This window comes from Harpia harpyja, chromosome 15, assembly GCF_026419915.1.
Source record: "Harpia harpyja isolate bHarHar1 chromosome 15, bHarHar1 primary haplotype, whole genome shotgun sequence".
NCBI classification, from domain to species: domain Eukaryota; kingdom Metazoa; phylum Chordata; class Aves; order Accipitriformes; family Accipitridae; genus Harpia; species Harpia harpyja.
Window position 1 is genome coordinate 16,570,435 of NC_068954.1, and position 144,179 is coordinate 16,714,613.

Genomic DNA, 144,179 nt, shown 5'->3' on the forward strand with positions numbered 1-144,179 from the left:
TCTTAGCATGAAAGCAAAAGTAATGAATGGTAACCAAATGTTAATACTGTAACATTTCACATCTAAATCTTGCCCTGTGAGAGCTAAGTGTATTTATTTGAACTCTGGAGAAAACCTAACAGGTATGCAGAAAAAGTACTCTTGGAAAGGCTGCAGTGGTCTAAAGGAGAGGCAGCTGCTTTTTAAGCCTGTCTGTTTGAAGGCTGTGGATGGTTGAGCCAGAAGGTTGAGTACGGCTGTAGCGAGACCTGACATGATATCTGCACTAGCAACTAGTGTGCTGGTGGGCAAGTGGCATGGTCTGGCTACCTCACAGCCAGCAGAGGCCATCTCCAGCAGGTAGTTTGAAGGCAATCACTTGTAGAAGCTAATTAGTAAGCTTCTCTGAGAGGAATTTGGCAGGCTGCTAATTAGTTTCTTGATCTGCATTTAACTTGACTGGCTGCTTTAGCTATTTCATTGGCTTTTGTCTCAAAAAAAAAAAAAAATTAATCTGTTTGTCTGCTGGAGGCTAGGACAGTGGCAACATGCTAATAATCATTTTGATTAACTTCTGGTGCTCCCTAGAAGAGATGTAGCTGACCTCAGTTCTTTACCTTCCTGTCCCATGGCAGGTAAGTCATAGCTTCAGCTGGTGCTCTGTAAGCCATGTCTAAGGAGAGTATCAAGTGCTTAAAAAGAACTTAATCTTGAGCATCTTCCATGTTAAAAAAATAAAAGGGGGGGGTGTGCTAGCTGACTTTTATTACTTGTGGGAGTAATAAATCTTTACAGTAAGGACAGTGTGTTTTTAAGCAAGACATAAGTTTCTCATTTTAAGTTGGATTACACTGAGCAGATGTTCTGCTCTTAGGGATACCAAGTATATATCCTTCATCTCACAGCTGCCCTGCTCCTGGCTTCCATAGAATCTTAGTGGCCCATTTCTACTTTTTAAATTGATTTTAAGTACCCCAAGTGACAGGAATTGGTCATATGGTGACAGTGGGGATTCCCTGCCATCCAAACTAGGGTAATATGTTTCCTAGTGTAAGCTGGAGCACCAGGTAGGACAGCAAAGATGTAACAAAGCAAGCAGCGAACTCCTATGGTTTAGTTTGACCTCCCTTCCCTGAGCCTTGGGCCATCAAAGCCTTCGCTCTGTTTTGCCATGTTCATTGATCAAATGCAGTTGTTCTAACTGCACATCTTAATTATTCCTCCCTGGAGCAAGCTTGTCTGATACAGGAGGGAGGGAGGAGCTGCATGCCAGAAAAAATTTGAGATCAGCTGCATCTGTCTTATAATTAGCTCAACAAATACCAAAGTTGGAGACAAAAATAGCCTGTGCCTTTCAGCTTGCTTCTTCCTCACCATGCTCTGTACGGTGCTGTGTCTGTCTCACTGTGGACACATGGACTTCGCTGGACCATTTGCAGAGACTGGCATTCCTGCTCCTAATGTCCCTGGCGGTCACTCCTCTCACTGGCACTGGTGATGGTGTTGTCTGTTCTCAGAAAAAGAGAGTAATATCTGAGGCAAATACCAAGACATCTTCTCGAGCAGAGGGTGTGGCTTCTCATCACCCCATTCCTCTCTTCTCGAGTTGTGAAGCCATTTGAGGTCTGAAACAAGTCTGGCTGAGACCTTCCATAAGTCCACCTATGGCTATACGTGGCCTGTAGTAGAGTTCAGCTGACATCCTTTGTTGCAAATGTAGTTTCATATACCAAAAAAAAGTTGAGAAACAGTGGTCCTCTGAAATTACATCAGATGGAAAATCAAAGGTGGGAATACGTTAAGGAGAGAGTGGAGAATACTGAAGTGAAAGGAGAAGACTGAGAGGAAATAAGGGATGAGGGGGGAAGTTGCTGACAGCAGAGTGTACCATGGGGCAGATTTCCCTTGTGTTATTGCATGAGCATTTAACTCACAATTTAATTCTTAAGCTGCTAACTTGCAGGCTACAACACAGGCCTTGCAGACAAACAGTGTCAGTGCATGAATCCCCTCGGAAGAGGCAAGTCTGCTGCCTCGTTTGCACCAGCAGGCTAACCCAGAGCTAGGAGCAGCACTGAGCAGGGACCCAAAGCTCCACCTGCAGGAGCAAAGCTTCCTCCGGGAACAAACCTGGAGCTGGAGGGAGAGCTCTTTCCTCTCACAGACCTCACCCCCAACAAGTAGTATCATTTAAACAGATCTTTTGTAGCTAAACACAGCATCAATTTGCAGCAAGACTGAAATGGAAAGTTTGCTTTCCAGATCAAAGCCAACCCTCTTCCACAAAAAAAAAAACAAAACAACAAAAAAAACCAACCAAAAACATTATCCACAAGTATTGCAAGAAGAGCTTAGACAAGTATGTTAATTGATTGTCAAAAAGTAAAAGGTCGTCAATCATTGCAATACTAATTATTATTTTTAATTTTCTCTTGAAATAAGCACTGATCAGTACCAAAAGTGACAGTAATTTACTTCAGAGAAGTGTCCCTGGTTTTGACGTGAATCACCTGGTTTTCTTTACAGTTTGAAGGCAGTTGGTATCTCAGTGGCTATGGTCTGGTTTTGATACCCATGTCACAAATGCCTCCAATTAAAATTCATCTTCAGCTAGTTAAAACACTGTATTTGACTATTCTGAAGATACATGGAGAACAGGGAGCATATATGGGCCTAGGACTTAATTACTTTATATTTTGGCAAGCTTTGCTATTGCTCTTCAACTGCTTTTGTAGTCCTCTGCATACAGGAGGTGTTTAGAGCCGCTAAACCACAGCAGTGCCGCTTCTGGAAAGCTGATGATGAGCGTTCAGAGGGGTACAGCCACCAAGACGTTGCCCTTTGCAGCAGGAGGCTGAGGACTCGTGCTTTGGGCATGAACAACGGTGGCCCCTTGAATCCCCTCCATTTCAGTAAGGAGAGGCCACCCGCCTCACAGGCAAATGCTTGAGCACTGGCAGACACTGCAGTCTTGTGTATGTCCATGTTGTCTTGCAAATATCACTAACGTCCAGCTAATATTAGAACCTTGTTTGCATGTGTTTCTTGATGCTCATACTACAGCAACAGCATTCCTCAGTTTGTTAGTCTGTGCCTAAAGACAAAAGCATTGGCACACTGAAACCAACCCTCCCTCTTCCTCGTTTTAGGGAGCTGGTCCCAGTCTTGCCCACAGTATTCCCACAAAAAAAGTGCCATCCAGTTATACTCTCTTCAATTCATGCTCTCAGAATGCTTTGCAAAGGACTAATTGGCTCACGCTGCCTTTGTGGTACAGAGCCAACTGCCATATTCCAGTCCAAAAAGTGGTCAAGAGACAGCAAGGCTGCACTGCAATTCAGGGGAGGAAGCAAAGGCAGAGGCACTTCCAGACCAGTGATATAAAGAGACCAGTGCTCCCAGCTGGTTGCTGCCAACACCTTACCATTGCTGGGGAAGTGCAGGGTCAGTCTACGTACCTTGGAAATGCAGGAAGCACCACATACAAGCTGAGAAAGGGCAACTGTAGCAGCTCAGTACGAAGGATTCCCAAAGAAGTGCTTTGCAATCACAGGTATTATTTCATCCATCCTCAAAATGCAGTTCCCAGCCTTGGGAGAAGAACAGGATTTGGGCATTCAGTGGGCTTAAGCATAACCCTTTTATATTTGGCTACTAAGCTCACTAGGTGGGAAGAACACAACACTAGTTCTAGTTTGGCACTCTTGCAAGGAATGGAGTTGCAATGTTTGACCAGGATAACGTGGACGCAGTTTTCAGTAAGGTAACAGGTGCTGCTGCCCTTAGTGTGAGGACAAGAAGAAAATCATCAATTGTGTTGCTAGATAAAAATGTTCCTGCTTAAAAACTCCAGTTACTTGCTGTTAACTATAGTTCATCAGTAGCAACAGGATTTCACTGTAACAGCTCAATAAATATTTCTCAGCAACAATTGTCCTGCTTTCCTGCAGTCAAAACTGGCATTAAACCATTACTGCATCTGACCAAAGTGAAAAGCAAAAGAAAATCCAACTTGCCATAGAGACTGCCGATTTGGGAGAGGGAAATTCCTCCTGCACCCTGCCAGGATGGCTCGCCAAATTCCCTGGGAGGTAGGTGCTATCGGACTCATCTGCTTGTGCCATGTGGGTTTCATCCCCCAGTGGGTGATTATACCTGACTGCAGGTGAAGCGGGGGTGTTCCTCTGACCGCGGCCAAGGGAGATCCTCTCCGAGATAAGGATGTGGTGACTAATTAGCCAAGCAAAAGCCCACAAGATGGAGCTCAGCTCAAAAAAAGCATCAAAAACCCCGGCTGTCGGAGCCAGGGAAGGCAGGAGAAAGGAGAGAAGGCTTCCGAATGATCCCACACTCCCGATGTTAGACCGCAACGTGAGCGAGATGTTATTAGAGAGAACAAACGCAAATAAGAAAGTACAAAGAAAAAGTATGTACAAAGTAGTAATTAAACTATTGCACAGCTCAAAAAAAAAAAAATCCCAACCAAACAAAGCTCCCTTCCCATCTGTTCACAGAAATGGGAAACAAAGGATTTGAGGTTTTTAATACACAGAAAACTTCAAAATGAATTTATTAAGGCTGTTACCTCAAATGTCCTGTCAGCTTCCAGCTTCCTGCTTGGAGCCCAGTCCGAGGCTTGGCTCTTCCAGTAGCTATTTCTGTGATGTTTTTTATTCTCCTCTACTGCTCCTGGGGTTAATTTACATTCACTGTTGTCAGGGGTTTTTTTGGTGGGGGTAAGTCCATGGAACCAATTTATGCCATCTTCTGTAGAGCAACTTTGCAGGATTGCTGCTAAGTGGCGACGGACACAAGCTGGAACCAGGGGGTCAGGCTGGGTGCACGGAGAAACTTGCCCTGTGAGGACAGCCAGGAGGGGACCAGGCTGCTGGTGGGGTTGGCCAGCCACCTCTGCAGGCTTTTGAGACCCAACAGGCCAAAGTCCTGAGCAACCACGGACTGATCTTGCAGCTGAGCCTGCTTGGAGCAGGAGCTTGCGCTAGAGACCTCCTAAAGTCCCTTCCAATCCTGGTGCGCTTATCCTCACCCTGCTGCCCAGCGGGTCCGGCAGGGCCGTGGGGCTGAGCCCCACAGTGCCGTCCCCTCAGTTTTGCCAACACCACCAGCTCCTCGGCTGCCTTCCTACTGGTGGGGGCTCTGCTCGGTGAGGTGCCTGTGCTAAAATGAATCTAAACTGGGCAGCTGCCTCTGAAGGAGCTACTGAGGAGGGAGGACCCACTCCTGCCTCAAAAAAAGTTGGGGAGGGCGGTGGCGAGAAGTGGTAATGGATGCTAAACCAAAGCCACAGTGTGGCTGTCAGAGCAAAGGAAAGAGCCCCATCCTGCTCCATGGGGTAAAGAAGGTTCCTCGCGCAAGAGCCCTGACCCTCCCGAGGTGGCATCTCACCTTCCTGAAGCAGTTTTCCCGTGTCCCCAGCTGAATGTGCTGCCTGTCAGCCTGGGGACTGCCATTCACTCCTCCTCCCGGGTCAGGCAGTACCCACAGACATTGCAAGGAGCAAACAGCTTCAAAAGCAGAAACCTGTTCCCAGCCTCAGGTTTAGGACACTGGGCAGGGTGGTGGGAGATCTGCTGGGTCCGAAGTCCGTGCCAGCATCGGGCACAGAGGGTGTCTTCCCCCAGGGGAGGTGAATCTCACTGGGTGGAAGGATGCAGCCCCGCGAGCGCAGCCCCACAACACTCGCTGGATGCGGGCCCACGGCCACGGAGGGCAGGGGACAGCAGCCGGCACGTCCTCCTCTGGTTTGACCGCCGAGCTGCTGCGTGTCCTGGCCCTAAGTACTGCAGCAGCTATGGCAACGATCTCAGAAAGGGTGAGCTAAACGAAGACACCTGAAAAGATACCTTCTCCTCGGTGGCTCAGGAGAGGAAAGATGCAGAAAGGTGCGTGGGCAAGGGCTGAGCTGTGCCTGAGCGGCAGGCAGGGCTAGATGGCAGCAGCAGCCCGCCTTGGGCCTCGCTTCACCCGCTCCCTCCCCAGACCCAAACTGGGGGTCCGTGTTTGCTGTCGCCTGCTCCTCAGTAGCCCAAGACCTTCAGCTGTGGGACCTTCCCAAGGCTATGCTTACTGCCTGCACACTTCGTTTTTGGCAGAAGAGGGGAAATTTCTTTATTACCAGCAAATAAATTGACCTGCGCTGAGGTGAGCCGAGAGGGAAACGGTGCTTGCAGGGAAAACGCAACTCCTTAAATCTTTGGCTTTTAGGCCGGGGGCAGGATGGTGGGAAGGGAGGAGGCCAGAGCAGACAGCACCAGCGTACCCTGCCGGGGATGCATCCCTCCAGATGGGTTGCCAGCAGCCCCAGGCATCCCTCTGCCCGATGCCACCAAGTCCAGGGGTTTACGGGACACAGCAGAGACCCCCTGGAGTATCCGCAGCTGCTGAGAGATGAGGGCAGGCTGGTGGAGCGAGGGCTCCCTAGAAACCTCTGCATAAGACGAGCTCAGGTGAACCCTGCTCCCTGCCCTCCGCCCACGTCCTCTTCCCAGAGCCAGACCAGCACCCCATGGCCCCAGGGCGGCTGGAGCCAGATGTTTTACAGTGCTTATTGCATGTAGAAAGTGGAGGTCATGTTATACCCACAGCTGGATAGCTTAGCCTAGGTGTAAGCCAAGGCTTGGATGCACCCCAAGATGTGGATGCACCCCAAGATGTGCCCTGGGAGAGACCCTGAGTTTCTCCCACTGTTGTCCCCTCCTGGAGAAGAAAACCACCCTGCTCAGGCAGATGATGCCAGCGGGGCTGCAGTGAGGCAGAGCACACCTCTGCTGGCCTGGCTTCCCAGTGCTGTCCCCAGTAATGCCCAGGGACACCGTGCAACCATCCTCTCATCCCGCTAGCCCCCTTGTGCTTCCCGAGAGCCAGAGTGCATGTGTGTGGGCAGAACAGGGAAAAGAAAAGACAAAGTGGAAAGGGACAAAAAGCTACCCTGGTCAAGCTATTTATTACTACAAGTTTTAAGTGCTGAATTGCTGGTGCCTACTGAGATTTTTTTTTTTCTGTCCTGAGCAATACCATGCAATAAAGTATAATTTGTCTTTGGGAGAGATGGATGCAGCTGAGCCGGCACCAGGCTTACTTAAGACAAAAGAATATTGACGTCACTCTCAGGAGTCCAGTGGCAGATGTTCAGCATCATCTCCAGCCTTGGGCCAAACGTACAAGCCTGGTACACAAATAACCAAGGCAGATTCACTGGCCTGCGTTAGCCGTGGGGTCAAGATGGGCTGATCAAAATGTTCCCTGCTGGCATTAAGCAGCCGTGGAGCTATTTGCCATCGGTCTGCATGAGTACCGCTGACACTGTACGTGATTTAGCCAGGTACTAGCTGCCGTGTAAATAGCCTGAAAGTTTAAGTTACCAAGTGAGGAGCTAAGGGCACAGAAATGTGGGCATGCGGACTGCACGGGGAAGACCAGCTGAGCCCAAGCAGAAGAGGGAGGTTTTGGAGGCCAGCTTAACCCCACATGATATGTGGGGTGCCCAGGGAACCCTTTTACCCAGCTTAGTAACATCCTAAACCCAAAGGCTCCCCAAAAGCTTATTCGTGGTATAAGTTCAGCACTGACCTGATATTTTCAGATCTCTACCCAAAGTGCTCCCAGTATCATGCTAATTTGGACTTCCAAGTGTATGAATAATTAGAGCTATTTTTTCCAATGTCCTTTTTTTTTTTTTTTTTGTAGTTAATAATAGGTAGTTTAACTCACATTTTTACTGCCCGGTCACCAATATGGAAAAACACTCCTGCAATATTTTGCACCATCTCTGATGATCCTAGACAATCCTGTATCATTAGCAAACATCCTTGTCCCACTGTATCTATCCATCCATCTATACATCCCTCCCTTGTCAGACCATTTAGGAATGTGTTACCCCTTAATTCGTGCAGAAACCATGACAAGATTAATCAGGCAAGACTTCCTTTTATGAAAGTCCATTTTGTCTCTTCCCTAATACATCACATTTATCCTAGGATCTGCAGTGTCTGTACTTTGCTATGGTTTCTACCAATTTTTTCTGGTTCAGTTCAGGCTTACTGGTCTGGAGATCCTCAGACTGTGCCCTGGAGTCATTAAAAAAAAATACTAATAATAATCCAGTATCATGTTTGCCAGAGGCTGATATAAATGAGAGGTTACACTCTCATCCTTCTGCTCTTTGGGTGCACCCAATCCAAGCAATTTGTTGCTGTTTGTTTTAACAGGTTGTTGGAAAACCTTTCCTATGGCATTTCAGGTGGTGCAGCTCCTCAGCCTAGGTCACTGTCACCCGTGGCTGTGGAGGACCGTGGTTTCAGCTTTTGATTAAGGAAATGAGCTGTTGAAGCTTGACTTTCACTGCCGTGCTGGTGGCATAATAGCAAAACATCACTATTCTGAGATGAAAAAGATGCTTGCTACTCTAAGGTATATGGATAAAGGTAAAAACCTACCTGGGTCAAATCCATTCACTTCATCTCTTCTTATCTGCGTGAAACCTAAAATCATAGCAGGTGTCTTTGGACACTGGCTTCATCCAGCCCCAGCTTAGTAGGTCCTTGCTGTGTGACTCCATCCTCTCTCCCAGGATGTAGCAGGGCATGCCTGTGGGATCCAATTAGTTGCCAATCAATCATTAGCCATCCAAGCCTGGTAAAGCTGCAGTCAATTCTCTAAAGTACCAAAAATCCTTTCAATCCCCTGGGCAGAGGTAGGGAATGTGTCTTGGAGCTTGGCTTCCAGAGGCAATCCCACCACACCACCCCATGCAGCTGGGTCTTAACTCCTTCCAGCATTGTTATTTTTTACATTAAAAAATTAACTTTCCCCTATTTTAAGGAAAAGGCATGACCTGGAGGCAGGCTGGAGGGTAAATCTCACTGCTGTTCAGTGAGGTAGGTGGCTACATACCAGCAGTAGGGCACAAGCACCTACATCCTTCAGAGCTTGTTTCTAACTATCTCTTAACTAAGCACTGAAACCCCTGAGTTTTAAAGGGCACCGGGCAATCTAGAAAATCACACCCACTGTGGCTGTCAGCTTCTGGCACAGGTGAAGGCAGGATGCAGGCAGGGACCACCACAATGCCCTGGTAGTCCCCCACCGCACTCAGATAATATTTTCCCATATCAGTGCCATGCACTGCACAAGGATGTACCAGTTTTTCCTGTTTGTGCCCTTTTCGTTCACACAACCACAGCAGAGGAACCGACTCATCCAAGGTTGGCAGCTCCTTCTCAAAAACCTGTTAGAAATTAAACCCATTTCCTAGAAGCACCTTTCTCTCATTTAAGGTGTTAATTTGTCCTTATTGCCATAAGGTGTGGAAATGACTAGTGATTGAAGGGTGATTTAAATCACATTACTGAGGAAGGAATCAACCAGCAGTCTTGCTTTGGAAAAAAAGCTGTAAGACAGAGCTGTGCAGCTGATGGAGGTGAAGACTTTGAAGTGACTCATACTCCAGGACAGAGGCAGGAATTGCTCATCACAAGGGAGAACAAGGCAAACCCACAGGCAGGACATTTAGCTTTATCCTTAGGAAAGTGCTTGTAAGTCATATAAAAATGATGCAGTAAGGAACCACGTTGTCCGTGCCATCAGCCCAGGGCGGGATGTTCTCCTGCCCCATCCCCACACACCTCCCCAGAACAGATGCCCATGTTGCAGGCGTGCTCCTGCTGCCTCCTCCCTGCCAGAGCCTGGCAGCACGCACTATCCTGGGCCTGCATGGTAGCAATTTGAAAATAAATGCCCAGTATAGCTGCAAACACATGCACATACGCACACACACATGCACTGTGTGATATGACTTAGCTGCACATTTGGGTGCGTGGAGCTGCAGCCCCTCTGGCTTCCCGTCGATAAGCACCTGGCTACAGTCGGCAAAGGCATGGCGTAAACCTGAACTGTACTGTGAACCAGCAGCCTGCAGGAGGGTGGCTTGTCCTCTCCTCCTGCTGAAGTCCCTTTTCCTCTGCCTGGATAGCATGAGAAATGCTCCCCTCCCACACTAAACCTGCCCAAGCTACCCAGCATGGAGCAGCCTGAGCTGATGCTGACCTCGGTTGGCCTCCAAGGGAGGAGAGATGATGATTCCTAAACTGTGTGGAGGAAGTAGCTAGGAGACTACTAGCTGATACGTGCCAAAATCATGCCAGCTAATGACCTAACGAGTTAGACCTTAGGAGCCAGTGAGCCTGCCAGTGCAGCTTCCAGTGCCTGAGGGCACTCGGGACAGGGGTTATTTCGTGAGGCTGGATGCAGCCAGTGGCTCTGGGAAGACATATTTTGTAACATCGTGGCCAAGCTGCCTTGGCTCTTGTCAGAACGTGGGTTTTTAGTTGCTGAATGTCATTTCATGCAATCCTAATGTTGTTTGGGAAAGGTCAACTGAGTCTGCTGAGCCTCCTCTTCCTCCAAACCCAAGACGGGTCTCTCCACTCCATTTCCCTGGCTACCCAGTCCAGGTGAGATCTGGTGACCCTGTATTCAAGGAGCATCTGTGCCTGGCATGCCAGGTCCAGTGAGGAACCTGCATCGAGCTCATTACCTCCTCAGAGGTTCATGCTATTTCTTGTTTCCTTGGGTCGCTGGCATACCCAGCTGTGGGGATGCTTCGTGGCCAGGCCATGGGGAAACGGGCCCTGCATGGGACCTGCACAGCGGCTGAGGAGTGGGGAGGACCTGCTCTTCATCCCGTGGAGAACAATGACTCTTTCCCTGTCTCGTTTGAGCCAGCAGCCCGTGCACCAGCTTCCCCTTAAGGCTCATCCCTGCCTGAAGCCAGCATGGAGCAGAGGAAAGGCATCCATCCCGAAGGCGAGCTCTGGCCGGCAGCGTGGCTCACCCCTCCCACTCCACGCAGTCGCTGTCTGCGAGCACGGTGTCCCCATGGGCTAACCTCCGCGATGTCCAGCAGCCCCAGAGCACAACCCCTTCTGCACCCTCAGTGGCTGGTGCGTTGATATTGGCATCAGCGGGATGTCTGCTAGGACCTGCGGGAACTAAGCCCATTTCCTTCCCTCTAGGTCACCTCTGCGGTGGATGGTGCCAATCCAGCCCTGCATGCTTGTTTGCCAGGTGAGATATTTTTTCCCTTTGTGGCTGGGACTTGAAAGTCTGCAAGGTCAGAGGTGCCAGGGCCAGTGACACAAAGCCTGCGCCGCTGGGAGCTGCACCACGAGGCCCTGCAGGGCTCAGACCCAGCTGGATATACCAGGAATGCAGAAAAATTTTGGGGTAGCATCTGCCTCCTATTTGCACAACAGGCATCCAGATGGGATTTTCTCTAAGGCCAACCATGCTGTGGGACAGCTGCTGACACCAGCCAGGCAGGTTTTGTTGGTGATGCAGTCATGATGTGCAAGGCCAAATCAGCTGAGGCTGATGGCAATAAAGGTGGTGATCTACCACTTGGTCCCTGGTGATCTACAGGGACCTGGAAGATGACAAAGTAACCCAGCTTTCAAGGAAGAACTGTGTCTGGTGGGGAGGATGGCAAACAAGGCACTATCTCTTCTTGACAGCACTAGCAGAGCCCACAAGCCCTCTTGCAACTGTCGTTGGTGGGTGGTGTGGGCTTGGACCTTCACGTGGCACCTCCCCTGTCCTGACTCCAGGCTCTCTGGGGACGGTGAGGGACTGCTGGGCACCAAGCAAGCAGAGCAAGCCCTTGCACAGAGCTGACCATGTGTCTCTGGAGAGCATCTAAGGCAGCACAGGAGGATGAGCTTGGCAAGGCGCACTGCTGTCCTCACACTGGCATTCTCTATCTGACCGTGGTTTTTTTCCACATTTGCAGGCTGACCACCTGCTGCTGGTTACCATGTGCTGAGGAAGATAGGCAGAGACGCCCTGGGAGCCTCCACCAGTTCACTCGGCCAAGCCTGAAGGAAGGCAGCCATCACACACCGTTGGGTGCTGGCTGTCCCTGAGGCTCAAGAGAGCCCGGGCACCAGCATGTGGAGGTTTGGTGTGGTGGTATCACCACTCACGCAAGCCACGAGCAGGTGGGATCCCTGCTGCTGCTCAACGGGGAGAAGCACGAAGCTATATTTCATTCATGCTGAGCCAGTCCTGCCTGTGGAGTGGTGCCCCTTTGAAATCTCCCAGTATCTCTGACCCTTGAACCAGGACTACTGGCTGATCTGGCTGTGCCTGTGTCCAGCTGATGCTGGTGGAGGCTCATGGAGCCACGGTGTCAGCTCAGATTATACGTGGGCAGCTTAAACAGGTCCCCATCATGCTAAAACCTAATGACAATGAGGCTCAAGGTTGGTCCTTGGTGAGGTATGAAAATCACAGAATAGTTTGGGTTGGAAGGGACCTTTAAAGGCCATCTAGTCCAATCCCGCTGCAGTGAGCAGGGACATCTTCAACTAGACCAGGTTGCTCAGAGCCCCATCCAGCCTGACCTTGAATGTTTCTAGGGATGGGGCATTGACCACCAATCTGGGCAACCTGTTCCAATGTTTCACCACCCTCATTGTAAAAAATTTCTTCCTTGCATCTAGTCTAAACCTACCCTCTTTTAGTTTGAAACCATTACTCCTTGTCCTATCCCACCAAGCTCTGCTGAAAAGTTTGTCCCCATCTTTCTTATAAACCCCCTTTATATACTGAAAGGCCGCAATAAGGTCTCCCCGGAGCCTTCTCTTCTCCAGGCTGAACAACCCCAACTCTCTCAGCCTGTCCTCATAGGAGAGATGTTCCAGCCCTTTGATCATTTTTGTGGCCCTCCTCTGGACTCGCTCCAACAGGTCCCTGTCTCTCCTGTGCTGAGGACCCCAGAGCTGAACGCAGGACTGCAGGTGGGGTCCCACCAGAGCGGAGCAGAGGGGCAGAATCACCTCCCTCGACCTGCTGGATGCAGTTGGCTTTCTGGGCTGCGAGCTCACATTGCCAGCTCATGTCCAGCCAGCTCATCCACCAGTACCCCCAAGTCCTTCTCCACAGGGCTGTTCTCAATCCCCTCATCCCCCAGCCTGTATTGATACTGGAGGTTGCCCCGACCCATGTGCAGGACCTTGCACTTGGCCTTGTTGAACCTCACAAGGTTCATGTGGGCCCAGTTCTTGAGCTTGTCCAGGTCCCTCTGGATGACATCCCATCCCTCAAGGTGTGTCAACCGCACCACTCAGCTTGGTGTCATCTGCAAACCTGCTGAGGGTGCACTCGATCCCACTGTCTATATCTGTGCCCATGCCCGTGCTCATGCTTTCACCCCTGGTGACAGCAGCTCTCCAGCCACACTGCAGTGGAGGGAACATAGCAGCTAAGCAAGCGCACATACATTAAAAGAGCTGATCCTGTACAGAAAAGGTTTCTGGGAGACATGGCAGTTCATGCCACTCAAAATGATATATGTCTGAAATTGCCACATGGTGTACAGGAAACCCGGGAGCAGGAGATCTTCCTGGCAAGACATGTAGCTTTCACGGGTGCCTCCTGCTTGCAGGCAGGTTCAGCTACCAGGAGGCTTGCTGAGATTTGTGGCACACCCAAACCGAGCAAGCATGGGCTGGTGGGGGAATTACCGTCAATTGGTGCTGGCTCAAGCGTGAAAAGGAAGTTTAAAAACACAAGCCAAATAAGAGCACTGAAACTTGTAGCTGGGTGGAAGTAGCGTACAAAGGCGGCTGGCACAGAAGAAACTAAAACCAGAAAAATGATTGTGGAAATGCAAGAAACAGCACAAACCTTGCTGGCTGTTTGAGGAATGGTCTAACGATAGCTTTGAAAATCAGCTACCAGAATATGGAAAATCATTATTCACTGTCCCCTTCGTCCCTTTCCTTGTATTCTGGGTGGTGTCAACCGCCCCCCAAAATGCAGGGGAGTGCAAAGCACAATTGCCCTGAGAGTAACTTTGCCAGATGATTGCTACAGTGGAGCAGAGAAATAGAGGGCTTTGGTCCCTTCTGTTGCCACCTCACCAGGCCATCCCATGCATGGTCGCACACATGCTGCTCAGCAGGGACTTTTTGGCCCGTTCAAGCATCCTGCCCTGCGTGGGTGCTGTGAACTGTGCAGAGAAGGTGAACATGGGGGGCTGCGAAGCCATCCAAAACGAAAAGTGAGGTTTTTTCTTCAAGCAAGTTGCTTTGCTTTGAGAGGAAAAAAAATTAAACTCCTAGCTCCTTTTTGGGTGTTGCCATAGCAACTGAGGCAGCCCCGGCCTCTGCTGCCTGGAGAGCATCACCTGGGTACCATGTGGGGGGTGCATGTCCCTTCACAGGCATCACGGGAAAGCATCACACTCAAGGAAGAAAAGACAAAAACCTTTTTTTTTCCTGTTTTTTTACCTAGTTTCCAGCAGCAGTGCTGGCAGTTACCAAAGGACTGAGCAGACTTGGAGTTGGTGAGTTGTATTGATTGAACAGTCCTGCAGGTTTCGCCAATGTGGCCTGTGATGCCTTGGTCCCAAAAGACTTTGGGATCCTCGTGGGAGAGCTGGAGCCCCACAGGGGTCTGCTTGGGGACCCTTGCTATACCGTGCAGCCATCACTGCGCCCTATAGGGGACAGCGGGCTGGCGGCAGCGTGCCTGAAAGATGGCTAATGGCACCGGCAGCTCCGTGAGAAGTGGCCATGAAATCTCCTGCCAAGTAGCTCAGAAGGGTTCAACAGCTGCTTTTAAGCTGGCTTAAGCCACTCCTGCTTAAAAATGAAGTTCTTTTCTTACATATGGTTATCTTTAGCCCATAGGGCTCCCCAGATGGGGCACGGGGAGGCTACCAAAGCCAGTTTCCCCAAAGACCATATTTCCCCAGCATGGCCAGGGTGCCTGGCAGCAGCAGCTCACTGGGGCATCACCGCACGCGATGCTGGCGAGGTGGAGGATTGCAGAGTGTGGCTAACCCTGGCACCTGCAACCCATTTCTAGAGCATCGGCACTGTCCCCAGCGTGCATGCAGCCTTGCTTCTCGGTGTCACCATACGCATGCAGCGTTACTACCCGTGCCCTTCAGCAGGCATCAAACCTGCTTATTGCAAGCCTCGCAGGTATTAATAATTCAGAAGGCAAGCAGCACAGGAATAACCACGGCTGTGCAACACTAACATCTAAATTAGCTGACTTTATTTTCTCCAAGGAAAGCGTGTGCAGTGTTTGTGTTTTGTTCCTGGTTATTAATGGCATATTAAAGCACAGTCATTGTGCTCACCTTTCCCTGAGGAAATGCTGCCAGCATTGCGCCTGCTGCCCATGGCATCTGCTGTTCAGCCATTGCCGCAGCCCCAAGAGCTGGGTGTTTGCTCACACCAGCTGGGTCTGGCAGGAGGAGGAAAGGCCTCTTCTCCCACTACCGCTTTGCTATTGCACCTTTACGATAAAGAAGTGGGGGGAGCAGCGGTCCCACACAGCATCCCTGTGGGAGCTGGAGATGGGCAGCCTGCTGCTCCTGCCAGCTGCAGCAAGCGGGGGTTCCTGGTATCCCCGAAAGGACGGTGCTCCCCAGCTCCACGCTGTGATGCTTAGCACATGGCCTTTCCCCTTGCTGCTCCCAAAATGCTTTTAAAAACACTCACAAAGACATCCTGCCCCTGGAAAAACAGTCCAAATGAAAGACGAATCCCAGCTTCAGGCACAGGGTTATCTTTACTGGTTCTGTGTCTCTCCGTAAGAGGGGATGGGCCAATATCCCAATTATATGAGTTAGCTGGCACTCTCCTCCGATTCTGGGCACCTCTGCGTTTCTCCAAACAAGCCCATGATTTCTCTTACTGGATTCTTGCCCAGCTTTATTCACACGTTCAGTTTAAGACCTGGGTGGAGCGCCCCAGCCCTGCTCTGCTGATCCCCACCACCGGCTCCCACGGCCACATCGCAGTGAGCATGGGCTGTCCCTGCAGCCTCCGTCACAGCAAAGCTGCAGTAGAAAAGTTCTCAGAAGCAACATAGGATCCTGCAGAGGCGAAAAGGAGCAAACCTTGGGGAGGCTGCCTGCCAGATACCTCCTTGGGACTTCTTGACCACTGAGGCATGCTCAGCACAGTACTGGCTACAACCCGAACCCCACGTGGGAGGAAGAGGGTGTTTCTTCTTGCATGTACCCACATTGAAGACACCAGCTACCCGTGGCAGTTTGCATTTTCCTCCTGTGCAAACAAGTCAAGGAATGCATTGGAGGTGCTTTAGTACCTAGAAGAAATACATGGCTGTTCTTGCCAGTAAGGGCAGGCTGGAGCAGAACTGTGCACAGCCACACAACCGAGACTTTAGACTCATAGAACCATGCAATCATTTAGGTTGGAAAAGACCTCTAAGATCGAGTCCAACTGTAAACCTAACACTGCCAAGTCCACCACTAAACCATGTCCCTAAGCACCATGTCTACATGTCTTTTAAATACCTCCAGGGATGGTGACTCCACTGCTTCCCTGGGCAGCCTGTTCCAGTGCTTGACAACCCTTTTGGTGATGAAATTTTTCCTAATATCCAATCTAAACCTCCCCTGGCACAACTTGAGGCCGTTTCCTCTCATCCTATTGCTTGTTACTTGGGAAAAGAGACCAACACCCACCTCGCTACAACCTCCTTTCAGTCTCCCCTCAGCCTCTTTTCTCCAGACTTTGCTGGAGAAAGCCTGGATCCAACCCTGGCTGAATCTGTACCCGCACTAGGCTTTTGGGATATTACTTTCTTCACTTTGAAACTAAAGAGCAAAGTGCAAATAGTGACTGAAAAGACGCCTGTGTCCTGACCTCGGAAAGATGATGCAAGTTTTTGCTGTGGGTGACTTTGACAGGATGGGACCCTTAGGCAGGACCTATCCCTGCTCCTGCTCTCTTCTGTAGTGCTACTCCATCCCCACTGCTGGGGAAGAGCAGGCACAGCCAGCATCACTACGCAGAAACAGGCTCCATCGCTTACACCTCATTACCTGCAGGACAGCCTGGGTGACAGGAGCAGGAATGCAGAGGCAAACTTCATCCAGCATGTAATTTGTCATATTTGCTACAATATACCTGTGACCAACTTGGACTTAGAGCGTGACCTGCCTTCTGCACCGAGTTCCATGCTGCTGCATGTCAGATGCAGTTAAGGCAAAGGGAGCTGCCAAAGTCCCAGGCAAAACAGTGCAGGAAAGGTAAAAAAATGCTGGGGTGGGGACCCAGGAGCACAGCTGCAAGCTGGCAGCGCCCAGAGGTTTAGTGATGCAGCTCCCAGTGCCAGGTACCAGGTAGAGAAGACACCAAAGACGTGCTCAGACCTGTAGCCCCACAGGCAGGAAGGGTTTGGGGAAGCTGAGGATGACCTGGGGTACCAGGCTCGACCCACCCGAGCCCTGGCAGCACCAAACACCAAGGTGTGGGAATGTGCATGGAGAGGAGCAAGGAGGGAACCTTGCTTCTCACCTTCAGGTGAGACGATTCCCTCTAGTGACAGCCCAACCAGTGAAGATTTTGTTTGGGATAAATTGTTCCTCCATCAGGAAGAGCCCGCCTGCTGTTAGCCTGTTAAGATAACCAGCCCAACTGGTGGTCGTGGGCTTACCCCTCTGTCTCTGAAGACACCAGGCAGCTGCCGCAACAGCTCCTCACCTCCTTCTTCTGGCCAGTGGTTTCTGACTCGTGTGACATGGCCATCAGCCTGGTATTAACCCGGCCCTCTGGTCATGCATTGGCCGCCCTTTAACCACAGTGACCATGCGAGAGTGTTCAGAAGCGTGTGTGGGTCCAAACCATCACAATTGATACAGGTGGGCAACAGGTAAGGTCTGCTTGCAGGCACACCACTCCCAGCGATGCAGGCACATCTCCAAAGCTTCTACACAGAGATGCTCTGCTCTCCTTCTCCCCGCCTCTTCCTTCTTTTCAATGAAGCACCTCTCCTCTCAAAAGAGATAACAGCAATTATCGGGTTCATCAGCAATATATCTGCCATCATGCAGCCTGGGGATCTCAAAATGCCAGTCTGCCCACTGGACCATTAAAGTTGATGGCTGTTCCTAACCTTTAAATATGAATAGAGGGTGCCCTGCATAATGGATTGGGGACTATCCATGGAGACCATCTGCCCGGTGGCTGCAGAAATGCTCACATTGTTCTTCGCAGGAGTTTATTACTCAGAGGCTAATGCTAAAAATACGTTGCAAAAGGCCTTATTTAAAAACAAAGGGACAATGCAAACCTGGCGACAGAGAAACACCAGACCAAATCCAAGCACCTTCGCCACCTCAGCTGGAGTTAAGCTGCAACCAGACAGGCACTAACTTAATTTGAAAGGCAATGACATAATTCTGAATTAGCTTAATAGGACCTGCAATTCATACAGAAAAGCCTGAATTTATGTAGTAATTAGCCAGAGCTTTCAGAGTGCTAGATATCTCTGTGGCAAGAAAATAATTGCATAGCTTATTAAAGCAAGGTAAAAATGGACCTGCTGATGAGGTTTTTTGTGCTAAACTCCACTTTCGCTAAGTTAGACTCCATTTTTCATTAAACATACAATTCGCCAAAACACCAAAGTCACTTAACAAGTTGAAGTTTTCTATTAATCACTTGGACATCATTTCGCAAGTGATTAACCCCCCTACACACCAGTCCCTCCCTGAAAGACACCCCCGGAGCCCGATGAGCAGTAAAGCTTTGCGAGCTTTTCATTGATGTCTCCATCGGATTTGAACTCCGCCTGGATCAGCTCTCAAAGGACACATCCTGGAGGACAAGCCTGGAGATTGCTCTCCCCTCCTAGCCCTCGTTACCAGCCGGGGAAGCAGGCACATCCTCAGAGGAGTTCTTCAAAGCACAGTCAAGATGTTCAAAGTTACCAGTGACTGCAGATGCACAACTTCAGCCTCTGAAGCAGGTCTGATTTTCTTAAAAGAGAGCTGTTTGGCAGCAGCAGATAAAGCCCTTTCCAGTACTTAGCTGGCCTGTAATCAAAAGGTTCTCCGTATCAGAAGCCACCTTTGAAAAGCTCAGCCTGGTCAGGCTTCAGAGCATCCCCCCGGCCCCCCGGGATGCCATGCACAACCACCTTTCCTGGGCATCTTCCTCGCTTGCTTTCTAAAAGGCAAGCTGGGAGCGCCTTGCTCGCACACCCTGTGCCAGCCCCGATCTGAAATGGAGCCAACCCACCCTGCCCTGAGAAGAAGAAACTCCTTAAAAGCTGGGAAAGCAGTATAGGACAACCTAAAAAAAATCAAACCTGGGACTGGCAAGTTAAAAGAAACAAGGAGAAAGGCAGAACAAATTGGGCCGGATGAAGCAGGACACAGTCCCAGTGTCTGCACAGGGCTGCTCAGGGGCTTGTCAGCCCGTGGCAGGCAGCAAACTCCATCGTGGATACCTCAGCACATTTCAGAGCAAAAATTAGAAAGTCAAAGAAATAGGAATTTTTTGACTGCTACAATTCAGACTCTCTTTCATTTTGTTTCTGCAAAAATGAGGTAAAAATGAGCTTTTGTAAGATTTTTTTTTTCTTTTCAAATGAGAAAAGTTTGGGCTTTGTTAAACAGCTACTTAAACTTGCTATTCACTACAGATGGAAGTGGAAACCAGAAGAGGAGAGATGTCAGGAAAAGGTGGAAAAGGTGACAAAAGTCCCACTTACAAGAGCAGATGAATGATGACAGCAGAACTGCTGCATTTATGAATGCTACAGCAAAACAGTTTTTACATCCTTGGTACCCAAGAACACAATATTGCGCAATGCTTGACTAAAAATATGCCTGACTCATTTTAAGATCGCACAAACAAGATTCAAATGCTGTGGTCCCTCTCAGAGGCACCATCCTGTGACGAGGTCAGAGATGTTTTTCCACTTTCTCCCGAGTGCAGAGAGACAATAAAGCCCACAGTGGCCAATTTGCATCTAAACCTTGTGCATCTAAACAACTGCTACCCAGCCCGTAAGAAGAGCCATTAGTGTAAGAATATCTGCAGCATCTTTAACACCACAGCATCTTCTGCCAGCCAGCCAGCCAGCATGAACACAAATAGGCTGGAGACAGACTATAAGCAACCACAGGATTCCCCCCCCCCAATAGTTTGCTTTTGCTGGGCTCGCTCTGGGAAAGCAGGCAGGCTTCTGATTAACCTCCCTTTCAGGGCTGCACTCATGAGCAGGGTGTTGCGGTTGAAAGGACTGTTGGTTTAATAGCTCAAATTTCAATTTCTAGAAAAAAAAACATGAACACACTTTTCTGCTTGGCAGCACTGACATGAGTCTGTATTGTAGACCATGTCCGACCTAACAACACATTTCCATTTGGATATTGCAACCATTTCTCTCTCTCTTTTTTTTAATATTAAAGTATTAACACCTAACCACTACTAGGACATTCTACACAGCAAAAATCCCTTAATTTTTTAATATTAAAGTATTAACACCTAACCACTACTAAGACATTCTACACAGCAAAAATCCCTTAATTACATGCTTAACATTAACCTCAGGCCAAATCATTTGTTGATACTTTATTTTGCAGAGAGGACAGGCTTACGCAGCTACCTGCAGACCGGATAAACATGGGGAAAACTGCTTCCCAGGCTACCAATGTCAAACGTTATTCCAACAGCACATACTCGGTACCTGACAAGACCAAGAACCTTTTATTTTTGTAAATTCACGGTCACAACAGCCCAGACAGCTTTCCCTTCATTGCCTTGAGCTGCTCTGCATCTAGCAGAAACTGAGCTGTCACCTTCCTGAGGTCTTCGCCAAGGAATTGCCGTCACCCAGGACCCAGCTGGGAGCTGGATCCCACAGGCACCAACACCGCTGCATTAACCCAGCCGCAACAGCAGGCTCCCAAAAAATCCTACGTACTTACAAGGCAACATGTCTCGGACAAGACAGGCAGGGGGCCTGGGACCAGGGAGCCAGCCTCCTCCTTCCCCCAAATATGTGATGTTAGGAACTTGTTGCATGGGTTAGACCAAGACAGGCAGTGACAAGAAAAGTAGTCTTTTATTTCAATTAATATTTCTTGGCATTAGGCAGATATTAAATAACACTGGAATGCACAAGACTATTAACATATTGACAGCAAAAGGGAGGAGGTGTAGCCAAGTCGAGAACAGCAGTGCGAGTCACATCACCTCGGGGCACTCAAAAGCCATTTAACGCAGCAACCACCAGAAAGTAGGACTCCACTGAGAAACACAAAATGAGGATGAACTCCTTTCAGGTCTTTTGTTAATACAGTAACGTTGGAACAATTGACAGTAAAAATGAACAAATACTTGCATTCAGGAATTAAACAGAGTGAAATATCCACAAACTGCTAGTCATGCATTTCTTTTGGAACAGCAATTTGCTAATGCATAAATATCACAAAAAAACAATCTCCAAGATTTGAATAAATCACAGACGACTAGAAGAAACAAAGCTTGAATTCTATTTTATGCTTTAAATAGATGACCTAAATATTTAAAATTTTACTTCACCATATATATATAATTTATATATATATTAAAAGAAAGACCATTAGATAAGTGCAAGCAATTTTCCTCAAAAAGAAAATTGGAACCATGCCCAGGAAAGCCGCTTTTTTTTTTCTTTTTTCCTTTTTTTTTTTTTGAACTTTCTACTCCATTCAGTCCACTTTTTTTTTTTTTACATAGTAATTTCTGAAGCAAAATAAATTATCTACCATCTGCTATGTCGGGTAAAAGTCCTACCTAGCATCTTCTTGGGAACTACTAGAACATCACCTTTCTCACGGACTAAGTGAAGTGGTATCTCACCAGCGATTTGAACTCTTTTGTAGCTGCATGTAAACATACCTTTCAATTAATGTTTAAAATGTGTAGAGTGAATTGTAACATTACGGGGAAGCAGAAACGGAGCTGCCGAAGGAGAGCTGCACTGGTGTTAGTGAGGGGAGCGAGGGCTGGTTCGCTCGGACACACACACACACACAATCTGGCAATGGGATCTTATCTGCAAGGTGTGGAGGGACGGTTGAGAAGGCATCCGTTTGCGAGCAAAGCTTGAAGGACACAAGCCAAGATTCTCTGTGCACACTGTCCACTTTAATCAGAATTGACTCGCGCTACTGGGGTCGCATTGTAACAACCGCACGATGGAGGGATCACTCTTGGCACCTTTGATGAACTCTTCCAGCGACAGCTTACCTGAAAGGGAGGAAACACAAAATAGAAATAATTTTGAAAAAGTCAGTTGTTGCCACCACCATCGCCGTAGCTTAAAAAAACCCCCTCCTTGCTGAAGCAACATACGCATATTTAATCTATTGCAAAGGCATTGGGGGGAATTTAGTGCAATACACAGCAGCCAAATCCTACTCAAGCCCTTAAGCCCAGATGCATTTTTCTTCTGCAAAACAATCTAGCATAATAATTGTTATTTTTTTATTTAAAAAGACAGTGCCAAATATAAAAACAACTGTTCCAATATCATTTGGCAGCTTTTTGCCCAGAACCAGACTATACAAATTACGTGACACGTGAACACAAGGTATGGTACCTGAATACATGTATGCTTTGAAAATGATGCTTGTATTACTATGACATTTTAAACCTAAATATCCCAAATTGCCCCACTTTGGCCCCTTGTTTGTTGTGACATGTAGGGCTGAGCAGTGATGGCTTCTCCTGCACCTACGAGGCCAGGCTGGATGAAGCTTTGAGCAGCCTGGTCTAGTGGAAAGTGTCCCTGCCCATGGCAGGGGGCTTGGAACTAGATGACCATTAAAGGTCCCTTCCAACCCAAAATATTCTATGATTCTACAAGCTGCTTGCTGTGCCCTGGCTGGGTGTGCAGGAACAGGACCGGTTTCCTGGGGCAGCAAGAAAAGCCAGCCTTGGGGCAGCCGCTTATTGCCACGTGTCGCTCCTGCGTGTTTCTGGTTTACACATCGTCGGTTTAGGCCAGAGGCGCTGACTGGGACAGACCCTGTAACAGTCTGTGGGTCTGAAAAGGTCATCTCTGGAGGAGCGACCACGAGGAGCAACCGCCCCGGCGTTCCCTGGTTCCAACAGTCCCGTGGCACAGCATAGCGTGGCACAGCATAGCGTGGCACAGCAAGGAGGGAAGATCCCATCCGCTCTCCCAGACCTCATCCTGGGGTGACCCAGCCTCCTGGCAGGTTTTTCCCGAGCTCAAGACCAGTCCGCTGCACAAATGCCATCAGGAGCCCGTGAGCAGCCTCTGCCTTGCCTGCTATCACCAATACTCTCCTGCTCCAGCACTCTGAACCATGGCAGAAATAAGCCGTAGCAATACTAAGGAGAAATGAAACGGTTTCCCTACAAACTGGACGAGACAAGCATTTGCTGCATCCCTGACACCATGTCCAGTGATGTCCCATCTACCTCGTGCTCCCAGCACGACCTACCCCGACCCTCACACAACACCCCAGGGCCATCCTTACGCAACCCAAACTGCTCCGCTCAAGACAGGCAGGACCCACACATGAACATCTTGCACGTGGCAGCTGCCTGCTGCCACTTTTGGCCACGTGCCCCCAAAAGGGGGGAGGCACAAGCTCATCGTGCCGGTTTCACCAGCCCCAGGATGCTCCCAGCCTGCCACGGGGACGGGGAGAGGACTGAGCTCAGTGGCCAGCACCTGAGTCAGGTCGAACAGGGAGGAATGAGCAAACCTTCCTCTTGCAGAAATTACAGAAGCTCAAAAACCCGTAGCACACTTCTGTACAAATTTCTGGCTTTTAAGCTAATGTTCCCACACTAAGGGTTTTCTTAAGCCTGAAAAAGAGTACTCATAACTATCAGGACATTTATTAGTATTCCCTTCTCCTTGCATTACTTAAAAGCAAAGCACAAATCAAAATCTATTTGCCATGTCCAACAGTCAGACGGGGAAGAAGAAACATTTCCAGCCACCAAGAGCACACGCGCTTCCCCGTGCGCAGACTTTATTGCTTGGCACTGCGTGGCTTGCAGGGCTGGTATTTTACTGGGAATAGGATGACTTTATTTCAGCAACAGATGGAGGATGTATATAGCAGGTTTTCTGAGCACTACTCTGTCGCACATCTGCACGCACAGCTACTTTCCGCAGAATAAAAATACTTTAATCATGTTATTTTAGGAGCCTCCACATGTGAAGTCAGGGGATGAAGTGCTAGTTTTGATGAAGTCAGAGGTAAAATACTTGAGGGCTTCAGCAAGGGCAGGAATTTGCCGAGGGCTGCAGCAGCAGATGCCAAAACGCAGCCATAAAATTCTCTTAAATAAAAACCTTTCTACACATAAGATCATATTTTTCCAGGTCTCTGTATCTCAGCACTAGAACCAAATCTTTGCTCCCACTGAGCACATCAGTAGGATACAGCTCCTGATTTCACTGCTGGGGTAACTCCCAGAGAAAACTCCACCTCGACTGGGATGAGAGGAAACATGTCGGCAGGCTGATGGGCAGAGGAAATTGTTCAATTTTGCCTGTGTTTTTCGAGCTTAAGGAAATGAGCTAGCTCAGGTGGAGGGGTCGTGGCAGGTACTCTGTCAGATAATTTATCAAGTGGCTCCATAATTGCCTTGGGAGCTGTTAGCATCCCCCTGACATGCATGCTGCAACAGAATAAACACAGGACTGTGTGTGGCCATCTGCATATGCACACACGCCATAAAAATGCACAGAGAATAAGTGTTATGGACCCAGGGGAATTTTTGCTTTCAGGTACCCAACTGCATCCCCAACCCACATTACTGATGACAAGCCCAGGACTGCAACCCTATCAAGGGCAACAGGAGCAAAACCTTGTGCCTGGTTCGTGCTATGCCCAGAGAAAATAACCCGAAGTCATTGGACTCAGGGAAGTTTCAGAGGAGCCTTTACAGTAGGGGATTTACCTGCAAAATGTCAGGGTAGGACTGCTCCCCTCCCCTCCCTTTGTCCCCTCAGCAGGAAAAGTCTCTCACCTGCTGCCCACTTATTCACCCTACTTGTTATGGACTGGCAATGCTCACTGAGGTCAGGCAGACACCAGAGGTACCAGTGGGGACATCCCTGCCTTCTACCTCCCACCCCCCCCAAATACCATCATCTGCTTCAACCAACGCTGGGCTAGAAAACCTGTGCTTCTAGAGCCTATGAAGGGGTGCCAGTGAAGATCCTACCATCGTTGTTTGTGTCCATCTGTCTGAAGATCTTGTCTGTTCGCTTCTCAGGAGTGGATTCATCTTCCGGCATTTTCATTACTGATGAAACCATTTTGTAGATTGCCTGAGTATTAAAAAAAAGAAAAAAAGAAAAAAAGATATAGGAAAAACACAACCCAAAGAATAAAGCATCAGGACCGAGAAAAAGAATTTAATCGTGTAGCAATAAAAAAAGGCAGCTGACCCTGGCAGGCAGCTGCGGGACTTTATAAACAAAACAAACAGGAATTTCTGACTGCAGCTTTTTTTATTTTTCTTTCCTGTATTCATTCGCACTTCAAAAGAAGCTCCTGCACCGCTGGGTCAGTTTAACTGAAAGTCAGTGTCTAGATTAATGTACAAGCAGGACTGGGCTAAGATACAGGAGGCAATGGTATGTAATTCTCTTTTCTGCAACTGGGCTAAGCCATCGCCTCTTCGGCTGGCTCTCAACACACACTCAGTTACATTTATGCATGTGGGGTGTTGCACAGATGACAGGTGAATATGAATATATGGGAATAGGGGTTGTTTTTATTTGTGGATAGGTAAGGAAACACATTTTCAGACTTATAAAAATGTGAATAAAGATGAGACCACTTTAGGAGATCTGCAGTCCTAGCCCTCCTCCTAAATTATCCCTGCTCAGCCATGAGGACCACCACTGGGGCACTGGCTGGATGCATTATGTGCTTCCCAGTGCCCCTTGCAGTGCACTGGAGACACATCTCAGCTGCAGAGCGGATGGCAAGCAGCCCAATCCCGAGACCAAGCCCCAACCAGCACATGGGGCAGGGGCACAGGGAGGTCTGCCCTGCATGCCCCCCCCCGGTACAGCCTGTGGGCAATCTGTCCCCAACCTTCTGGAGATGAAGACACGCTACAGCCTTTCATTCGGAGATCATGTTGACTCACATCTGAAGTTTCAAAGTATTAATTTTGAGACTAATCAGGTCAGTAAAATTTGCATTCAGGGTTTTTTGATCCCATCAACACCACACTAAGAAATCCCCAGGGAGAGCTGCAAGATTTTGGCTGTGGGCCAGTTGCACAGCGCCCTGTTCGTCTCTCAGGCTCTTTCCTTATTTGCACCTTGTAGGTCCCACCATGGCCCCCAGTGTCCCTTTGGGGACCATGGGCTCAGGAGCCTCCCTGGGGCAGGAGGGACCCAGTTTGGCACATCCCTCATCTCCAGCTCCAGATGTCCTGGGGCAAAGAGGTTACAGCAACATGAATACAAGAGACAACACCTCACCTGCACTATTTCTAGCATTTCACCACGGCTGATGTACCCGTTGCCATCCAGGTCGTACATACTAAACGCCCACTTCAGCTTCTGTTCCAGCTTGCCCCGAGAGGTGACACTCAGGGCGATGATGAATTCCCTAAAGTCAATCGTCCCGTCACCGTTGGTGTCAAAGGTGCGGAAGACGTGCTCCGCAAACTTCGATGCGTCACCATAGGGGAAAAAATTCGCGTATATTTTTTTGAACTCTTCCACAGTCAAATGGCCCGTTGGGCAATCTTTTAGGAAGCCCTTGTACCATTCCTGCAGCTCATGGTCTGTGAACTCGGTGTTCTCACGCAGGTCCTGGAGCACCTCGGGGCGCAGCTTGCTGTTCTGCTTTCCCATCCTCTTCTGGATCTGGGTTCAGTGGAGAGGGGCCGGGGGCAGGCAGAGCCCTGCAGGAAACGCAGACCCTGCCTGGGGCAAGGGGGAAAGAGGAGAAAAAGGATGCTGTAAATCACTAGGAAAACATCTCATTTCATCTGGCCTCTTTTCGTCCCCTCTAGGCTCTCTCAGTTACTAGTGTGCTGCGAAAGGACAAGGGAAGGCAGTTTGGGAGGGACTATTTGGGAATTATTAACCCTTATTATTAATGCTTATTATTTGGGAAATAATAATCCTCATTATTTTATTTCTCTGCTACAATCCCACTCCTGCATCATATGGCTTGCGATGCCCAGGTCTGGATCCCAGCTCTTGACCCACCCCAACAGGCTGATCTGCTGTGGTGACCGAGCGGGAAGGGACAGCAGCGGCGATGGAAAGTAAAATCCATCTATTCAAAAGTGAAAGTAAGCCGGGATGAAGCCAGGGGCAGGAAGGGCGGGTGGCTCCGTGCCAGCCACGTTTGCATCATCCAGATGCTCTTTGAAACCCCTTGGCTTATGGAGCATCTTCTCCCTCCTCCTGTGACAGCAGCACCGGCATAAGGGAATTCATCCTTTGCAGCAGATCGCGACCCTCTGCCTCCCTGGGCAAGCAGAGAAAAGGGCTTTTTAAAGCAAAATGTTTGGCAAAGCAACTCCTGCCAGGTTTAGTGGGGTTTATATTTTTCTAAGCTTATTCAGCAAGTTCAACATTCCCCAATGTGGGCAAAAGGGCATTTCAGCCTCAGGATTTTATCAGGATTTCAGGAGGGTTTGTCCCCTCCTTTGACAGTGCCTGTGATGCGCAGGTGACTGCCCGGCAACAGGAAAGCTCCTTCAACAAAATGAAAGATGGTCAATCTGCACTTAGGAAACAACAGGAAAAAAAAGATACCATAATGTATTTTCGGCTTTTACCCCTTTCAGCCTTTCATGGTTTCCCAGCAATACCAAACCGAGTTGCCAAGCAAGAGGTTGAGCTGCATCTCCTCCCCCAGACTGACAGGCGTTTATTCAGAAGCTTTGCACAAAGTCACATCCAAACCCCTATGACTGGTCCAGCATAAATGACATTTCTCTGCACAGCCTGTTATGCCCCTGTTAGGCGTGCTCACAGCTGGTGCAGAAGGCGGGTTAGTAACTGGCCACAGTAACACTGCGTGGCTACATGGAAACTGCAAGAGCTGAGCAACAAAGCGCACAGAGACCAGGAAAAAATATAACGGGGGCTAAGCACTTCCCAGAGAGTAAAAATCCCAGGCATGCGTAAGAACCTAAAAAAAAAACCAAAACGGTAAAGGTCAGCAAAAAATAAGTTGCTCTACAGCAGACAGATTTTCAACAGCTGAATTTAAGCTCATTTGATTTGTATTCCACTTAGTCTCTGTGTCGCCTCAGCAATGTAAAAAATCCACATCCTGCTCTGTGGCTTAATGCTCAGAGACAAAAACCAGCCAGCTGCTCATTAGTTCAATGCATTGGGCTTAACGGAAAACTGTGTTATCATTAGCACGTCTGTTTTCTAGAAAAGCTGTCAATATTTCAGCTCCAAAGCTGTATTTTTGTCCATTATACTGCAGAGTTTTCTCTGGGCCCCTGACATACCTCTGCTTGCTCCCAATATGCAGGGATGCTACAGCTCCCAGTCCCTGCCAGCATCATCCCTAGGAGAGTACTGGGCTGCCCTCCAGTTAAACCACTAACTCCCAGCTGCTCCCGCTGCCTTTCCATCTTTGAATCTCCCTGGCTCCAGATATTCATCCTTGCAGTGCCAAGGGCAGAAAACACAATATTCTACTCTGCTGCAGTCAATTTGCAGAAAACACTGGTTTGGAGCAAATAACAGATTGACTGTGGTCCTTTTTTTAAGAGCAGAAATTGTAACACTATGTTTCTGTCCTTGGGCGAGGAGATACCTTCAGGTTCCATCCTTCAATGAACCCCTTCACTTCATGATGCCCGGGTGCTTTGTAAGAGCTACTGTCCCGGCCCAAGAGCAGTCCCTGCCTGCCAGCCGCTGTCTCGGACTTCCCTGGGAGAGGGACAGAAGCATCAGAGCCCGCTTAATGCAGGAGCTGGACTTTAAGCAGAAATAACCTCAGCTTTAATCATGCACATGGTTAAGGGACTGTAAAACTTCCAACTGGTAGTTAAAAGAGGTTTGCAAAGGTTTGCCATTTCTCCCTGTTCCTGTAATACCTTTATTATCCCTGTTCCCTTAAAAATAGAGGCCCTTAGACAAGATGATAATTTCATTTACTAGCTTTCACTACTACTAGTGATAAGATATATCCTGTTATTTGGACGGATGCTCATTTAATATCGGCTTCAAAAGCTTTATATTCAAGTAGTCTTTGCATTCAACAAATTACAGGTTATTTCAACCCTTCTTCCTCTTTTACATCGTTTTATATCAGAAAAGTAATGTGCAGTGCTCTGAACACAACCCTTTTTTGCATATGAGCTTTGTGAAAGGCTTCATAATGTGTTCAACCCAAACATAACCCTGCAGTTGTTGTAACCAATTTGTTGTGAATAATTAAATAACCAACATTAACATTAATTTATTAAAGCCAATCTAAAAAAAATCAGCTTCGATGTGAATTGTGTTGCAGGTAGCTCCTCCAAAATGAAATGCCTAAATATCTCATTAATCACGACAGCAACCCCTGCTGCTGGCAGCCAACTGACATTTCATTCGATTGCTATAAAATGCTTTCATCAAATCACTTTCTAGAGGCTCAGTGGCTGATTTAGCCACAAGACCACTCGGAGGATGGTTGTTAATGGGAATCACAGGAGTGGGTCTGGGATGCTCAGGTCGGTCTTGTGATTAGGGCTGTGGGGCGTTTTTTTAACGAGCCTGTACCAGTCAAATCACTCGCTGCAGCGCGTGTAGAAGGCAAGGGTGGAGACACATCCTTGCACCCAACATTGCCCCGAGCAGTCAGCGGAGACCTAACTCCAACACTGCCTGCCCGTCCCTCATTTCCCATCACGCCAGGGTGAAATCCAGGGAAGCGATGCCACCTACATTGTGGTGAGGTCCGTCTCTGCTTAGCTTGATGAGCCCTCAGGTCACCTGGCACTATCATGGCAGTAACAAAAATAATCGCAGGAATGCCCTTGAGGTGATCAGACAAGGAAAAGCTTGGAAGTATAATTGCAGACCAGTAGACTTCACAAGTATATGATTGCTCATGAAAGTGATGCTCAGTCATGTAAGGCTCAGACAGGGGGAAAAGCAGATGCATTTTTGTTCCGGTTTCACACCAAAATTTTTGTTAAAATTATGCGGTGCTGCTACCTGCCTGCAATAAGCTATGTCCAGCCAGGCTAGAAACTGAGATACCAGAGAACTGCTACCTGAATATGTCCTCTGTCCTTCTAGGCTCACCAAAAATAAGCAATAATCTCATAGCAAAAGCCTAGCAATGAAAAAAAGGTCATTTACTGAGGCCAAGACACACACCAGTTATGCAGCAGTACGGTGAGTAACTGTAGCTAACTCTGAAACAGCTAAAGCAGCAATTCTGTGTTTTTGCCAATAGATGGACTGATTGTCAGCATCCATGCACTGAAGTATTTGAAATACTTTTAACAAAGCTCGGTGCACCCTGCTTTTGCATTAACTCTCCATCAACCACCAGTTACTGCGGGTAGAAGCGTTCTCCAAATATGTAACCCAGAAAGCCGGAGACCAACTTGGCTTTTTCAATGCAAACCTTCTGAAGGCAAAAATCCCTTGAACTGAACTCCTGATGGGATCCTTTTAGTGCATCAGTTACGGCTGCAAAAGGAGGGATGACTCCTTGGAGATGCAATTCCTTGTGCAAACCCCCTTGGATACTGATTCAGTGTTAATAAAAAGACGAAAACTGATGAAATGCCCATCTGTCAGACAGAGGTGCTCTCCAGCAGAGAAAGACAGTTCACAGAGAAATAGAGTAAATACTCTTTATATTATCTGAGCTATCTGCTTTGCAGGGGGAAATCTAGCACCATTTCTCTTGCAGTGTTCACTTATAAAACAGAACAAGCATGTCTGAGATCTGTTATGGTCCTGAAGCTGTAGCACAGTGCCTCTGGGACTGCAGGAGCCCAAAGCAAACAAACAGCATAAGCCAGGCAGCAAATACTGCTCTTAGTTGGTCTGAAATGCAAGAACCATTCCCACAGGGGTGGAAGATTTTTTTTTTATTAAAACACCTAAAGCGTTAGATCCATCATTGATGCCTTCCGCCTTGGGGTGCCGAAGAAGAGACAAAAGGCTTTAGCCCACACTGACCTTGTGAGCATCATGTTAAGAAAGGCTTTGCGTGGAAACACTGTTTTACAGTGATGGTGGTCAAACACTGGCATAGGTTGCCCAGAGAAAATTTCACCATTCTGTGGAATAGCCTCAATATCCTTTTTCCTATGGCTAGGTGAAGATGAGAGCCAGGAGGAGGTCCTGCTCCCCCGGGGTAATTCAGCAACCATGGTGACTTGTTCTGCAGCTGTATTTTTTAAAGTTTGATCCTTGTATTAAGAAACAAACAAACAAAAAACTAAAACACCCACAAAAAACCCACAGGTAGTCGAAACAAAAGCCTCAGTCACTAAAGACGTGTGCTGCCACACTTCAGGAAGACACCCTCGAGGAAAAATGTTTTGGGCTGTGGTAGCACCAGTGTTCACCAACACAGTCAACACACAGATGTATTTAAGAAGACTCCAGCTCCTGTGGGCCAAGCTGCAAGAGGGAGATGGGTTCTCGGGCACCCCAGCTAGCAACAAATGCCTAGTGGTAAGAAAAGATCATATAGCAAATAGGCTGCAAAACGGGATTATAACGACATCCTCTGGACCATGTTTTGCCCAGGGCCAGTCAATGGGTCTGATCTGAATTGGGAGGGGAAACGTGCAATTACATGGGCCTGGGACGGATAATGAACTCTGGAGTAAAGAGCAGATTTTGTTATGTGTTTTAATGCTAGTATCCTAAGCAACGAGCGCTGAAATAGAGAAGGCACAGGATATACAAATATGTTGCTATAGATATCTGGTCCTGCCTAGTAAACCCATGTGAACTTCTTTCCTGTCCTGCAGCAAAAGCAGCACCGATGCTGACGTACCAGCTACTGCAGCACCCGCTTCGTCTTCCCAAGCTGTAGACTCAGGGCCAAAAGTAACACCTTTTGATGAAGTTTGAAGTGCAACAAGGAATACCTTCACCTCTTGAAAAGTTAATGTTAGAAGCAGCGAGACAAAAGAGAAACCTCGATCAATAATGCCGCGAAAAATTCAAGCCCTGCAGAAACGCTGCAGGGTTTGAGAGGAAAAGGCTGGCGTCAAGAGGAGCTGAAGCTCCTTCCTCTGCTGCCTTCGGGGAAACAGAGAAATGAAACCTGACAAGCGAAGAACAGACCACACTAAATAAATAAATAAATGGGCTTCTTAAATTTTTCACTTTCAGTGACTAATCATGCTTTTATTTAAATAAGTAACATTGCTTACTTGCAACTTATTTTCAAGTTAAATCCTTTTCAGAAGCCTATTAAAAAAAGTGGGTGAAGGGGAAGGACTACGCCCTGTATCACCCACATTTTCAGTTCCAGAGAACCCAGTAACAATTCAGGTATGTATGTTGAACGTCCTTCTGAGAGGCAGAGCGAATTGGTAACAGACCTTGAGCCACCTTACTTTGTAAGTTCATCCATAAACGCGTACCCAGGGACTGTGTGGTCTTGAAAACCCGATTCCACGTCTGGGATGAAAATCCATCATAGATAACCACCTACCCCCAAGATCACCAAAAAAAGATATAATTACAAAGGCTTCAATCCTGCAAATAGGTATGTGAGAGGAGTATTTCCAGGCTGGCACATTAATTTCATGGAGTCAGCTGCAAGGGCTGAAACCTAAGAAATTCACTTACGGGACTCTGGATTGCTCCTGTCTATTGAAGTCACTTTACTCGGGATTATATTCCCGATTTACAGGGAAAAATCAATTAGTCTCTGACATCAAGCATCAATGCATTAACCCAAGAACCATTCTACATTTTACAAATTCACTGCAAAGAAACAAAAGAACCACAAAACACCCCCAAACATTCATGAATTGCTGCTAATGAGGAAAAAAATGAGACCTGTGTTTGGACCAGAAAATTGGCAGTTCCTTGGGGAGCTCTCCATAACATTCTCCAGCTCAGGGAGGAGAGCTTATTACTGTAAAGGGCAAATATTCCCAATGCAGTAAGAAAAGCACAGAAATATTTTTAGGAAATTAGGAAATTGGGTTAATTTGGGTGGGAGCAGATTGGGCAGCAATACAGCTTGTGATTACAGACGGGAAAAGAAAATCATGAGTGGATTTTCCTCGTCTCCTCCCTTTGCCCTTTCCTTTTTTTTTTTTTTTTAATGAAACCAAAGGAGAAGCAGCCAACCCTATTTTGTCTGCAGATGCTGTGCAAAGTTGGCAAGGCTTAAAAAAAAAAAATTACAGTTTGTTTACACAATATTACAGAGCAAGGAAAACATGTCAGCACAATATCTTAGCCCACGAGGTCTTTTTCTGAGAAGGCTGGATTGCATGAGGAAAAACCCATGTCATGTTCACTGAATATACTATGGTGATATATAATTTTAAATAAAGCTCTGTGAGTGTGGGCCTGCAGGACAGGGGAAGGTGCCTGATGTGAACTGCAAAATCAGAGAGAAGACTGCAACCTTTTAGAAAAAGGGAAGTGACAGAAATCAGCAGAGGGCACTATATTTTTAATATAATTAAAACCACAGAATTAGCACAGTTGTGCTGTTTTGTCATTGGATTTTAAAAGTTTCATACAACGCATTTATTTAATTGATGAAAGTAAATCACAGAATAATTCTCTACAGAATAATCACAGCCCTGGGAGAAAGGAAACTGGATTAAATTTTAGAAGAATTAGACAAAATATGGCAGTATCAAGAGCCAGGCAATGGCACCTGAGCAAACCTCATAGCATCAGAACCATTCATGAGGCTGGTCTGCAAGACTGTCCTCAGTGCTAATTATGCCTAAATGGGGGGTGGGGAGGGGGGGGGTGGGGAGAGGGAGAGAGAGAGAGATGCTTCCCTTCCCGAGCTGCAGGTACTGTGCTGAGATACAGGAGTTGGGAGGAATCAAAGGGATTTCAGGGTAGCTAATCTGAAACAGGGAAGAGAAGAGAGTTAGGTTTGTTTTCAATATTTAGCAGAGGTATGCTTAGTAAAAAGATGCTCAGAAATTTGGTTTTGGAGATAAGGCAACTAGCTACCTTTAACAAAAATTCAACCAACGTTTATTTAGATGCTTAATTAAAAATACTGAAACACTGTGTTTCTACTGCTACCCAATTTTTTGTTCCAAAAATCTCAAATCTAATATAATGCATCCATTTATTTTATTAATCCAGCTTTCTAAATGAGCTTTTTTTTTTTTTTTTACATAGATCATCACTTTAAAATAGCACAAAAGCCACTGGTTAACTTCCTTGTAAAAATGCACTCTACTAAACCAAAATTCTTCTCAAAACACTGTTCTCTTTCCCCTTCAGTGGCAACCACTAATGATAATAATCTAATTATTTCACACCTTTGTTTTCCTGTTTGTTGAATGAAAAAAATGCTATAGGTAAAAATCTAAAAGCAAACCTAGAGTTTAACTTTTTTTTTTCTTGCAGAGGTGTAAAAACCCTGTGAAATAAAATCTGTAGAATAACTACACGAGAACAGCATCCCACCCGTAAGGAAGGAACATGGTTCTGCTGGATGCAGCAATTCAGGCAGCAGAAGACCAAGTCTTCTGTTGGTAGGAATCAGCCCAAGCTCTACACTAGCTGAGGATATTACTCAAGTCTTGCTGCAGGTGACTGTACCAGCCTCAGGGATTTTTTAAAATTTATTTTTAAAATCAAGGAGCCAAAAGTGCAGAGACTACTATCATGTGCAGGAAAGCCACATCCCCAGCACACATCTTGGACAAGAGCATCACAGAGGAACGTGATGCAAGGTTCGTGCTCGGGTTAGTATCAGGGCAAGCACAAGCCTTCGTGCCTCGAGAATGCAACGCCAAACACCTTGTATTGAATTATAGCGAAATCTATGCTGGGATGCAGACACCCATCTGGGGCAACGTCCTGATGTCCTCCCGGGATGGCCACGCCAAGGCATGCCTGGGCTGGTGGCTCCCCACGGGCAACGTGTGCGAGGGCACACGCGGGTGTTTGCCCAAGGCAGTGCCTCGGCGGTGTGAACTCCAGGGCTGATGGTGGCAGGGATAGGCGGGGCGCTGGCGTTCCTGTTGGGTGGATCTTGAACACAAAGTGCTAATTCCTATACCCATTGCAGAGACAAAAAGGACATCCTTGCTTGATCAGCGGTGGTATGACAGACCATCTCTCTGGCCATGCATGATGCTCAGCGATACAAGTAATACCCCCTCTCACCTCTTACTTCAGTCCCCGTCATTAAAAATGGGAGAAGATCTCCAGACAACAGGAGACATCCTATTATTTTGTCACTAGTTCCTACAAAATCAGTACAAAAATGGGCAACACCCCTTCACTGAGCTGCCTGGGACTGTGCTTGCTGAGCTCTCCCAGCAGCTGGGTCAAAGGCAAGCAGAGGCTGATGCAGCAGCATGGACACCTCCAGTACCAGCCCATGCACTAAGTAGGTGCAACTTTCATTAATCCTGAACAGTCAACAGTATGATTCGCTTTTAAGAGCATTCACTATAAATTATGCAGAAGAGCAATATGACTGCCTGTCTCAGAGAAAGTGAGTGGTCCATATCAGAGGAGACAGTGGAAGACCCCCCTGACTCAAGACACACGTTGACATTTTTAAGGGCACCAAGAAAAGCCCTCTGAAAATCCTTTCTCTCCTCCGACATTTCTGCGCGGCATTCAACACTCGAATGCAAATCATCTCGGAAGCAAACCATGCAATCCACACTCAAGACATCACTTTTTTCATTAACCTCCACCACAGGGCTCCATCCCCAGCAATATCCACACCAAATGTGCTTTTCTGAGCGCTGTGGGTGAGGGCTGCCTGGAGCTGAGTCTCTGTCCACAGGCTGGGTAAGAGAGCAAATGGAAAATCAAATCATGCTTAATTTTATACTTATATCTAAGCGATGCCAGTAGTGGCCAACTGGGTGTATTTTCCTCCCTAACTGGGTACGGTAACAGGAAGGAGATGTGATGGCTTTGAAGCAGGAAGCACCCCAACAGGCGTGGGATGAGAAGAGCTGACCTCCACCTGAGACCACACATGGGGCACATCCTGTCCCACCGCCTCGGTGCCGCGTCGGCGAAGGTCTCGGCTGCAAAAACAGGAAACGAGTGTCTTCTCTCAACAGCAACGTCGAAGGTGGACATTCATGGGGGGAGAAGGGGACGAGGGAGAAATACTACTCCTGATACCACCTTAAGGTGTCTCCTTCAGATGGCACTATCTTTGTGAACTTTGTTTTATCAAAGGCAAAAAAAAAAAAAAAAAAAAAAAAAAAAGGCATTTAATCAGTAAGGTTTTAACATACCAGGCCATGGACAGATAAGCTCTTCGGGTCTGGCCACGCCATGATACTGACCTCAGCCACTTTTTGATCTTTTCATTTATTACTCTGGTCTCTGAAGAGACCCTAAGCTATACCTGATATCAACTACTAGTCAGCTCCACTTCTAACAGGGCTACAGAAAATCCTACTAAACCCAACACTTTCACCAATCTCTGCATCTTTCACAAACCAAGATCCATGCTAGCCACCAGGCTGTAATTTTTTTTTTTTTTAACCTCCCTTCCCCAAGGATGACATACCTATTTTCCTAGAAATTTTCAGCAACTTTTCTGCATGAGAAGGTATCCTGTGTGAGAAACCACGTCAACAAGACCTTTCCGTAAGTGCAACATTTGCGTAACGTCAATACAATAATTTATCATTTATTTTTTCCTCTTGAGAGAAACAGGAAAAAAGTGTTTAAAGGACATGGCAGGGGTTAAAAGGAGGGCTACGCTGGTGGAGGATGGTGCACTAATCGAAAGTTTCTGAAGTGATGCCTTCTCCTGGGGTGTGCAGACATCATCTTTCAGCACAGAACAGTGAGGCCGCTTCCCTTCGCCTTGAAGCCTGCCAACAGCTTCTTGTCAGCAGTATGTTGAAAAGGGAAGGCCAGTGAACGCACTACCTTCAGGGTCAGCAGAGTCAGCTCCAAAACTGATGTAGATATTTGGAGTCACACTGGCATCAGGGAAGAGGTTCCTGCCAGAGGAAGGTGAAGCTTTATCTGCTCAGCTGAAGGCAGTCTGGACCATGGAGGCACCAGGTAGATCCTCCAGCTGATGCTCTGCCCTGGCTGAGCCTCCTGTTCAGTCTCTTCTCTCTCCCCTCTGCAAACACAGGCACAATTCTGCTGCTGGACTTTCCTGAGATATACCCAGCACAACAGAAATAGCCCCATATTTCCCCCCATGCTCTGAACAGAGTACACAGTACCTTAAAAGCATTTCAGGCCCTCACATTCTTGTGGTCAACAATATATTTTTTTAGCTCCTTGACCCTCTATCGCAGAGATCCTGACTTGTGAGACTTATTTTGAGATCTACCTTACATTTCAGAAGTAGAACGCAGCAGCAAGCATCAATCAGGCTCCCAAAGGAAGCTCGACCTCCATATTTCCTCTCTGCAACACCAACATTTCCAACTGCTGGAAGGGTGGTGGGGCAGGGTGGACAGACAGGCATTTGTATCTCCCATAGCCCAACCCAGGACAGCGCTCTTTGGCATTTTGGTGCCAAAACCTTCTGTTTTGGAAAAAGAGAGGAGCCGCGGCTGAGGATGACCCCGCTGAACAACGGCACATCGCCCTGGCATGCTGGGTTTTGGAGCAACTCCAAGCAGGGTGGGACTGTAAGGAAGTGGACAAAAGCTTTGGATAGAGATCTACGGGGAGGAAGCGCTTCCTACTTCCTATACTCCACAGAAAGGACGAGGGCTTTAAATAACCCTCCTCCCGAGCCCTGCTGAAGACCAAAAGGAAGATCCTGCCGCTGGAAGAAAGTCCTATCTGGCTGGGACCTGGATGAAGGCTGCCGGGGGTCTCCCATGGGATGCGGCCGCCCTGCTGCGGTTCCCACCACGTTGGTGGGAAGGGGAAGGCTGGGCTGCCCACAGTCCCACTGTGACTGGCACCATCCAGATAAAAAAACCTGTGGAAAGCCTGGGACAGGGCTCTCAGCTCCCCCACCAAAGCTGCAGAGCCAGATTTGCCCCCTGAGAACATCCTTTGCTCAAAAAGGAAAATGAAGAAGCTACATTTAGACTTTGCAATGCCATCTTGACATCACACTTTTTCTCAGGCCCATTTACCTTTTAGCCTTTTCTAATAGGACTGCAGCAGCCCCTTTATGCTGATGGACAGAGACACTCAACCTGCTCCATTCATCCCTCCCTCCCCACCTCTGCAGCCACACCAGACCTTCCCCCCCTTGCCTCCCTCCTGCCTCTTGCACGGTCCCACATGCAGACCAAGAACATTGGAGCCAGGACAACCTGTAGGCTGGGCAACAGTACTGATAAGCAAATAACTGGCACTGAGCAAAAAAACCCCCACTCCTAATGAATACCGATGGAATATTTACTTTGCTTGGATGTAACAGAATCAGACCCTAAATACAGTAACACATATTTGCAGACCACCCAGATCTTTCCTCTGTACAGTACTGCATCAGTTATCTGTCCATTTTAATGTACATATTCAGTTGTCACATCTCTCACCTGCCCTGTTCTCTGCCCTGGGTGTCAGACCGTGGGAAGAAGCCTGTTTGTCATTTTTCAACCCATCCTTCGTGTGCTGGAGCACCCATTGCCTATTAACCCAACAGAATACGACTTGTGCTGTGCCAAAGTTGCTTAAATCTACATCTCAGATATTTTCAGTGGGCTGGAAGATTTAATAATGGAAAATGCGGGAGAGAAGGAAGGAAACCACAGGTTTGGAAAATATCAGGCGAGACAGATTAAGCAGCAATGCGGAAAAAAATATACTCCAAATTATATTCTCAAAACAAAAACAAAGATATAGGCAGGTCGGAAAGAACCAAGTTGTGCACACATTTCTGCTACGGTCTCTAGTAAGAAATGGCATTGCTTTGAAATGGGATTGAATAAACAAACTTCACCTTCCTGGAGGAAAAAATTAGTTCATGAATGGCTTTGCACAAAGCAATTACCCACTGGTTTGGAACAGACGCCTGTGGCTTTGACCTGCCCAGATAGCCATCGAAACTGCACTTGGTCCAAAACGGGGAGAGATAAAGTTATCAATTCCTCCCTGGTTTTACAAAGGAGCGAAAGAGTCAAAATTATTTCTCATAGCAATTATCTGCCAGGTACTGGGTTCAGTGGACAACAAAATGCGCTCAGTAAACGTACTGGTGTTATAAAACTCCTGGGTCATCTCTACTAATTCATATTATGGCAATACAGTGAGCACTCAGCTGAGAGGGCGGCTTTGTTGGGCTGAAATTAGATGAAGTGCAGTAAGAAACAGCCTGTGGTGACACTGAATTCACAGCCAGGGGTGAGAGGGACAGACCTGCCCGAGTGCCAGCTCTGAAGAGGTGGCATATTCACCACAGGCATGCACTGAAGCGAAGATGCTGAGTGCCACCATTCCTGCAAATTCAATTTGGCTGTTGTAGGTTATTTCTTTTTCTTGTTGCTTCCAAGCCATCTCCACATCCTATAAGCTTCCGTTACTCAGCTTTGTCCTAATGGCTTCCGTACAGAGCTATGCCAGGGTGGATGTAGCTCAATATACTTGCACTTTAATGCAGTCAATACTCATTATTTTCAATATTCCTAAAGATGAGCTGCTCCTCTTGGAAATACCATTTTCAGGCCCTGATGTGGCAGATGTGGCATCACTCATTGACTTTCTTCCTGAGCTTCATCCCAAAAGCCAGCCAGGCTTTGCTCCCACTATCACAGTCACGGGCCTCATTCCTCTACCAGCTCAAAATCATCTTCTAATTTCCAGCCTGAATGTATTCAGTGCCGGTGACCACATTTGCTCTGGTTCCAACACTGTCTTCTCTAGAACTTCCCCTCTGTTACACACACAGATAGAGAGCCATCACTCCCACATCAGTCTTGGCTTTCCTGGCTTAAATGACCAGGCTCTTCTTGCCCCCTCTCAGAGACACCTTCTCCTTTCCCCGTGTCATAGAAACCCTCCTATGCACTTAGTGCAGTGACAGCCTCACGACTCCTGGCCACCAGGACCGCACACACCATCTTGGACGAGGTTTCACCTCGACACCGAGTTTCCTTATCTGCACTGGGAACTCATCCAAGAAGGGGATTTGTCTTCTCACCTTAGTGCCTTGGGTCAATCTGTGTTCAGCTCTGCCCGGGCTCCTCTCAGTGCTACCAGATGAGCAGCTTCTCCTCCGCTCAGAGACAGATTCCCCCTACGTTTCATGCCTTTTCTGTGACTGCCATCCCCAGGGCTACCCAGCTCGCTCAGAACCACATCCTGATCTTCTTTCACATTAATGACAAATGGCAGCATCGTGGCATCAGATATCTGGTCTCTGCACTCCCAAATGTGGAGCTTCAAAACCCATCCCCTGAGGAGGTCTAATGGAAGAGATGTGAAGCTCAGTGGAAAAACACAATGTCAAGAAATAAGTGATCCAACAAATTTCTGGAACGTCTCCACGTGTAAAACCTAGTGGTGCAAATCACACAAGACTTTTCCAGTTTCTTCTCCAGCTGTAAGTGTCGGGCGACCGAGGAAGACCACTTCTATCACTCATCCAGTGTGAGAACAGGGAATAATGGCATATTTGTTTCATAAACAAAACAGCAGGCTTGTACAAAACCAACCAACCAACCAAATCTAAACACAGCCTTAACTAGGGGAGACCACAATCACTCTCTATTTGCTATTCAATAGGATCTGGGTACTAGAAAACATTTTCAGCAAGTGCAGCTTCTCACACACATATGTTTGTATTTTATCCAAAATAAAGGGTTTTTTCCTCCTAAAGGCGGAGATTCAGATCTGGCCTGTCAGAGAAACAGCTATAACAAACAGAAAGGCCACTAGGTAATTTGCTCTGAAAATAAAATTTTAAAATCCCCCTTTACTAGAGCAGTGAAAAAGGTGACTGAAAATATCCCTGAATGCTATGAGCAGGTTGCAGCCGCCTTGGAATGTGAGGGGCCTCAGGATCAGCCGTAGGGGCAGGAGAAGCAGTTCAGCAAACATGTGTTCATGCACGCTTACAGATACGTGGCACTTGTAGTCACTGAGAGATTTGCCACTGAGAAAAGCGCCCCCCCCCCCCTTTTTTTTTTTTTACATCAAGAGAAGTGTGCCCTTTGTGGTTTTACCCCATGGGTGGGACCACAGTGAGCTGGCACTGCTCCTCCCCTAGTTCCAAGCAGCGCTTGCACTGGAGCAACATGGTAGGACCCTTTGCAAACCAGAAAGGCACCCTGGATTGGGTCACCATACAAGCAAATGGATGGGGAGAAACCATGCAAACATACCACAAGTTTGCCAAAACCTTGGGCTATGCTGTAACAGCGTTTGGATGTATGTTGGGACACGCAGGCAGCTTTGGCCAGGCACAAGCCTGCTCAGCTGGGCGCTCGCTCCGACAGCCCATCGCTGCCGACATGCGAGTCGTGAAAAAGCTTAAAACCCCTACAAGTCTCGGCACGCCACTGAATAAAATTCGTGTATACATAAAGCCCCCAGATCAACTTTTCCTACAAAAAGTGACTGTTTCTCAACCAAAACTGCTCTTTCTGGCAGGGAGGGGAGCTGTGGCAGCACATTTCTCCAGGCTGCACCACGAAGCCACAGGGGCTGCCAGGAGCGCTGCAGGCAGAGCTTACAGAGCTCCTCAACAAGAGCACCACTCTTTACCCACAAATAACCCCACTAAAACACGTCCAATTTCTTGACACTGCTCTTGCAGCCAGTGCTTCCACGCCTGCAGCTTTCCCAGAGAAAACCACAGCATGAACATGCTCTAGCCCGCACTATGTTTAACACGAGTAGCCTGGTTTCACACATCTGTACAAGCAGTGGGAGCTACTGTTTCTTTGTTAAGAGCACATCTTAGGCTGGTACGCATTAAAGTTAACCAGCGGTGAAGCCCACTGCTCCGGCTCTGCCGGCGGCTGTCCCAGCCCAAAAGCAGGATGCTGGAGGGCTCCCGCTGCGATGCAGAGAAGTGGCAGTTGAGATCTGGCCTCCGCCATGCCAGGCACCATGCACGGGGCTAAAAAGAGCCTGTCGCTGTGCCAAAAAGTGGATAATTTAAGTAGAAAGGCAGCTGATGGGACTTCGCTGCTTTGCCAAGCAGCCAGCTAGAGAAACGCATCTTGCAGCAGCAAACATCACCCTGCATCGACAAGGTGGAGGGTCCTTTCAAATCAGTCCCGGGCAGGTCCAAGGACAAGGGCTGGGGATAAAGAGGAGCTGCCTGATAAATGGCAACACTTGGCAAGCCTAAAAAAATATATCTGCTTCCTCTCCTTCAAAAGGTTATGGACCTCCTTCCTACCATTGCCTCCCAGCTCATCATTACATTTACCCTGACTGAAAATATTAGATGCCTCATGTCTTAAACTTGAAGAACATTTTTTCCACTCAGACACAGGAATTTTGCTTACCTTCATCAAGCAGCAGTGCCAAAAGTTGTTCAAGTACAGTATAAATATCAGCCTTTGCCAGTAAACAAGTGCAGATTTTAGCACCAGATCTCACAGGAATAATCACAGAATGGTTTGGGTTGGAAGGGACCTTTAAAGATGGTCCAGTTCAACCCCCCCTGCCATGGGCAGGGACACCTTCCTCTAGAGCAGGTTGCTCAAAGCCCCATCCAACCTGGCCTTGAACACTTCCAGGGATGGGGCATCCACAGCCTCTCTGGGCAACCTGTTCCAGTGCCTCACCACCCTCATCATAAAAAATTTCTTCCTTATCTATAACCTTTCTTCCAATCTATAACCTACCCTCTTTCAGTCTAAAACCGTTGCCCCTTGTCCTGTCACAACAAGTACTGGTAAAAAGTCTTTCTCCATCTTTTTATAAGCCCCCTTTAATTATTGAACAGCCGCAATAAGGTCTCCCCGGAGCCTTCTCTTCTCCAGGCTGAGCAACCCCAACTCTCTCAGCCTGTCCTCATAGGAGAGGTGTTCCATCCCTCTGATCATTTTTGTGCCCCTCCTCTGGACTCGCTCCAACAGGTCCCTGTCTCTCCTGTGCTGAGGACCCCAGAGCTGAACGCAGGACTGCAGGTGGGGTCTCACCAGAGCGGAGCAGAGGGGCAGAATCCCCTCCCTCGACCTGCTGGCCACGCTGCTTTTGATGCCGCCCAGGATACGGTTGGCTTTCTGGGCTGCGAGCGCACATCTCCGGCTCATGTCCAGCCGGCTCATCCACCAGTACCCCCAAGTCCTTCTCAATCCATTCATCCCCCAGTCTGTATTGACACTGGGGGCTGCCTGACCCAGGTGCAGGAACTTGTGCTTGGCCTTGCTGAACTTCATGAGGTTTGCATGGGCCTGCTCCTCCACAGCCTGTCCAGGTCCCTCTGGATGGCATCCCTTCCCTCAGATGTGTCAACTGTACCACTCAGCTCAGTGTCATCTGCAAACTGGCTGAGGGAGCACGCAACCCCTGTCTATGGCATTAGTAAGTTAAAATACATGACACCACCTTGCAAGTAAAAGCCCAGCTGGAGAATACCAGCACGGACTGAGCAATCCTGCATGCGGGACTGAAGAACGTATGCACAGCTAAGCTGGGCCGCAATTTCTAGAAACTCCATTTCCATGCTTTATTTATTTGTATTTAACAAACTAAAACCCTAAGTGCCAAACTGAAGGCTCAGTGACAACTCATACTAAACAAATTAGCTACTCAGATCATTAAAACACTTGAGAGCTGCTTTACTTCCTTCTGTTTATGCTCTACTAATCTCTACACTTCTCTCAGTCTGATAAAGTAATTAAAAAAAAAAAAATCCATTCCACTTTCAGTTTCTGACCACAGAAAGCATCATGAGTTCACAAGATACAGGGATTTTTTTAAATGAGAAGTATTATTCTCCATATACTTTCAGTAAATAATCCCAGTGAGTCTAGGTATGAAATAGATCTGCAAAATTAAATAGGCAAGAATGTAAACCTAGCATCTCTGCTTCAAACACTCCCAGCCTCACCTAAGGAGCGACTTGGCTGGAAAGTCATTTATCAAAACAAAGAGGCCAAGTGATGCACGAGTGCCAAAGACACAGCAAGGAGAGCAGGGAGGGTAATGTCTAAGTCAGTTACGCAAGTGGGGAAGCACAGGGTGAAAGGACAGGAGGACTCTGCGGGACGCACGGCAGCCAGCCTCGGAAAGCTCATAAAGAGCTTTGGCAGGAACCGGCTGCCCCGCCGGTGATGGTGAAGCCGGGCTCCGGCACCACCGGCTGCAGGACCCCACGCCCAGCACCCCGAGCAGCAGGGCAAAGCTCCTGGTGGTTTGCTGATGAGCTTTGTGCTTGCTGGGCACACATGTGGAGCCTGCGGGATGCTAGGGAAAACAACAAAAGGCCTTTGATGCTTTCTCTGCCATCTATTCCGTTTTTTAATGCTGGTTTGGTTTTGGGGGTTTTTTTTCTGGGTTTGCTGCTGAAGTGCCCACAGACAATGAGACTATTGAGCATTTACTACAGCACGAGATTAGTCTGGGTTTCAGTTTCTGCTGAGCCTGCTCATTTCCTTCCACATTCTTACAGGAACAGATGCTAAAATATAAACAGGCAGTCATCAACATAAAAGCAGAAAAAGGAAGATTCTTCATATAACAGCAGTTAAAATTATTCTTTTTCACAGCTTTAGCCAGAACCACTCAATAGCTTGCTCCTCCGTCTAATTACATTACATTAAAGAGGCAAGGAGCTATTAGTTTGTCTTTTCTTTAATAACAAAAAACCCCACATACACACCTCAAAATATGAAAAACCTAACCAACCAACAACAAAACTGGCCAAACTGACCAGATTAAAAGAAGTCTTCAGAGGAGCTAAATAGAAAAATTACTTTTGTCCCCTCCCATCACGCATGACTGCGGTGCTGCCTTCAGACACTGAATTTGATTGCTGCAGCAATTAGTCCAAAATTCAAGGCAAGCTGAAACCGCCAGACACACCAAAGACCATCCCTGCACTATAACCAGTTCTTCCCCCCCAGAGGAAAACCAAGTGGATGAATAACTGCAGTTAATAAAAAGCAGCTAGCCATCCCTGGGCTGCAGCATCAGCAAGGACGAGGCGATGGCAGCCCTTGTTAAACGCCCAGCCCTCGTGCCACCACTTGAGTCAATGCAGGAGCATCTCTTCCCCGGGTGCTTTGGTACCCAGCGACCGCAGCCCAGAGCATCCCCACGGGGCCACGCAGCAGAGACAGAGCCACCAGAGCTTGGACTTTCTTTGGGGAAAAAAAGGTGGAAAGAAACCCAGATTGTGACTCTGACCAGAGCCCTGCTCCGCCATGTTTCTCTTTTCACCCATAATTACTCCTGTCACGATTACTCGTGCAAAACTGCCTGCAGTCTTCCAGAAAGTAAATTGCATCCATCAACTTTATGCCTGCTCAGAAAACCCCCAAGTACAGCAAGATGCTCCCCCATGCAGCTCTGCTATTCAGATGCTTTGTCAGCTAGATGGGCAATCTGCAAGCCCTCCAGGCACTTTTTAAAGTACCTTTTACATACAGATATAATATCTATCGTCCACTAATGCTTTTAAAATGCCGTATCGGCTGCCCCAGATAGGCAACCCACCCCTCCGCAAGCCTGTACCTCCCCGGTGCTGCTCCGCCAGCCCACTGCTGAACCTGCAAGCGCCACCTCCTCCAGGCTGGGGGAAAAATATGTTAATACAGGTCAGAAAACCAAGATCATAAAAGACCGAAGCCACTGATCCCCCCACATCAGGCTGCTTCCTTGCTCAGTGCAAATTTTTCCAGGAGGTTGCTAAACCTCTGAGAACTAACACGCTGTTAAGTACAAATATGCAATGTAAATATACAGACAATATATACGTCGGTAGACCTGATGACAAGAAATCACTGATAAAACTTAGGAGGACTTTCAGAGAAATCTTTCCAAATCATTAGCTTCTGGATTTGAGACAAGCGAGGTAGGTTCATAGAGGTAAAAAACAAAGTTCATGGAGTAAAATGGATTTAGCTCACGTGGAGAAGAAAGTAAAGGTCCCTGCTGGCAGTTCAGGCCAGAACCAGGCTATGCAATATCTTACTGACCACAAGCTAGGGGGGTTTCAATCCTGCCTGTAAAGAGCAGAGAAAACAACGCAACTTCCTATTGACTTTGTCAGCTTATTTGTAAACACTTTAGTATTACGAACATTTTAATCGCCTGTGCATCCCCTGCACAATATCATTAGGTTTTCTTTAAAAAAAAAAAAAAAGAAAAAAAAGAAAAAAAAAGGCAACAAAGTAGGAAATGTCATAGCATCCTTAACAAAAAAATAATACGCTCCCAGGCAACTCTTGATGAACGCAGCTGCCCTGTGGTTTCAGCCAGCCTCTGCCTTTCTTGCTTCCCGTCTGCAGTTCTCCTAGCCCTGGCTCAGCAAAGCGCCCCAGCACCGCGCCGCTCCTCCCTACCTGGAGAGCGAAGCCCCCGCGAGCCGGCACGGCTGCCGTTGCACAGCGTCCCGGTGGCTCTCCAGCTGAGTTTCGGTGCCGGTTATACCGCCGTAACACCGCACTGCCGCACTGGCACGAGAGGCTGCCGTTATATTACACATCTTTGACGGCTTCACCGTTGCTCTGCTTGCTCACCTGCTTCACCCAGAGCAGCACCCGGACCTCCAAAGCACTCCAGGGATTTAGGCTTTAAAGCCAACCACCTCCCTCGTCGCCAAAACACGCTCGGGACCGACGGAGGACCTACACGTTTGCACCATGACATGAATTTACGGGTGCAGAGGGACTTCATGCAGCCACCCACGCAGGACAGACACCCTACGTACTGACCGGTGGCAGCGTGACCCCCCCGGCACAGGGAGAAGGGCCGGCCACGCGCCCACTGCCCGAGGGGGTGCCAGCCACCCCCTGCTCACCCCCTCACCTCGCCCCTCCAGCCGCTCCAGGCTCAGGTGGGGGGTTCCCCAGGCCGGCCCTGCCGCCCCATCCCTCCGGCTGCTCCACCACAGCCCGTGCAAACCAGGAAGCGGAGGTGAGCCGGGAGTTTATTTTTAGATAAGGTTTTTTTTTTTCTTGAATACAAAGCGAAAACACGCATGCAAACGACGCATACACCCTCACTCCGCCCAGCGATGGGTTTTACATTTTACACCCTTCTGACACTCAGAAATTCCTGGGCGATGGTGGAGAACAGACATCACTGTATTATCACCCCATACGTTTCCATTATCCCCCTCAGCATCCTCATTCCTACACGGGGAAAATAAGAGTCTCTCAAACACTGAATTAAGTCTCTCCACGAAGCAGGCAAAGCCTGAAGAGAGAGCTTGGAGAGGGAACGTGCCCTTAGCACTGCTATGGCATAAAAGTGGGCAGGTGGCTCCACTCTCAGCTTGTCTCCCCCCCTTCCCTCCTCCCCTAAAACCATCCAGGCTCAGGACATCCAGGAGCACCAGCAGAAGATGCAGCTTACACCTCCAAAGCTTCACTGCAGACATTTCAGAGAAAGAAGAGTTAGCATGGGATTATTTGTCCCTTCCCACCAGTTCAAACACAGTTTTGAATCCCTACTAGCCAGGAGTTGGCTGTTGCTTCTCTTCTGCAGCTCCTCAGACATCATTACTTATAGTATCTTTGAGTGTTGCGGTTAAACAAGATATAGGATCTCAAGAGACACCCCAAACTTTAGTTTCAGAGATGCAGGCAGGTAGAAAGGTTGAAAGGTTTCCAAGCAGTTGATGGTTTTGCAGTCTACAGCTCCCCAGGCTAAGTTTTTGGAGCTAGGAGGAGACCACCTGGCTGGTCACCCATCCGCTGTGGGAATTTCTGGTACAGCACTTAGTTTCCCTCAAAGTTAAAATAAAGACAAAAGTTGAAAGATTCCCTGCTTTTCCAAAATGTGTCTATTAGAAATTTACAGATCTTTCTTTAAAAAAAGAGGGGCACTAGCTCAGCATACACATATCTACACCTACAGCAGCAAGACTTCTGCATCAAAGAGAAGAAAACCATGAAGGAACAAATACATTTACACAAGACACGGTTTGTGCCCACAGCCTGATGTGGCTACATATTCAGGCTCTAATGGCAAAATTACCTGTTTCAACCTCTGTTCAAAGAGAAACCCCACGCCAGCAGAGGGCCACTTAGATGTGCACATTATTAATATAGAAATGACTGTTCCAGAACTCTGAAAACCCTAATTAATCACAGCACTGGTTTTAGGAGTGATCATTTGCAAATGCCACACTAGCTCCGCACCACCCTGATGTCACTGGTGATGCCTCCTCCCAGGCAGAAAAATGCCCTCACTACTTGCTGGATACCATACTGCTTAGACAACAAGTGTAAGCTGTCATTTTGATGAAAGCAAACTTGTAAGATAAAACAAAGCCACTCGAAATCATAAGAAGGCATCTGCCTCAGTTTTAATATCTCACTACCAATTTTTACCTCCAAGACAAGAAAAATTTGGTGGGTACGCCATTGCACAGCAGCTCAGGGATGGACCGGACAGCTTCAAGCACTACAAGACTTGAAGACACAAGCTTTGCTCCCCAGCCTCAATAAAAAGAAGATGTTCATGACCACAAAAAGGTGAAAGCTAAGACAGTTGGGTCACTCCAACCACTCAGTGGTCCTCTACACTAGGATAAAAAGTAGATTCAACGCAGCCTTGCAGATACCTTAATTAATTCAAAAATCTTTTGGAAAGGCTGGCAAATATGTTTGTGTGTTTTAAGAAGCAGGGCTGATGGGAACATCTTTTCCCAGTCCAACCCAACAAACACATGGTAAGACACAGGCTGGCTTTAAGACAGCAGATGACGTTAGCTAACAACCACCCCTTTCTTTGCTCTCAGTCAGCCCTCTTGGACCGTCTCAACCAGCCAGACTGGGTTTTCAAAACAGATCAATGTATCAGGGTGCCCAGAAGGGACCGTGGCAGGTTACGTGCCGACACGTCGTTCAGGCACGCTGCAGCCCAGATCCACCCTGACCAAGCAGCTGAACTCATCCTGTCAAAACAGTGTTAAAAATACACCTTTATCCTCTCCTGGATGGAGGCTTGGCCTCTTTCAGGGATGCCAGGATGGGGATGTGAGCAGCACCGCTCTGCTGCCCCAAACCACCTCACCCCATGTGATGCTGGTAGCGGCGTCCTGAACGCATCACCACAGAGGGGAAAGCTTTCCACAGGCTCTGCCTACCTTATTGCCAAAAGTTTTTCGTACACTATTAAGAAAAAATTAAATCTTTTGTTGTAATTAAGCAAAAAGAAGAGGATATTGGTGAGAAGAGCCCTGGGCTTTTGCAAGGCTGCAGGTGTTATTAGTCACCTTGTCCGTGCTTTATCCAGTCGCCCATTCAACACCCTCTGGCAACACACCAAGGTGCCTGGTGCCAAGTTTAAGTATCCCCTTGCTAAAAATCCTGAAAGTTATTTTATGCAGAGCGATGGGGAGGTGCATTTGCTAGGCGAAGGGGAAGCCTTGTGCTGTGCCCCATACCCTGAAGGAGAGTTGAATTTAAACCTACTTAACTAATGAACCACACTCTGCAAAGAGCAGCATGCTTACTTCTAGGAAGCATTGCAGAAGCACCACAGTCAGCTACAATTTCTTGTTTCTTTGCTCTGCAGAAGCAGCATCTTCCCCTTCCCGCTGCCCAAAGTTTTGCCAACACCACTTTGCCGATGGGGTGGATTTGAAACTGCAGTGACACCAGCCTTCTGCTCCCTTCCCACACGAGACCACCCGTAACAAGGCAGCTTCTTCTCAGCTCACCACCGGCGTGGGCACGGAGACCCACCGACATCCAGACCTCAGATTTCCAGCTGCATAGAGCAGCACCAGTGGGCTGAAATGGGCTGCCAGCCCCTGCAAGGGATGCTGGCACAGAACCCCCACACCAAACACAGGCGAGTTCCCAAGGGAAAGGCATTTAAGTATCAAGACCTCTCCTTTCCACCCTCCAAAGAAGCCTACAGACTTCTCCAGCAGCCTAATGGGCTGTGTTTATTGCTGCATCCTTCACTTTATAGGTTAACATATACCAGAAAGCTAGAAATTCTCAGCTAATCAGATTTCCGTGCAGACTGACAAATGGCTCCCAATAAGAATATAAAAACCCCATAAAATAAACAGCCCCTACAATCAACTTGCTCGATGTAATGCAGTAAGCATGCAGAAAGCTTGTACACTTTATTAACACATTTGATTGCACTTCACGGCAGCATCCCAGGGGGCTGGTGGCGGTGGGGGGACCCCAGCCCAGGCTGGCTGCAGGAAGAAACATGTTCTCACCGGTCTTTGCTATTTGTACTCCACTAACGCTGTGTTATTTTAAAATAAATTTGTGGCAATTCCTTTACATACCATTAGTGTGCTCGCCAAATGCCAAAGCCTAAAACCAGACTGTGTACACAAGCTCACAAAGAAGGTCCTCGCTCCACTGCTGGATTACCCCAGGCTGGAAACTTCTTATAGGAAAGTCCTTCCTATCTCCCCAGCCAGACCCTAAAACCACGAACTGCCATCACTGACGGGGTGCGTAAATCATCCTTCCCACGAAGGCCAAGCACATCTCCTTCTTACCCTGCCCCTGCAGCTCCACCACATTTGGTCCCTCCAAACTCCAGATCCTACGCACTTTACCCCAAAACATTTCAGAAAGCTCACTCATCACTGAGAAGAGCTTGAGAAGTTTAATGACATCACTGACATGTATATGGCATCCCTCCTCCTTCCCACTGCAGTGCTCATGGTGACGGCGGGGCACTGCATGCTCTGAAAGCCAAACCGCCGAACCCGGCGAGCCAGGAGACGAGGAGATGCTGTACAGAGGCAGGCAGAAAATCACGACCTCCTCCTCCATGATGGCCCTCAGATGGCCTTAGAAGATGACAAGGATTTCCAGCTAAAACCCTTGTGCTCTCAGAGGTCTGGCACCTGAGCTGCTGAGCAGGTAAAGGGGATGGATGATGAATCTGCCAAGGTCCCTAATCAGGTGTGAAAGAAAAGCCCTATGCACACAATACTCTTACTGCAGCTATAAATAGCCCCCTCTGAACCAAAGTTGTACATATTGTATTGACACTCCTGACTTAATAGGATTTACGAGGTAGCCCAAACCAGCTCTGGCTGCTGCAGGGCAGCCTTGCTGAGCAATTTTCACATCACATGCACACTGTATGGTGCTGCGATTGGGGGGAGCACAGGGATAATCCCATGTTTTTGGTGTCCTGGTCACACTAAGGCAGAAAGAGACTGTGAGAAACTCCTAAAGGGTCGTAATGCGTTTGCATGTGCAGCACAACAGGGAGAAAACTTCCCAGGCTGACCGTTACGATGTAACAAGCTTATCTCACAGCTACATTTCAGAAGCTTCTTTCAGAAGCTTCTGTTTCTACTACAAATGCTGTTTCTTTCTCCTTTATATTCATCCTTTTTTATAGTGGTAGACTAAGATAAAAAACAATGCTCTAATAAAATATATATTACAGTACCATTTATATAACGTGAAATAATGCAAAATACTAGATTGTTATCCTACTCAAGTTTATCATGTCATCTCACCTCCTGTAAGTAAACTAAACCAGTTCTCCCACTGAGTCAGTACTGTATTCAAACAAATGTGTAAGATAAGAATTTAAACATCTCATATATTACTTTATTCGTCCTAAAGAAATCCCACCCTGTTTGAGTTGTTGTCTGTTAACCTCAGATGCTGACTTGAGTACTGTTAACCAAATAATCTTTTACTGTATCATTTCTACCACATCACCTTTGCCTTTGTGGTGTTCCACAGCCTGCCGGTGGTGCTGGGAATCAGGTCGAGGTTGTGCCTTGACCCTTGGAGCACGTACAAGATATACCCCCTGCCCTCGTCCCGAGGCTGGGCTGCGCTGCTGAGCCCGTGCCTGCCTTCCCAGGCACAACGGCAGGATCGCTTCACCCAGCCCTGTCCCACGCTCCATCATCCGCCTTCCAGAAATGAGCCCCCATCGCTTCCATCGCCTGATAAAATACTCCAAAACCTGTCCACTCATCTGCTGTGGGGAAAACCAATATTGCCACTTCCATCCCCAAAATCTAAAAGTACCAAGGACTTTTTATACCAGAAGTGAGCAACTACCCCACTTTGCCCTAATGTTGCAAGGGTTGAGCATCACCTGGCTGAAAACATCACCCCAGCACCTTGGGGCCTAAGCCACAGACCAGGAGGCAGCAAGACTTTATGTTGTACAGATGCAGAACAAAAAGATGTCTTCTGGTACCTTATCATGCCATCCCCATCATCACTGCCTCACAGGCAACAATCCTGAGCAAGGAATGAAGAAGGACAGTTTCATATTGCGCATTCCCTACGAACCCCAGCTTCCTTCAGCTCCTGCATGACCATAAGCAACACAGGAACCACACAGGACAACTGTAAATGCTCACCCATGTACTAAGTATTGCAGGTCACTGACCCAACTTGCTCAGGACGAGCTCTCAAGCGTGCCTGTGGCTCTGGGCACACTGTGTCTCCGAGGCTTAGGGATGCAGTCTCTCTGTGCAGCACTTCTGTGTTTATCTGGGATGAGGTTTGGCTATTGGGAGCACTGGAAATTCATAACACAGGAAGAAGAAATAATGAAGTTGACCTCAAGCTGGTTCAATACACTCATTCTGAAACTAAAGCAGCTAAAACGTGATGCATCATTTTTTCCTACCACAGTCTTAACTGTTATGGAAAATGCAGTAATGAAGAAAGGGGCTGGCTCTCGTGAGCTAACCTGTCTGCACCCCATCTGCTTCTTCAGTACGTACTGCATGCCATGGCAATGATATCCATAGTGTTTGCATGGCTAAGAATCCCAGGCAGAAGTGATTGTAAAGAGACATGTAGGTTAAAATTTCATTAAAGAAATGGCTATAATACAATCACAAGTCACTCGATGCACTGGAGGCTGAATGTTGCTAAGGCAAATTATGAGCCTCCCCCTGCAAATACCCTTATCTACCCGCAACAGAGAAAGAGCCAGCAGTTTAACATCATCTTTATTCAGCACATGTACTAGACCAGAATAAGGTGATCATTAAATAGTTTAAAACAAAGAAGCTAGCAACATTTAATAAGCCTCAACAAACCAAGTGAAACAGGGCTAAGAGGCTCTACCAGCTATGCCTTGCACTTAGTCCCCTCTTAGGAAACCTTCTGCAGGAGATGGAAGGACAATCTGCTCCCCAAGAGCTTCCACACAGGATGGATGACAGACAGGTGGCTCCTTCTGCAAAACCCATTTTCTTTATTCTGCATAAGTGGGTAATTCAGCTCAAGGGGAAGGGGGGGGGGGGGGGGGGGGAGAAGGGGAGGTAAGGAAAATGCTTGAATGTTAGGATAGGCAAACTACCGAGCTAGAAAATCTAGATTAAATTAAGCATTCCTGCAAATTTGTAATAAAGAAACAAATGGCTCCCATCTGGAAGCTCAGCAAATTAACTTGGATCCTGGTTAAGAAAATGGCACCAGAGCCTGATTCTAGAAATGTAAATATCCAGTGCGTATTTGCAATCCAATCACAGGCTAAAAATATAAGACAACTCAGAGTGGAAATCTGATTTTGTGTCTACCCTTTTAATGGGAAATAAAACAATTCCTCGCTGTAGATACAGCAATCTGGATTCATTCTTCCTGCTTGGAGAGATTCTGCAAGATGTCTTTGCACCATGAAAGTCTTTCAGCTGCTTCTGATTGCAAGGCCACAGCTCATGTGTTGGGGGCCTGACTTTTCTCCATCTCCTCTCCCGTCACGTGCTCCCAGCTGCTCCACTGTACTGTCCTTAGCTCTCCCTTTACTTACATCACTTTATTTGGTCCTTATTATTAAGAGTATTCTAGTTCCTTGTTCCCCAAGAGGTTTATCTTTGGCCTTCCAGTAAGAGATGAAGTGCTCTCGCTCTCAGTGTGTGGATGGAGAGCTCAACCACAGGCATGAACAAGGCTCAGGACTAAATTTAGCCCAGAAGAGGATCGTCTCTCTGCCAGTAGGACAAGTAGACTAGGAAGGCAATTTGGAGCAGGAGCCTGTTTTAGATGCTCCCTGGTGGTGCCTACCTCCCTCTCGGTTACAGAGAGAGCCTGGGGAGGCCAGGCTTAGCCTCTGAGCATCATCCCTGGGGACTTTCTTTCGATGCTACAAAAGGAAGGAAAAGCCATTACAAGTTAATGTTATCCATATGGTTCAAGAACTGACATGCGAGGGAAGCTTTAGGGTGTTCCACCACCAGAAGGCATTCATGGAAAAAGGACATTTCTCCATGGCTGAGAAATGGCTTTCTGTGATCACAGCAGGCACAGCTGAGGGTTTTAAACTAAAGAAAAAAAAAAAAAACAAACCAAACCAAACCACAACCTCTAGAGCAAGGATAATCAGGAAAATCAGTTAATTCCCACATCTGGTTTTAATAAACAGACAGGGGGATTGGTAAACGTGGACAAAAAAGCACATAATATCATCCAAACTTAGGAGAATGAAGAGCACATTAACATCAATAGCAGCAGATAGGATGGTAGATAATAAGCCAGAAATTCACAGATGATGAGTAAGAAACAAGATCAAGCATTAACATACTGACACTGGGAGCCAGGGCACAGCAACAGAAAAAATCAGGAAGCAGAAGCAGCTCAGGATGACAGCAATCATGGCTGGCCTATGACTGCTGTGGGGTCCATGCTGCTTGGGAGAAGGGACAAAGGCACAGGTTGTCCTACACCCTACAGAGTTTGCACGGGACTGCAGTGTAGATTGCAACATCCACAGTGAGGTAAAAGCGCTAACAGGGTTTATCTTACTGTGGGACTGTAACTTCCCAAAATATTCAACTGAAGAACCTACTATTAACGTTAAGAGCTGACCACAGATATTCCTGGAAGCAGCAGACAGCAGCTGTAATCCTCCAGCTGCTGAACTAGAAAAGGGCGATACTAATTTAGACACTGTAAGTAGCTGTAAGTGCTCACAGAAAGTAACTCTGGAGGCAGTTGTAATCATGTGGTTTAGGTAGAAAGAGTAGTCTGAAGTGAAACATAGAAATTCATATTTTCAATTTCCCATAAGCTTTGAGGAATCAAAGGAACTCAGTATGGAAGTCAACCGGACTGAAGTGCTCAAGGACATACTTGTAAGAAGCTTATAATATCTTTATGGCAAAGAAGAAAGGAGGGGAAAAAAAAAAAAAAAAAAAGAGTTGGTACTTATAACCCCAAGGAAAGTGGGGGAGATGTCTAGGGAATGATTCCCAATCTAACTGGAGGAACAATCACCAAAAAAGGGATATTAGGACTAAGCAGAGTGCCTGCAAGGAATGGAAAGGAAGGGCTGCTCAGCAGATACAGCTGTGTCACAGAGGTCAGGAAGCAAAGGGGTAAAGGGAAATTGCCAAAAAGTCAAGCTGAATTAGATCATGCAAATAAAAATAAAGAGCAAAGATCAAAATGTTCTTCAGCAATACATATTTAAAAAAAAAGGCTAAGGAAAGTGGCAGACTAGGAGCACTTGGCTGATGTGTCTTAAAACAAAAGCACAAGAAGGGAGAAGAGCTTTTGCTGTAACTGCATCAGGATGGTGAACAGCAGATGGAAAAAAAAATAAACCCCTAGTGCTGACAAAAAAACCCTCAAACTAGTCAACAGCCCATGAGTAAGTTAAAACTGAAAGTGGAGCAGTTTCTAATCAGGGAGGGAGGTGAACGGCCTCTCAGCAGGGCAAGCACCCAAGAGGGGACCTGTTTGTTTGAGTTTAAAGTCTACTCCCCACTCTCTGCGACAGCATGAGATTAGACTTGACAATCAACACAGCTTTGTGCAACCAGCTATTTTGAAACACACTGACCACCACCAACTCACAGAGAAACCTAAACAGCAGGATAATGAGAGAGTCTCACAACGCATGGAGAAAAATACCTTAAAAATAAGATTAAGTGGGATTAATTGCCACCTGTGGCCTCATCCCTCAGCACCCATAGACAAGACCGCTCCTGGTGCTCTCCTTCAGCATCTTTGCATCCATTTTCTGACCTCAGCACACCATCACCCCTCTTTGATCTCCTGCGGCAGGAGTTGCAGCACAGGCTCCCATACCTGGAGGTTTGGAGGATGGGAGGGTGCTGATTTTTAAACACCGGTCATCAGATCCATTTTGGAACAGGTACCAAAGCTACACCAAACCAACCATATCTGTTGCTGGGTGGGAGCAGTCTGTCTCATGTTTAGTTACTAAAATTTGGTAGCAAATACGTTAAGACTAAACCCAAGCTTTGCTCTGAATAACCTTAACGTAGCACAGATGTCTGCCTGGAATTCACTCCCTAACTTCAGCATCCTGAGCAAAAGCAAACTGCATCATTTATAAGCACTATCATGACTGTTTCTTCCACCATGTGAAATTAAGAAAAGGTGATCGGTTTACCTGAGAGAGCTGGAATTAAAAAAGTGCGCAGTATGAGACAGTTTTTAAGCCTTCTTGTTCTTGAATGAAAGTGTTACTATCAGAGCACAGGGTTGCCTTTAGGGGACGAGAAAATATTTCAAAGTGCAGAGAAAACATTCCCAACAAGGAGATGTAGCTCTTTCTTAAACCGACAGAAATTTCTTTTTAATGAGCCCTACCACTTCAGGTAGCACGGGTGTGATCTGGTTTGTAGCTCCATCAAGCCACTATTCAACCATACATGGAGTAACTGGCCTTCTGCCTGCAGTTTATTGAGAGTCAAACTCAAAACCTCTGCAACAACAGATTTGCCATCACACAACCCAGGGAAGCAAACCTATTGTTGTCCAGAGTTATTATTATATTATATTATTAACCAGAACAACTTAAGGGAACTCCATGACTTATGCCCAGCTCCACTGCTGCTTGCCAGCTCAACTGGGCGTACAACCAAACATATCATTGCTATTCAAAGTAATGAGAAACAGCTTAACCTCTAACCTGAGGAGATACTGAGGACATCTCCTCAAACAGAAAGACAATTAAAACCAGCACTAGCACATAGCCAAGTCCACGGCCTCTACAGACACCAGAGGATTTTCTGAGTTGGTTGTCTCGATGCAACATGGTACGTAGCTTTATGACTTGTAGCTGTAAAAATGTTAAAAATGTACAAGTTTACAGAATGTATGAGGAACCAAACTAGAGTCTTTTCTGCAGTCTTGCCTTTTCTCTCACAAATCATTGCATTTTAAAGTGTTTAGTAATCTTCCTAAATTCAGCTGCAAATCAGATTGCTCCTTAACTACGCGCTGGCAAGTTCTCCCTCTGCACCATGTAGGCCAAAAGAGATACCTTCTGAGAAGAAAACCAGGACGTAAGCAGGTATTCCCAGTACAAGGACTACTCCAGATAGTAAGATGATCAATGAATATTTTCTCATGCTCTGCACATGATGCCACCAACTCACAAAGAAGAGCACTTGTGACCTCCCATCGACAAAAGCTCTCAAGCATTGTTACTCACCTGGATTAAGCACGCATCTAAGTGAACGAATAAATCCAGCCAGCCCCATGATAATTTAAGCACATGCCTCAAATGAAATACAAGACTGAATGTTCTTCTGGCTCAGGGCAGACTTTAAACCCCTTTCATTACACACTTCTCAGTGCGAGCCAGAAGCACAATGCTGAAGCAAAGGAGTAGACTGAAGGAGAACCGGGCTACAAATCACAATTTATTTTATTGTCAGTGTCTTATCTTTAAACCAGTGTTGCAGGGAAAGAACAGCGGGGAAGAGGCTCAAAAATGGTTTCCAAGACACTACTGCGCTGGCTGTCTGCTAGTAGATTAATCATTTTGTGTGTGTCCACTTAGCAATAACCATAATTGTTTTGGAAGACATTCATATTGCAAAATTGTAAGAGCATATAGTAAAAGTGAGTCAAGTCAAATCTAACCCTTCTTCATTTTACATTTGCTTTAGACATGTTATCCCTAGTACAGAAAGAACCAACTTCAAGGAAAAAACCCATCATGTAAATTAAAGTTTATTGATTACCCAGACAACAATTCCAGCCCAGCAATTTGAGATCTCTCCAAGGGGAAAGAGATGGTATTTACAGAAACTGCTTCTAATGACAAAACCTTAAGGCAAGGAAGGTGAACCTGAGTATCAATTTTCATAGATTATAAACAACTGTTTGCTCTTTTGCTTTTATAATTGCATTTCTGTTTATAACTACAGTCCCTATGCTCTACCTTCTTCCAGAAACACCCATTGCTAGGCTAAGGTGGCCAAAGCTGGGTTATATCACAGTAACTATGGGCAAAGCATGTTAAGCCTTGCTTAAGCTCACTTTAAGGGGACAGCCAGGGACAGCCTTAAATTTATCAGTTTAAAAAAAACCCTGCAACAACCGGTGCCACCGAGGGACTGTCCATTTTCCCCCCATGATTTGAACAGCACAGTTTTGCACAAAGCTCTATGATGAAGGAGTATTTTATTTCTAAAACAAATCCCAGTACCCCAAGCAGGTTAAGTTCACTTCAGAGAGGGCACCAAGCCCAAGGAAATCACTTTTCTTAAAAAAACAAAAAGCAGCTACCTCTCCCAAGTCTCCTCCTGACAAGCCAATTTTGCTGAAGGTTATCATGGAGAAGTCTCCCTTGTTGGTTGAGGACCTGAGCCAGCAGGACTTGGGGAAGCAACATGGGCTGCTGCTCCTTCATGAAGCTTGACATGGTCTTCCACAGACAGAATAAACTCACTCCTACAAAGCTAATCCTCATTATGCTCTCTGTGTTATAGCTGTGGGATGCCAAGAGTGTCGAAGCTCCAACACTTGGGGTAAGCAAGGAAACCCAACCACGCAGCCGTCGCAGCTTCTAACAGCCCTTGGCTCTGCAGGTACTGGATTTGCCTTCGTCAGATATGAAGTACCTGCAGCTCCCCCATCATGAGAGAAAAGGAGCTAAAAAAAGCAAACGAGCAGAAAGCAACTAAGTTTTAAAGGATGCTCTGAACTGAGCTACAGCTGAGCTTGCATGCAAACAGACTTGGGTTTTACAGACAAGCAGCAATGATAGGAGAGGAATTCAGTAAACAGCCATTTGCCAAATATAACTTTCTAAAACAGTTTGTCAGAAAACGGCAACTTTGGTGGAGTGAAGCAATAGGACAGAACGGACATTCTCACAGCATCACGTTTTTATTTAGAGAAGACAAATAAGAAAAAAAATAAATACATCTTGCAGATGGCCTGTCTCCGAGTGGCCCTGATAAAAGCCTCTGCACCCTGACTCCGGGCCAGCCACATTCCAGCTCCAACCGCACAGACTGCAGAAGCATTAGCAGTAATTAAGAAAAGCCAACCGTAATGATAAGCCAGACCTCTATAAAAGAAATACATGCTGCACCAATACAGATTTTTTTTTTCTTTCACTTTTTGGTGGACTAACATGGCAAGCTCCTTATAAAGACAATTTCCAAGCACTTCACCGTTGTTCCTCCATCCTTGACTCACTGAATCCCAGATGGGACCCCTGGCATTGCTCATTCCAGCAGGTCTGCAGGACAGTGCTGAGGACTTCATACGTGGCCACCACGCAGATACTGCTCTTCCAAATCGCCATACAAGTGTCCAAAGCACAGCCCCTGGGAATTTGCTGCGATCTCACAAAGAGCATTGAAAAACACTGATCTAGTCCGATACCTCTTGATTCAAAGAACTTCTCCCAAGAATTTCTGCATCCAGCCACCACCCATTTGGCCTACACATTTTCAGAAGATATGCAACCCTGACCTAAGCACCTCCAGAGGACACAGAACCCACCATAGCCTGAAACAATTTGCTCCTAACAGCGATGCTCTTCCACCGTTAAGCAGCCATACAGTGCACAGCTTTTTGGGGAGAGGTGGGACAGGGGAATTTGATCGTTTTGTGTCATCTCCCTCTTCATACCATACATAGCTCAGTGCTCACTTGTGTGGCTCACTGAAAGATTAGTCGGCTCGTTCAGGCACGCAAGGGTAGACCCTTAAGACGGTTAAGTGATTTGGGGCAGGATGATCATCTGTCTCCACCCTGCCCAGAATTAACCGTTCCATGGCCCTTGTCCGTGCTAGAGCTGAGCTCTGCCGGGGCAGCAAGTGAAGCAGAGGAGCTGAGCTCCTTTCAGCGTGACCAGGAACATCCCTCCTGCCTCAGCTTCCAGGCATTTAAAGAAAGTTGGCACAAGGGGAGCTGATCCCATTGATGCTCCAGGATCCTGCTCATTCTGCCTAAAGCCCAGTGTTTCAAACAGCAGGGAAATTAAGCAACAATGCTTTGCGGTAAGCTAATAAATTGTGTTGTGTATCTACGCTCAGATGGTTGTAAAGAGCATGACCAACTTAAAACAGCCAGCAAGTTTCTAAAATTAAACGGTTCTTGGTGTTACAGAGGTCACCCATCTGTTCAAATGTTCATGTTGCAGTTAATTTAACCTTTCTTCTTCCACTCTCCTCTCCTGACTCAAGCATACCCCCCAGAAAGAAGAAAACATGGCTGAAGTCACCGCAGTTAAACACCTCTCCTCTTCCACAAAAAACTGCCCACAGAAAACATGTTTATGGTTAGGACAGACTACAGAAGCAAAGGAGAAGAAGTGGTGGAAAGAAGTAGTATGTTATCCAGTCTCCCAGGACAGCCAAAACCTGCAGAGAGCTGGGACTTCAGGTGACATTCGGAAGAGAACTCATCAGGTTCTGAAAGCTGCGCTCAACGTCCCTGACATGGCAGGAGATGTCCGGACCCCCAGCCCATCCTTTCCAACCTCTGCTCAGTCTTAGCAGGTTTTCTTTTCTTTTCTTTCTCCTAGAAAAACTAGAGAGCATTACGACATCCAACTTTAAACTGTCATCTCATGACATGGAGAACTTCAAAGTGAAATATGACTGCTCTCAATGGATTTCACATACATTTCTAATGGAACTGTTTGCTTTAAAAAAATAATGATTTAAAAAAAAAAAAATTTAAAAATCAGTCTGGAGTTACTCAGCAAGCAAGGCCAGCCCCAGGCTGAAACTGAGCTTTTAAGGAGAGAAGTGGGCTCCAAGCTGTGTGTGATATGAAGGGAGATGACACAAACAACTAAATTCTGCTGTTTGGCATCCTTTCACAGTCTGGGTTATTCTGTCCTCTCCTCTATTCCTTGTAATAAAAGGGGGGGGGGGGGAGGAGAAAAAGGATTATGAGTTTTAATCAAGCTGAAGAATGAGGGGGACAGGGAGACAGAACCAAAACATGCTATTTTCAGGAAGAAACCAAGCCTGGGCAGGGGAGAAGTAAAAGTTAAAAAGATCTGAAAGTCAGCGGCTGAGAACGGGTTGGTCTTCTGCAACCGCCAAACCCTCCTGAAATGCCTCTTCAAGGAAACTGGCCAATGCACTTCAGATCATGGGTAGTCCTTGTACATCAGGACCTCTCTGGCACAAAGGGAAAGGCAATACATGCATCTTTACACCTCCAGCTTTAGGCTGGGAATGATGGCTTCAAAGGAGACAAGGCAACACGCTGCTTTATTGTGCGTAATTTTAAACCAGCAGGAGTTGGAACAGGTTTTGATGGAGATATTTGGATAAAATTCCGTGTAACAGAGACATTGTGGAGAACTACCTACTGGGTTAAACACAGCCAAGTTTAGATGGAGAAAAGTGCCCTCATACTTGCTTGGAAACCCATCTAGGAACAGGTGTGAATCCTTGGTATTGCAGGTGGCTTAATTCAGGGGAATAACAGCAAATGAATTATCTGGAAACATTGCCATTCATTATTTTCTAACACCTCCAGCTTAAAACCTAGCAAACACTTAGCAGCCTGACCTTTGGGATGAATGTAAAAGCAGTGCTACAGCACCAAAACAAAATATCTTCTTTTTTTCTTTTTTTTTTTTTTTTAAGTCAATAGGACCTGTATTATTTGAAGAATGGTAGCTTAAGGGAATCTCTTTCACTGCAAAACTGTTTAGGCAGCTGCCATTAGTTTAAAAGCCCATTTTTGTTTAATGACTGCAGTTTCACATTCTCCCAATGCCATGCATCATAACTGTCATCCCTAAACCTTAGATTTATGAAAGCATCCAGCAGCATTATTGTACTCAGGGGTCTGCTGACATTCCCATTATTAAACCACTTCTTGCAGGTTTTGACTTGCATTTAGGCATAATAAACCCTGGATTCTCCATGGGTGCTGTCACGGAGGTGGATGCTGCTCTGCTCCCCCGGGGTGCCTGGGACTCCAGGCAGAACCATCACCACCCCTGACCAGGGCACCTCGCAGAGCATGGGAGGCTGAAAGGAGAAGGATGCTTGAGATGCAGTAAGAAATAAAATCAAGCTTTTACATTTGTTTAGCTAGAAATAGAACAACTCCCTTGCCATCATGGGAAGGATTCGGGAGGGATGGAAAGCACAGTAAGGCACACTCTTCTACTAAGTCACAGTTTATCCAGGGTGCAGAGAAAGCATGTGGCTGGAGGGGAACGCAACCACAGAGCTGGTAGGTGTCTGGAAACAACTGAAGAACCAGATAGCCTGCAAAACCAAACTCCTTTCCTTAGAGACCCAGCCTACAAACTTTAAAAGCACACTGATTCAGAGGACAACCTGAAGTCATTTCCCAGCTACTCTACAAAATTCAACATTTAGTACCTTCCTGCTTTGAAATGTCTTTTGCACCTGCTATCTTCTATCAATCCTGCATTCAGTTGCCATTTTGCAGGTAAATTCATCTCCCACTATCTTTATAGTGGTGAACAGGGACCACTCAATCCTCTTACCCGACTCTTTAAGTGAGGACCAGAGTCTGTCAAATATATTTGGTCAAACTTAAAACAAAAAACCCAACCAAAACCAAAACCCAAACCCAACCAAACCCAAAACCCAAACCCAACCAAAACAAAAGGAAAAAGCTCTTTTCTTCAGATTCAAACCACTTAGCATATGCAAACTGAGGGAAGGTACTCCCAGTATATATTCTGAAACAAATCTGTTCAAGGTTTTGAATCCTGAAGTTTCTATTTTTATACTCTTATATTAACATTATCTATTGTGCTCCTTGTTACAGCATTAAAATATTTCATTGTAATTCAGAGAGAAGGTATTTTAACCTAGAAAAAGACTTAAAAACAAACTGCCTTAGTGATTCCAATATAAATGATCAGAACTAGATAATTAACTATTCTGACATATAGGTAGTAACACCACATAACAATGAAACATGATATACACCCTTAAGGATACATGCCTTAACACTGACGTGCCATGAAATAATTTTGTGATGGTAAATCCCTAAAATGAAATTTCTGCCCCAAATTTCAAAGATTAGCATTTTTCCTAAATTATTTTTTTCCTGGCATTTCATTGAAGAAAATATAAAATAATATTCCCCTTGAAATTCAATGAAGACCAAATAATTTCTTTTTTGTGTAATCAAAAATTCTGTAGTTGAATCCACTTCATTTTTACTGTAGCACATTCACTACATTTTGTGACCACACTCCATTTGCTGATGAAATCAAAATTGAGACAATTAATTCTCAGGCTTTAGGGTGTAAGACAGACAGACAGCAAACACCGAGCAAAGAAAATCTCTCCCACCCCTCCTGCACCAAAGCGCAAACAAAGATACCAGCTGGGATCTACAGCCTAGTCCTCTTCCAGCTCTCCAATCCTGTCTGCACTTGAATAGAATATATAGTTCAGTTGGAAGGGACCTACAATGATCATCTAGTCCAACTGCAGATCCTGATGCTTCATCCCAGACAACAAAATCTAGACAAGGGTCTGATGGCCACATCTGCTTCCCCTGGTGATGCAGGGCAGCTCTCTGGAAGGGAGCAATTGGGATTTTGATTGCTAAGAGACAAGATTTTCTGGTAACTCAAGGCAGTATTTATAAATACCAAATGCTTAGGGAGAAGGAAACAAAACTGTCTGGCTTAGCTCAGACCCTTTGCTCACACAAAAACCAGCTTGCACCCCACCCACCCCACTGATGCTCCACTGGCACTTCACCAGAACGCCGTGCAGGAGGAGGGCGATGTCTGGACATGACGGCAGATATAGATGCAACACTTGGTGTTGTCGGGGGGGGGAACACGACCCCCGCCCCCCCCCCCAAAAAAGCCCCGCACCAAGCCCACCAAACAAACCTGTTAACAAAGCAATGGAGCCCAAGCCCCTGGCCACAGCAGGAATGCATCAACAAAGCTGCAGCAAAATGCTCAGACCTGTAAGTCTGCAAGTGGTTAACTAGTTAAATGGTTAACTTTGCTACCAAAACACTTAAATACAGCTAAAATAAACATTAAGCATAAAAAGGGGTACAATAAATGAGAGGTGGTGGGTTTTTTTTAAAAAACAAACACATTAGGTAGGTCAAAACCCTCAAAATAGGATGGGTTTTTCGGCCTTCACTTCAAAAAACTTTTTAATTAATATTCAGAAATTTTTCCCTGCCTTCAAGCCTGGCTACTCTCAAACCCAGCGTGCATCCCATGTCAAAATTATTCATATATTTTATTACGGCAAAATTGACAATTTATGTTCCTCTACCCTAAATGGCATTAATGGAGATCAGACTTCAGCTGATTTCCATACCTAACTTAACAGCTCGTGATCAGCAGGGAGGAGGACTGAAAGCCTTTGCAAGAAGCCAGCTGTGGTGCTACACTGGCAAACCGACAGCATCTTCTCATCCCTTCAATGGACATCCTGGGCTGCTCACGCCAAACTGTGGAGCATCCAGCCACTACCACTGGCTTTTTTTCTGTCAGGTAGAAGTCAAGTAGTTATTGGAAGTTATTCTGTATTCCTGGTAATTAAGGAGAAAGCTGTGAAAATTCCCATCGTTAAATGTCTATTTCATTTCAAATGAAGGCTTGAAGGGGATGGAGATGCTCATTCACATTTTTTAGTTGGCTGAGGCCCCATGTGTCTCCATACACGTTCATACTTGCACAAGTGGAGACCACACTTGAGACAGCCGCGGCTGCTCGTGGCAGCGTTCCCAACAGGATCCCAGTGCCTTTGGGTGCCACAAGCCAATTAGAGCAATTAAGCTGCTCGCCAGTCAGGCCGCCCCAGGATGCGGAGCCCAGGACACCACCCACGTTGAGCCGCTTCATCACCACTCCTCTTCTCCCGTCAACCATCGCCTCTCCTTCCAAATGCGGATGAAGGCCAGAAGGATGCCCAGAAACTCCCCCAAAGAGACAGTGCTGCATCCCCTGCTCTGCAGCAGCCCCCATCCCAGCAAATCCTGGGATTGAGAAGTTTAAGGGTAGGCGATGTCCCTCCTACTGCGCTCCCCAGAAAGGGGGCTGAATCCAAGTTGCTTATGGGAAACGATCCCTGGCCCACTGTAACTCTTCTAGGCGATTCCTAAAGCATCAAAGCAACGTTGTGAAGCCATTTTTGCACCCATAGCTAAAACCAAACCACGCTGACTTTTAGTGGTAACTCCTCTGAGACCCATTGCAAAGGAAAGTAATTTTGATCAACTTCGCATTTGTCCCAATTGAGGAAAATCACGCCTCACTTCTCATTGCATTCCCTTTCCAAGAAAGGCCATGCTTTTTTTTTCCTCCCCCTCTGGAAACACAACAGCTGGCAGTCTGTCCGACCCGCAGGCACCCGGCCAGACAGACATGCTGTCTGTAGATATCTCTGACTGCACCCCTCAGCCAACCTCAACCCTAGGGTGTACATTTATTTTTGCTTTATCAGGGCACCAAGCTGCTGCAGGGTGATAAGGAGGAGAGGAGCAAGAAAAGCATCCGCACCAAATTACCACATTCTTTATAATTAAGAGGGGCAGGGCCTGATATAAAAGTCAGTGAGGTGGAGGGACATGAGTGCTGGTATGATGCCCATGGGAGGCAGCATTTGCTTCAATTAGATGACCCTGCAAGGGCTCAGATGGATGAAACCGACTGCACTCCCTCAGTGGCTGCCCAGGTAACTCCACAGAGCATCCCCAAACCCACTGCCCTCTTACACCAAAGCCCCCTGCTTACACCAAAGCTTCTCCCAGCAAGTACAAAGTCCCTGACCATAAGCCAAGGCACCCTCCTATTTTATTCCAAGCCTGGCCAACATGATGGAGGTCACATGAAAATGAAAAAAATTAATGACTCACTGTAGAAGAAAGGGAAAACAAACAAAAAAAAAAGCGTTGAGCTCATGACTAATCTTTGCAGCTCTTGCTATAGACGGGATTTGTACAGCCATGTTGATTTTTTATAGAAATAGTAAATCGTATTACACTCATGCTGCAAGACCAAAGATTCACAATGATACCTTAATACAGCTTAAATAAAAATAGCACTACCTGAGTCAAACTGAGCATGATAATGCTTTGTAATCCCACACTATTAGAGGATGAACAGTTGTATAGCAGTGAATCAACATGAGATACTTGCATTAGGAGACACTCCTTTTTCATGCTATATAGCAACATCTATGCAAAATGTAGAAGGCACTTGGTGTTTGTAGGAGGCACAGTACACGACAGGGGAAACAGTGCTATTACAGAATAATCCAAACCTGGTACCCCACTGTCTTCCAGCTTGGAAATCTTGGCTAGGAACTTACATTTTTAAAAGCAAAGCCTGCTTTTAAATTTTCCCTATTACAGTAAAAAATTAATGAAAAAGTTTGAATTTTAGAAGTTTTGGAAAAGTGAGCAATCCCAAAGCCTGTATGCACCCAGGCAGAAGATTCATTCATAAAAACAAACATGGATGAACAGCAGTGTTGCACATTCATTCTGTTTTTCTTCTTAATATCCTTGAATGAGCAAACAGCGCATACAGAAAGCAAACATGCAACACAACATAGAAAAGCCTCAACAGTGAAAACACTAATAAAACCTGTTTATAATGAAAATATAGAAGACAGACTCAAATAGCAATTTTTAAAGGTGGTAAGAAGTAAAAATGAAAGCTTTGATTAGTGACACATTAAACCATAATAAATTCTTAATTACTTCATTACATAAGCCACTCACACAAGGTACTTCATTTCCTATTGTGCTCCCCATTTGTTCTTTTTTAAGACACACTTTCCAATTAATTGCACTTTCCCCCCCCCCCCCCCACTGCAGTATAGTTGTATGTATGGCAGACATACAGCCCTCACAGCTTCCTCCAGAGGGTTTTAGCAGACTGGGGGGAAAGGTAACAGGAAAAGGTAACAGCACTGAAAGGTCTCCCTTTCCCCAACAGGATTTGAATCCTCAAGCCAGGGAGTTTTCCAAGGCTGTAGCACAGAGGATGCCCAGGGAAGGGGGAAAACAGCCTCCAATTCCCCCTTGTCTTGCCTGCTGCCTGCTCCCTCCTCCTCCTCCTCCTCCTCGGTGCTCAGCACAGCTCTGCTGCTGGTTTTCCCTCCCCGCAGAGACTGGATGCTCACAGGGAGGGCAACCCCATGGGATCCTGGATACGGGGACACGGGTGGGCTGTGGGGAAGCCAGGGAGATGCTGGCAGGGGCAGTAGAGGAGGAGCCATGCCAGGAGGCATGGGGACCCAGGGATGAACACATCCCGGTGAGGGGGGATGTCCTAGTGATGGAAAAGGTCCCAGAGCCAGACCACGGGGAGGTGTCTACAGCCTCGCTCTATGCACAGGAGTATTTCCAAAAACATCCCAGCACCAACAGCAAGAGCATTCCCTGATTTCCGTGTCAAGCCACAGGTGGTCCCGAGGTACCTCTAGGAGCCCAACCCTCCAGTACTCCATGCAACCTCCCATTCAAGGGGAGCCACCTTCCCTTGAAAACAAAGGCTGCATAGATTTCAGCTCAGCTTTCAGTTTAAAAATAAAATGTTTCTCAAAGCCAGTTTGGTAGGACAGACCTGTCAGTCTTTGGCTGCAAAAAGTTTCACTTCAAAATTCAAGTCCTGGATGTCGCATTGATGCACACCAGCTCTGGACCAGAGAAGCGAGGAGGCCTGTTTCAGCCGCAGAACCCCATGTCCGTGCAAGAGACAGGCAGTTTCTGCTGTTGTTCATGCCATTTCACGTCCCATCCTCTGCCTTCCCTGCCATGGGTCGCAGCCACTCACGTGCTCCTCCAAAACAGCAGAGGCTGCAGTGATGCCACCGCTGCGGCCCCGCTGCATCGCACCTGGGACCGAGACGGCCCTCACGCCCACATCACATCTCCAACCTCCCAGCACAACCACCGCAGCAGCACCCCGAAACATGCCGAGGCACGAGAGACCCCAGCCCGGTTGCCGATCCGGCTGTCCTGCCCAGGGCGGCCCTGAGGTGGGTGCGTCTCCCGTCGTCTGTCTGGCTCCCCAGAGCTGCTTATGTGCTTACAGGTAGAAACACAGGTAAGCAGCTTGCTCCATCAGAGCCCCCAGTACCCTGTCAGGAGAGCACCCAAGTGCCTGTTCCCCCCTTCCCCGGCCAGCACGCTCACTTCCAGCTGTGCTCCGCTGGGGTAAAATTCAAGCTACTTTCAGGCACTTTCATAAATATTTTGTTTTCACAATGCTGTACTTTGCTCTGAAGCCACCCATATGCCACTGGCCACACATTACATTTCGGAAAATGCCCAGCTGGCTCAGCACTGGTCTGCCTTCAAGTCTGTCTCTTACTATACGTTAAATATGAACTGACACAGCCAGACCACCATAAGGCTCCATACAGAAAATGTTACACTCTGGAGATGTACCTTCGTACTGGTACAGATCATCTAAATTCCCAAATTGGAACAAAGGACACACCTGAATTTGAATAGGCAAAGAGGGATAGAGACCATTAAAGCAGCAAAAATGCGATCTATAAACACCCAACACCTCTGAATTCTGTTTGCAAAACTGCATCAGGAGCCCAAGTTTCCCTGAAAGACCACAGGACCCTCATGCTTTTGAAAGCACTACCCAAAGCGACTACCCAGGAGAAAGAAACATTAACTATGGCAAGCACAGTCTGGAGTATTAAGAAGGGGGTTTTTATTTATAACCTATTCAGGCGTTACCTGAAACAACATTAAAAAAAATCCAATCGTAAGTACAATTTAAATTGACAGTTTAAAATTGCCTGGCCTTTACACACATGGTATTACAGTCACCAACCCCATACTCCCCTCTGCCCTCAGGAAAAGAGAGCTTGATTCATGTTTCAACATCTCAAAAAGATCAACTGATGATTCAGGTCCCAATATAGCAATTATCAGTACAAACAGCTTGCAGGTTTATAATACAGATCCAATCGTAGCTGCAGGGCTGGGGAAGAAGAAGGGTTCATAAGCTATTACTCACAAGAGCATTTTGGCAAAAGGCACACAGGATTCTTATTTTGGCCTTATAAGACTCATGGGTTACGGATATAAGCCTTAGTCAGAAGAACTGTCTGGGGTTAAATTAGCTCCCCTTATACAGAAAACATGGATAACACCGTTTATTAAGTAGGGGAAGTTTTCATCAATGAAAGATATAACTGGTGACAAATACATTTAAGAGGCATTAAATAAGACCCTTTTAAATGTTAAAGAAGCATATTCTGGCCAAAATGAACGTATATTTAAGGTGGACACAAGCACAGTACAACACACCAAACCCCAGCATCCTCCCCTGCCCCAACAAGAAACAAGTACAGATGGCTACATTCTAGCTGTACAGACACTTCAGATCAATCTGGGACCATCTGTATCAAAAGGCACCTTATCTATGGAAAATAGATTGATTTGAAAGATAGAGAAGTCCATTAGAGGTTTGGGACATTCAGCTGTAGTTCATTAGTCAGTCTGAACACACAAGAGCTCTAATAGCTTGTATCCTGTGCACTAGGGAAATGCAACGAAAGAACAAACTTCCTGAGCAATTAATGGGTAATGATATAATTTGGTTAATTTCATTGGAAAGAAATCTAGAATTGAAAGAGGAAACAGGGTACGTATTTCTCTAGAAACAACGAAAACAAACAGCAAAGGGTGCTACAGAGCAGAGTCCTGGCTGGCATTCGTGGGAAGAGATCAGCTCCACCAGAGGAAAAGAAATTGCACTGATTTACATCAGTGTAAGAGGTGGCTCTCTGGCTGCAAAGCCACAACATCAGCATTTCTTAGCAATCTCATCCTCCTGCAGCCCTTTACCAATTTAAAATTTTGCTTACTTACAAATAAGGACACAATGAAGTGCATGCAAATGAAATACATGAAAGTCTTGGGTGCAGGCAGGACAAAATCAGTCACACACAGCAGAGATTAGTGTGAGTTATTTATGCAGCTCATTTAACCCTCTGGAAGTTGCATTCCTTTAGATTAACACAGTCAGATAGAACAGAAGAGAAAAAAACCCCTAAGATTGCTCTCTGACACAGAAAACACTTTGTCCCACTGGACTGTGTAGGCTTTTAGTGAAAAATACAGCATAATTTGTACAGATTTTCCCTGAAGTCAAATATTTTAAAAAATATAACATTTATTTCACTAATCAAGTCTCGGGAAATTCATTATGGTGCAAAGGTAAAGCTTAACATTTTGATGCCAAACCCCTACTCAAAGACTAGTCCTGCCAGCTTTAAAATTAAAGCGTGCCACAATCTCAGCAAATGCAAACTTCTGCACCCAACGCAGAACAAAAACCAACACTTGTAGTTTCTATTACTAATTTAATTTTTCTATTACTAATTTAAAGAGTGCCTTGAAAGGAGCAGGCTCTGGAAAGTACTCACCACCTGTCTTGGAACTTCTTCAGAGAAAGTCCACGGGGCTCGATTGCCTGGAGGAGAAGACACAAATGAAACATGCTTTACATTACAGCTTTCTTGTAAGTGACAACCATCCCACTTTTTGGCCTCACCTGTAAAAACCAATTTTCCCAACTGAAAAAGAAATCAGAATCAGTCAAAACATGCAAAAAACTTGCTCCAGTTCTCACCCTACACTGAGAAACAACTTTGTTGCCTGCATTTGCATTTTATTATTTCTCCTGAAATAGAAAACAGCTCCCATGTTGAAAAATGCACAGATTTCTCTCTAATTCAGACAGCAAATTCTTCTGGGATTCGAAAATCTGCTGAAATTACCGTTCCTACTTTAAATGTTTTTTGTAAAACTCATCTTTCAAAATAAGCAAGTATCAAGTTCAGATCCAGAAGGCTTGCTTGGCTTATACCTCAAAATATTACTATGCCAAGATCTAAAAACAGGAGAAAAAGAAATAAAATATGAGAGCCAGTTTCAAGTTTTCTGAAGCCATTAAGCATTGCTCTGAAAGGTTAGAAATCACTTCTCTTTCCACTAAGCATGCTTCTCGAGAAATCAGAGTATAATAATTTGCATCCCTTCAGCATCTGCCAGCTGTGAATCCTGAGGGTTCATCAACACTTAAGGAGTCACAGACAAAAGCACCATCAGCAAGCTCACCTGCTCCTGTGATTCCTAATCTCTCAAAATCTGTGGATTAGAAAATCGAAAACATGAGACTTGCTCCGATTCCCACCCTCCCACAGAGCGGACCATGATTTCCCCCGCCACCCAGGCCAGGCACGGCTGGGAAGCATTCATCTCCTCCAGCCTCACCACACCAAATTCTTTCCTGCCAGACCCTTGTCTGACCCAGTAACCCCATAACTTCTGCAAACAAAATCCTACCAGGTTTGGGACCCTACTCCCAGGTGCCTCCAGCCCACCCCTAACACACACATTTGGTCTGCCCAACACAAAACCCCAGCCACAGAGATCCCAGACATTACCAAAGCCTCCCAACCCTCTCCTTCAACACTTCACCATCCCTACAAGTAGGAGTTTCTTCCTTTGGTGATATCATTCAAACTCATTACCACTTGCCCCAAACCCACAGACATGGTGCAGAGGCTTCACGTTTCTCCCCTCACAGCAGTCTTCCAGACACTGCAAACCCATTGTGCCGATCTTTCACCTTCTCTCCAGACCAAACACCCCACTCCTTCCCATCTCTCCTCTTGGGTCCTGTTCTTCAGATTCCTGCTGGCCTCTCTCATTTTCTCCATGTCTTCCCCCAGATGCAGTGGGCTCCAGATCATGCTGGCTCCAGTACTCCAGAGATGCCAAAGCACCGGGAATGCAACAGAGGGCACAGCAGTCCATCCTCCTGTTTATGGAAGACTGTGTCTGCTGCTGCTGGGGCAGGATGATGCTGGCAAAGCGGTGTGTGACCCACCACAATCCCAAGACGTTTTCCAGCAGAGCCCTTCCAACCACCCCCAGGTAGTCTGTACAGCCAACTCATTCACCAGAGATAACTGCAAGCCCACATTAACACTTTGGGGTGTGAATGATCACCCTCCAAGCTAATTTTCTGGTTTTATCCAAAGCTATTTGAAAATCTAATCCCTCCTCCCAAGTGCTTGTAACCTCCCCTAGTTTGGTGCCACCTGTTGAGTCAGAACCAGTACTTTATCAAATGCGTCTGAACCAGTACTTTATCAAATGCATCAATTACTATGACCCAAGCGACAGAGTCCACCTCTGGAAATACCCACCCAATACTTCTGAGCTTGACGACATACTGGAGCTAAGCCTGGAGCATGGTTAGCACACCTACACTGCACCATTCATAAGGCAAAAGTTTCACCAAAATTCCTTTTCCCTAGCTTCCGAGAATATCAAAACAGTGCCAAAAACCTAACTAGGACTGCAGTACATCGTATCATCTATCCTCCTTCTATCCACAAGATGTGTTACCCTGCTGTAGAAGGAAATTAGGATGTCTGACATGATTTGTTCTGGACTAATCCGTGCTGACTGTTACTTATAAGCACCCAGAAGATGCCTAGGTGGGAAATAATTTATTAACTTCCAGGCAAATACTGTAATAAAAGTCAGACTGACTGTACTGCAATTCCATCTCCTCCATTTCAAAAAATTTAGCACTATATATTTTTTTTTCATTGTTATGGAAACCTCACAAATTCTCCACAGGTTTTTAGAAATAATCACCCAGAAGAAATTGAAAAGAACGAAAGTCAAGCAGCCAGCTGAAATCCAGCTCCTCCTACAAATCATGAGAGCGAGACAAGTGTCACGGAGGTGAGGTCAGGGCATCCCACCCTGCCATGGGGTCACCAGCCACCCCTGCAGGTGCCCCCACCCCTCATCACTGGTGGTGCTGGTTGACCGGCTTTTACCAGACCAACCCTGCCACATGTGTCCTCCCAACATCTGGGGGGGTTGTTTTAAACAAATCCTTCCCTAAGACCCCGAGAACCTGGAAGAAAAACTAAAGAAAAAGAGAAAAACCCTTAAGTGAGCACCCTCTAAGTGGTTCTTTTCTTATTTTATCCTGGTATCTTCCCTTGTCAGTACAGATGTGAACTACATCAGTCTTCTGCTCACAGAAAGGATGATCCAAGACTCCATGAAATTTTTTACTTCTCTTGAGATCCCCGGCAGGCACTCACAAATGTTGCAACCTGGCAGCAATACAAGCATTTAAACAAGTCATTTTAGCTTCAACATCTTTTAAGAAAGAAAACCTAGTATCCTCATTTTATACAGTGATGGATGTTATCTCTCCAAGCTGCCAGCCCAATGAAACCCAATGAAAAGGCAAGGCAAAGATTGAACCACGTCAATGGCAAAATAGGAAACAACCCAGAAGTTCTTCTGATTTCTATTCTGTGTCGCTGGTACAAAATTGTTGTGCCTTCCCCATTCAACAAACCTTACAGAATAGTGCAAGATTATTTGGCCATATGTTCAAAATAACATAAACTGGCACTTCCCAGTCCTTGGCTAGATTCTGGCATCCCAGAAGACTTCCAGGAAAAAAAAAATGGCTACTTACATTCTTATAATTATACAAAACCTTTGCTCCAACCTGATGGAGTAGAGGGTAACCAGACAGCACATGTTAATCTCTATGTTAACAGCACATGAAGTATTTAAATCCACTGCCAGTTAAAAGTAAGGTATAATTGAATTAGCAGAAGCAACTTATGGCAGAAATTCAATTACAAAGCAGAATTAAAGGAAGAGATGTCAGTAACTTTTGGAGGCTGGGCAGGAAGAGGCGAGTGCATCAATCTACTATTTTCAGAGCTGCTAGCAAAAAGCTTAAGGAGGAGTCTGCTCCAAAGAATCATTTGTAAAGATCCTCCTGAGAAAAAGAGCTTCATTGATGGACTGGAGAAACCAAGGTGACAAATGGTTTTTTTCACACCACGCTTTGACCCATCTAGCAGGGGTAAAACTCCCTCCTGATGCTCATGCATCACCCACCCCTGCCTCCCCCGCAGGCACTGCAGCTCTGCTACGTCCTGCAGCATCCTCGGACCTGCCTTAGCTTGCACCAAAACTACTGCAGACACCTTTATTTTTCTTTTGTCTTGTTTTCCAAAGAGATTTTAACCCCATTCCTTTGCTTCAAGTCACAGACGACATATATTAAGTAGATTTCTTTCTACATGATAGAGAAGCCTCAAGCGTTGTGGGCACTTTTCTTTAATGGCCGCTGTTTTACCCTACCCTGTTCTAGCCTCCATTTGTTCCTCTTTAGGAACAAATCTTTGGCTGATACTATTCTTGATCAATCTCGATGCTGATTACCAGTAAGGCCCTCCCACACCTCCAAGGTTCAGCTTTCATAACTGCATTAAGACAAATCAATACTGTTATTAATGCTGCTATGTTTGTGGATGGTGTGACCTGCCTGCAAACACCTCATGCAACAGTGGAGATAACTCCCAGCACTACATGAAGTCTCTGCTCTCCCTTATTTGCAATTTGTTTTTCAACTAGACTGCTATTTTATAAAAATGTGTTGTTTTTTTCTTTTTTTTTCTTGCAAATGCAAGCTGGTGAGGGCTTGTAGAACATACAATTTTGTAGTCCCCTTTACATGTGGGTAGCAATAGTCCACGGACAGCCAAGAAACTGTCCTGTCACTTGCAATGCAGTTGTGCTAGATGATCATTGTAGGTCCCTTCCAACTGAACTATTCTACTCAAATTTTTCTCCAGTCCCCCCCAGCCAGCCAGCTCATCACCCGCCACTGCACCCCCGCTTTGGCTGTTGCACTTCCACACGTGCTTGGGGATGCACCCAGACTGCCCGTGTAGCCGTGCCAGCACTCATACTGGCTGACAAACTGCTCTGGAGCGTGCCCGTCCACCCCTTCCTCCACAGCACCGCGTCCTCCCACTCACCCCTCGCCCCCTTTCTCCTCCTCACCTTTCACACCAGGCCCATAAGCCACCATGCTCGGAGCCCACCCGGCAGCTCTGAGAGGTCCCACCTTGACATATAATTCAACCCACAGTGCAAGGAAACTCCCAGAGGACTCTATCCTCCAGGTTTGTTTTCTTTAAGGCCCCTACATCCCAGAAGAGGCGTCGGTCAGTTCACCCTGTCCGTCACAGGACTGTCACTACCCAAGCTCACTGCCAACCTGCCTAAGTCCCAGGGACCACCTACACTGCTCGGCACGGCTCAGTGAGCCCAGAGGCCACCGCAGCCCAGCGCAGGCTCATTTCCCTCGGTTCCCAGGCGGGTTTTCCAGCCCATACTGAGCTCCAGGGTGCTACAACTCGATATTTAGACCCTGGCTAATGTAAAAGGTAATTCAAGTGTTCTCCTCAATACCCTGCTATGGCTGTGGTGCAGATAAACTTCAGGCTGCGCGGCCCCTGAGGGGCTGGTACTGCTGAGAGAGACTTCTGTTGTGTCAGCAAGAATAAACTGCTGCCCCTCCTTTCTCTGCCTTGGATACTGCTAGCGGCACCTCTCCCGTTACCATTTCACCCAAGCAACATGCTTACAACACCCCCAGAAATGTATTACAATCCAACCACTGCAATGGGAAGCTGATGTACCAAGACCCTGCAGCCTCCCCAGGAACAAGTCAGAGATTGAATGTCGCTCCCTCGAGCCCCAGGCCCTCAGCCAAGCCACAAGTGCATCAGCTCTGGTAAGACAGGAGATACCTGCTTCCAGCTATCACCACAACCACAACAACAGTGAATCCCGACTTGGACGCATCAAACTGGATGCATGCAGTGAGATGGTCACACAGCCCCAAACCTCTCAATGACAGTTCCCGGCAGTCACCGTAGCGAAGCACCACTTCTCACGGGGATGACTGTAACCAGGCGGCTGCCAGAGCATGAAGGAAACACCAAGCACTGACAGGATCAGGAAATGGCAGCAGGGAGGAGTTCAAAACATTCCTCGGAGGCCGTGTTTGCTTATTTGGAGCACCTTCTGCACCTATTGACTGAACAGACTGAACAGGCTCCCAAGCTACTTTGATTTCCTGTGCTGTAAACCAGCCTGCATTTTCAGAAGGTGTCCAACTCCTGCCAGCTCTCTGCCTTCAGGCTTTCTCCCTCTGCAGTTTATTTGGACAACTTTCCAACACAAATTTTTGCAACCTGCAGCTTGTTGCAGCACCACCGGTACCTACGCCTGCTCACAAAGCCACCCTGACACTGCTTGGTGAATTTAAGCTGTAACACTGAGGTGAAATGCAAAGCCAGGTCCACCTCTCAGCAGAGAAGACAGAACAAAGAATGGTGGATATTGCAGCATTAAAAAAACCAACAACAAAACCAAACAAAGCATGGAGAGTGGGGCTGCTGGGTGTTGTGGGGGTGGGGGTGTAGTATCTGCCCTGGCAGAAGGTTGTTTTCCTTGGTTTCCCTTGGCTCTCAGGTGTATCAGATAAGTCAACAAGCCCCGAGAGCAGGACAAGATGTTTACCTGGGTGCTTAAACGTAAACTCTCCAAGTGGGTAAGAGACCTACGTCTCTGCCTAGAAAAGTGTTTGTGACTTGTGCTCCTACCCAAGCAGGAACGTCATGCCTTAGCCGTGAGATGTCAGAGTTGAGCTCATAGGAGTCACAGAAATCCAATCAAATGAACACATCTGTCCCCTCGGTTTTTACTGTGGGATTTTAGGAAACACTTTATGCTGCCCTGCATATCTCCATTGCACATCTGCTGTGCTGGAGCTCTCTTTCCAGCACAGAAACACTTGGAGTACAATCTGAAAAGCTTGGACCTAAATTAGTAGAAGATTAGGTCCACAGTAAGTAACTGTTGTTCCACATCTCCAAAAACCCCACTCTGAGCATCCCCTAAGGCTTATTTATTGAACACAGCTGCAATGTAGTGGTTAAACCATTGACTGAAGAACAGCCTGAAGTGTGCAGTACAATAATCTTATCTCTGGCTGATGCTATCATAACACAAACAGTTATCCCTGCCAGATTCAGGGGAGCAACAGGGAAACCAATGGAAAACAAAAGAAGCCCGTGCAAAGGAGAAACCCGCATGCCAACAAAGCTTATCATGAAATACATCATGGGCTACACCACCACAGATGCATCTCGGTGGAGGCAGATGCGATTCCCCTGGCTTTGGAGGAGTTTTCCTTACTTCAGCCCAAAGCTGCAGACTGCATTTGTGCATTACATGTCGGTTTTGGCTCCAGTCCCTCCTGCTAACAGAACCTCTCAAAAGCTCTCAAATAACTTTTGGCCACTGAGGATGACCATGCCCTGATGCCCTGCTTCAGAGGGGTGAGGAAGCTGTACAGACATCTCCTCTGCCCAATTCAATGAGTAATTAATGTCTGCACTCCCTAGCACAGTTTTATACAAGCAAAGCTATTTGGCTTATTAAACACACCCCAAACTTGGGTTCCACAAAAGCAACTAAAAGGAAACCACAACAGGCTAAGGAAGCTTTACACATTCAAGGGTAAGCAGAGGCTGATTTTTCAGGACAGCACTAGGGCTAAGACTAGAAGCCAAGCTGGGTAAGTTGATGTTATCACAGAACTGATTGCCAAAGTAAGCTGTATAAGCTCACACACTGCACTAAACTCCCCTAGAAGCTGCATGTGCATGAAAGAAGGAAAGGAAGGTATGGAAATTCAAAGACTCTGCTGACTAAATGCATTACATTTTATTTAATCTAATTTAAATTGTCAGGACAAGCTGAATTATTTTCACTTAAATATTTTTCCCTTACTGAATTGCAGAGTTGTTTTGATGCTCGTTTTTTTTTCCCCAAAAGACTATTGACAAATGCCACATACTGCCTGGTCTGACTTGCACACAAGCCATCAGCCTACAGTTAAAAAGTCTACAGGCAGTTGGGGACAGAACAGTGCCAGTTATTTACTCTATTTCCTCTTTTAAATTTTTTTCCAATACAATTAACTAAATTATGTCATTACACATTCATTGTCCAGGAAGTTTCTTTCTTCCCCTTTTTAGCCTCCTTTTCAGTTGCATTTCCCTGCTTCACAGGATGCTCTAAACTAAACATCACATTCAAGTTACACAATAAAGATTTGGGAGGGATGGAGTGAATAAGGAAGGTCATGGGAAGGGAGGTATCTGCTAAAATAAGATTTGCTAAGCAGCTAGGCAGGACATAGTGTCAACTGCCTTTTATTAAAGCAGACTGCAAATTTGTAGCAGCTAAGATACCAGGTGGAGGGACACAACAGAGCAGCAGTTGAAAGTTCAAAAACTTTCCAGGGACTGAATGAAGCCTGAATTTATTCAAAAACCAAATTACAGTAATAAATGCTGTTACGGCACAACCAAGGTGCCTCATATAACCTTAACCCTATCTGCATATTGAGGCTCTTTTACACTACATAAAACCACACTCCAGCTACGGAATATGCAGCTGCATTTAAATTGAATTTATCGCAAACTAGTGCTCCTGGGCAGATCATTTATTCGTTTAAAAAAATTTACACATTCTCATCTTTATAATTACAAGGGGAAAACCACCTTGAAAGCAAAGCAAAAACCAGATGCACCAGTGTCTTGTTAACCTCCAGAGAGCTGGAAAAGCAATGTTAAGAGCAAAACTTCCTGCACACATCAATCACAGCTTTAGAGGCTGTAAAATATCGACCTCAGGTGACAAAGATTTTTCCAGGCTGATGGGTCTTCCCTGCTCTGCCAGGACAGGCTGCCGCTTCCCCGCAGGCAGCCCTGCCGCAGCCTGCGGTTTTCCTTGGCACGGGCTGTCCCGGCACAACCGGGAGACGTGGAGATGGGGTTCAGCAGGGCTGTCTGAACCACCGCTGGGGGAACCCCTCCTCCGGAGCCGCAGGGACACTCGGGTGACAGCGCGGGAAGTCCCTTCCTCTTTGTACGCGGTGGGAGCCACGACCTGCGTGAAACCAGGCTCCTGGAGAAGACTGACAGGCGACCGCCTTGAAGTCTACGCTTTGGGATCCGTCACTGTTGTTGCTACTCCAGTTAGGGATTTTACCCTCACCTTCCACTCCGACTGACATTAAGAAACGGGTTTAAACGGAGGCCGATAACAGGCAGCAGGAGCCTGGCACCTCCACAGCTCGACGTGGACAGCAGGGTGAGCTGGTGGAGGAGAGGAAACGAGCGGCGGCAAACGGGCACCCCGCAAACCTCGCGTCACGCCAGCCACCGGCTCCGGCCAGAGCCACAGAACCTGGCACGGGGATGTCACGAACGCTGTCACAGATGGAGGTGGCAGCCGTGCCCGGCCCCGAGGAGCTCAGCCTGCTCACCCGCACGTCTTCTGCCGGTCAGAGCTCACCCAAACACTGGGCACGGGACAGCGAGCGTGCTCGCATGGAAAGCAGAAGGCACAACACTGTACACCTTGTGATATTTAAAAGCTACCAACAGTTCGTCTTTCTGTCTAATGACTGTTACACCAGGAGGCACACTCATTACAAGCCCCTGAGCAGGCATTAATCTTCAAAAGTCAGCCCGGTCTTTTGCATGCGTACAGCTCAAGAATATTAAAAACTTCCCCCAAAATGTTTTTGCAATGCTTTCATGAAACTGAGCAAGCAACACAGAGCATTTTTGCTAGAAACATGCCTCCCCACCAAGCCTAAAAAGCCACTAAGCCCATTAACGAGGCATACAAGACCCCAGCACCAGCCATGGGCACCAAGCATCTGAAAACAAAGCTTGGCACCAAGACGCAGCTAACTCAAAATGTCCCACCACCAATGGGACTAGCCAACGCCTGGCTGTGAAGCTCCCAGTCCCCAGAAGATGATGGCTAAGCCAACTGCTGAGGAAGAAGATCCTTGAACATGTCCTGCAACAAGCCAGAGCTCTGGAAACAGCCAGCAAGGGCACCTTCACTTCCAAAGCATACCTTATGAACTTAACCCATAAAAATGAGCACTCAGTAAATTCACTTGTTTCTGGTGCTATCGGTTCGTAACAGCTTGCCTCACTTAAGGGACAGGACTTCTGGAAAGCTGCAGCACACACCTTGCAAACAGCCTGCCAGCAGTCCCCGTCGGGGGTGATGAAAGACATGGGCAAACACCAGGAGATCTGAGACAGGAGAAATCACAGCTGGTGCAGCTGAGAAGCTCAGATCACATGCAGTAAGCCATTTTGTCAGAAGAGAGACCCCCTCCTGTGACGGGCACAGCAATCGCTTCGGTTCTCCGCGCTGGAGGATCCAGCAGTACCTCGGCAGGCATTGGCAATTGGATTTTCTCCTGTAAAGACTCCTCTTCTCCTCCTGGCTGGCAGGGAGATGTTACTGGAGTCACAGATCCCTCCTCCTGCAACCGCAAGCTGCTTTGGAGGGCTGTTCGCGATCCGAACAGGGCAAGACAGACTCTTTGCTCCTTTGCAAAGTGCCACCAGGGTCAGGATGTTTCCCACAGGGACAAGCATGCCCGGGCAAGTCAGCCTGCAGGTTCAGGGCATACTTAAGGAGATGCGAGAGGAGGGCTAGAGGATGAATTAAAAATGAAGGGTGGTCTTCCCTCGCTTTGCATATCTCCTGAGAAAAACACAGCTCTTAGTAGCTTTAGGGCCAGATTTAGGAATGAATGACATTTTAAGAAGCATGACACAAGCAGAATAGAAAGTTGTGGCTGCAGTCTACAGAGCTCACTCTCATTTGCTTTCAGACCATTACCACAGCTCCAATTAGCCTCAGCTGGAATTAAACCCAATTTCCATTAAAAAAAAAAAAAAAAATCTTCTGATACATCTTCTGACAACCCTAGAAGAGCCCCTGACTGGCCCAGGCAGAGCTGCTGCTCCTGGGACGAGCCTGGCACAGAGGAGCACAGCATCCCCAGGCTCACACTGTGCTCCCTGCGGGGACAGGCACATGTGCAGTGACCAAACTCATGTCCCAACAACCTGAGAAGGGGCCGCAGCCATCACTGAGGGTACAGCACCCAGCAACCCCCCACCAGCCGATGAGCTACCAACAAGGGAGCCAACTGAAATGGTCTCCCACAACTGGTTTCAGTGGGCTTGCTCCATATCAAACCTAAGCCAAGGGGAATCATTTGCCATGAGATTTGGGGGAATCAGGTTCCTTACACCAGGGACAGGCTTGGCCTGCCACCCTCCGCTGGATGCAACCATCCGGGCTTCATCGCACAAAACCAGAAGGGAGGCTGGACACAGGCATGTGCTCGTTCCCATTTAAATGGTTCTGGCTTACAGAGACTGGTCACAAAAAGGTGACTGTCAAATACCTGCATTTCCAACCCCTGTTTTATTTTGCATAAGTTCCTCCTTTAATAAAATCCTACACACAGGAGCACCCATTGTCTGGAAAGCCCCCCAGAATTCCTCTGAAGGAAAGCTGACATACATGAGCTCAAGAGCAATAAAACGCAGCCCAGCAAAAATCAAAGTAGTGTCTAATCACAGAGGGCCTTTTATGCTGAGCTTTCTTCTCCCCTCTCCTCCATACAGCAATTCCAGCTCTCTCGGTACAAAAGCTTTAGGAGGACAGACACCAGGGAGAAGAGACTGGGGAGGGGTGATGAAAGACACACAGGTATTGACCACTGAAGGAGAAACTCGAACTGGAAACTGGAAGGAACAGCAGAAGCCCCGGCTTGTTCCAGAACAATGCTTTGACCACTCTGCAGAGGACTACAAAAGGCAGCTGCCTGCGATACCCACCGGCCGGGTCGCTCCTGCCAGGCCTGTGCTCCCAAACCTAAGTTGTAAGCTGCTGCCTTCCCTTCAGCAATAGTGAAGGGGATACAGGATTTTCAAACATCTTCTAACATATTTAACAGGTGTTGCTTCTAGGACCTTTCCTAAACACGGCAAAGTACGCTCGCTTTCTTTTGAACACACATTTCATAATTAAAGTTGGTGCTAATGGTTATGCATCCACAACATCCTCCCTTGTAATTCCCACTCCCCTCTCACAGCAAGCAGCTCTCATCAACCAGCCCCAACTCATCCTCCAAAGGAAAGTCTGCTTCTCCCCAGATAAGTTTTAAGACAGACAAAGCCATGTCTTTGGAGAAACACCATTTACCTTCTAAAAAAAAAAAGCTTCACTAAAGAGAAGAAGGAAAGGATGCCCCACAAATGCTAACTGGCTTTGACGGCGGCTATCTGCAGCATGACCAAAAGCAGCGAGCTTTCTCCCCTCACACCACGGGTGAGCTGCCAAGAACAGAGCATCCTGCGCACAATGCCCTTTAAAAAAACAAACCTGAAAAAAAATCCTGCTACCTCCAAGCAAGGGAAACCATCCCTTCTGCACAGACACGCTAGTCTGCGCGGAGCAGAGGTGAATGAGAAGCACACCCACGCGCTAGCTCCCGACCCCCCGAAGGCATTTCTTTTCCTCCCTCCTCCCACCACTGCCGCCACCCCTGTCTATTTTAAAATGACTTTGCATGAGCCACGTGCCAACTTTCAAGCATCAGCAAGATGTATCTCCTTATCCCATGCCCAAGCTACACCATCCATCACATGCTTGTATTTTCAAGAAACTACAAGAATTTGGGGGTTGCGCACCAGAAGACACACGTGCGTGCTCCCTCTCCCTAGGGCACTTGGTATGAAATGCTTCTTGCACTTCCACTGGTGGGAAGTATGTTCCCGATGCTGGCATGCTGCATGGTTGGGGAATCAAAAACAAACCCCTCTGCCACTCTGACTAGTCCAACGGTTAATTCATTACGATAAACCCATTGTCCAAAACAAAAACATAATTTAATTGCTAAACCAGCTGCCCAAGTTTAGTCGTTGCTCTTGGCAAGCATGTCAGGATCTCAGTACGCCTCGTTTTCCGCAAGAATCTTTGTAGGTACATGCCATGCCTTCCACCCTTGGAAGTCTCCAGGTGTCCCTGTCACCCAAATCCAGTGTTTTCCAACCCAAGTGGATATTTAAAGGGATATCATCAGCTCAGAACACCTCTCTGAAAACATTAAGATTACAGCAACTAAAATAATAGCAAGCATCCTTTTTTTTCCCCAGTTGTTAAGCATGCATTTATTCAGCTGCACCCTTTCCCATTTAGGCAGCCTGATCTCCCTTGAAAAAGAGGGCAGAAAAAGGAAACAAGGCTAAAACATATTTGTAGAAGTCACGAAAAAGAACTGGCAGAAGGTCTCAAAGGCTGGTGCATGAACTGTATGTAACTATAGCTATGTCTAAGTTTTGTTGCTGGTTTTTTTTCCCCAGCCAGATTTCAAGTAGATTGTGTCGCTTGATACTGGCAGTTCAATCATCGGGAAACATGTGGCATGCAAGAGAAGAGAAAAGCTGACCAGGCTGTAGTTGGCATCTTTTGCAGGGAATGCTGCCGGCGTGGGTTTCCACGGTATCTCAGCTAACACAGATCACCAGGGAGAATTCCTTAAAGTACCTGCTGCTTTCTTTGACTTTAAAAAGATACACACCTACAGGACAAGAGACACTGAAATAAGTCAAGAGTACCACTGCCATCTCTTCCACCCTGGTTATTCACAGGTATCTACAAACCTACTGTGCGAATTATAAGCAGCATTTCTTAAAAATAATACAGGCATATTTCATGCAATGCAATCCAGAAGAGCTGCAATATTTCTTAGATTACGAGATGCATCCAGCCCTCCCAGCTCCTGCCTTCTAATTCCAGTGCAATCAGTGCAGGAGAATGCATAATTCATCCCGCAGTCAATCCTATGGGTCTCCCAGTCATTAAGCAACAGAACCCTGAACTTCTAGAAAGGTCACATTTCCAGGAGGTTCAGCTGAAGAATGTTCTCTCCTATCCACTGAAAGCTTCAGGGAGGTAAGGTAAAGTAAGGTAAGGTAAGGTAAGGTAAGGTAAGGTAAGGTAAGGAAAGGAGCTCCTTCATGGAGCATTTGCTCCCATTGTTTAAGGATTCACAATTACTTTGCTATCGCAGTGTGACAATAGGCAGAAGATATTTATCTGAGGAAGTCAAGAAATGCAGAAATCAATAGGTTAATTAGCAGATTAGCAAAACACAACTGACCCATGAAAGCTTTTATATAGCAAAAGGCTGATGAAGTGAAGATGAGTGTTTGCATTTGTTATACTCTCAGGATGGTAGAGGATTATTGGAACAACGGAGATTTCAGGCATTGATTGAAAACATTTTCTGCTCATTAAAGCTAAACCCAACAATTTTGCAAGAGCAAATCCTTCCACAATCCATTGGCAGGATCCCACACAATACAGTAATACAGTCAATACGAACTAAGATAAACCACCTCTTGCCAAAAGAAATTTAACTTCAGTCCAAGTTAAGCTCCATGAAGATGCAGAAGTTGGACACAGACTATTTTCTAATACAGACAACGAACAAAGAAATTGATCCCACATACAGACATTATGGGAAGCATCCTAGGTACATGAGGAAAAACACATTTAAAAAAAAAAAAAAAAGCCTGTTTTTCTTCCATTCACTGGAAAACATATTTCATTTGTTATTGAATCTAACCTAAAAGTCATGCTTGAAGGAAAGACCAGCAGTTCTTTGGAAAAGTGGGAGATCCTCTTCCCATGAGTGTCAGTGCATCTTGCATACGCAGACAGCGCAACCTCATTCCTTACAGCCTCACATCACTAAAAGCAAGAAAAAAAAAAAAAACCCCAACAATATAGAATTTTAATTCAGATTGCCCCCTTGGTCTACCAGCATTCTTGCCTCACTCACGTCAAAGTAATCAACACTCAAAAGAATATTGTCTTGCTTGGGAAAAAAAAAAAAATCATGTTGCATGAGGATTTTTAATTGCAACCATTTCTAAGCACAGATCACATGCTTTCTTTTTTTTTCCCTTTTTTTTTTTTCCAGAGTCATAATCCAAGTTTAATGTTGCTTAGGCTACAAAGTAATCTCTATCATCAGCTCCCGACAACTGGCCCATGTTATTGCCATGCCCATGAGCTCGGGTGGCAGAACGAGGTACCACGGTGCCAGCTGCGACACACAGCGAAGAAAGCATCGCCTGCACCTACACAGCGACAGCCTCATTTGAGAACTCAAAAGGTTTGTCTACACTTACACAAGGTCCTGCCGGTGCAAGCATCCAGCTGCAAGAGCAAACCCCACTCCTGCAGCTGGCAGAACTCCTCTCACCGTTTCAGGTCCCTGAATGGACTAAGCCACGCCAACGAAAAGCACTTTTTTTGCCAGCATAGCTGACTCCTCGGCAGAACTGCTGCCAGCATTGCGACAGCCACTCTATAGCAGCACGCACTTTTTTTCCCCTCCCAGTTTCCTACACTTCCATCTCTACACAGGGAGACCCTAAGTTTAAGGCAAGAAACAAAGAAAAGCAGAAAATAGGTGTCAGGAAGAGGCGATGCGTGCCTTGCTGGCTGCCCAGCATCTCCCCCCCTAACCTAAGGGAAGATGTGGGGAGATTATCTGCCTTTTTCCCCGAGCCTCACCACGCTAGATGAAATCAAACATACACGGCTGTGAGATCCTTTCGCCTGAATCAAAGGGCTCCCGATCCAAGCACCTGAGAAGAGTCGAGGCACCAGCAGCGAGGTGGATATTCAGCTCCGGAGCAGGCAGGGCCCCACACAGGCTCCTTGCCGGTTCTGCTCCCCGGCTGCTGCGGGAAGCACCCCATGGTGGTGGTGGGACCCCACTTAGGACAGCGTTATCACACCAGTGGGCTGCTGAAATAGCCCCCGATCTTTGCTCGAGTTTCACCTCAGGCAAGAAGAGCTTTTGAACGCGAAACCACAACAAATGGCTCCTGTTGGGAAAACTGTGGAATATTTTGGGGAGGGAGTAATTGATTCCTCCTTTCTTTCCCCCCCCGAGAAAATCTGATCTCCCTACCAGATTTTCACTTGTGAATGGGATTACAGGATAACGCTCAGTTCCAGTGCTTGCCTGTAAGTATTCCTGTGAAAGAACTCAGGATTCTGTCCTAAAGCTACAAATTACCCAGCTGCGAGCAGGAGATGCAGACCTCCGGAACACCCAGCTGTTTTTCTCAGCGAACCTTTCATTCCAGATGATGCACTACGCGACCTTTTCCCGAACCGAGCTGAAACTTATTTGCATGGGAACTTACTTGTAAACACACTTGCCGTGTTTTATTCCCTCTTTCTCGCGGTTCTCGATACTCCGGCAGCTATTGCACGCCGGAGCCCTGCGCTCCGGCAGGTCCCCCCCGGCAGCCCGAAGCAAACCACGGCTGGCAGACGCCTTCGCTGCCACGACCTCCCGGGAGCAGGGTGTCCCCCCTCGCCCCGGGTTCAGGGGAGCGGGGGGGGACCTCGGCCGCAGCCATCTGGCCTCCAGCGCGGCCCGCAGACATCTCCCAGGGGAGGAGACGGCCAAAAAAGCCTACTCACCAGGGGCAAAGGCCAGCCTTTTTTAGAGGCCGTTTGGGAAGGTGGCAAATAGGAGGTCCGGATCTGGAGGAGTTGACTCAAAGCGCCCTGCAACATTCATGCGGCGGGAACTTCGCCGGGTAAACCATTAACCACCCGAAAGCTGAGCTGCGTAACTCCCTTCATCATCAGGCGAGACTCGCACACACCCCACACACACACGCGGGCTGCGTGTGTGCGCACACACGCGTACACACACGTACAGGTATACAGACACAAGCACAGACAAACACATACGAATACGCACATACACGTTTTTCCGCAGGGCAGGGGAACACGCCGGCGCTCCCCACGCTCGGGGCGAGGCGGGCGCTGCCACCGCAGCCCCACCGCGGCGGGGCCGGGGGGATTCGCTCGGCATCCCCCGACGGCGAAGGGGGCGGCCGCTCCGCTCCCCTCCGCTCCGCGCCCCGCGGCGGGGGGGGGGGGTGGTGGTGAAAAAGATGCGCGGAGCGCCCGCAATCCAGCCGGGATGTTTGCAACCCTCGCTCCCTGAAAACACACACACTCCCCCCGCAAAAGACGGAAAGCCTCCCCCCCCCACCTCCCCCCTTCTACAGTCCCCGCGGCAGGAGAGGGCAGCGCGGCTCTCCCGCAGCCGCGCCGAAGTTTCCGCGGGCGGCACCGGGGGCAGCCCCAGCCCCTTACCCGGCTGGCGGAGCGGGGTCCCGCGGCGGCCCTGGAAGCGGCGGCGGCGGCGGCGGCTGCCCGGCGGGGGGGGGGGGGTGGTGGTGACCGGGGGGCGGCGGCGGCGGCTTCCTGGGAGCTACAACTCCGCGGCGGCGCCCGGGCAAGCCGCGCGCCTGCGGAGCGGCGGCGAGCGGGGAGGAAAAGAGGAAATGAGCGGGAGGCGCATTGGAGGGAGGGGGAGGAAGGAGCCGTCGCCGAGGGACCGGGGAGAGCGAGGGACGGAGCGCAACTTCCCCGGCGGGGCGGCGGGCGCGCCGGGGGGGGGGGGGCGGAGCGCAGCGCGCCGCTGCTCCGCGGCCGCCCCGCGTAGGGGAGGCCCGCCCGCCGCCGGCGCTCCCGCCGAGACGGGCCACTTGGTATCGCCCTGCCCGCCTACCCGGGCCGGGGCCGGGGCCGCCGCCGGCGGCGGGCAGGAAGTGCGGGGCCGGCGGGGCAGCGCGGAGCTGCGGCTCCGCGGAGCTGCGCGCCCGCGGAGGGGGGGGGGGGGTGTCCGTGCGCGCCCGACCCGCCGGCGCTCGCTGCCGGCCTCACCGGCAACGTGGGCAGGGGGAGGGGGGGGTGGAAAAAAGTTTGGATTTTTCGGGTTGGGTTGTTTTTTTTCCTTTAATTTTTTTTTTTTAAACCCCAAAGCAAATAAGGAAACGATGGAGCAGGACTGCCGTGGCACCAGCTCACACCGGGCCCTGCGCGCATCTCCAGGGCGGCTGGAGGGGGTGGCAAGTTTTCTGTGCGCGGGGGGGGACACGGTGGCAGCTCCGGAGCGGCCGCCGGAGGGGAGCGCGGCAGCCTCCCGACACGCCGCACGCTTCCCTGCTGAGCAGGGCGATGCTTGTCCGCCCCCCCCCCCGCCCCCCGAAGTGCCCCCCCCATCCCAGCAGTGCCCCCCAGCAAGGCCGACAGCGGTACAGGTGAATTCGGTGCAGGTAAATTCGGTACCGTCAGCCGAGTCCGTGGGTGGGTGTAGTCTCACCCGGCTGGAGACAGGCGCTCGCCGTTCTGTGCCAGACATGAACTTGCACTGCCTACCAGCGTACCCCATCACAAAATGGAGGGGATTTAGGGACTGATGCTAATCTGCTTCCTGAGGGAGGTCATTGGAAGCGTGGCTCAGAAATATGGCCCGCAGCACAGACAAACAGGCGAATCTTCCCCTTAGGATATTTTTTGCCCCCTCCCGCCCAGCTCCTATCCAGCACATTTTTAAGTTGAAAATATATGGAGAATTTAATGTAGTTGCCACTGTGCCTTATCGGTAGCTTTCACTCTGCCTCCCCTTATAGGAGACTCAGGGAGCACGTTCAGTTGCAGTCGTGAGATAAGAACTCAATAGAGCTGAAATCAAGGCCACACCAGGAAAAAGATACTTAAAGATTAGCGTCAAACCTTGGGAGGCAAGGGGGGGCAGGAACAAACAGAAAAATCCAAAGCAGCAGTTTTTCAAAGCTTATCTCTGCACAAAGTCCAACAGATTTTTATAAGGACAGAAAAAAAACCCCAAAACCAACCAAACAAACCACCACCAACCAAACTGTTTCACATGTACTCCAAAGCTTGAATACGCTGAAACTGAATACATTGATGCAGAGAGATGACAATGTTACTCAACAATAACCACTTTCTCCAAGGCCTTTCAGAAACAGTTCAAGCATTTTGCCAGCTTAAAAAAAAAATAATAAAAATGTCAGCCCAAGGCAAAGAACAAGCTTGGAAACTAAAGAACCTGAACAGTTAAAACTAGAAGCAACTCGACCAGGAACACATAATGGAAAACTGTATGCAACCACCATCGCTGCCAACTTCACATACTTGAAGCTGGGTTCTCCTTGCAGGAGATGATTACACGTGAGTAATCCCCTTGATTTCCCCGCAAACCCTTCCCTGCGCGAGCATTGCCCACATAAGCGGGGCTGGCCGCGGCTATGGGGCTGTGGCTCCGGCCGTGCCACTCTGGCTGCTCTGCCCGGGAGGGTGGTGGCACGGATGACGACATCACCCTCTGCCCAGGAATAGGTGGCAACAGAGCGAGTACCTACGTGAGGCTTCCTCCAAGATTTACAGCCCTCGGGCTTGACATCTGGCGAGAGGAGCCGGTTTATGGCACTCAATCCCAGGCGCTGCCCCATGTCCCGCAGCAGACAGGTTGTGAGATGAGACCTGCAGCCATTGCTGGAGGCTGTGGCGGTTCCTCGCGGGGATGCCCTGGTTCGATGGGGCTGGGTGGCTGCGAGCGCCCTGCCCTCGGTTTGGGGTGATCCTCAGGTGGGTGTCCTCGTGCTGCACTGCACCCTGCTCAGCACAGTGCTCGAACGTTTCTGGCAGGAGCTGCCTGTGCTGGGAGACTCGGGGGCATTTTATGGTCAGCAGGTACTTACTTAAGGAGAGCCCACGGCTGCTCCTCTCTTCCAGCCCTCTAGTATTCCGTGTGTTATCCCATGATAAATTGCATAAATACCGAAAATAATTCTGGATTCAACAATTATTGGAGCACACACAACAAGGACCAAATGAGGCGTTACTATCATTTGTACCCAAATTCTTCCTTCAAGAGTTGCACCCTTCCAGCTGTGACCGGATACAAGATGGTGCAATCCAGATAGATAGCCAACCAAAGAAACACCGCCAAGATTTCAGATGATTTTGAGTCCTAATGCTTGATAACGAGCAATTCCTGATTTACAGAAATCCCTTGGGAAACAAGGAGGGATGGCCTTAGAAAGTCGTCGACTGCTCACAGTCTGAGATGAAAAGAAGCTGCAGATTCATTCCTGCAATGAGTTTGTGAGGGCTGCTGCTCTCGCTCTGCAGCCTCCCAGCTCTGCTCTCCTCTTCAGAGAATGTGCCATGTGAAGACAGTCAAGCCCTGCATTTGCAAGTTAAGGTCCATACGTAGGCAGTTACTTTCTCATATTATGCACTTAAGTGCATACTTGAGTGTACTACTACAAGACCTTAATGTCCTGTGAAATAGTATGTTCAGTTTTGGGCCCCTCGCTACAAGACAGACATTGAGGTGCTGGAGCGTGTCCAGAGAAGGGCAATGAAGCTGGTGAAGGGTCTAGAGCACAAGTCTTATGAGGAGCGGCTGAGGGATCTGGGGTTGTTTAGCCTGGAGAAGAGGAGGCTGAGGGGAGACCTTATCGCTCTCTACAACTACCTGAAAGGGGGTTGTAGCGAGGTGAGGGTCGGTCTCTTCTCCCAAGTAACAAGCAATAGGATGAGATGAAACAGCCTCAAGTGGCACCAGGAGAGGTTTACATTGGATATTAGGAAAAATTTCTGCACCAACAGGGTTGTCAAGCATTGGAACAGGCTGCCAGGGAAGTGGTGGAGTCACCACCCCTGGAGGTATTTAAAAGATGTATAGACATGGTGCTTAGGGACATGGTTTAGTGGTGGACTTGGCAGTGTTAGGTTTACAGTTGGACTCGATGTTCTTAAGGATATTTTCAAACCTAAATGATTCTGTGATTCTATGAAAGCATTTACAAAATCGGGCCCACTGGGTGTATCTGGCTTATTTGAAGTTCTTCTTCTGATGGTGTATGTTCATTAAGCCTATCTCTAATACTGCCATGATGACCTAGCATGGACCTTCGCAAACTTAAATCCATAGCTGCTCTGGCATCTCACCTTTTGTTTGATTTTTCTTTGTGCTTTTCATTCTGTTTCCACAGTTAGGAGTGAGAAACAAAGAGGGATTAAGTGAGATTCATCTGCATCATTCAAACAATGCTGAATTTGGAGATACTGTGTGAAATTCCTTCTGCTGTCTGGGATTTAATCACCAATGGATTAGATGATAGAAACTAGAGTATCTGAGGTATGTGGCATGCTGCTATTCTTTAAATATCTACCATAATAATGTGAGCTTCATAAGGCTATTGCTAATCTTGAATTATTACCTGCCTTCCTGTGGTTTGGCATGATTAACTCGAGGAAGAGATTAAAGCAATATTTACCTTTTTTGAGCAGTTCATCAGCTTGACCTGGACAGCCCAGCACCAAAAAACATAGGAAGAAACTGCTGGCAAGGATTAAGGATTCAGCCTGCTCTTTCCCCGTTGGTCTCCTGGTACCTGTCATGGTTGTTGGGATGGAAAGCACTGGTGGCATCCTTGAAGACGGCCGATTGCTCCAGATGCTTTCAGGCCAGGCGTCTGTTAGAAAGTTTACATGCATCAGACCGGCTTTGATCTGCCTCTGCCAGAAGAGCCAGGACTTGCCTCCACTGCAGGCAGTGACAGCAAAAGCATGTCTTCTGGCTTTGAGCTGGGGACACGGTCATCCTGGTCATCCGCACGCTGTCTTCCTAAAGGCAGATGGCACTTCTCTGGGGGGAGCTGCTGGCCAGCAGGTTTGCCTGGGAAGGAGCTCCTGCCCGGCCAGGGCATTTGCAGGACAACCTGGCAGGAGCGGTCGGAGGAGCAACCCCTGGAGCACCCCCTCCATCACTGAGCTTCCTCACAACTTCCATTTGATGGAAGAAAGCAACGTTTCAAAAGACACTGTAATTATTTCTTTCATCCTGTTTTAATCTTGCTTTTGGAAATCTCTCACTGAAGAATCGCTTTAGAGAAATTCAAATGAAAACAGTAACAGAGAAGTGCAGCCGGTGTTATTTCACTGCGATAAAGCCAAGCTGGATGGCAGGTGCTTGGGGAAATATGAGGGAAAATTGTTTATATCAGAACTCTTTTCTTTGATAAGTTTTGTCTTCCAGTAATAAAAACCTGGATGCTCATCTTGTAAAGCCTCCCTTTTTTTGCTACCAGATGCTGGAGCTTGAATTTTTGCCTACATCAGTTTAACCCCTCTTTGTGCTCCTTTGCATTTCCAAGCTGGACTTAACAGGCAAACAAACATAACTTGGGAAATGCCAGCTACACACATTGCTCTCAACCGTAGGATGGGCAAGCAGCATCGCCTGAACAGGCAGACCCAGTATTTAACGTACTACCAAAACAAATATGCCAAGGGGTTTTGCCAGCCATCTGGATCACAGAAACGGGAGGTGGAAAAGAGCAGGTAGGTTTTTACAGTGCATTTTCCTGCCAAAGCAGGATTGTTCCCTGCAATATCTTCTAGTGTACTTCCCTGGCCTGTTTTAAATGACCTTGGAGAATGGGGAGAGGCGGGAGGCAGGAATCTGCTAGTACTCTCCAGAGTCTCTTTGTCTAGTTTGAATAATATAATGTGGAGCAAGGGCAAATGGGTGTTCAGAGAATTTAGCTACAACACAATATTTAATGTAATTTTTGCATGCTTTTTCATCTCCAACCTACTTGCTATGCCTGCCACTGTGCCAGTAACATCAGATAGATGTAAAAAAAAAAGAAAAGTAACAAAAATAGTGGCAATACTCCATCTTTGGATGATTGCTCTTCTTTTTCTTAGCAGGAGATTGTCTTGGGTGCTTTCTTCCCCTGCGAGGAAAAATGAATAGTGAGAGCTGTGATGATTGGCACTAAGCCTGAGAACAGCAGATGTGAGCCTGCACAGCTGGACAAAGAAAAAAATGCACTTTGCTCCCTACATTTGTATTAAGGTTGCCCCAGGGATACGCCAGTGACTACGGAGGGGACTTAGCACAGGAACAGCCAAAGCCATCAGGCACATTTACATATATAAGAACACTCGCTGTCCTTTTCAAAGTCAAAGAGAGCAACGATTAAAGCAACATAAAGGAAATTTGGCTGCGTGGTTTTTCTCTCCAATAATAGAATGACTGAGGGTGGAAATATTAAAAAAAAATTAGGCCTGACAGAGGTGATGAATTTATGAATTAAACCAGCACATTTTCATTTCATTTACTGTTGTCTACCAGTTTATTACATGGGAATCTAAAAGGGACTTGATTGCCTCCCAGGCTGCAGTCGTTATGCCAGACACTAAAGTTAGATGTTTTAGATAAGATTTTAATATTAAAGATTCTTACACAAAAAGGAAGGAACCTTGCTAAATAGGGAAAATTAAAAAGCCTAATTCCTCTCCATGGTGCTTTAGCGTAGTTTTGCACTCCGGGGTTTGCCACAATGTTTGCTGGGATTTATCATCAAAAAAAGTGTGGGACAGGGCGTGTTTTAACTAAAACTATTAAAAAACTCGGAATTTCCTACACTGCATAGCCTGCACATCCTTATTTCGAGTTGCATCTACCAAGAACCCCGTTCTCCCACGGGCTCTACGCACAAGGATACCCACTATCAGGGCAGAGCAGCGGGGCTTTGGGTATCCATCTGCCATCCCGTGGCACTGTGAGGGCCTCAGCATCTTTGGTCTTGGCATTCCCACCTGGGGTTTTAACCCACACCAGCAGCAGCAGCAGCAATATCAAAACACAAAATGCTGTGTCTCACTTTTCTGAGCAGAAAATAACAGGGAGCCTTCAAAATGGGAGAGGTCCCACAGAGCCATCGAAAGGCTGTCGTGGCTATGGGATGCAACAGAGTGAACTCTGGGTTTGTGGTCCAAAATGGCAGATTTATGCTGAGAGAGGTGGGATAGAGTAAGAAAACTCAAGCATTTCTATGCAGCAGAAAATATCAATGCTGTTACTTGTTTCTTTTCTGAACCACAACAGGAAAACGCAAAAGCCAGGAATTAAGTGTGAGAAATACTGGTGTGTCTAAATGAAAATCAGTGTTTTAGCCTGGCATTACAAAAGCTTTAAAAAGCAAAACAAAGTATTTTTGTTAAATCGGGGCAATAAAAAATAACATAGTAAACCTGGTATTTCCCCACAGTGACTTTCAGTTTTGCTGAGACCGCTTTTTTTCATATGGCTGAACAAAAGAGTAAAAGAAAGAAACCCGACAGTGCTTTCTGGGATGCTGGAGCCAACAAGATGCTTATTTAGCTCTCTGCCAGCCTGTGAGCTCCGGGATGCCTTCCAGAGCCCTGCGAGAGCCAGGGCACCCCGCACACCTGCCCCAGGATGCTGCCCCCATGCTCTGGGGTTAAAGGGCTTTGCATTATTTGCACTCCTCATCCAGGGCTCAAACCTTCCTGCTGGGACACCTCCTCCCAGTGCTTCTCAGGCTCCTCCCATCTGCATAAATCCACCCTGAAATACTTAATATTGAAATTCCTTTCAATACTTAAAGGGGGCTTATAAGAAAGATGGGGACAGACTTTTTAGTAGGGCCTGTAGCGATAGGACAAGGGGTAATGGTTTTAAACTAAAAGAGGGTAGATTCAGACTAGATATAAGGAAGAAATTTTTTACAATGAAGATGATGAAACACTGGAGCAGGTTGCCCAGAGAGGTGGTCGATGCCCCATCCCTCGAAACATTCAAGGTCAGGTTTGGATGGGGCTCTGAGCAACCTGATCTAGTTGAAAATTGCAGGGGGGGTTGGAGTAGGTGACCTTTAAAGGTTCCTTCCCACCCAAACCATTCTGTGATTGTGTGAAATCAGAGGTCCTCATAAAGCACCATTTCCCATGGGATCGGGCTCTCCTGCTCAGTACCCAAAGGCAAAGCCATGTGGATCGTTCAGTGCAATTTGGAAGAAGTCAGATTAATTTTGGCACAGGCAATGGAGCACTCTTGTATTGCTCCTGTTGGTAATTAAGAGAAAGCAAATCACAGGGGAGGACAATAAAAGTATTAATTAACAACACTTTCAATAAGAAAAAAGTTAGTAATTTAAAAAAGGTTGGGTTATGCCTGGAGAAAATCCTTAAATAGGGTAAGCACATTGTTGGGCGTTTGACAAATGAATACTAATGACTAAATGGTGGTATTGATTATGCATTTAGATAATCACCAGATCCTCTGTGCTATTGCAGGAATGTCCCAATTCTGTTGTCTTGCACTTTGATTTCAAGGAGTGAAAAATAGGCTTAATTTCAAGCATGCAGACAACCGTGTTTCACTCACTGGCCTCCACCTGAAAAATCCATGTGTGTTTCCCATCAGCTGGAGAGCCCAACATAGAACCCCGCAAAGCCACGGCAGCCTGTGGGCTGAGCAAAAGGCACTTGCCGAGGCCTCTGACCGGCTGGGCACCGGGCTTAGCTGGGACAGACTTGGCTGGGACAGGTTTAGCTGGCACAGGCTTAGCTGGGACAGGCAGCAAGGCAGGCTCAGTGCCTGACCTGGTGTGTGCAGGAGGAGAGGGAGACAGAAGGACCCATCGACGAGGTGGGCCTGAGGCAGGCACACAGGGGAGCAGCATCCCCCCAGGAGCTTGTTGGCAGCTGGTGCTGCTCACCCAATGGGGATATCACAGCAAAACGTCAAGGACTCCTGCTGAAATGGAAGGATTTTTCCCAGGCCGCTTTCTAGCCCTGCCGAGCATCCTGCCCTGCCTTTGCAAAACACACATTTTTTTATAAACTGACAGGGAGAGGGGCGGCGGCTTTGCAACTAAAAGCAATCGCAGTTTTCAGGGATGTATAATCACCTTTTATCACAACACAAACCATGAGGCAATTTGCTTCAAGCAGAGGATATTTTTCTCCCCCTCCAAACAGACAATAATCCAATAAAAGAGCCTGCTAGCAGGATCCTGGATAATGCGTGACACCATGTTCTCATCAGCATCCCACTGGTGTTCTGGCAAGGTACCTGGTGCTCCCAGCACCCGCTGGTGCGGCCGCTCTCAGCTGATCTGCCCAACAGCATTCAAAGGCAAACCGTGGCACAGCTTATTGAAGCCACAGCACCTCCTCTGCGCTTAGATTGCTGTGCAAATACTGCCAGATTTTTCATATTATCATGATACCAGGTGTCCTGTTCTATATAAAATGATATCCAGGCAAGTAAGAGAAACTCAGTTACTTACTCCATGCTGGGGGTATCTGTACAACATTAATTCTGTCTGATAGAGATTTTTGAGACATCCTTCCAGGCTGACAGAGATTAAGAAGTAATAAAGGGCACCTGATGAGCTCCTAAACCAGATGAATTCCTAAAAAATGCTGGACTGGGTCATCTTTTACGTAAGAGTTTCAGCACTGATTACTTAATGTACAGTTTGGCTTCAACCACGCAAAGAGCACGATTCTGCCCTTGCACATGTGAACTCCCACGAGCGACACAACTGCTGCTTTGCTTTGGGCACCTGCTGGGAACAGCCAGCCTTTAATGTCATATAAAATTTATTTTTTTGTAACGAAAAGGTAGGTAAACAAGTTACACTAGCAGGGGCGGAAAGCAAAAAGTAGGGACTCTGGAGCCTTTGGGGTCTTCCAGTGCCTTCCTCTCCCGGCTGCTCCTCTTTATGTTTTTCTTTCACATTGGCAATGCATTTTTCCACTGGAAAAAAGGTTATTTCTTCTGAGTCATCTCTGTAGGAAATCTCCCGTTCTAGCCGGGTCCTCTTTGTCAGGCAGCAGCGGGTGCTGGTGGCCACCACCTTCCCTAAGGCAGGTCCCATCTCTTGATGGTGGTGTTGAAATAAAAATACAAACATCCTATTAATAGCCAAACTGTAGACAATTCCAGATGTGGAATTTGGTTTCTGAAATTACAGACCCAACCAAGCCAGGACTGAACCAGTAAAATTTGGCTATGTTTTCTCTGACTTGTAACTGTTTTTTCAGAGAGGTTTTCAGTGAAATTTCTTCAGCAATTCCTGTGTTGTTGCCTGACTCATACTGAAACATCAAAATCATTCTTAAAGTGAAATCGTAGCAAAGGGGATGTGAATACTTGGTATTTACCAGTTTAAAATGCATTAGAAACCATATTTCACTATGGAGTATGCTTTATCTAATAATTAAATACTGTATTATTTACAAAAGCAAACAAAAAATATTTCATATAGGGCACAGAGGAAGTCAAGCACTTAAGAAGCAACAATTTTTAAATGTAAGGTTAATTTATTCTTCAATAAACCTTCATTTATCCTCCTGACACATGTGTAATATTTGTGTTCAGCATCCCACCTGCTTTCAGTCTGAAGCTCCCATCCATGCCAGCAGGGAAGAGGATGCTCAGCGTGAAGGATGAGGTGTTCGGACGTCCCGGGGATGGGCAGCAGTACAAAGAACACAGCTGCGAGCAGCGCTTCCTGATCGTGGGAGCAGGAATGCATGCAGCTGTGGGGGCAGAGGTGCACCCACAACCCCCCCAACAGTGCAAAGTGATGGGAGAGAGGAGTCGGGCTGGTTAGCAGGTCACCAAAGCCTCCGTCCCTGAGGAAAGACCCCAAACCTATTGCAGCTGGCTTCTGTTTAAGGGTGATTTGCTGCAGGAGGGTCAGTGGTGTCACGCAGGCGTCAGTCCATCGCCCTCCCCGTGCGTTTGCAGCATGGGAGCAGCAGCCCTTTGCCTGACGCAAAGATGTGCCTGGGGGGGACCTGCCCCCCCCCCCCCCGGCTGCAGTGGGAACCCAGCTAACCCTTCCTGGGTTTTGCAGTGTCATAAAACCCAGGGGCCTGTGAAGGCGGACCTCAAAGGTGGTGGGTTTGGGGAAAAAAAAAAATGCTGCAACGATTTCTTTGCTTTTGAAATTAAAACTCAAACTGTTGCTGCAGAAGAAGGGACTGAAAAAAATCCCCCAAGTCTGGGAGCTCATATTTACCTTCTCACCAGCTCTGCAGATACTTAATTTGAACGTTGCTTCATCTCCTGTCTCCCTCATGTATCATCGCTAATTAAAGTACACACTCTGCACTTACCCAAACGAAGATGTGGGAGGCAGAAGAGGCTCAATCTCATTTTCTGCTGCTGTATTGCCTCTGCAGAGCCAACCGCAGGGGAACCGGGGTCCTGCTCAGAGCCCAGCGCCTGCCGGGCAGACCCTTCCCTTCACCACTGCTCCATGGGATGGAAACCCCCAGTGTGTGGACGGCAACCTCCAAGGGAAAGGGCTTCGTGAAAGAAGTGGCCGTGACTTCCCGGGCAGACGGGGCGAGCCTGGTGAGGGGGGGAGCGACACCCCAACGCGGGTGCTGGTCCCCACACACCTGCGCTGGATACTGCTCTGTCCCCAGCCGAGAAAGCCAGAGGAGCTGTGCTGGCAGCAGCCTTGTAGGTCCGTGCTTTGGTGCCTCCATGCCTTCCTGCTGAACTTCCAACTCAAGTGAAATTCAAACAAAGCCTTACAGCTGTAAGGACACATCTCACCCAGCCTGCACCCCAGAGAGACACCCCTCTGACGTGTCCCCCAGAGCCCAGCCATCCCCGACCATGTGTCCACTCGCTGCCAGCCAACGAAGTGAGATCACTGACTTCTCCCCAGCTTCTGGTTCCAGGCTAGAAGTCTATCTCCTTTAGCCTCCCCATTGCACCCCTGCTCAGCTTCACTCCCATCCCGGCCAAAATGTGGGGTTGTTTTTGGCAGTGCCCAGTTCTGCAGCCACACTGGTCCCCATGCTCACTGCAGCCCCTCCTGCCCCATGATGCTACAGGTGGCATCAACCTGTAATGCGTAAAGGGAGACTCTAAAGCCTATGAATGCCAGGGAGGGAATACAGACATTATTAGGCTCAGAGATTATCTATGCTTCAAAAGATTCAAGGAGATGGTGTCAGAGGAAGAAATGCTGAAGGTAGCTTGTTTAACATTTGGCCAAAGTCATTCCCTTGTCTCTGTCTGAAGCACCAGCGTGCGCTCTGCTCTACATGAGCAAAATGCATCTGTGTCCATAAAAGCTGGGGAAAAGCACTGCCGAGAACTTCCACAGCTCTGAATAATTAATTCCCAGAACTATAAAAAGCTGTGAGGGAATGAAATTTAGAAAAATCTAGTTTTAGGATAATTATAGTACAAATCAGGAGAGCACTTGGACCCAAGACAGATGCGTTAGTAGGACAACCGAGCGCAGTGGGTCAAATTCATACTCGACGGAACTGCATAGCATTCTACAGAGCTCCTCCCGGGATGGATTCAGCCCAGGGAGAGAAAGCAGACCCTGCAGTTAGATTGTTGAAGTGAGTAGAAGTCTAAAATAGCACCTCTTAATATAGAAAGCATAGAAGAAAGGAGTGAAATTGTTTCAGGTTAGCATTCATGCCCCAGGTGTAAACAGGGAGTGATATTTTCCGAAATATTTTGTTATAATGCTAGTTCAACCTGCTTCCCCTCACCCTGCCTCCACTATCATGTGCATTGTGTTACAACTGGTTCTATAAAAACCCAGTTTGTTTGCAGACCTTATCACATTTGGGTGTTTTTCAGAGCTCCAGATGCTGGAATTCACATGTTGCTTGTGAATGCAGGCCTTCTATTTTCTCACCAGTTCTATTTGTCGTCCATATTTTTCATGGCAAATTTGAAAACATTAACACTGAGCCCTGAGTCACCAGCAAGCAAACACAAACATTTTCTTCCAGTTTCCCAAATTTTAAGCCAGTCGTTACAGTGTCCAGTTTAAGATGTTGAATCCTTGGGACTGCTCGTTTAACTCACCACTCTCAGGTAGGGGCATGTGGGATTTTTGTAGTTTACATACTAACACATGTGGTCAGGCTGTATACTGGGCACATTTTAATTGAAAACTGGAGGAGCCAACATTGGGTGACTGGTTGATGGCTGGCATCATGCAACCCCAGTGCCCTCAGCATCTCAGTGGGCTCCCCAAGGCTCTGCACAGGGCACCCCAGGACAGACTCTGGCCTTTACGTGTTGCTTTCTGGTAAAAGAGCATACCCACAGAGTGGCAGAAGTTTATTGCCTTTTTTTAATAACAGCAACAGATCACCTGAGAATTCAGTTTTATGTAAGCCAGAAGCGGCAGGCTGCTCACGGACTAACAAACAGAGAGATTATCACTACTTCAGAAGAGCTGTTTTAATGTCCAATGCCCTGTTTCAGCATGACTCTCAGTAGCAAAGGACCAGGTACTTCCAGTCATACCTCCTGGCCAAAGACACATGCAGAATGGTGGAGGGCTCTGCCCCGTGTCAGCTCATGTTTCCACGAGCTCCCTGTTACGGCATTGTTCATTTCCAGTATGAAGTTATTGGGTACAGTCATAACATGCTATCAAACGAGTGCTCTTTTCATAGTGGCGAGCTATGATTTTCTATAGACTTCATTTATTAAGAGCATTGGCATCCTTCAAAGAGAAAGGCTCTCCTATAAGCCCATGCCATTCCTTGAACTTAAAATGTGCATAAGAGGAGGCATGTATTAGAAGCAGATATCATCTCCTTCATTTATAAGTGCAGGAGCTGTTTGACACGACACGAAGCAACTGGAGAGAGGAAGCAAGGATTACTGTATCAGTCAAAAATGCATCCAGCTCTGCTGTGGGGATCTTGCTGCAAGGGGAACAAAAGGCCATCTCTACGAGACTCAGCTCTTTAGAGCTCTTAAGCTCTTAAGTGGGTGGCAGGTAAAGCATCGCATATTTCCCTTGTGTCCAAAAACATTAGGGTCAATTGAAGAGAAAAGCATCTGGTAAGGGTACAGATGATGAAGAAATGGAGAGTATGCTTATTAGCTTATAGACAAGGCAAAGCAAGTGGGGGCTGCGGGCACAGAGGAGGGCAGAATAATGATTCAAAGCAATGCTGACAAGTTGGGGAAAAGGCCTGGAAAAAAGGATGCGGTTCAGTAGAGACGCGTGTGAAGTAGGCAGGAACAATCAGCTGTGCAAACACAGCCTGGGTTCAGCTGCAGCAGCTCTGCCAAAAAAATGTCTGAGAGGGTGGTTGTGGATTGCAGAGTGAACGTGAATCAACAACATCACATTGTTGTGGAGAAGACAGATGTTCTAGCGTGGATAAAGGAGGAGCAGAGCCCATACAATGGGAAATCGCCCTTCCACACCAGCTAGAGTGAGGCACCATGGCTTGAGGAGTGGCCCAGCTGCCAAGCAGGGAGGTGGAAAACACCCCGAGAGCAAAGGCTGACTGAATTGGGGTTTAGCCTAAATATGTGAAGCCTGAAGGGAAACATAATCCTCCAGCTAGGTAAAATGTTGTCTTAAATGGAGGGGGATGTCTGCAGTGAACAGAAGCAATGAGCTTACATTAAAGCAAGTAAGAGTCAGAGCATGGAAAAAAAATTTCTGCGGGTAAGGGCAGCAAACCATTGGACTGGATTGCTGGGGGGGGATTGAAATTTCCATCACACTACAAACAGGTCAGACAGGTGGTGGTTAGAGATGATAAAGTGATACAACCTGCCTTGAGGCTGGAGAAAAGATTAAATGAGCCCTTGTGAATCTTTCTAGCCCTGTTTTTCTGTGATTTATCAGAGGATTCATAGTTGCAGTTTTCCACATTTTCAGGGTTTAAAAATGTAGCTCTACTGGCCAACACCGCAGTGGAGATGTTGGGAGAAAGTGGAAGCCCTTTTGTCTAAGCCCAGTGACACCCCACCACTTTTGGAGCAAAGCCCCTGTGAATTCACCAGCAAGCTGTGCTCCTCGGAAGCTGAGAAAGTAACACTCAAAGCTTTTCTCTCCAGCTTTTGTGGAGCTAAAATATTAACAACAAATTACAGATGAGTCAAAATAAGAGCAGTATTTCAGTTCAGCTTCTAGGTTGTTTAACCCTTTTCTCTCCCATCATCCCCTGTCGACATCTAGGTCTCTTCAAAGTGAAGGTGAAAGAAAAAAAACTCAAATTCCTGTCCTGGAAGTGCCCATGCCAAGCTGTTGATTTTTCTGAATTCCTTCTGCTTTTGTAGCAGAAATGATTCACAAATTGCGATTCACACGGCCTTTCAGTGCCCCAGAAGCTATTATGAATATATTGGCTCAGTTCTAGTTCCTTCATTTGCTATTTTTGGGGGAAGCAGCAATGCTTCCCGCTGCCTAATAACATGGTGGGTGACACAGAAGGACAAAGCCAGACTCTGCAGATACGCGCCACAAGAGGATGAGGGACAGCGGTCACAGATGCAGCAAGGGAAATTCCGGTTAGAAGTGACGAAGAAATTTTCATCATGAGGGTGGGTGGTCAAGCACAGGAATACGTTGCCCAGGGAAGTGGTGGTAGGTCCATCCTGGAGTTTCAAAACTCAGTGGGACAAGGTCCTGCACAACCTCACCTAATACTGAAGTTGGCCATACTGTGATCAGAGGTGGGACTAAGACCCCAGAGGACTCTTTTATAACACCAACAGAGGTAAACCAGAAATTTCCTAAGTGGGAGCAGCATTTCCCAAACTTCTTCATACCTAGAACACACTTTTCCCTGGATTTAAGTTGGCAACAATTAGCGTGTGTCCCCAGGCTGCCCCAGTCCTACCCAGTGCCACCAAGCAGCTGACCCAGGACTTGCTGCTGGGTCTGTTCCACACCACATCCCACTCCTCGGCTCTCCTTGGCTCACTTCTCCTGCTGGGGGCTCTGGAGGCTGGTTGATAAGGACAAACATCTCATTTACCTGCTTTGGTCTTTTAAAAAAAAAAAAAAGATAAATGAACACCCTTTCTTTCATTGCTGTGCCACTGCAGCGTGGGAGAGGACAATTTATGCTAACTCCTCTCCCTTTCTCACAGTGTTTGTTGGTTTTTAGGGCCTTAGTAAATCCACCAAATATCAGCCAGAGAAGACACGCCATAGCAGTAATGGCTGTAATCAGTACAATCTCCCAAAGCAGTTTAGAAAGACTGCAAAGCATTCTCCCTATCTGAAAAAAAAAAGGGAAAAACATCAAGACTAGTGTGTTATTCAGATCACAACGAGCACCTTAAAGCCCTGAAGGCAACTGATCCTCCCAAGTCTGACACATGTTTTTACATAGGCTTTGCTCACAACTGCACCAAACAATATTTGCCTTTGCTCTACCTGCTGAATGTCTAGCCGTGATTACAGGTCACCAGAAAGGGCAGAAGCCATTTTGACTTTCAGAGCCAGGGCAATTTGGCAGAACAGGGCTATTAGGAGATGACTGTCTTGTAACCACGCCAGTTTAGCACAGCTCTGGAAGCCCTGTGCTGATGCAACCATGACAGTATACATAAGGAAACCTTCCTGTCTTCTTGCAACACTCTTCTGCCTATTCGCTAGACAATAAATTTTCAGGAATGTCCTATTTCTTTGCATAGTGGTCAGCTATCTAAAGCCAAGACAGTGTTTAAAAACAGCACAGAAACTTCTCGGTTAAAACATTAAAAATCTGAACGTACCTTTACACCCACCATTACAAAGGGGTACGCAGGGTTGACAGGGCTTTCATCACCTCCATGGTGTGACTCTCCTGATAAGCGGGGTACTTAGTCGTAGGTGGTGCTAAAAGAGCCTTTCCCGGTGCTTGCATAGGGAAAGGATGGACAAGACAATCGACCTGCTTGAATTTAAAAAGACAGATTTATGAAGAATAATTGCCTTCTAACTTGGCAGAGAATGTGTACTGCCTTTAAGGGATTCACATCTGTGTCCTCTTCTCGTGGAGTTAACTGAGCTTAGGAAACAAGATTTGATCTATTCTTCCTTGCTTAATTCAACATAGCTGAGAATCTCCCAGGACATTCCTATTTGAATTGCAGCAGGCTTTCCATTTCAATGTGTTGGCAGTGAATATGTCACACTGATGGCATTTTCTACATGGAAAGTATCACCAACACTCACAGTAGACAGCAGCATATACGTCACCCAAATGGCTGACTCTGTGTTGTAGGGAAAGCAAGATGGGCTACCTTTTTCTCTAACTATGAATGCAGGTTGCCTTGAGCAACATGAATTCTGCAGCCAGATTCCCAGATTTTGTACCATTTCTGTGCTAGATTGACAGCTCTGGCATTTAGCTTCATTTAAAGCTAAGCCACAATTAAGTACAAAACAAATAGATCAGGCAGCAGAACCACTCATGTTCCTAACAAGCTTCTAAACTACATCCATCATTTCCTGCAACTCTGTGCAAAGATGTCTGACTCTCACCTTTTAAAAAGACAGATTTTTTTTAAAGTTCATATTTGCACGGTACTTGAACACAGCTGGAAACTCCCTGTATAACCTTCTTCCCAGGGAAGAGGAGGCAGCAAAATCCCCTGCAGGAGCTCCTGAAAAGTGACCACAGAATTAAATGAGTAAGAAAAAAACCATGAGCCTAGAAGAAGAGGGAAAAGTAAATTTCAGCTCCAAACAGATGCTTTTTTTTTTCCTTTTCTTTTTTCTTCTGGATACACAATGCTGCTACAATACACTTATGTTGATGGTATCAGCACTGAATCCAGCATTTATAGAAATATGATGGAGCCACCACCAGAAGCAATTTGCAAACCCTCTCAGAGATTACCTACTTGCCCTGAGTCAGACTCCGAAGCTCATAATTTATCTTCTTTTACTTATATGAAGAACACGAGTAGAGTTATAGAATCATATTTCCAAGGTAAATCATTAATACTGACAGAAAAGGCTGTCCCATGTAAAACGTGTTTCCGGGAAAGTGTTATCTATGCATGAACCCTAAGTTCTCTCTGTGTGTTAAGCACATTATTTCTCCACTGAAAGTGTGTCTCAAGGCTAGTTTCTTTTATGCAGACCTTTGCAAGGCAAGAAAAAGCCTGTTGTGATACACACAATATCTGTTAGGCTCTATTGGACGTAGAGGGACCCAGACATTGTCCAAGTCCATGTTAGGACCCGGCTACATGTCGACTTCTCCTGTCACTCTGCAGCAAGGAAACCCTGAGCTTGGTCCCAGCCTGGGGACTGAGGCTGCAGGCGACAGGGCCAAAGACCAGTGCCTCATTTGAGTCTCAGTCTAAGTGCAGATGAAGCAGCATTCAATATGAAATTTACATTAATATATTGTTAACATTAAATTGTTAAATTATATATTTTGCCTAAATCTAATATTTGAGTTTTGAATCCTACCTGGTTTTAAAAGTAAGACTGACACACTTTTTTGTGTTGATATGGTGATCAAAAAGGGCAATTTAGGCCACCTCTGCCAGAAGAGCGTTGCCTTAGAAGGGAACTTTTCAGTCTTGTTTTACATATCCGCACATTTCCCTGAGAGGCCATCCAAAGGTCTGTTTCATGGCCTGCATATAGAATTTCTCCTGGCACTTACAGGATATGCATATGCTAAAGGCATGCAGAAGTCAAACGAGGCTTCAGGAAAAATTTCCAAATGAGTAAATTCAATTACTTGAGTTTACTCTTGCAAATTCATTATTATTTTCTAGCAGTTCTACAAAGAAGCATTCAGCGACCATGGGATCATTCATATTGCATCCCATCAAGGTAGTCAAACTCAGGATGTAACTGGGAGCACAGGAGAGGGTCCTTTCCTTGTACTAATGTCATGACTGCACTCAGACAGCTCTGAGAGCTGGCAACCCCTTGCTGAGGGGGCCTGCCAAGACTGCTGAGTGGTCTCCTGGACCCCATGCCCAAACAAGGGTGTGCCCCTGAGCTTCCTGCAAGTCAAATCATCTTTCACAAAAGCCTCCTCAGTTGCATTCAAGAGCACTAATCTCGTATTGGGAATGTATTGCTCTTGCAAACGTTACCCCCAACAAATATTTTGCTGAGACTCAAAGCTGCTTCTTCAAAACAAGCCTACATCAGTCATTCACAACCGAAATACTGCTGCTCACATCTCCCTGGCTCTGAATGGAAGCACAAAGCACCCCCCACACACCCCCAGCCTCCTGCCTTCATGACTCAGCTGCATCCCACGCTTCTTCCCCCACCTTTCACTTCTGCTCCCAGCCAAGGTATCACACTCAGCCCATGCTCAGGCTGCAGGACTGTCACTTTCCTATGACCAATGTCCCTTGGCTACCCGCTAAGTTTAATACCTGCCTGGTCCATTCATTGCATCTCCACATCAACCTTGGTCAAATGCTGTCAACCCTTTCATTGCCACCCAAGTTGCTTCTCCTGCCTAAGATAAGCAGACCCTTAGCCCAGATAGCCAATAAGTGCTAGGATTCACCATACGGAGGTGAATGGATCGCTTCAGGTTTGGCATAGAAACACGTAGAGCTTTCCATTTTCTGCAGCCAGTGTTAATACAAAAGATATTAAGTTCAATATCTCCTCTCTCCTGTACTTCTCTCCCTTGAAGTATCATGCATCCTGTGGTATGATGTGCTCTGCCAATCTGTCCCAGTTGTCTTGATGAAGCTTGGCAAAGCAATTCAGTCCTCGGCTGATATTATATAAGATATTAGAGTGTTCTGAAACATGCCTGCCAGCATTTTGATAGTGTTATTCAAACACTATCACTAGAGACTAGTCTGCTTAATGTTGCGGTCATGTGCCTCAGAGGTGGCCTTGTCCCACCGCAGTGACTGAGGAAGCTTTCCACTGAAATGTCTCAAGGCTTTCCTGCTTCCCTTTGATGCACTGGCCTGTTGTCTCTTGTGTGTATGGGGCACCTCGAGTGTCTCTATGCTCCACCCCAAAGTAGCCGTTACCCAAACTGGGCTGCTTCGATCTGTGAATCCCTTCAAACTGAGCTAGTGGAGCAGAGACAGTAAACTCTTGCCTTCTGTGTAGGAAGACGCTCACATTTTACTTGACATCATTATTTCTAGTCCATTTGTTGGGGAAGATGCTAAAGAAACCCACTCATCCTGAATTTGATCTTAGAAGGTCATGTGTCCCAATGGTTACAGACCCACCTGCCTCCTCACCATGTTCTCTTGCTTCATATCCCAGCTCCTTACCGTGCTTTTTACCCTGCTCCTATTTCTACCACCCAGATTACCCTGTCTATCTTTACATCTGTTCTGCACTCACTAGTCTGCCTCAGCTTTATCTGCTTTTCACAGCTCTGCCTTATGCATCCATATGCTTCAACTGCAAGTGTAGCATTTCTTTGCTCTTGGCTCCAATGCCCAGCTACAAAGGAATTGCTCCAGAGACTGTGTTGGGCTGGAGGCTTGGGTTTGGAGATGAAATCGTCCAAGAATTTACGTGCATCACTATATATCTAAAGTGTACATGAAATAGTGATTTTTTTTTTTTTCAGAGGTTTGTATCTTGGCCAGATTTGGGTGAGAGGGAAAACTGAAAACTAATCCAGTTGCAAATCAAACCCTCCTACTGAGCTTCAATTCCTGCTCAAAAATGAGGCACTGCAGTTTGGGCTAAAGGGCTCCAAGAATTCTGACTTAAGGAAATTAAACTGGTTTGTGTCAGACTTTTTCCAGATTTGCTGGATCAGATTTGCTGAAGCTTGCAAAGCCACCAAGTTCTGGGATAGGCAGTAGAATACGTAATCCACTTGGATTCAATCTTATTTGACAGGACATAAGCAACTGAAAACCGGACTTGAGAATGGAAATTGTTTAGTAACTCTAAGTATACACAGCTGTGCAACTTTAAATATTCTTCTCCTCCAAGAGTCTGGAGGCACAAGGTAAGCCTTGATGAAATACAAGTTACCTATAATAGTCTTCATATTTAGTAACATAAAAAATTAGAGACTAAACAAGCTTTATCTCATTAAGTGCCAGAAAAATGTCAAGTTTTGTTGCCAGCAGTCATCTTGAGCCCCACCTAAATACCCAGTTCAAGCTTCTGAAAGAGAAAAAATGCAAGATTGAGTTACAAGCTGATGGAAGACCTTTCATGGTCATGAATTATAGCTCAGGAGTTATCCAAAAAAGTAGGTCTCTATGTTACCCTGCACCACGCTGCAGAACATGACATTTCCAAGTAATTTGGGCCTGTTGTGGGCTTTAGTTTACCCTTAATTAGAAGGGGGTTCTCACCTCAAAGCAAAGCTGACATTTGCTCTCATTTGCTGATGGTAATTATGTGTTTACCTGGCACTCAATACAGCAGACCCCCAAGCTTTGCCCTTTGAGTGTCACAGCAACACGAATCAACAATCTTACTTCTCTATTACCAGCACAGCTTTTCACCAGCTCTTTCTTTCCATCTCCATGTTTCACAGAAGCAGGTGCCATCGCTCACACTTCAGTAACAGCAATAGCTGCAGTTCCCAGGTCCCGACCCGTCCCAACCCTAAAGCTGCAGGCTGCCCTTCCCACCCCAGTCTTCTTTCACACATGCGGACCCAGACGCTTGTCTCTGAACAAGAGTAGGAGCTCTGTCCTCCCCTTGTGAGTATCTGCAGCTCCTTTTTGGAGGACCCTGGGACACTGGTTTTTCTGGATTTGGGGATCTATTCTACCCACCCATCTATGATAAAGGAGAAAAAACCAATGCCTCTGGCTTAGGGATCTGCTAGACGCTGTTTTAGCTCTTAATGTGAACCTTCCTCCTTGCAGATGGCAAGCTGCTGGACAATCCCCAAACACGTGCACCCAAGTTGGCTCTGAACCTATGTACACAAGACAGCCCCTGGGCAAGGCGGCTTCATCCCACGTCCCTCATCCTCAGCCACACGTGCTTTCTCCAACTGCTGTCACAGCCTTAGCAGAGGACTCCAGCACTGCAGAGGTCCCTTTGCCACTCCACCCTCACGACTTCATCTTTACCGATCTCACTGTCATAAGTCAGGGTGTTACTGCCTCTGAGAATAAACCCCTGCAAATATCCACCTTCAAATAGCCAAGCAGCATCAGCTACAGATTGCCTCTTGCAGACCTTCACGGAGTTATAAATCTCACACAGTGTGACTGTAATAACTATACGGCAGATTAGTCAGATCTTCCGCTGCACAAAATTTTAACACACAGAGCCGAATAGCATCTTTAGTCATTTACCACAAAGAATGACACAAACTTCAAAAAGAAAATAGAGCTGCTGTTCTCAATAACTCAGAAGAAGATATGCTCTTTCAAGACTCCATAAATATATCTTCTCCCATTATGTAGAATTAATTTCCGTATAAGACTAAGCCAAAGAATTATTAGGATGAAAGGTCGCTTAAAATGGTCTGTGTTACTGATTTTATCAGTTACTACTTACAGCTTTAAAAAAGTCAATGCCATCTAATAGTGTCCATATTTCATCTGTTGAGAAATCTAATACTCTCAGAAAAGAAGCAATATCAGACTGCATGGTCAGTCTTACTTGGAAGAGAAAATACAATTCTGAGAAATTTAATCTTGAACAATAAGAGAAAGAAAATGGTGAAGCCTGGCTAATATGTTGCATATGCACATGGAAGGAGAGAAGAAACAAAATTATTGTGATCAATAGGGACAACATCTTACAAATAACGCAGATGCCAGCATAAAATATTCTGTTTCTGGAGATGGTAATGAAAGACAAGATTGCTGCAATATCATACCAATACTATGAGTGCATTGTATGTAACATATAAATTAAAATTCTGCCAATAATCCCAGGTACAGAGTGGCATGCATATGCAGAAGGTATTAGTTCCTGAAATTCAGGAGTGCTACACCGAATGTCTCATAATCATATTAACATCTCTTTCTCCCGTAGTTTATGTGATGCACTACCACCCATATGCTGCTGTTCACTCTACGGTAGCATCCAGATGTCCTGACTTGGGGTCCCATCGTGTGAGAAGCTGCAGTTTCAGTTGCCAGAGGCTGTGGCTACTCCCACTGGATACCGACACGTGGGTGAAGGGCAGCGAAAGGCAAGCAGTACCTAGGCAGTAAGTGAATCCTGAAAAAGGAGCACATCTTTTCTTCATTTAAACATAATCATAAATGCCTGGCACAAGTAAGCCTAACTAGATGAATCTAGGAGCAATGAAAATCTCTCTCCAAGGGATAATCTTTCCTCTCATTATACAGCAGTTGTGTCAGAGCTTGCTTACTCCCTCACCTAGTCCAAGGCAAGCCCATGCACACTTCCATCAACAGTATCGAGTTGCATTAAAAAGCATAGTTAAAGAGGCCTCACTACCTCCTTTCAAAATGAATGCGACTATAACACATCAGGGCTTCACAAGTGGGAAGACGAAGCATGTTTTTGCTCTAAGACAAGTGAGCTCAGCACTGGGCACCAAGTTGCATTAGTTACTGGCTCTCGGCTGCTGTTGCAGATTGTCTTCTTTGCTGTGGACGGGGACACCTGAGGCCTTTATCCACCCTTGCAAAGCACTTCACCTTGTCAACACCAAGGGCAAGGCACGCGTAATCTGGCCAGCCCTGCCCCTGTGCTGACAGCCGTCCCCTCCCTGCCACTGGCTGCGCAGGGCTGGGAGACCTGTGCACGGCGAGGGGTTTCTAGCAGTCCTCCCGCCGCAGCAAGGATCCCATCCGTTCCCCGCGTGCATTTACGCACCCCGGTGCATCTGAAATGATCCCCTTCCAGTGCCTGACGAGGGCAGCTCCCAAGGGAAGGGCATCGTACTTTCTGAACGGTTCCAAGCCACCCGGGCAGGCAGAGCCTGGGCAGGAGTCTAGTCCTTTCTGTCTTACTTTACACTGTGCCATGACTTGCTCCTGTTCTACATTAAGTGACATTTTTTTCTCATCCTCATTTCATATTTTGAAGAATCAGCTTTGTTAGTGTTCTGGCTGCCTGAGCTGTCCCAGCAGCACTGCAATAGCTCAGAGGGCAACGCTAGCAACACGAGCCTTGTTTTGAAGCTGATAACCCTGTTACAGGCTTTTTGCTTAGACAAGTTTAGTACACAAGATTTGAGCATGTAACATCCTCCCTTTCCAGTATAGTTCTATTCATATTTTCTTTGCTAAAAAGGGTTTGGTTTTTTTTTTCTTTTTACATTTTTAATCTGCTTTTTAAGACTAGCTCCACCTCCTTGATCTGGTCCGTCCACAAAAATACCGCAGTCAAAAGAAATCTGCCTGATTGTACTAGATCACTGATTAGGAGTGAGAGCATCTACTCTCAAATTCTGCCTCAAATCAGCAACCAAGACAACTATCTCCCTAATCGGGTGGTCTGTTATAATTTGCTTTGAAAAGCTACATGTGATAAAGGCAAGTCAGCTGACTCACTGAAACTTTTAAATGTCATTATGTATACATGCATCTTATGATCGAATCTAACGTGTGTCTTACCCAAATGCTTACTGCAGTGCTTTGTTAGCCTAACTTAAATCTAGTTAGGAATGTTATTCACAATTGTTATTTTAATAGGAGCCCACTTCTGAATTACCCTCATGATCAGGCCTCCTGTTCAGTGGGTGAATTTCACGGTCTTGCAGAATTAGGCCTTACATTATCACAATTATGTGCAGAAATTACGTGACCTTGTTTTGTATTTCCCTGACATACAATTGTGTGTTTCCTATTAGTTCCTGATTTTTTGTCTGATAGCACAGTGATAATTTCTTCCTGAACACCGAGTATAATGTACTCGGCAATTACAGCCTCAGAAAAGAAGCAATTATTTTGCTTACAATGCTTTATGAATTAAGTTCACAAAGGTCTAGACAAAGGTGTTAGCTATTCTCTCTACAATCTGGTATTTGCATGTTAATTGAATCCTCCTCTGAGAAGGCCACCCTGTTTAGCTCATCAGAGAAGAAGCAAGAAAGCTAATTCATACCTCAGAGGGGGTAGATGAAGAAGGCAGGCCATTACCAACATGAACAATTACCACATTTCTTTTATATTAGAGGTAAAACACATGCATGCATAAACAAGGCTCAGTCTATGGTTGCTGTTAATTGGCCTCCTTTGCAGTCAATGGGGCTACTCGGATTTGAGCTGGCCAAGACTCAGATCGGTGCTTAAAGAGTCCAGGGGATGTCTGTCGAAATTAGGGAAGTTCTCAGTGCCAGGTCTCACCTGGAGGAAGCTGCAGCATTTGATGGCCATTCGCGCATCGCTACCGAGTCCCTGAAAATGAAAACTCACACAAGCTCAGGGTGTCAGAGGCACTGTCCAGAAAGGAATCCCCAGTTCATTCCCAATCAGGAGACCTCTGTTATCGATACTAAGGTCTACCTGGAATAGCTGCTAAATTGCATTAAGACTCTAGCCAGAATTTATTACTCAAGCCACCTAGCCGTGACCCTTGATTTTAACCTATTGCCATAGACTGATATCATGCGTGACTCTCTAGCTGTGATATGTTGCTTAAAGACTTGGAAGTAAGATTATGAGACTATTTTGATTTCATCAGCCAGGGACAATTGTGCACTGAGCTGCTGGCTGACCGGAGAATGCTGAAGTACACATACAGTGACAGCTCTCTCCTAAAGAGCTGACTCTGACCACTTGTGATTTTCACCAGTTTCAACAAGTTCTGCCGACTGCAGATAGAAACAAATTAATTTTAATCATAGTTTGCATATTTTACTTGAACTGAAAAAAAAAATCATTCTTATTGCCTGATATCCACCAGGATACAACATTTTACAAATTAATAAAAGATGGAAGTACACATGGTACTCTCTGAGGACTGGGGGATAAGCTGTATTTGTACATCTGGATTGTAAATTTTTATTGTAGCTCATAATTTCCTATTTTAAAATGTAACTTAAAGATTTATTATTTGCTTGTGACTTTTTTCCTAGGTAATTGGGGTCAAACTGTATTTGGCTAAAAATACAGATACAAAGCACAATAGCAACTTTAAAAAAACACAATTATTTTGGTTGGATAGTCTTTAAATCCTTAATCAAATATGTTTGCTATTGAAAAAGTTTCTAATTTATTAACATATGCATTTTCTATGGCAAGTGAATTGAACTGGCCATTACTAACCACAAGGTCCTTTAAGACATTAAAACCATTAGAGCTGGTCTCCTCACATTCCACTTTTACTTCTATGTTAGTGCAGAAAAATCACACTTTGCTTTTCCTATTTCAAAACAGTGTTTCAGCTTTCAATTAACTTGTCTTTGAGCTGAACTAGATGAACATGCTGAAACAAAAACACCACTGAATTCTTGCTAAGGTGAAATAGCTGTAAAACTGTCTTATTATTTTGACTAAAAACTTGTTTTAGATGCTTGTCTGGTGACTTTTATGAGCTTTATCCTCTTTCTTTTTCAAACTTTGGAAATAAGCAGTGTCATTCTTAAATAGTATATTTCATTTACATCAACTAAAATTCTCAGGTATTATAGCAAGTTCTGGCCTCAATACACTTGTCATAATTTCATGTCTTAAAACAGATCATCTGTTTCATTATTTTAGTTTAATTGTAACTTTGCTTCTTACCGAAATCTGTTTTGAATAAATATCTTCCGTTTTTTAAAGCAACATAATTTTCTATAATGGCAAATTAAATTCACTGTGGATAAATAAACATGAGAAGAACAGTTCTTGCTTTACTTCCACTACAGTGGTTTCTGAACAAACCATTACCACTCAGGAAGAAGATCCTGAAGTTATAATAGATGTAATGAGCTATAAAGAGCTTGAATAATGACACGAAAAATGTTGCTGATGATACAGAGTTATTTAGAACAAAAAAAAATCTGAAGGTGACAGAGGAATTTCAGAAGGACCTCACTGGACAGCAATTGGGCAGCAAGCTGGTAGGTAATTTATGGAAAAATACAAAGTGACACACATGGAAAAAAATCTAATCCTGCACAGCGATGAATTTTAAATTATCTTTTTCCATATGGTTAATGAATGGGATAGTTTTTGAAAAAAAGAAATTGTCCTAGTGGGAGTGGGACCATGCAGGTAACATCTCCATCTAGCACATGGTGTGCGGGTCAGTGCCCTCCACCTCCAGCGGCATCAACTGGAGCTGGAAGAGACACAGGGAAAGGCAATGACAGCTCAACACACTGGTCATCCTCAGGCCAGTACAGACAATGGATCGGAGGCACCACAGAGAGCCACAAAGTCCAAGTGGGACAGGGAGGGCAAACGGGATGATCGTTTCTGAACCTGGCTCCTATCAGTTTTGTTTAATGCTCTCCAACTGGACAAAATGGTGAACATGCAGAAAATACTTGATTATGAAACATCTCTAGAGTTCCTTGCCGCAGGTTACAAAAAGCTTGTGGGTGCAAAAAATGGAGTTACATAAATCTGGAGGAGGATGGGAGCCCACCGAAGTGTATCAACCTGGAGGAATACCACCTGTGGCTCTCAATAGGTGGGAGATGCAGATGGAAAGAAGGTGTGAACATGTTGCCACATGCTCACTCTGTTCCTTCGCTCTTCTGTAACTCTGAAAAACACCATGTTTCTGGGAAGGGCTGGATCATCATCTAGGCAGGATTATGCACTTGAGCAATTCCCTGTGCCTAAATCCGTAACCTATAATGTGATAAGAGTTGTCATGTTTTACCAGGTAAAACCATTCCCCAAGCATGATACCAGTATCATGCAGACACTGGTAACATCTCAGGAATTAAATAGGAAGTGCTTCTCATGGAGAAGCAAGAAAGTTTTACTTTCATTTCTATTTAATATATTTAATTCTGGTATTGCAGATATCAAAAACCTACGAAGGTGCTTAAGCATTTAGAATTGCTAAATGATATCAGAAAGCAATCAGAAAACTCAAATCTCTTAGCCTAATTGCTACAATAGCAATAAAAGATTAATTTATCAAATAAGTCATAAAAGATTCAAGTATCCTTGACCACTGCCTGCCTCCATCTCACAAAACACATTTCAGCATCTCTAAGGATCAGAATATAACCCTGACACTCAGCCTTCAAACGGGACCTCTGCAGCTTGACTGGAACTCTACCCACCTATGTTCTTTAAATTTCCAATTTGACAGCAACTTAGAAGGAACGTAAAACAACAGAAACCCAACACTGCCTTTAACCTAGCCGGGCACTCATAGTAACTGAATGGGCAACAGTGCATAAGAAGAGAATTCAGCCATAGGAATATAATCCAGCAAGGTTATCACTGTTTTGCATCTTTAAATAAGTAAGCTATTTCTACCCCTTACCACAGCAAGCACTGGGGCACTTCGCTGCATAAGGATTAGTAGAGGAGTAAGTGTAGCTGGAGGCACGACAAGATCTTTGTATAATCTAGGACCCATCATTTTTAAAGAATATTATCATGTAGTCCCGGATTGAGGAAAGTGTCTTCATCCACCCTCTTGGGATAGTGTGGCCAGCAGCAGAGCTTGCTGTCTCCAGCTGCGGTGGCCGGACCGCAGAGGAGGGCTGGGAAACCTGCCAAAGCCTGTGGCTGGTCGCGGGATGTGAGAAAAGGGCACGATGAGCAGAGGCGAGCTAAAGATGGCAAGTAGAGAGGGTAAGGGACAAAAAGGAATGACTCAGTCTCTCCATTTTTTCTGGCTTAACATCTCATTTATAGCATTAATAACAATGCCAGGCTCATATTTAGCCCTTCATTTCACCAGTTCTCAAGTACTTTGTAAACAGAGGCGGAGCCATCTCTCTTCCAGCCCGTTTTGTGCCAGCGCATCGCACTGCACTGCCCGTGGGTTTGGTCATGGCCCAACTTCACATCTTATTTCTTTAAGAGTCGTGCTAAGAACATCTGCCAGGAGCAAAACCAGTGTTTATCCACTAGGTTTCAAGAGCCAAAAGGTTCCCAATTTAAATCTCCCCGTGAGTTCCCCTCCCCACAAAATTAGTGTTTTGCTGTCATGGAGACAGATGACTGAGTACTGATCTCTGCACTTTGGTCTGAAAAACAAGAAGCACTTGCCTGAAACCAGTTCGGATGAACTAGACTGCCCACCATTGGAAACAGTTCAGCTGTTAATAATTTGGCAGTCGACAGAAGGGAGACATAAGAAAAGAAAACATTTCCTCCCCCTGCTTTGCCACGACCTTGCTTTCCTGGCGGTTTGAGAGCTTCTTGATAATGTAAAACCTGAAGCTTTCTTCCTGCAATTTTAAGCTTCTCATTTCTTATCCTATCCACCAAAGGCATGAAGAACTGATTTCTCCCTTCTTCTCTGCCTCTCCCAGCAGCCCCACACTGGGGACACCGCGAGCCTCTGTCATCCCTCCCCCAGAGAGGGGCTGCCACCCACCCTCATGTTCCCTATCTTCCCCCACACGTCAGCATCTTGCATTTGCCATCACTGACTCACCTTCTACAGTTTTAGTCCATTTTTTTAAGGTTATTTTGATTTTCATCCTGCCCACCGATGGACTTGCAGATACTCCTGGTTGCATGTTGTCTGCAGATTAACAAGCTCAGACTGCCTTGGTCCATCATCCAGGTAATCATTGAAGAACATAGAGCAAAACCGCATCCAGGACAGATGCAGCAATGCCCAACAGCAACCTCATTTCATTTTGAAGTGAACCATTACCACACTTCATACACTGTTATCAACTAACCTCACACATACATCATGGTAGGTTCAGCCAGACCACGTTTCCCTTCCTGGTCAGATGGGGCATTCACATGTAACATCCAAAGTATTTCTGATACCTGTTTCTCCCTTGAGCACATTGGCTTTTATCTAACTATAAAGAGAAAATACCTGGGAATTTCAGAGACCGGGTTGTATTTGCTGCTACCTGTCTTACCTGGTCCTTCCAGGTGCTTTCCAACAGTCTGTTGTTCCACCTGCTTTCAGGTAGGAGGGTGGTACCTTCAGCTGACTCATCTGTGAGTCATTTCTCTCACTTCAGTATACCTGCATGGTCCTGGACGTCCAAATACCTCATCCATCATCCATCGTGGTCCTCACATCATTTTATCTTCAAAGGTGAAAGCTAGAACGAACTCTTTATTTCAGGAACTACCCTCTAAACTGTTCTTTTCCTATTCTGGGTTGAAACCTTCGGCTGTTGATAGGAATTGTGCTGGCAATGAAGCACAGGCGGAAGGGCAGGGAGCCCTGGGACAGCAGGGCTGTATGAGTGAGCTGGAGCCTGTGGCCCCCCAAGGAGGGCGGGAGAGGGATGCTCGTGGCATGCCCGGTCCCAGAGCAGAAGCCAAGCAGCTGAAGGATACCTCTGAAGGATAGGATACCTCTGAAAGCTGCAGAGCAGCCAAAATGAGGAGGGATCTCCCAGGCAGCCCAGGACAGAGCAGTTCAGAGCAGCCTTTGCACGAAACAGCAGAACTGTGACAGCTACAGCGGTTTTGCCCAGACATCCCTAGAGAGTCCCCGCCTGTGGGACCATGCCCAGAGAGCTGACCCAAACACGCAGGCAGATAACCCCAGCCCTGGGAAACTGCTTCCTGGCTCCAAACCAAGCCAATATCTCCCTGTAATGTCTTAGTTAAGTGAAAGCTAAGTTGGATGGAAGAAACCATCAAACCAAACCCTCAACCAGACAAGGGTTACTTGTCTCCCGAGAATGCTGTGCACATACTACTAGTGAAAACAGATGCCGTTTACATCATTATTTAAAACTGCCAACAAGCCTGAGGAGTGAAAAAACCCAAGCAAGAAAAACATTACAGGTAGAGGCAATGCTTTTCTGAGGGTCTTTTTGATGAAAATGCTGATGCTGTTGCAACAGGGCCCTGGTCTAGGAGCCTTCAGCATCTCTCCGTTGCCAGTGAAACATTCTCACCTTCAGGAGAATTTCAAGCAGCCATGATCAACCCCACCACCAGCCGTGGCTGAGAATGGGTGTTTAGTGACCCATCTTCAAACCTGGCTGAAAAACAGCATGGGCTGCTGTGGGGCCAGCAGATTTGACTGTTCTTCATCTCGCAGAATCGGACTCCCACTGGCAGCGTATTTGATAGATTGCCAACAAAAGTGGAGTCAGCCCAGTGAATGATGCTCTCTGCATCTCATTTGAATTCCAAAAGGCCTGCTTTTTCCCAGTAATGACAGTCAGCAATAGCAGGGTAGCTCTGAAGTGTAGAATGATTACAAGTAACATTCACAAAATATCTTTCATTCAAAAGGACCATTATAAATAAAATTATCAGGAAGTTACAGTCTAGCCTATAGCACCGTATTCTTGCTTTGCTCCCCACTTTAAAGTCCCAATGAAGTTGTATAAGCAGACAGGGATTCTCAACTCTCATTTACTACTTCTGTGCCAGAATTTCACTAACAATTAATAGTATTACTGTAGCAATGTCCTATTATACAAATTATTTCACATGCATAGTGTTAGTTCTTTGGGGAACACACTTACCAGCTTTGGCAAACAAGAGGCAAAGGATCCACATCTCATAGATGGAGAAGAACTAGATCCAAGTGCTTAAGTCATGCTGAAGTTAACCATAAATAAATAACATTCCAAGTGGAATCAGGCTCCTGAAGTTATCTTCATTGACATGGACTTATCTGACTTGGGAAAAAAAGTCTATGGCAAAGGTAGGAACTGATGCCTCTGACTTCAGTCCAAGGTCTTAAGGACTTGGCAGCATGAGCCCACGTTGCAACAGGTACTTGATGCTTATTTGGTCAGAAAGGTTCACCATTTCCTTCCTGGGGTACAAGCTTCAGCGTTAGTCCCTGATGGTCCCATCTGCTGCTAGAGCAGCCAAACCCAGGGGCTTTAACCATGGCATGGAAGCAGGGAGGACGTCCAGGAGCCAGCCCAGGTGGACCGTCCACTCCAAAGGCAGTGCTAGGGATCAAGCCAACACAGCCTGGCTTTCTAAATCACTCAAGGAAGCTGTTGCTTATTCAGAGAATAAGGATATGGAAAAAGTTTGACTTGCTTCCACTGAGGTTATTCTTGCATCCCAAGCCCAACCTAAAGAGAAGTCCTGCCACCTTGCAGGGATGGAGAATAGGTGGCAACACAGAGTGGGGAAAGCATGCGAGCACGGACAAGCTGGGGTAGGAAGTAGAAGCTCCCTTCACCTCCAGGGAGGCACAAGGGCTGGGGAGTTTTGGGAAGGTCATTGCGGGTTTTGGTGGGGATCATCCCAGGACCACCACTGAAGAACTCCTGCGGGACATGGGAAAAGCCATTGAAGCTGTTGCCATGACCAGCAGTGCTTTAGTGGGAACACTGCACATTTGAATAGCGCTGTATATGTGAATAGCACTGTATATAGGAATAGATGTGCCCAACATGTAATTGTATTGGGAAGAACTGAGGTAGAATCTGGGTTATTTTCATGAATTTGAGGATCTTGTATCTCGCATACAAATGCACATGGTGTTAAACCATTCACTGTGAATAAAACTGTTTCATCCAACTTAAAAAAAAAATTAAAATCCTGAAAACTTTCCATAGTTTGCTATATGGGAACTCACCTATTTTAGGATCCAGGCTTTATTTTGGCAAGTGCTGAATTCAACAGTTATGCTGACATAGAAACCATAACCAGCTTAATCTTCCTGTCAGTCTGGGGATCTTTGATACAGCATGTCTACATTAAAAAGACTGTTATTATGTTTTGCCTCTCGACTTAATTAAAGTCTCTTTTATGAGACGCTGTATTTGTAACTACTTTCCCCTTCCTAAAATGAGCCATCTTGTCTGGTACAGTAATTATAACAACATCATTGAATCTGTATTCACAGCCTGTTTTTAAAATAGTTCCAATTTCTGAGTAAAGACTAAAGTTTTTTGTGGGTAGAAATGCTAATAAGATGGGTCCCTCTGGCTATGTTCAGTCAGAAACACGTGGATCGCACAGCACACCCCTTAACAGGAAAAAAAATTAAGCCACCAAAGGATGACACCCTCGGACTTTGCATTAGAAGGACATTACCTTCAGCCCTGCCAAGTTGCCGCCATCCCAAGAAGCACAACGGGATACAACCAACTGCTTTTTTCCAGCTAGAAGTTATAGTTAAAATCAGTTAATTCAAGCTAGCAACAGGACTGAGCTGCCTTGGTGGGAGCCTCCAGAGCCGAGTGCTGGTCCCAGCTCTGCAGATGACTGATAGCACAACTACAAGTGGCTCACTTCATCTCCTTGTGCAAGAGTTTCCTCTCCAATATTTGCCTAGCATTTCATTACATGAGGAAACTGAAGCCAGCAGGCCATCTTTTGAGTAGTGACTACAAAGTGCTTGGCACAAGCCATAGCTGAACTTCATCAGCAGTTTTTTCCAGGTAATACTGGATGACAAAGAATGGCAATACTATAAAATGGCAACAACTACACAACTTTTATACCCAAACTAGCTGTCTTCACTTTGATAGCATGACCAAAAATTTGCAACTCCTGTTTCTTCATTGGACCTCTACGTTCAGTCTACTCTCCAGTTGCTGTTGTTACTTAACAAGGAGGAGGAGGAGGAGGAAGAGAAGGGCATAACTTTCTGTCTTTAGTAACTCACTAGCAGGAACACAGGGCAGAAGGGATCACTGGGCTTATCAGCTTCAGCTCTGGCAATCGCAGGCAGCTGTGCTATGCCATTAATGCTTAGCCTCGACTTGTCAGTGGGACTTCTGTTCCCTCTTATCCCATCACTCCCTGTCAGCTGCTCACACCACAGGCCAAGAAAGCTTTACCTATGATTAAAAAAGGAGAACTACAGGTACAAAAGGTGAAAAGCCATAGAAAATATAGCGAAAACAGGAAAAAAAAGGAGGAAAGTTCAGTGACTGTGCCTGACATCTCAGTATAACAGCAAATTCATTAGGAAAAAGTGCAGAGCAGGCAGATGATACTTTTTCATAGCAGTTTTCTTCTTTTTTTTAGCAACTGGAGATCCTTGTTAATCCTTGAAATCTGAATCCTGCTCTCTGGATCTCACATATTTCTGTCCACTTTCCTCTCTTGCACCCATCTTAACATCACTGATGGCTGATCATTACCATCATGCCAAAGTCTAATCAAGGCCTTTTCTGTACTCGAAGGCACAACATTTGCTTGATAAATAACAATGTATATACATATATATATATATATAAAACTTTAATTCACTCCTCTGCTTCTTGTTACCATTTCCCCCAGCCTCATTCCCTTCTGTTGGCTACTTTAATAACCTAAGGTCTGTTTCACATGAGAAACAGAAGACAGATGAAGATGCAATGACACCACTGTAATCACAAGAGATTAATTATCTGGGATTCAGATACCTGTTCCTAACAGATGACTCATGCTAAGAGCTCCAGAGAAAGGATGGAAAAGCTCAAGTCCTTGGTGATCTGGGATGCTAGGAGATTTATTGCTTAGAGAATGCTTGGTGATAAATTTTTACCATGCATATATGAAATGAAATTCATAACACAGTAATCTCCCAGCCCATGGACAGACCTAACCCACCACATGCCATTTCAGAAGACAGGAGATTCAATCTTTATCCTCTCTTTTTCCTCCCCTCTTTGCACCCTAATTCTCTGCAGACTGTAAAAATTATAAGTTTTGCAGTCTCTTTTAATCCAAGTTACTTACAGAAGAAAAACAGGCACCCAAAGTACAAAGTCTGGTGGGACTGTGCCTGAAGGAAAACAAGCAAGCTGCCGGTTTTATTGTTTTGGTTTGGTTTTTTTTTTATTTGACTTAGCTATGTTACCACCATGTCTCTGTGCTCTCGAGCGTCCCAGTCAGTTGCTAGCAGTGCTTTATTAATCACTCTGCAGTAACCAGCTACTGGGGGAGCCGAGCGTTTCCGCCTGTGCTGAGAGCTGCCGCTATCACATCCTTCATGCTGCGTATCGCATCTGACTCTCTTCATCACTGACATATTTTGGGAAGAACTTCCATTAAAAACAAAACAAAGAAAAAAACCCAGAAACCCTTGACTTTGTAATAGATATGAACTAAAAGTAGAACTTTAAATTCGAGCTCTGTTCTGGCTAGTGAGGAGGCATCCAAATTAAATTCCTGAAATATATAGGAAAAGATGAGGCTGTTTTCTGGCACCATTTGAAGTAACAGTAGTGCAAGAGCTACTGATTGGGTAAGATTTCTGCATTGTCAAAAACTCAGCCTAAACCCCAAATATCTCAGTTTTTAGAGAGCCTGTAACAATAGCACTTGAATTTCTGCCAGACATTCTGGGGACATTTTATGGATTGGAAATTGAGGGACAGAAACCAATTAATTTGCCCAAGCTTAAAAAAAGCCTGTGACAGAGCCAAGAACTGATTTGAGATTGGAGTCTCAACATGCTGCCTAATTGCAGGCCTATCTTCCCCCCTCAGGCCCCGGCTTTCTATAGCTTTCTGCTATTTCCTCACTAACCCACCTCTAAGATGCTTTTCTTCCCTCATTCCCATCAGATAATTTATGATGCTTTCAAATTTTTACTGCTAGAAGTCAGGGAACACCATCCCTGGACCTCACAAATTTAGTGCCTGAATTTGTTTCAGTAATAATAGTAACACAATGTTGTATGCATTTGCAGAACTAAGATATTTCTGCCATCTATTTCTTTGAAGCTTTTATTGCTCTTTCCCTCAGAGTTTATTCACTGTGGCTGCAATGGAAGAAAATGCTTTCCTTCTTATTCCACTTCATATAAGAAAGTGAGAAACCGAACAATTACAGTGAGGTAAGTAGGCCCCGAGATACACTGGTCAAGCACCTACAAGCTAACAAATACAGGGACTAATTAAATCAGCCTTGGTTTTCTAAGCCTATTCTGTGCCTCTAGAAATGCTTCATTTAATATGAAGGGAGAAAAGAAAATGGAAATGGAAAAGAATAGGTACAGCAAGCTAAAATTCCTTCTAACAAAAAAAAAATACTTACAGATTTTACATCCTGTTCTCATTTCCTCAGAAGCAAAATTTTGCTGTTAAGAGAGTTTAAAGCGTCTACAATGGTACCTCAAAATTGTCCAGTGGTAAAAATGTTAGAGATTGGTTATTTTCCTTTAAAACTGAAGCAGCAGTTTGTGAAGAGTGGGGATTTTTTCCTCCTGAGTTCTTTAAAGATATAAAAGGATTCAAAGATTCTTTCCAATGACCTTGCTTTCAGAATCAGTGTTTTAAGTATTTGTTTTTTTCTATAGAATTTGTATCAGCAGCATTTTCGAGTTTTCAGTGCTGGTGTCTTATAGGCCAAAATTTCACTTGCTGACTTTTGGCCTTGTTCTCCAAACAGTATACTGTGGAAGCCCTGTGGTTTCTCCAAAAAGTTTGTATTGTGGAGCAGAGAACGTTTTGTTCCTGTCCTGTTTTAGTGTGGATGACGGTCTGCCAGCATAATGTGGCCTTTGTAAACGTGGGAATAGTTGTTCATCCAGGTTTGCACTTTATTAAATTATCGTTCAGAGGCAATTCCAATGGGCAGATGTAAATGAAGTGCAAGGGGGTCTTACGCAGTCCAAGTACTTAATTTCTTGCTATTGAATGTTACTAAATTGTGTAGGAGTCCAAAACAGAGGAGGGTTACGTGAAGGGATTTGCTATTAAAGCTACAGCTGTGCTGATACAATCAGGGGAAACTTGAGGTCCAAACTCTCTGCAATGTAAAATTCAGCCTCTAAGAGAAATGCAGACCAACAGCAGGAGCTCTTGGGTTTCTGCACCAAAGGTGACCTCGTGCCTGGTTTTGCCTTCAAGCCCTTCCCCTTCAGCAGCTGCCTTGAGACTTGCTTCTGGAGCATGGCCAGCAGCAATGCCCTTGCTCCTTTCCTATACAGATTAAAAAACCCAAACACATCTTTAGAAGCGATGTTCAGTTGCAAAGCAACTTGTTCAGATAACTAAGAGCACGCATTAGGTGAAGAGCTCTATGGTGAACCCAGAATACCAATATGAAGAAAAAAGAGAGAAACAAAAGGAAAGTGTGAACTCTGTAAAATGGCTACATGTCTATATATGTAATTTCAGAAACATAGGAGAGAACATACATTTGACAAATGAGAAATAAACAAACCTTGTGCAGAAAGGTAGTTGGGTATAGTCTGGGAAAGATCTCACATCAGCCTACATTATCACAGAAGGTGCTATTTGCTGAATTCAACATATGTAATACTAAAGATGTTTTCTGATGGAAAAGAGTGAGCTAGTTTTCCAAAAACTGTGAGCTACACCCACAAACAACTGTTGACGTTAAAAAAAGTGTTGTGCATATTAAATGCCATTCTGAAAGTCTGAAGATTTCCATTCCAGTGTTTTAGAGGATTTAACAAAGGGAAAATGAGTTTAAAAAAGCAGCAGCACATTTTAGGCCAAAACTTTTGACCCAGTTCTTCTCTAAGCACATTTAAATCGGTTGTCTTCATCAGTTCCTCAAGTTTAGGCTGGTTACAAAAAACCTCAGGATTTCAAAGAGACCAACAGAAAATAAGTTACAAGAACTTCAGTGTAAAGAAGAAAGAGCTTGTCTTACCCAAATAAATATGCAGTTATCAGATCCAAGTGACATGGAGGGGAAAAAAGATCAATGCTTAAAAAAGTTCCTTTAAAAATAAAACAAAATTCTCCAACAACTCCAAATGGTTGAGGAAGAAAATGTATTCATTTTCTGCAAAAACTGTTTTCAGCCTGCAGTTACTGAATCAGAACCTAAATATCCTGAATTATCTTTAATTGGCTCAGCATTATCAGGCCATTGCCAGAATGCTAACTGTTCACCCCTCAGCCACATCTCCATACACGTACAGAAGACTTTTCATCTTCTTTGATGCAATATTGCAATTAAGGATGGTAGAAACGGCTGGCATTTCAACCCTGCCAGCTTGGATCATCAGCATTGTCCCAGTGGGCAAAAGAGGAACATTTCTAACAGAATCGCACTGTCAAAATCGGAACAGGAGTCACCTCAAGCCATGAACTGGGTTAGTATGATTTCCTATTATCATTTTAATTCTTCTGCATCTCTTTTCTGTATTCCAAGGCTTCAGTTGCTCAGTTCTTTAAGAACAATGATTGATTTCAAAAGGAGCCCAGATGACCACAGTAAGCACTCATATACAGGAATGTCAGCTTAGATTTATACAGGAATGCCAACTTATATTAAGTGCATTCCATTCAAGGGCTGAAATCCTGCAGAAGATGTCAAAAAGAGGAGCTCTACTGAGTGGGATGTGGTCTCAGAAGGTTTTAGTAACTCCTTGGAAAGAGATACTCAGCAAAAGCAATGGAGTAAGCCCAAAATGTGATGTTCCTTACAGGGATTTTGTCTGGTTTTTGTTTCCCTTTCTTCCCCACCCCCATGACCCATGCTTATTATTAAATGGCTCCGGAAAGACCCTGCACAGGTTTTCCAGGAAATACCTTTAATGCAGATGCAGTAGAGTCTTGTCTACTGAACTGACAACCTGCATTTTCAACAGCTCATCGTCATGTTGTTGTTCTGCTCGGTGATCCAGCACATGCAGCTGGTCAGGAGTTCAAAGGACAACCTTAGTGTGCAGAACAAGTCAAGGTGCTTTAGGATGTATTGTGCTTGGCATGGAGAAATAATGTGGGAGGACCTTGGGTGCAAAAGTTGCTCCATAATGCTGCAGCATACTGCCTGGTACAACATGGTAACTTGGACACTGGAATATCATTTTCTACAAAGATGCATTAAAGAAATATGCAAGTTCGGCCCAAATTTCCAGAAACCCTGTTCATTCTGGCCAACTCCTACCTGGTGTCCCTCAGTAAACTGTGAGTAAAGTCCTCAGATTACCAGGGACAGGACATAAGGACCACAGGACACCTGCACAGAATGTGTGTACTAGGAACAGAGAGTCCTTGTCAGCGAGGCACAGTGAAAACATTCCCTCCCTCAGCTCAAAGCAGCCATGCTCTGCTGCTATCCTTCTTTTTGCTATAGCAAAGCTGCATGTTGTAGTGAAACCTCACAATGGCAAACCATTGCGCCTGTGACAGCTGGTTCACCACAAACCAGTGCAAACTAAGAGGTGGATCTAACACGAACACTCAAAAACACCAAAAGAGTCTCAACTCTCTAAGGCTATGTTTTACTTGCAAAAAAAGCTTTTTACGTAGAGCAACTCAACTATGCCTGATAAGATATAAGCAGGTGTCTTCCTTGCCATCCTTGGCCTTGCAGGGCAGACCCCAGCCTCTGGGCTAACCTTCGGTCAGCTCAGTGAGGCTCCCAATTTGCAGCAAGCCCTGTGCAGTCCCTCTGAGCCCTAAGGAAAAGTCTGTCCTTCCCTCTCCTCTGAATCCAGCTGGGAGCACCCTTTTCTCAGGAGCTTCCTGGTCTCTTTACCTGCTGCCTGGGTCTCTGGGAGGCTGTGTTGAAAACATGCGTTCCCTGGGTGCAGGCATGGAGTCCCTTTTCCAAAATAGGGTCCCCACCTCACTCAGGATCAGCAGCCAGAACAAGGCAATCGGAGCGGGGAGTCTTCCTCCCTGGTGCCTGGCTGTGCCCTGCTGACAGTGCACAGGATCGGGCACACGAAGATGCAAACCAGACAGCCACCGCATGTCCCCCAGCCCGTGGCCAAGCTCTCAGGAACAGTGAGCCGTCCCCTGCAGCTCTCCCTTCCTGCCATTTGATGATAAATACACTTTTTAGACATGTTTCTATGGGAACAAGGCTTAACGCAGCCACACTGTCTTCTCGTCTCCTCCTAATAACTTCTGAACTCTTTGGCTCATCCCAGCCAGCAACTGACAGAAGAAGAACAAAACTCAGAGATAATCTAGTTCCTCAAGCTTCATGAGCACAGGGGCTGAGCAAGTAGTGGGGAGAGAAAGCATGCTGTAAGCACCTTGACAAATGGAAAAGCTGCAGCCCAAGCTCACACGTTAGCACCAGCTACGTGAGCCATTTTATGAGGTCCCTCTGCTCCCTAGGAAGAAGACATCCACTGGGCTAGTGGTCAACTGGCAGATAAATCCACTGGAAACCAGGCTTCATCAGTACCTATGCACACAAAATTGCTTGTTCTTTCTTCTCTTCCAATAGGTAGAAAAGTAAATAGCACTTGATTCTGGAAATCCTGAGGGATGAAAGATCAGGCTGATTGTCTTCATTTGCTGCTGCTGGACAGAGTTTTTTTGTCTGTTTTTAGCCCCTTCTTTTCCTCAAGATTTTTATTTGAATTTTGGAATTCTATTTTCTATGTCAATATAAACATTTACAAGCAAACTTGCATAGACACACCCTTTCTTTTGCTCTAGTGATAATACCAGACAGTTAAAACTGGGAACGTCTGGATGAAAATCTGTATGTTGTTCCTGTTCCTGTGTTGTAATCCTGGCTCCAGCTGCGTTGAGCGTTTTACCATAGATTGTAAAGGGGTCAGAATTGCAGTTCTGCTGCATAAGGTTCACCAGCATTCACAGTTACTGCTTTGGAAATGGCAGAATTTAATCCCAAATGAAATAAGTGTAGTTACAAACTGCTATAGAAATAAGTTTGACTTCACACAAAGGTTTCTAATTTTACCAACAGATAAGATCTTATTTTCAGGTGAGTGACCCATGTCATAAAGAAGATGGAAGGTAATACCGAGGGTTTTTTTAAACTGCGTTGTTCACCTGGGGATGCTGTGAAGGTATAAGGACAGGGCATAAGTGGTGTTTTCCCCTATGGCAAGTTCTTAGCTGAAGGAACAACTGGAGCGTAACCGAACAAAGGCATAAAAGCAGCTCTAGGACCAGTGGATATTCTGCTTGTCAGTAATTTAGTGTGTTTAAAATGGAGGACCCTTTCTACATCAGGAAAGAAGGTTACCAGCTTGCCAAGCGAAAAGATTTGAGGCTTGACTTTATTGTGGACTCCTCTTGGGATGGCCGAATGAGAGCATCTGGAGCACCAGACCCCCAGAGGTGCTCAGGGCCATGGAAACTGCAGCAAGGGCTGGCTGCAGCCCCCTCCATTAGCAGCCTCAGGCATAAAGATTTGCCTTTGGCTAGCAAGAGGCTTACATTTTGCAGTGGTTCCCTTTCTGATTTTTGACTGCTCTCCGCACTGTGTGAGTTTCTATATCAAGCCACTGCTGCCAAAGCCACAGGTATGGTGCTCAGAGCAGCCTTAGCAAGAGCCTTCCCCAGCCCATGTACCACCATTCACGTTCCTTGTCTCTCTTGTGCCATGATTCACTCCTGTCCTTCACCCTCCTAAGAAATCATGTTAACTCCTCTTGTGTATCTTGCTAAATCGTGGCACCCCAGTCAGGGCAGGCTTTTATTCTTGCTTGTTGATAGCAACAATAACAGTTTAGCAGGGATACACACTGTGCACAACAAAAGCAAAGACCCCCAAATGTTCCCTTACATTTAATCATGGAAAACAAAGCCCAGCCTTCCCTCATAAATTTTGCCATAACATTATTATACTGGATAACAAATGTTAGTCTCCTCATGGCATCCTCTCTTCCCGCAGAGTTTAGATATAGATGATTCACTGAGGTCTTAAGAAATCAGCACAACATGAAACAGTATATATGAAATGTGATTTTTTTTCACTTGGATTTACTCACCTTAGAATATTAACAGAGAGGAATGTCTCACAATAGTCCCAGATCTGTTTTTCCTTACTAGCCCATTTAAATTGTCTCTTGGGTACCCTAACCTACTTTCTGAGACTATACAACTGCCTTTCCTTGTAGCACGCTTGTTTTGCAAGTTTTCCCTTTATAATAAGGTTGAGTGGTTTGCTTTCAGCTATTTTGGCTTTTGTTACCTCCTTAAATACTACTACACTCATTGAAATACACAATCTGTATCCTGCCTTATGTTACAACCTATGTAAGAGGAGCAGTAGGCTGATACAGAAACACAGGCGTATTAGAGTGCAAAACTGTCATTAGAGGGAGAGGAACTCGGCTCTCCTGCAGCAACATAGCAATGTTTTCTACTTCATAACCTTCCACAAAGTCTCCATTGAAGGGAAAATAAAGCAGTACATTTTGACCTGAGAGTATGAGTTTTTACATTATTCTTACTTGGAAGATGGATGAAAGCATTTAAATAGCTGTGATACAGAAGCAACCATCCTGTAGCAATAAAGTGTTTTGCTGGGCTGGTCGTCTTCCCCAGACTTTCATGACCTACTGCCCAAGTACTTGTTCTGTCTACCCTCTCAGAATGCCTTTTCTTTAGGCTTCAGTTTATTACACTCTCATCTTTCCCCTCAACTGTCTTTTGCCCAGATCTTTCACCCTTGGCAGCTGTGTACTTTGCTTCCTGTGGAAAACAAAATCAAGTGTTACATAGCTATTAACAAGGATCAGGTAGAAAAGGTTTCCCCTCCTTCAAGTCTCATCCCTTATGAGCCAGATTATCAGCAAATTGTTAATTCTGTGGCATATGAAGTAAATAGAAAGCCTCTTCAGTTGAAGTTTAGTTGTTAGCTGCTTTACTCAACCAAGTCACCCCACTACAGGAATGAGACTTAGTGTTGAGTAGACAACGATGTGCAAAACAACATAGCCTTTTTAGCAACCATAGTTTAGCAACTTTTACATTAAGGATATAACCAGCAGTAGAGTTTGTAGAGGTTTTTGCACTCTACATATCGTGCAAGCATTCATAAACAGTTAACAAACCAAGGCCAAAATTTGCCTTGCCCAAATTAAACTAGGTAACTAAAACAAAGTTATTGACAGGCAGGTAGAATTTACTGTTGAGAGTCCACCCATTGTTTGAAAGGGTTTGCCAAGATTGGGAACCTCAGGCAAATACAGCATCTCAGCGCGCTGGCACAAATCTGGGTCTGAGCCATCCCTGCAGCTGCAGGCAGAGAAAAAAATAAGATCTGGGGTGAGGATCAAGGAGAAAAGGGCGGGGAGGGGAGAGAGGACATCTCACCCAGGACTCTACTGAGAGGTGAAGAGTGTGGTGGGCTGGGAGGCAATTACCACTCAGGCAGCAGGCACGAGCCCTCTCATGTTGCAGGGGCACTTGTGTATTTGGATTCTGTGGGGCAGCAGAAATGTTAAGCATTTCAGGAACTGTAGGGTAGTCTGTTATTTCACTAGTTCAACGAGCTGGTCATAATGGTACAGCACCTAGCTCTGTGGCATCATCTCCTACAGTCAGGGCTTACCGGCACTGGCACAAAATAAATACCACCAGTCTGGAGGTGTAATAATTCTCGGTCATGAAGGATTTCAGAATTTACAAAGCAAAAATGTCAGTTAACTCAGTGAGAGTGTTTTCTTGTCCAGAATTTACTGAAAGTGAACCAGGAACCCCAGGACTTGGGATATCAGTTTTTAAGTGATCACGGACACAGGCGGCCGTGGAGATGTCTCACTAGTCCTGACACTCACTGCAGAGAGGATTTGCGAACAGGGCTGTAATGGGGAAAAGTTGATTTTTAAATTGTGCCAGCTACTCCAGATCTTGCATGAAGCCACTCATTGGCTTAAGGACCAGGTATGGCTCTCAGCTGCCTGTTTCACAGTGAAGTTGTGTATTTTGGCATAGCTATGCCATATCTGCACCTGTTGACAATTCCCTACTGCAGCGCACCCTCACAGAGCTCTTCCAAGGCCTTGTCTGAGGGGGCTTCAGCATCAGGACTGGGGTAATGTCCGGCCTTCATTTCTGTGGCTCCGTGGTCCAAACCCCGCAGGACCTACTCCCAGGAGCTGGCAATGGACCAACCTTGGCTGGTTGGTTGGAACTAGACCTTCTGCAAGAAATCCCACCTCCCCTCTGACTATTTTATCTCCAGGTAAATGACAGTATGATTTTTTTACTCTGGGACTGGACAGCTCATGGTTTTCAGCAGCTCCAAGGAGCCCATTCTCTCACTGTAGCCTCTCAAATCCCTTGAGATTTTGTCTGATGTTTCATTTAGCAGCTACCTAAGCAATAGGCTTATTTTTCCTTTATTGTCATCTGTAAGGAGATCACACTTCAAACCTGCCAACCAGAGGATCCAGGAAGCAGGACATACTTTAGAAACAAGTACCCAAAAGAGGAAAACCAGTGCTACCTTTGAGAGCAGTTGAAAAGGATGGACAAGTTTCGTGCACTAAGGGAAAGGCAACCCAAGGAGGAGGCAGCAGGATCCCAAAATCTCCAGAGATTACTGCAAGAAAGAAGGCTGACTGGTCAGCAGGGCAATGCAAGCCACGCTTTGGTAGGACATCTGTATAGCCTGGTCCAGGGGGAGAGTTCACAAGTCTCTCTCAAACACCATTACAGCTCTGATGAGTTATGGTTCATTCTCCAGACTCATGACAAACATAGGCAGGCGTGAGCACTGACAGCTAACACGTGGAGTCGACACTGGGCACCCACAGGGTCTGCACCCCCAGCCTTTGGTTCATCTCGATCTGCAACTTGAAGTAGTACATTGCTTTGTTTGTTTGGGGTTTTTTGCAGACTGCCTCAGCCAGCAGGCAGAGCTGGCCACTCGTTATCTCATGGCAGAAGGGTCTCTCCTTGTTGGTGGCCAACTAAATTCTTTCCCTCTAACTTTGAGTAAAGTACTGGTTTAGTCTCTAACACTCTGACTGAAAACCTACTCTGACACTTAAACAAATTTTAAAATCACATCAAGCTCTTTAAAAAAAATCCAGGCCTTCATTATCATGAAGTGGGGAGTTAATCAAAGGATGTTTTACATTTTCCAGGAGAGGAACCTCTGAAGCATTTCCACTTAGCTTGCTGGAATTTAAGGAGCAAGCTAATTAATTTGTGGCCTGTGGAAGAACTCAAGGGCTTACTGTAAATTCTTAAAGACCTTTTAAAATGATTTAAACATTGCAAAAAGTACTGAGGCACCACCCCTGGAGCCTGAAGATGCCTTTTTTTCTACAGAGGAGGTCAAGATGCCATGTTTCTCAGCATCACTAAACCAGCATGCCTTGGACCAGCTAACCTCGGTTGGGAAGTCAGGTGTTCATCCTATGCTGGTTCATGATTAAATGCACACTGAAATGCACCCTTTCTCACACACACATATTCGTCTCGAGGCTTGTCAAACTTCAGTAGAAGACAAACTTTGGACTTAACTGCTATGCTGAATTATATCCTTGTACTTGGCTTCTCTGTGGAGAAGAGTGAATGTCAGCACTTACAGCTGCAATTCTCTGCCTTGTAAATTGGAATGAGACTGGAATTAAACCAGAATGTCATCCTCAAGAGACAGTAGAAAGGTAATAAAAACTTTGGCCCCCATCTTCAGAAGAGATGTAGCGGCTCAACAACCATTTAGCAGTAGTGAGAGTCACTGGAAAGGCTGTAAGTCTGAGATGTGGGAATTCATGATGGCATGATTGCTTTACTGTGCTTGAGTCCATTGCACCATATGTCATTTTCCTCCTCATCTGAGCTGCTGTCTCCCTCACCAGTCATCAAGCACCAGACACTGCAGGCCCCTGATCTCAGAGGGCTTCATCACAGTGCTCCTGAAAATGGCTGGCTCTTCTGATCAAATCAGAGGATGTCTCTTCACACTTTAGCAAGAGTAAGCAAAGATAAGTAACTATAATACAATAAAAATGAAGCAACCTTCTACTGAATCTGTGCTTTGACATTGAAATCCTACTCCATACCTCACACCCTGCAGGATTTCTAAACCAGCTTCCTTGGAATCCATGTGGGAGAACCTTAGTTTTTCCTCTACCCCAAGCTCTAATTAGGGACTGGTAAATTGCTCATTCCTTGCCAACCACGTGTGCACCATTTCTGACCTTGTCTCCCCTAGACACCTGGCTATACTATAGGAGACATATCTCACTCTCTTGCATTTCCTTCAAGCCTGGACTCCAGGAAGGTGATGTCCACTCACTGCAGGTGTCCCTATCTCTATTGAGAGCAGCAGACCTAATTTTTTCTGCTCCCAAAGTCTATCGCTTGGAAAAGAAGCTAAGACGGCTTTAGCAAAAATAAGCATGTCTTTCCAAGAGTCCTTCCCCCTCTCTGGAAAGGATACATGGGAATTGAACATGCAGTTCCCACAGACCATCTCCAAGAGGCAGGAACCTAAATGCTTCTTAAAGTGCTCAGTAAGCACTTTAGTACACATGGTGCTCTACTTCCAGCCTTGCATGCAGTTTTATTGCCAGCCAGTGCACATTATATGCAACATTGAATACAGGGAGGAACAACAAGGTGATTTTATGAGAGAAAGGCTAGCAGCAGAACTGACTGCTACTACACTTCAGAGCCTTGGATCAAGAACTCTGAGCTTACTCACTTGCATGAGCAAATCTGAACTGCACTGAATACTTTATCTCCTTCATTTGACTCCAATACTCACTTAAAGGGGCATCTTACATGCCATGAACTTGGTATTGTTTCAACGTATCATATGTGAAGGAGCCAGAAGAATATTATTTGTCCTGATAATATAGTTTGCATAAGAAAATTCCAGTGGGGCTTCAAAGGGAAAGAAACTACTCTGAGATATCACTTCATTAAATCTTTGTATTTACTTAAGGAACAATGTTATAGTAGATAGATAGAAAAACAGGCATTGGGCGAGGATGAGGGCTAGAAATGGGAGAATCTATTTTAGTAAAAAAGAAGTGAAAGTCAGAAAATGTTTAACACAAAAAGGAGGTGTATTTTTGTGAAGATTTCCATATAATCTAAAGCCATCCCTTCCACTCCATGTTGACGGGACATTCTGTACCAGCACATTGGCTCAGACCGGAGCATCACTGCTGTTTGCCAGACCAGCCAGTGTGCTTATGTCACAGCAGCTCTGCACGAGGCAGAAAAGCCAGTGGCTAAACTCCGTCGGCAGAAACATATCACAGCTCTTCTTCTCCTGATTCACCAGCACAGCTGACAAGCCAAGTCAGGGGAACATTTAACATTTGTTCCCACTTATAAAAGACCCACTCAAGAACTTTAAAGAGCACGAAGACCTCAGCATCAAACTGGAACTGTCATACAAGTGCACGTTGTGATCATAAAAGAGGAACAGCTCTTCAGAGGGACAATGCCAGTAAGAGGACATAGCTCCACTGGCTTGAATAAACAGCCATCACAGAACATTCATGCTTACCCCTTGCCCTGTGCTTTATTACAGAGCTACCAAGAAGATAATTCAGACTCCTCCTGTCCTTGGCTACTCCTAGGTTTCCCTCCTGCAAGATCACTCACTAAGAAGCATCAGGTCTCTCGCACAGAGCACAAGAGGGATTTTAGGGTCTGTTGGAGATCCCTGTCATGCACAGCTAGTGTAGGGCCAGCCAGAGGCAGGACCCGCTGAGACCTGTGAGCTGATGCAGTTCCCATCACACTAGCACTACACCATCTGCGCCAGCCTGGCAAATGTTGATCCCTGGGCAGTTCTAGTCAATTTTGCCTGCTAATGCAGGCGAGTGCCAACACGTGCAAACAGAGCACTTTAAAGTGTAGCACACGTGCCCTCACACTGCGAAGCAAAGCCTGACCCCATCCCCAAAGGTGGCAGCTATGGTCTCCAGCTCAGCTCTGCTGCAAGGTGCACCCCAGCATCTCTGCTGCACCACGGGCTGGAGCAGCCACCTCCAGCGGCTCACATCCAGGGGCGACTGGATATACCCCAGCCCAGCTACTCAAGGAATTTTTATGCAGCTGTTCAGTAAAATGTACATTTTTTTTGCAACAGTAAAATGTAATTGTGGCAAGATATGGAAGTGTTTCTTACTGTTTCATAGAAAGGACCCTGTCCTTCAATGGAGTCCAGCTGGGCAACCCTCTGCAGCAGTGGGGACCTTCACGAAAAGGGGCCAGGGCAGATGCAGGGAGAGCTACACCCCTGCAGCTGAGTGAGGGCTTGGGCTTCCTAGCCCTCTCCTGCCCAAAATGTTAAATGGATCATTCACTAGTAGCATCTTTACATCTCTAGGGTGGAAATGAGGAACACCTCTTAAAATTAAAGGCTGAACCATTGCCCCTAACAGACTGTGCATTTTTACTACCATGCATGCTTTTCTGCCATCATAAAATATGTGGTTGTATTAATATATACAATTATCCAAAGCATTAATTTATTATTTAAAATGGCATTTAGTATATTTAATCAGTGCCTAAGCTCTTTAAAGGGATAATTCAAATTAATTTGACACTCAGCATTTGCAGAATCAATATTTAGCAGGTTTATATAATCTGTCCAAGTCTGTTAACACACATGCACAAAAAGGTCTCTCCATTGTTGAATTTCAAGCAGAAATGAAATCAGCAACTTCCATTAGTTCTAAGACGTGGAGACAGCCAGGAGCTGAAGATAAAAATACCAAATCTCTTCTAACCCAAAGAATCCTGAAGCATATGAACACTCTTGAAATGAAAATGTGAAGTCAGTATTTGAGAGCTAATATATGCCTCATTAAATGAATATTTTTCCAATATTTTTTGATTCAACTTGATTTTCATGTCAAATTCCAGCACATACTATCAGGTTTTTTTCTAAATTTAACACGATAAAAGGAATGCACTCAGAATATTGTGAAAAAGCTAATAGTACTCAGTAATAAAGTATCTGTCCATCATCCCCATTGTTTTGTACGTGCTTAGGGAAGGAAGAAAATCTTTGAAGAACTTAATATTGCGGTGAGTAAGCTTTGCCTAAAACCATGTCTGATAGAAGACATTTAACAGCCTTTCAGCTGGACATGCCTTAACATATCCACATGTTCAAGCATTGACAAAATGAATTCCCTTCTGTAACTCTGAAGCTTTTGTCCTGCTGAGATGTGTGACTCGAGCTGTGGTGAATATAGGAAGACTGATTTTAAATTTACTGTCACAAGCAAGTGATCTATATAAAAAACAGTGGAAAAATCTGTGGCATCCTTTCACTGTTTTTGCAAGTCATTAGTTTTTGTACATTCACGTTTCTTGGCAAAAAGATTTAAGAGTTTAGTTCTTAGATGATGACAGAATTATCATCTGTCCCTTTTGCATACTCTTACAGTTGACAGTCCATAATTAGCAAATTAGTATGTAAAATTTGCATGAAATATATTATTCCTGTTTTTACAGGTCTGTACAAGATTTCTCAACTCACTGAAAAGTGTAAATCTCCTCTCCTTTCAGGAGGTGTATCTTCAAATACTGAGACAACTGCCAGTGTCATGGTCATCATTTAAGTGGAGCTGTAATTTCCATGACTAGGAATATATAAATAACACTGAGATTCAAGGCTAGATCATGATTGCTTTCTCTGTTCTGCATCTTCTTCATTCCAGGTCAGGAGATCCTGGAGACTGTCCCTTGAACAGCCAATATCTAGGATGTGATATAAGGTTATGAATCAATAACACCTTCAGGTATCAAATGGTCATGTTGACATGGTCATCCTGCTATAGCTCTACAGGCAGATGACTCACCTTGTAAAAACATTTTAGGTGTATCTTTTTGCCTTTTGGTGGCTGTTATAAGAATTTCTCCATAAAGCTGATTTTATGTGCACTGCATAAATACAAGCTGTTGTTTGAGGAAACGAAGCAGCCATGGGCAACAATATTACAGACTGAGTCATTCAGAAGCGAGTATTTCCTCTCCCAGGGGCATATCACTCATTCCCTGATCTTTACCTGAGTCTGATCACATTCCTCATCCTTCTAGCAGCAGCCTTGGTGGAGCTTTGCCAGAATCTCTTCCCTAGTGTGTCTTGGTTTTCATTAAATGCCTGAGACTTTCATCTCCCTTCTCCTCACCCCTGGCTCATAGGGAGCTCCATCTCAAGGTTGTGTCACCATCCTGCTGCTGTCCCCTTGGCTGCGATGGAGGCACTGGTGGCTCAGCCATCTCTGTGTCCATGGGCTGTCCAGCCAGGATGAAAGTTTATGCAGCTGCATTAATGCCTTTGCCAAAAAGCCTGGCCCTCCCAGGAGGACCTGGCTGCCTACCATTACTCAACGTCCTGTCCAACACACAGCACCCACTAAATCTTTGCAATGAAAACACAAGCAACTACTGCTAGCAGGTCTTTGCTGTTTGCACAGCCATTAACGGACCTCTTTCTTTAGTAGTGTCCTTCCTTCTAATCCAGGTAAGCAAACCACATGCATGTGCCAGAAAAGAGTTCTGCCCCCCAGTCATATCTCCCGCCTGAAACCATACACTGAATTTTTTGTGGTTATGCAGTGCAGGACAATCCGAGGTAAGGTCAAAACGAGAATATCTTTTCTTACACCCTCTTTTTCAAGCTCTCCTGTCCTTTATTGAAGGTCTAGGTTTGCTCAGGATGACTTTAGAGTGTAAATCAAATTTCATCAAGCTACATAGCTTAGTCATAATTTGCAGAAGGTAGTTTGATTGATCCTGCACTCCTGAGAATGCAGTGGTACTTTGCCTCGTTTACCGAGGATAGGTTGGATTAATCTAGCATGATCTGCCCTTACTTTATACGCTATCCTATCCATTTAATTCTTCTTTTCTTCAAAACTTGTCTTCAAGTCTTTTATGCTTGAAGTCAGACTAATGAGACCTGTTCCACTTGCACTCACCAAACTCAACAAATTGTCCAATGGACACTTAGCAAGCCATCAGACATTTCCAGCAAGGATGAGGAAGCTGTATTAACAGAAAATTAGACCTAATCTGCAACTATGATGTGCTTTGTTCTGCCTACGGCACACAAGAGAGAGGGGTTAAAAGCAGTTGTAGAGGAAGGTTAACTAGGATGAGCAGGAGACTACAACTGGTCACAAAGAGTGAAAAAGGATGGTTTGTTTTGCTAACCATGGGCTGAGAAGTAATATGATTGCACTTTCTAAATACATCATAGGACAAGACATAAACAGAAGGAAAGTATTTCATAGTCTAAGGATGGCACAAAAGTAAATGATTACTAGCCCTGGAGATGGGGTAGCGGAGCTAAGGTGTATCCATCTCCATTTCAAAAAATCAATGTATTTAATAATGAGACATGATTGTCTGCTAGAGGAGGAAACCAAACTCAGTGTTACTGAAGTTGCAAACAAGCTTTCAGAAAACCGAAACTTCTAAAATGGTTGAGAGGAGAAATGCTGCTTGCCCACCTTCCAAGGAGCACTCTGACCGCCTGTCTCTGAGCTCTCCGATTCCCTCTTTTGGAGCACGGGACACCGGGGAGTCAGGAAACAGTGGCATTACAGGCCATTACAGTGCTGCCCGCCTGTGCCCAGCTGTGCTGTAAGCACCAGCAGCCCCGGCCTTTTCACTTGCTCAGTAGAGCAAGTTCAGCCCCCAGATCACTGCAATGAGCACACACAAACAGGAATCATCCCACTCCTGGGCTGCTGCAGGCTGGACTTTGTCCAGCTCCCTCCATTCACCTCACATGGTCACCATTCCTAACTAGCACCTCCTCTCTTCCCTCCCTCTGATATCCATGCCCCGTTCCCTTGCTTTTCTTCTTCCCACAGCCTTTGCAGTTTTCCTCTGTTGACACCCCTGTGATGTGCTGATTTGGGGGACAGGGCACCCCCTTTCCCCTCAGGCAGCTCAGGTGCATGCTCCCTCGCTACACTGGGTCTTCCTGCAGCTCCAGTCTACCAGCAGAAAGCGGAGAGGTTGCCAGCAAAGGGAGTCTAGGCTGCAAGTACATCCTCCCAGACAAGAAAGCAGGACCACACGAGCTCGTTGTTAAAGCCTGTGCTGCAGTGGTTTGCCTGTGAAAGTCATTCGAACATCACGAACAAAAAAGAGACCTCCTGCATGCAGTGCCATTTTCATAGTCACCTTTTGAGTCCAGCCACACGCTGAGCCCATTATTCCTTGTTCTGTCCTCACTCATTAACGGTGATACTCCATCCCTGACCTCTTTACTGTTTCCTGTTTTGTACCTGTAGCCATCACATCTCTGATCAGACACTCTTATTTAAGCTCAGTCTGCTCTGATCGATTCCGGCTTTCTTGGCTCTTCCACCCAGCTTTAATTTTCAGACAATTTTGTGGGCTTGCTGCATGCTGAATTCATTCCAACTTCGTCTACTTGAGACAACGGTGTTCTTTATTGAGGTGGATGGGAGTATTGCACTTTCATGCATGCTAAACTCCAGCCTCTCCTTAAAACAATTTGGCAGCGTGAGTGGCATAGGTTTACTTCGGAGCCATGCTCCTCTCCCAGTCTCTCTGTCTCTGATGCCTCCCTCACTTCTCTATCTCTGTCTTTGTTTCTTCTTATTAGTAGTCCTCATACATCACATATTCTCAAAAAAATTATTCATGCAAGTTGTCTCATGATGTTATTTGAAGGCTTGTTTTGAAGGCCTGTCATATCTATCAAGGTTCAGATGACCTGAAGTGAAGGCTGCATGTGTGAAAATGCAGAAATTACCATTGCAATGGGGTGTAAGGGATTAGTGCTACTGCTTGCTCAGCAATAAAGTATAATGGGCTCAACCCCAGCAGGGAGGTGGGTATAGCCGCTTGCACTGCACTCCAGGGAGGAGTACTTCTAGGGCTAACGTAAATGCACTAGAGAGAGTGGCTTAGCTGGGACAGAGAAAGATGAATGCTAAAACTTAAAAAGGGAGAGTTCCCTAAGCATCTCCAAATCACCCTCTGCATCACAGGGGCTGCTTTCCACATCCCCACAGCCCTAGTGTTGTACAAGCAGTGTCTGGGATAGGAACAGTCCCTTGAGACTGCTGAACACAGCAGTGCCCCAGACCAGAGCTGCAGGCATGAACCCACGAAGGAGGCACCAGTAAGTGCTGTTTCTGTAGCCTTCATTTTTCTTTCAGACTGATTAAATTTTATTTTATCCCGTCACATGTAAAACGATAATAAAGCCTGTAAAAAAAGGTACAGCAAGGGCACTTCAGAAACAAGTCTCCACATACATCCAGCAACCTATCTTCCCTAAAAGATAGAGCAACTACCAAGAGAGCACTAAAATGAACTGAGACCTTTCATATGAGATTTTAAAGTATGCATTTGCACTACATCTCAACAGTTGGATCACAAAGAGCATTCAAAAGAATGTAATCCTGATGTAAGAAATTAGCTGACTCTGTAAACCTAAAGGTATCAAGCTGTCACACATGGGATTTCAATCCATATCTCTAATATAACCTCTGCAGGTTCTCTCAACAGCTTTAGTCTTCACAGATGAAGGGTTTGACCTGGTAATTCATAACAGGAAGAGGCTTCCCTCTACTTTCATTGATCACTGCAGGAAACTATAGCTCACAATAAAGCTTGCAGATTTTCCCCTTCCCTCTCTGCTTTTATATTTGTGCATTCAGACACAAGCCCTGCAAGTGTTAAGGTCCATATACTGCATACTCCAAAGGAAAAAAGTTTCCATGGACATGTGAAAGGAGACTCCCAGGTTGATGGGAAATTTCCTTCTGATACAGCAATAAGGTAGCTTTAGGGGTGCTGAAATGCACCATCCCTGTCAATGTGTTGAGGCATCTGCAAGATACATGCAGCTCCTGGAGTCCAATGTGAAATTGCAGATTCACAAAATGGAGGAGGTTGGAAGGGTCCTCAGCCCCTCACAACTGGATCTCCTCTGGAGACCATCTTGTCCAACCTCACCTTTTCAGAGCAGGTTGCCTAGGACCACCTCCAGTCAGGTTTTGAGTATCTCCACTGATGGAGACTCCACAGCCTCTCTGGGCAACCTGTGCCAGTGTTCGACCACCCTCACAAGAAAAAAGTGTTTTCTTGTGTTCAGATGGAATTTCATGTGTTTTAACTCGTGCCTTTTGCACTGTCAGTGGGCACTCCGCAGAAATGTCTGGCTCCCTCTTCCTTACTCCCCCTCCACCTTCCTCCCCAAGCAGGTATTTATACATATGGAAATCCAATGGGAACACTAGCAATTTTACACCACAAATTAAGGATCAGGCAACTGTTTCCTTCACTGAGAGGGCTTGAGCGCATGAAAGGCTCACAGAGGATTTCACAGTGAGTGACAATGTCATGAACCCTTTGGGCTGGAAGCCTGGAGAAGATTCGCCATGTCTGAGTTTCTGAAGGTGTGTAACTTGACATAGTGGTGGTGCATAATATCAGTCTCAAATATTTCTTTAGGAACACCTGAAAAGGACATTTCTGAAAATGAATTTGACTCTGGCTTCTAACCTGTGCTTATTTTTAGCAAGGTGTAGGCGTGACAATAATAAAGATAGCGATGCCTTGAAAGAAATTATGAAGCATGACATTTATTTTCACCCTTCTTCAAAATCCCCTTTTATTGATCTGACTTGTACAATTTATAACCACTGCTGTATAAAGATAAGAAAAGGGACTGGGCATGCTTAGAAGATGTGGACTGTGAAAATCCTTTAAATGCTGCAGAACAGAAAGGTAGCTTTAACCACTGAGGTGATCTAAGAAGATAATATATATCTGTTGGACTCTTTCCAACTAATCCCATACTAATATTTGTTAATCAGCTACTAGCCAGAGATAGAGTTCTGGACAGAAGTCTCCAACCAAGAAAGTTAGAAATTTCTATATGGTGTTATTCAATGCAGTAGCCTCACAGTAATGGAACGTCATACAAGTGCTTTACTGAGGTCAAAGGTGGGTTAAATAGCTTGGATATTTGACTAAAAGGGACAACACTGTCTCATTCAGACTGGGTGGGGGCAGGCTTTAAGACATACAGATTATATATTTCCAACTTGAAGTTTACCTTATTTTACATTTATTTTGTGATGATGGAATCTGTGTCTGCATAGAAAGGAAGAACAAATTTTGCAGTTTGGACTCAACTCTAAATTTGCAATGTTTGACAAAGCTTCAGTGGTAAGAAGAAATGCCATTACATAGAACAATTATAGTTCTAGCATGGCCCCATATTGTGACCACACTTATTGCCAGGCCAAACCATCCACATGACTCCCCTTTTCTACCTGAGAAAAATTCAGCTTAGACTAGGTTTGCTTTAACTATACTACCAACATCTTGCTATCTTTTCCCAGCACTATAGTCCACGATGTTTTTGGTTGGTGCAAGGCAAGTTCTCCATAAACACCTTTCCTTGTGTATTTTCATGAAAACACTGTTTGTTAATTTATTCATGGCACTATCATCCCAGGCATTCCATGGTGTAACAGTTTATACTGATATATGCAACAGCACAGGAAAACTGCAAGATCATAAAGAATAGAGACAACTCAAATAAAGAGGAATGATGCTGAAGGATCATAACAAATCTCTTTCTGAGGCTGATGAGTATCTCAGTAGATAAACTGGATAGATTTATCCAGGTGGTTTATAGTAGTCAGGCTAAGGATGGCTTTCAACAGTGTCTACAGCACAGTTAATTTTTGCTGTAGCCACAACTGAGACAGAACTTCATTCTGCAATATTTGCTGGGTGATACGAGAAAAAAAAAAGAAACCCTAATCACTCATGCTGTAGGTACTTCAGGGCACCTGAGCAGCCTCCTGTAAGGCTTTGGGCTGCAGACCACTAATAGCCTTGTTCCTCCAGTCCAGAGAGCTTCCAGCCGAGGCAGCCTCATCTGTTGAGGACAGGGAAATTTCTGGGGCTAGTTTATGACAAAATGAAGCCTTTGTCAAACCATCAACTCCACAGTCTGCACTGTCTGTGAGAGGCTTTCCAACAGCCTCCTGCTATGTATGTAACACATATATGCAAAATCTCCCACTGTCTAAGTGTCTTGCTGTGGAAAAGAACAGAAGAACCACTGACGTGTGATACATATAAGTCACATCACTTAGCACAATCCCAAATAGCACATGGTTATTATAAGAATCTGCAGCATATGAACACGTGAAATGGCTACAGTGATGTATGCAGCATAAATGTATTTAGAAAGACCCATCTGGATGGTGTGAGTTACCACATTGACACCACCACCACTATTGCTTTTGAAATTTTGGGGGTCTTGATAGCATTTGGGGGGGATGGGGAGGAGCCCTTCTGGTTTTCCACCACCCACCAATTGTACAGGTCAGAACAACAGAATTTCCAGAAAATGAAATTGTACTAAAAATAATTTTCATGGAAAGTGTTGCTGCATTTTTCAGTCAGGTTCACTAACTCTCGCTGTGCCTGTTTTCAGTAAAAAAAAAAGAAACAAAGACAGCTTGCTCATCCCTACCTTTAGCCATTTACAGCCAAAATTTCACAAGCTTGGAAACTTCTGACCCAATGCCTACATCTTTCTTTTCATCTTTTAAGACAGTGCATTTTTCTGGTTTCTTCATCAATCCCCTTTATTGCTTTCTCTCAGATTCCCCCTTCTCTCTATTGCATTGTAGAGATTAAGTCATGTTTTGTTACGAAAGCTATTTTTTATCTTTTTCCAATTTCCTGGAAAGAAAAAAAAGTTTTAACATTTCACAAAGATTTTCAGAAAATTATTTGGTTGAGGGGACACCTTCTTCATTCCTGACATCACCTGGAGTACTCTGTTTTCACTTTTCCCTCTCTATTCCACGTGAAGAGGGTGCACTTTTCCAGAGTTCATGGTCCTTGCTTGTTGATTGTTCAGACTTCTGAGAACATAACAAGCAAGTTTGTAGTTAATGGGGTCATGCTAACAATAGTGTCTTAAAACAAACAGCATGGTTGGTGGATGTTTGAACAGCAATCAATCAAGTTCACTGAAGCACAAATATTTCTTTGCATATGCTTTCAGACACTTGTTGCAACCACTTGGAGTGAAATGCAAGAGCCACTGGAGAGTGCAGCAATCTATGGCGCAGAAGTGGTGAAAAATTCTAGCCAATATATGAAGCGGAACTGAGCAGGCAAGAATATCTAGATGAAGTCTGCATAATACTTCCAGGAAAAAAAGAGGAAAATACCTAGTGCATCTTAATCTAATTAATATGAAGAAAAATCAATACATCCTGCATTTTAAATAAACTTCATTAAAAAAAAATTAAGAGGGACAGCTTCAGAGGATTTAATTAGACTTGTACCTTTTGTCTACGTAGGCACAGGCTTTTGTTTGGAGAGCTCTTCATCAAGTGCCAGGGCTTATACAAACAAGCAGTGCACCAAGGCTTCTGCTTTTTAAGTCATAGGTCAAAGAACTAAAGGGCAATTTTTCAACAAGAAAGTCACAATGAGTTACGGCTGGTGGCAGAGATCTGGAGACATGCCAGATAGATGTTTGTCACTCTTTATTAATTTGCTGTTAGCTTTATCGCTTGGAAAAAAGAGATGAATTGTGACAGAAACAAATAATACACAGTAACGGCAATCACGCAGCCACAGCGTACACTCACCCATATTGTAACTCACCGATCTGTGAGCCAGTGCTAGCGACTGCAGAAGGCAAGCATTTGGAGGTTCAAGCCAAAACTAATTTTATTGCTTAATACAGTTTGATCTCCCAGTGCAAACTTCAATTTCACCTCTGTTTACTTGGAAACTGCTAGAGAATTATCCTTCTCAATATCCATCAGTCAAAGAGCATATCCCGCCCCGGTGCTGAGAGCATGCAACTCCCCTTTGGTTAAAACGTTTACATGCAGCATACCAGCAGGTTTAGTTTCTTCTCATGTCATTAGCAATACCATAGTGATTACTCCTGTGGCAACTGAACATTTCCCCTCTTTCCCTTATTTTCCAAGCCTGTCAGCTCTGGTGGTCTTTGACATCACA

The 144,179-nt window shown here is 46.0% G+C and overlaps 1 protein-coding gene and 1 long non-coding RNA gene across 4 annotated transcripts; one reads left to right on the plus strand and one right to left on the minus strand.

Annotated features, from left to right (window-relative positions):
* Positions 1–20,882: 20,882 nt before the first annotated feature.
* On the minus strand, positions 20,883–87,567 carry HPCAL1 (hippocalcin like 1). Of its 2 annotated transcripts, none has more exons than XM_052809572.1 (5): positions 87,258–87,567; positions 70,673–70,719; positions 26,314–26,763; positions 25,038–25,143; positions 20,883–22,070 (listed from the first exon to the last, which is right to left on the minus strand). In XM_052809572.1, the coding sequence occupies exons 3-5, from the start codon at positions 26,689–26,691 to the stop codon at positions 21,973–21,975; spliced, it is 582 nt and encodes a 193-aa protein (XP_052665532.1). In that variant the 5' UTR covers positions 26,692–26,763; positions 70,673–70,719; positions 87,258–87,567; the 3' UTR covers positions 20,883–21,972. The 2 variants fall into 2 exon arrangements, with proteins under 2 accessions (XP_052665532.1, XP_052665533.1); XM_052809573.1 differs by lacking the exon at positions 87,258–87,567 and adding an exon at positions 86,571–86,718.
* A 1,245-nt stretch (positions 87,568–88,812) lies between these two features.
* LOC128151852 (uncharacterized) lies at positions 88,813–93,473 on the plus strand. 2 transcript variants are annotated; one of them, XR_008238483.1, is made up of 3 exons: positions 88,813–89,141; positions 90,974–92,324; positions 92,694–93,473. It is a non-coding gene; the product is annotated as an uncharacterized LOC128151852 (long non-coding RNA). The 2 variants fall into 2 exon arrangements; XR_008238482.1 differs by having other exon boundaries at positions 90,974–91,119; positions 91,272–93,473.
* Positions 93,474–144,179: the final 50,706 nt, after the last annotated feature.

Bases quoted from the DNA above. Each gene is read 5' to 3' on its own strand.
- HPCAL1 (XM_052809572.1), bottom strand. From the start codon at position 26,691: ATGGGAAAGCAGAACAGCAAGCTGCGCCCCGAGGTGCTCCAGGACCTG. The intron at 25,144-26,313 runs GTGAGGTGTTGT...TTTAATACTCAG, and splicing joins AAATGCTAGAAATAGTGCAG to GCAATCTACAAAATGGTTTC. The intron at 22,071-25,037 runs GTAGGATCTTCA...CCTCCCTTTCAG, and splicing joins GATGGACACAAACAACGATG to GTAAGCTGTCGCTGGAAGAG.